A 144,179-nucleotide genomic window follows, 5' to 3' on the forward strand; every position below is an offset into this window, starting at 1 on the left:
GGCTGCTCTCCCCCAGCTTTGTGGAGATGCACCCTCTGATGAAGACCATGGGGGCTGGCCAGGGGCTGTCACTGGGGTGGCCATGGGGCTCGGCTGTCTCTTGCGTGCTGCTTTGTCACCAATGATCACCCCATCTCCTTCTGAGAGGAAGAGGGAAGAAGCTAAGAAGGCAGCAGCTCACATTAAGAGGTGCACCTCTCTTCAAGATCACATCAATGCTGTGTGTGCACTAAATGGCCTGTTAAAACCCCTGAGGCCTTGGACATTTATTGGGATAATCAGGGGTGACATTCTCACCTCAAAATCCAGAGTCTCATCAGGCACAGCCACATAAAAGAGGAGTAATGAAGCAGAGGCTGATGCAGAGCCCCACTGAGTTGTTCCTTCGCTGCTGAGGCTCCACCAAGCCCTGTTTGCACCATGGTGGCTCACAGCAGCCATCTGGTGACCATAGCCACCATCTTCCAAAGAAATGAGTGATGGTGACAGAGCGCTGCCAGGATGTGGCCATAGCATGCTCCTGAGCTCATCTGGGATGGTACCTGGAGCTGCTTGGGCAGAATGCAGCACAACCCTGGACAGGCTCTTGCACAGTAATAATTAATTTAGTCATGTTTCGCTGTATCAAAAGTGTTTAGATCCTCAATGCAGTAACATAACTAATAAAGCCAGAAATACACAGTAGCATTCAAGTCACCATGATCATGCTTATTTTTGTGTCTCATTTCATGCTTTTTGAGTACTCAAAATATTTAGGTTTTGATTTGTGTTTAAAAAGAAGAAGGATCTGGCTTCAGTGTGATTTGTGAGAATGCAGGCTTTGCACTGGAGCTCTGCAAGTCCTTTACTTCCCAGATCTAAGTCAAGCTATTCACCATATCCAGCCTGCAAACAAATGTACTCATTAGGTTTGTTCCCTGCAATTGATTAGAAAATAAGAAAACAACCAAGAAGTGTTTTCAGATGCTAATGCACATCTTTGCAATAAGAAACACCGGGCTCTTACTTTGAAATAAAAAGGGCTAAGAGATAGTCACCAGTTTTAATCAATAACGCAAGGAATATTTTGGCTCTGGGCTCATCCCCGCAAGAAGATGTTGTGTTGAGGTTTTGAACCTCCCTGGGCCTAGAAAGACAGGACAGACGTGCTGAGTCACTGAAGGACATCACCCTGCGCAAGAACAACCTCAGCACAAGATGCTTGCAGGGGTTTAAGCAGCTGAGATGTGTAGGCATAGAAACTGTCGGCAAGGATCCTGCCTTCTCCTGGGACAGCCCCTTCATCAGCTGCATTCACGGTGTGAGGACCCATTTCACCTCTCTGAGAGGGGCTAATTATTTCTTGTCAGTTAGACTCAATCACTGAACTCTCAACAGCTGGTGGTAGAGAACCATTTAGCCTCATTTACCGCCGTGACAGCCTTTTAGCTCTTCTACATTTCACACGGTCTCTGCCATTTCGACCATAAATTCTCCTTTTTTTAAAAAGAAAAAAAAATCATAAAAATTTGAGGGGAAAAAAAAGGCATAAAATGAAAGCAGCTAAGAGAAAAGGTACTAAAATCTTCAAATGAAGATGAGGTGATGTGCCCCCAGCTGTTTGAAGTGCAGTGATTGAGGGTCTCGCTGATGAGGGATGATTACATCCCTCCTGCTCCTCACCCCCATTAAAGGCGACTTGCATCCTCCCCCTGGATACAGCTGATTAACCGCAATGCAGGGAAGACCTGGGAACAACCGCATCTTCCCTGTTTTGATGCGATATGTGAATTTTCCTCACCTTAGTGGACTAAAACAAGCACTTTCCAATAAGCTAGCACCTTTAAACAGGTTTATAGCAATAGGAATGAGGGAGGTATCGCTTTGTAGAGAGGCCAGTCTGTGGCAGTCTTCAAGATGAAGAATATACAAAGAAATTATCTCCTCATTCAGCTAAGTGGGGTTTGGCTTCCAAGATGGATTCGTCATGCAAAAATCCAGGCTAGAAATAGAAAAGGGCATATTTACAATGCAGGGGTTCTCAAACAGCACCTGGGGCTCCATCGACCAAATCCTGGTTACTTCTCTGGGACCCAGATTTTGCATCCAGCTGCTGTTTGCATAAGTCCCAATTTCAATAATAAAGTTAATAATGATAATAATAATAAAAAAGAAAAGCAAATACTAGGAAGTGACAAAGAACAGACAGATATCATAGCCACTGAATATCTGCAGAAAAATTTTGAATCCATCCTGGAGCAAATTCACAGCAGACCCTGTTTTATTAAAGACCTATCTAAGCACAAAGTAGCAAGGATGCAGACGACAAGCGTTCAGAGAATTATTTGTAATTTGATTTTCTAGCAGCTTTTCTTAAGGTGTTAGATTTCAGAAAGATATTCTACATCTTTAACAATTAGATCATGTCAGTGAAACAGATTTAGCCTGTGTGCAAAATACCTGGTGCCAGCTGTTGCTACCAGCATAAATATTACCCAGAGAGCACCATATGATGCCTGATCCAGGACCACAGAATCACAGAATGTCAGGGATTGGAAGGGACCTCAAAAGCTCATCCAGTGCAATCCCCCCGCTGGAGCAGGAACACCCAGCTGAGGTTCCACAGGAAGGTGACCAGGCGGGTTTGAATGTCTGCAGAGAAGGAGACTCCACAACCCCCCTGGGCAGCCTGGGCCAGGCTCTGGCACCCTCACTGAGAAGTTTCTTCTCAAATTTAAGTGGAACCTTTTGTGTTCCAGTTTGAACCCACTACCCCTTGTCCTACCGTTGGTTGTCACCGAGAAGAGCCTGGCTCCATCCTCCTGACACTCACCTTTTACATATCTGTAAACATTAATGAGGTCACCCCTCAGTCTCCTCTTCCCCAAGCTAAAGATCCCCAGCTCCCTCAGCCTTTCCTCATAAGGGAGATGCTCCACTCCCTTCAGCATCTTTGTTGCCCTTTGTTGACCATTTTGCTCTGTGTGGTGCTAAACAGATGATTCGTACTTGAGAAGGTGACCAAGCTCCCCGTGATTTGTCTTTTGCTGGAAAACACAGAGGGACACCCCAGCCTCCTCTGCCACGAGCAGCCAGGCATCCTGACCCACATAAAACCTTTTGACCGCTGTCAAAATGAATGGAAGAGGTGCCTTTGACCTTTTTCCTCAAAGCTTTTAGCTATTCCCACAGTCCTCAGCCCTGCAGAAGGAGATCCACGTTAACTAAGGCAGAGCTCTGTCGTGTACTTGACTCGCTGCAGCTGCATGAAGGAAAAAAGGCTCCAAAAACCCCCTCCCTCTGTTCTTACCAGTTTTGCTGCAAGTGCAGGTTGTGTGGTGCTGTATGGAACACCCAAGTTTCAGAAGACACAGCTGAATTTGTTCGCAACACAAGAGAACAGGGCTGGAAAAGGCTGCTGGGCTATTTAGTCCATCTTCTTGCTGTTGGTTTAAAATCCTTCTTAGGGAAGTAGAATCCTCTCCTCAGTAACTTAATGAAAAGTGGTTGTTAATTTCCTAACAATCAGTGGAAAATGGGGACTAGAACGAGAAGAAATGGCAATGCCGCTCCCAAGTCCTCCCCACAGCATCCCCAGCACCGACCACATCTCACAGAACAGTTTTCATAAGTCAGCCCTTTTAGTTCTTCACCAGTTGAAGGCGGTCCTTCCCAAGGGACCTTCTCAAAACAGCATGGATGGGTGAAAATATTTATTGTATATTCAGCAGTTAACAGAATTGACATTCGAAATCAAGGAGCAGTGGCACCGTGTGACCAGTCAATTCTCATCGAACCCATCTAAGGATGTTTTCTGTAGCTTAAGCCCTGGTCTTTGAAAGGCTGAATGTGCAGAGCAAAAGCAGAGAAAATCTTTGATAGCTGAATCATTGAAAAAAAACTCCTTAAAATAAATATTCACAATGGGGTTTCTGCTTAGGGCAGTAGAGAGATGGTCGATTGGGTTGTTGTTTTGAAGTCCAGCACTAGATCTTCATACTACACGTACACTTTAATAGTTCAATTCTGGAAGTGCCTCACCCATCCATCCTAAAAAGGCGGTCAGGTTCTTTCTCACAGTTGGCATCTGTAGATCAGTTATCTGCGATTAATTCACTCATCTTTCTCTTTTTTTCACTGACTTCTACAGCAAAAATCCTTTTCTATTAACACCAGAGCGCACGGTCTTGCACTTTGCAAGATTAAATTTAATCTCATCTTTATTATCCTAATTCTCTAGCTCATGCAATTCCTCTAAAATCCTCCTCCTCATCCAAGCCCTCCCTCATTTGCTTAGTGAGCACACTCCAACTCTTCTGCACAAATCATTATAAATTAATTAAGCTCAATCAAGAGCAATTTTCAAAGCACTTCTCTAGCATCTTGTTATTTTAAAGGTCGGTTTGTACCTCCCTTGGTCACTCCCTTTCCGTCCCCTTCAATAACCACTTTTTAGCCCCACTGATTTCCTCCATCACTTTGCAGTTGTCAGCCTTCCAACTTTCAACAAATCTCTCTCTCTTAAATGTTTTACCAGTTCATCAGCTGTAGATTTTAACTTCTAAAGACCACATGGACTCATATGCCCGATCTTAACCTGTGCTCTCAAAAAGGGACATTGTTTTGCCCCTGTGCTGTGCAATAGTTAACCTGTTCAGTTTATTGCAAGAGTGACTCTTGTGTTCAGTGATGCATCAGATTCACTAAAACACAATTCATGTCCCAAACTGCAGATTGCCAGAGGCAGGGAAAGAAGGTACAAAGACGCAAGGAGATAGAACTCACCAGTTTTGCGTTGTGAAGGTTTTTGGTGAGGTTTGCTTATGTTTGGAGCTTTCTGTAGAGGAGGAGATGTGGAACAGGCAATGCTGCAGTTGGATGGATATTTATAGTGTGTTCTTAGGGTTAATTCAAAACAAAATCACATGTTGAAAGCTAAGTTGGAACTTTGTAAGCAAAGATGGTTATTCTTACACATTGCTCACTATAAGCATCACTGCATCAGAGGCATTTCTTTTACCTTGCTGAGCTTTCTAAGGTCACTGTGTTGCTGGTCACTAATGTCATAGAATCACAGAATAGTTTGGTTTGGAAGGGATCTCCAAAGCTCATCCAGTGCCACCCCTGCCATGAGCAGGGACATCTTCACCAGCTCAGGTTGCTCAGAGCCCCATCCAGCCTGGCCTGGGATGTCTCCAGGGATGGGGCATCCACCACCTCTCTGGGCAACCTGGGCCAGTGTTTCACCACGTTCCACGTAAAACATTTCTTCCTCATCTCCAGCCTGAATCTCCCCTCTCTTTTACTTCAAAACCATCACCCATTGTCTTGTTGTAATGTGCCCTTCTAAGAAGTCTGTCCCCTATAAGGGTGCAAGCAGAAACAAGCAACTCCGAGTATCGTTGGTCTCATCCAAGGTAACCATGTTCTCTTCAGATCTACCCCCAGGAATGATGTGACACACTAGTGATGCTTTCCTGAAGATGGACCATCCTGGATCACAGGCTGCAACTTTCAGTGGTATCATGGCAATAGTGTTTGTGAATAACTGTAACATACTACTAAAAAGCTCTACAAAGTGCAAGGTGGGCAACACTGACCTCTTTTCTTGATGCACAATATGCCAGTGGAATTAGCTTTAATTATGTTGATATAATTGCATTCAGAATATAATTGATGGTGACCATACTGAGCTTGCCGAGAGCTCCTCTTCATGTCATAAATTAAGTCGGGCAATATTTGAAAGCAGACATCTTTTATCGGACATGTCTGTAGAGCTGAACAGAAGCCAAAAAGCTTCTACACTCACAAGTTTTCCTCCTACACCCATGTTGTGAGCTCCTGGTTTGTCTCCAGAACCCCTGAATATTCACACCCTTCACCACCACTGATGTATCCTCCGTCACTTGTTTTCCCATCTGGCTCTGAAAGAACACCGCACTATGATGCTGACTTGAAAGTAGGGGCCCAGAGATGCTACCCTAATAAAAATTGTAAAAGAACATGATGCGTGAAGCTTTTTCTGACAAGTCTGAAGTTCAAGTTGTACATCAAGTGACAACAGACGAAACATAATAAAGATCAAGATTTATTGACATGTTTTAGGTACAATAAATATATTTACACATTGACATTTTAAACATGGAGCTACATGTAAAAAAATAAACCTTGTACATGAGATCATCTTTGTGTTTCCATTTTTACATTCACTTGAATAGGTATGACAGAAAGATCTCTTGTGCAAGCAGAGGATTTGATATGGTTCAGTATTACATTTAAGAAATCAGTAGTAAACACTTTGTGCAGATGATGCTGTAGAAAGCATGAGGCAGACGAACCCCAGTGGAGTCAGTATGATACAGTCGGCTGTTGAATTTATATCCTGAACTGCTAATAAACAAACTCTGCAATCCAGATTAGAGCAATACATTTGAAGTGATTCTCAAAACACCCAAATATATGCAGTGTTTAAGACTTTACAGGTTAGGAAGGATCACATTCAGTAATAGTAATAGGAGGTAGAATTGTGGTTGACAGTGTTCGTATTTCTACGTGGTAATAAAACAAAAGTGCTATTACTATCACTGAATTCAAGAACAGAACTCCTGAAAAAGTGAAAAGGATAAAAGAGCTGTTAATCCTGTTTCGCCTGGCTTGCCGCAAACACTAGAGCATGTAAATAAAACGTTTTAATTCTCCAACACAGGTAAAACTGCAAAGCAAAATGGTTAAGTGATGCTTCTCCAGGGCTTTGGGATGTGCGGTATCTCCCAAGGTGTGATACCTGTGAAAGCAACCTGAGCTTTATCTACCAAAATCTGCAAAACTGCAGCGCAATGGGCTTTCAGGGTGGGAGATCCAGGTTCCTGGCATCCTCGAGAGAGCTATTGGAACAGAAAACAGGGCACAAGATGGAATGCTGTGCACTCAGATAGGAAAAGGTGCAGGGATGTAAACGGAGCCAAAAGCACAGGAATGTAACAAGGGTATAAACACCCTTGTGGGAGTGGAAAACTGGGGGCAGATGAGATGGGAATGAGCTAAAGCATGGGGTAGAGGCAAAGGGTACCACAGGAGAAAAAGAAAGCTCACTTATTCTAATGGCACTTTGTATCAACAAAAATTGTATGCAATGGCACAAAAGATCAGCAGTGAATAAATGAGTGTTAGCATCTTGTCTTCGCTGTAAGTGAAAATGTGTATTAATTAGAAGTTAAAGGGCTGAAAGACGTTTCACTGCCTGCAAAAGAAATCCTGCAAAGAAATGTTTTTGTTATTACATAAAGAGAAATAAAACTGTAAAGTTCCAAAGTCAGCCTGACAGACACCAGGAAACAAATGCAATGCATGTTAAAAACCATCAGATGCACAAAAAGCAAACCCTGAACCACTGATCGAATGTAACATTAATACAGCATCTTCCAAGTGACTACACACAACATAGCGATACAGCCACGTTTAACTGTACAGAGGTTCTTTTACAAAAACATTCTTAACCTGTAATATCGTTTAAAATTATTTAAATGGTAAAAATCACTTAACCTGAGTGCTGCTACATTAAATAAAAGCAGTGTAACCTGTTGAAAAACAGTGTATATAAAAAAACCCATCTCCAGTTAGTTAGAAAGATCAGTGCATCCAACCAAGAAGTGAGAAAGCAACACAGGCACCTACAAGACCCACTGAAATGAACTTTCCCCTTGAGGTTTTCTTTAGTGCAATAAGGACCATACTTTCCACCAAAATAAGCACAGAAGTAGAAAACGGGTGTGTTTTTAGTAAAAAAAAAATCCCCAACCCTGAAAAAAGCAGCGTTATAAAGAACCAAATGATCCTTCCCAACCGTATTGTACCAGAAGCTGGTAGACGTAAGGATCCAATATGAATCAGTGTTTTTGTACACAAGACCCTGCGCTTATGTGGACAATAAGTCATTTCCATGATTAAAAATCAGGTTACAAAAAAACCTTACATAAAATCCTTAGGATTTGATAATAATTGAAGATAAAGTACTTTGTTTATGAATTAAACGGAGGTTAAGGCATGATTTAAGGTAACACTGAAATAAAAGCCTTATGTTACCCTAAATGACCTTTATTACAGACCTAACTTTCCGCAATCTGTTCAGTATTTAATTTAACTTCTCATCCAACATGCTGCTAAAAAAAAATAAAAAGCAAAAAAAAAATATATATATATATATATTTTAAAAAGGTTCATGTCTCTCTGAACAAAAAAAGCCTGTTTGACAGTGAACAGGTGCAGCCAGATTTCTACCTTTGAGTATCACAACCCACATAAGATACACAGCACCACGCGAAGGACAAGAACGACACAATAATACGCCAGAGGACGAATCCAGGATATCTCCTGAGTTAGACAAAAACCACCCAAACGAAAAAAACACCCCCAAGAAATGAAACTCTGCACCCTCCCACCCACCCTTGCACCCCGGCTATAGGGGCAACGCACCCACACACTCAGACAGACACGCAGTTACCCTGGGGAACTATAGGAAGCATCTACTTTGGGGAAAATTGCACAATTTCTAGGTGAACAGGTAAAATATACCATGTTTTAAAAAAAAATATTAAAAATTCAGTACCAAATAAAAGGGTTTTGTCGTATTCCAAACAGCTTGATAATGTTAAGGAAAAACAATGAAAACCCTCAAGGTTATTCTGATCTATAAAAAAATATCTCATCTATGTCCTTGCGGTTGAAACCTAACATCAAAGACCTTAAAGGCTCAGTCTACTTGGCATTTTAATGGCTAGAAGGACTTTTTAACAGAAATTTGTAAATCTGAAGTGAATCTTCAGAATGAAACTGGGGAATAAACGATGTATCTGAAGATGTTTTAAAGAGGGGGTGCCAGTGTTTACTCTTCTTTTGTGAAGTCGTATTGGCGATGAATGTCGGCCAAGGACAATATCCCTGTCTAAATTTATGTTCTGCCATTACATAAACATTTGCTACAGACCTGTCCTCCTGTCAATGCCACCGAACTTTGCCAACACCACGCATCCCTCCAGCAGACACCACACGTGCCGCCTCCGCTCGCATTGCGACGAACCAACGTGTTACACGACCAACTTGAGTTACGTGTCCAACCAAAATAACCCAAACTTTTGAGAACAATATTACATGACAGACCTAATTTGTACTTGTACAGTGAACCTAGAAACCCCATGTCTTGGTCTGACAGTGCACTGTATTTCCCCTTGAAAGTTAAAGGACAGAGGTGTTTTTTTTAATTAAAAAATAATAAATAAAAAATAATAAAACATTCTACTAAAGTACCACAGATCACACGGCCAATCCAATCTTTTAGTCAAGGCAAAATATTAATTATAAAGTGAATTCTCAAGATGAAAACAAAATAAGTTGAAAAAAAAATAAGTTGGCTCCATATAATCACCTCCTGGAGTTGCCTATTAAAATCATTATAAAATTATGCTAATAAAAACTTTGAACAAATAATACACAGATCAGGATATATGTATTGACTTACTAGTATCTTTATAAAAATTTGAAGATATACACAAAAACACATCAACATTTATGGAGCTATATCCATTAAACTTATATAAGACAACACAAGAAACTAACAAATTGCTAAGATGTGTTTGACTGTAAGCACTTTGAGTAACATTTTAATTTTAAAAGGTCAATATGTACATACTACATTAAATGTCATTTTTGTCTGGGTTTTTTTTGTCATTTTGCATCATATTTTGAACGCATGATAAAGAAAGAACAAGATAATGGTTGCAACAGATCTTCCAAGAAAATTAACTTAAGGTGTTCAGATTTAACTATGTGCTGAAAGAGAACATGGCAAGAACACATCTGTCTGGCTTTACCTCTGCTCCCCTTGGGGGTTTTTTTGGGGGGAGGGGGACAGCAAATGGATCTAAAAGAGCTGTATTATCCAAACTCATCATTGCCAAGGGATCCAGGTTCACGTTAGGATTTGAGAACTAACGAACACAAACATTTTAACAAATGACTCACCTAACTGCTACTTTTGCTACCGAGTTTTTAAAGATATTAGAGAGATGGTGACAACACAGGGTGTGTGTATGTATGTGTATAAGAAAATGCATATAGACATACATACATAGAGTATGTTTGCAGGCAGTAAGATACCCAGGTGCTGCAATAAGCAGCTAAATCGCCCCAGCGATCTGCCCGTGCTCTGCCTGCGCACAAACAACATCTCCTGCAACCACCCTGAAAGGGGATGCATCTGGTCATTCCACAGGCATTGCTTATGCTGCCTCCTACATTCAAATAGATCTAAGGCAATGTCTTTATTCCAAAGCTGCACATTTATCTCTTTAAAAAACCAAAAATTTAAAAATCCAACTGAATAAAAATTGTTAAAACTTAAGTTGGCTGAACGTCAGCCTCTTTGGGATGGATTCAAAACCCAAAGCAGGAGCTTTTCTACAAACTTCTTTGACTTTTGAATCAAATCCATATTTGTCAGGCTCCAAGAAACCCTCTAACCCCAATAACACTTGTTTCTGACAGGACAGCTGATCAACTGCAGATGTTCCTACTGCTGAACTCAGCTGCTGGCTTGTCTGGTGGCTGCATCTCACCCAGATTTCCAGACACGCACTACTCTTGCTCTGCTCCGAGATGTCTCCCCATTCTTCTCATGGCAGAGAAAGCTGGACTCTAATGCTGGGATGAGTAACTGTTTAATGACTCATCTTAAAGATATTAATTTATTTCTTAAAACTAAAGATGACACAACCTGAGGAGGCAGCGTAGGGGTCCTAGTGCTCACGGCGCGAGGAGTTGACCAGCACGGGACACATCACCTCTCAGGAGTCTTCAGGTTCGGCTCCCAAAAGGCAGCTCCTACCAGCCACTGACTCTCTGTCCTGGGCTTGGGTCAACCCTGAAGCGTTAATAGCACTTTCTGTAGAACAACTGTGCTATATCATATCATCATGCATAAATGGGGAGCTATACAGACAGGTGTAAAACTCACTTCCACGTAAAAGTTCTCATGAAGTTGCTGCACCTCATCACTAAGTTGTAAATGGGCTTAGAGTATTCTTTGGTTGTTTTTTTCCAGTGCAAATACTTCCAAAGGACCACATTATTCTGTATTATTTCAATGAATGAAGAATAGTTTTATCTAGAAGTCTTTTGACAGCATTTATTATTCGATCATTACTTTCAGTAACTTCTACTTAATGGAAAAACTGTAATAAAGCCAATTAGGTCTTTATGACTTGGTTACCATTAAATCTTAAGAAAAAAAAGATCTATGCTACTATAAACTCGCTTAGTCCATCCTCCATGCCTATTTTGGACCCATTCACAGCTGTTTCATTACATACCAATAGTGTTCTTCTGCAGTCAGTCAGGTAACAAACCTATAAGGTTTCTATAAGTCCCCCCCTTCAAATAGTAGGTTGAGAGTTTAAAAGTATTCCTAAAATCAAGGACAAAGCAAAAGCTCAGTCTAAAAACTAAAGAAATGTTCATAAAAACTGGAATCCAATATAAAGATGACATTTTAATAAGTTTATTCAGAAATAACTGAAAAAAACTGTTCTTTTGGCAACACCATCTAGATGGTTCTAACCAAAAGGAAATATTATGGATTTTACTTTGAATAAAATGTAAGCTCCTTAATGTTTGCACATAATTTTGGGGAACTGCCACATTCACCAGCAGATTCACAATGTCCTTACAGTCCTGTATGGATCGGGAACACATCAAACCAAGTCCTTTCAGTTACGGGTTTCTTATGGTTCAGCATTAGTCACAAAATAAATCTCAAAGAAAAAAACTAATTAAAATAAAGCATAAGACACTCACGAAACGCTGCCCCAAAAAGAACTATTAGGAATGCGTCACTCTTCTGTGTAACATTTTTGAAATGAGCCACTAAATGTTTATTTTTTCTTGTATCTGGCAATGCCATTTAAAACAACCTAGTTACAACTTGGAGTTCACTACCCCATGGTGCTACTGAAGGGCAAAGATCCTTGTTTTTAAAAACCAGGGGAAAATACAACAATGTTATTCCTACACGGGCTTTTATGGAATAAGTGGAATTAGAAGAAGATGGAAGTCTGCGGTGGAATAGAAAAATGCAATGACAGACTTAACATATTTACAAAGATCGAAACTACAGTTTTCCAGTGTCACCTCCAAAGTTTCTCAGCATACTGCTATTCAGTGAAGTAAATCACATTTAAATCTACGCGAGAATACCTTCTGTGCTCTCAGATATACAACATAACTAACGTGTTTGGTTTAGAAAAGTGAGTTTTCATTCAAATACCTCGTGCTGAAGATAAGAGCAACCATTATCAAATATTCTTTGCTATGAAGAGAGTTTTTAAATCTTTCGATGTAAACGTTCTCTGTCAAGTCACTGTGGTCACACAGTAGGATCTCGAGGAACAGTATCTACGTGCATTGAAAGCATTTTGAAAAAATATCTGTAGTTCCATGTGGTTACAACAGAATGTGAACAACCGAACAGAAATTCCACCTCTGCGGATCCTCTCAAGTTCAGCTCTTCTGCAGGACATCTTGTTGCCTTCTGTAGTTCAACAGAGCAATTAAAGACTAAGCTGAAAGGTTTCACAACCCGATGGTTTTGCCCCTGTGTCTCCTGTAGCTCCACAATACGCTTCCATTAGTGTCAGGGTTTCTCTCAGCAGACATCACTCAACTATCAGTGCCACGTTTATGTGGGACAGATCTATCATGTGCCTGTTAAAAGTTAAAAGAAATTTAAACCTGGTACTCAAACTGATTCTAGGGTTGGAGAACAGACAAGGAGGTTCTATGAAGGTCACTAACAAACAGATGCTTGATTGGCTTATGAGAAACATCGAGTAGAGGAGATTGATTTAATCTTTTGAAGGGAGGGAAGGAACCGAGGCAGCAGCAGCACTTAATTATTTACCTGTGGAATTTCTGTTGAAATGCTAAAGCATGTGCTGGCTCCTTAAATTTTGCTATGGCTTTCCGCTGTTGAGGAAGCATCTGTAAACTCTGCAGAGACAAAAAGCCAGAGTATATTTTTAGCATTCACTTAAAGTTCCACTGAAACTAATTCTGCATCAAACCCACTGAAACGTTGTCGTATTTATTTTCTCAGGAACAGTTAATGGTGTCCATGGAATGGAAACAAACTTCTGAGATTGCAGTTAGGGACCCATCTCAAGGTGTTTGAGCTGGTGCATGAAGCAACTGTAATAACTGGAAAACCCAGACCCATCAATGGTTAATCAAAGGCAACAGCTTTGCAATTACATCCGTACAGATGAAACAAACCCTGCCGCCAAACTCCCACCAGCTGAATGAGAAATATTCCAATAGGCAGAGCTCAACTTTACACAGGAGCACCTGGGAGTCATTCGCCTGATGCACATCAAAGAGCTGGGGCTTTCCACACGTTCAACAGGACAGAAACAGGAAAAAAGTGTCAGGTTTTGACCTCTACACTGTGTCTCCTCACACTATTTTAACAAAAAAATGCAGCTACCTTTTGACAGACACCAACAACCACATAATGCCAATGAGATGGCTTCGGTCACCACTTCCAAGACCTCCCAGTAATGGGAAACCACACAATACACCCCTACCCACACAAGTCCATGGGATATGTGCTTCCCATACCAGGAGAGCAGCATTTCACAATAGTGCAACTATCAGAAAACCCCTGTGTCACATGGAGGTCTCCAAAACTACAGCGTGACTCAGCCAGGGCTTTGGAGAACTCATGTCCCTGCTCCCTGTTGCAGCAGAAGTCCAGGCAATGCCACAGTGATCTTAGAGCGCAGTCCTGTGCCCTTGGCAGTGAGGAGATATCTGACTTTCTCAGGTTACAGTTCATACTTTCTTTAGCACTTCAGTTGGAACAGCATATTATTCAAATAGACACTTGATAAATTCAAGACGATTAACTTTTGCACATGAAGTATGTACATGTCCAACAATCTATGAGAACACACAACAGGTATTCAGCATCACAGAATATTCAGGATGGAAATATTGTGATCCTGTCATCCCACTGCCTGTGAACAAAGGCCACAGATTTCACAGTAGCTCAGTTAAAACAGATCTTCTAAAGGCTTCAACAGTAATTTTAAAGCTCCATGTCACAGTGATTCCAGCATCTCACAGCAGGTTTTGGATGTTCAATGGCCTATGCTCCAGCACGTTCAAGACAGAACTGTTCTCATTCAGCATCCAGTTTCACAGAATCCCAGAATGTCAGGGATTGGAAGGGACCTGGAAAGCTCATCCAGTGCAATCCCCCTGCCGGAGCAGGAACACCCAGCTGAGGTTCCACAGGAAGGTGTCCAGGCGGGTTTGAATGTCTGCAGAGAAGGAGACTCCACAACCTTCCTGGGCAGCCTGGGCCAGGTTCTGGTACCCTCACTGAGAAGTTTCTTCTCAAATTTAAGCGGAACTTCGTGTGTTCCAGTTTGTACCCATTGCCCCTTGTCCTATCATTGGTTGTCACTGAGAAGAGCCTGGCTCCATCCTCATGACACTCACCCTTTACATAATTTGCAAACATTAATGAGGTCACCTCTCAGTCTCCTCTTCTCCAAGCTAAAGAGCCCCAGCTCCCTCAGCCTTTCCTCATAAGGGAGATGCTCCACTCCTCTCAGCATCTTTGTTGTTCCAATTGTCCTGATAGCTTTGGATGCAAAAATAAGGAATTCCTAACATATCTCCTGTGCATAAATTTCTACATAAAGTAAATGCAATTTTGTACTGAGCTTTGCACACAGACACATACACGTACAGAAACCTTAACACGTCTAGATTTCATCATAATCTCCTGGTGGTTACATACAAACACAATTCTTTGCTCCTGCATCTCGCCTGGAACTTGGTAGCATCCCCCCACATTTGGGTGTTTCCAGTACTCTGATGGACAGTCTCTAAGGTTTTAAATTACACCTGCAAAAACTCTCTATCATCATCTAGACTACTAATAAAGGTACCACACATTGTTACACAAACAATTATTCCTTGGGAAATGACATAGAACCCCACTTGTTGATACTTTTTAAGGGTGACATACTTTGAGAACTCTCAGTGAAAGAATTTTTAATTCAACTTAGGTGTTCCCTGTTCATCCAATCTAATGCAGCATTTTAAGCAAGATGTCAAATGCCTAGATGAAATTTGCTATTAAAATGGTCTACTCATATCTTTTTTGAACAGGTAAGACTCTCGTTGAGATGATGCTTATTTAACAAGAGCCGTGGTACCTGGTAATCACATTTCTTCATTTCTAAACCTGACGATTCAGCTCCAGGCTCTCTCTGTAACTTATCAATCAGTGATTTAAGCCATTCATCTTGGCAACAGCTACTTTGCACCTTCTTGTAATTGACAGGAAACTTCCCTCTTGCCAGGAAAATCACAGAAGTTTAATAGTTCCATCACTCCTGTGATTTCCAAGTGAAAGTTGAGGAAAAGTTAAAGGATTCAACAAACCTGATAAGCTTCAGTGGGTTATTTGCACTGTATAGTTTTTGGAAAGGTGCTACGAACGAGAAGTTTAGCTAAGTCATGGCAACGTCTTAGTCTCTGAGCTGGTAGGAATGGGATTTATCTTTTTTTAAAAAATCAAAACACTTGGCAGATGATTATTTATCTATTTTTTTTAATCAGGAAGCTCTTGACAAGGTTAAGCACATTTTACCAAAGAGAATATGGTCATGCCACACAAAGCATCAGGAAGGAGCTTGGACAAAGCTCAGTTCTCCTGGAGGTTAGTTACCTGCTGGAGTGGGTGAAGGAGCTGCTGAAGTTTGTTTTCTCCTCCTTGACCCATGTCTCTTTATTATGATTTATAGAACTAGAATTAACACACATTCTCTTGACTCCACTTTTCTGGCTAGAAAAGGACTAAAGACTAAGTAAGTCCTAGTACTAAGGACTAAGTTTTGAAGACAAAGAATTAACCATAGACATTAAATAATGAAATTTAGAAACAAGACACCTGTAAGAATTTTTTTTTTTAAAATCTCTGAACTACAATTAAAAAAAAATCAAGAGAAGTAAATCTGGCTATTTTATTCCTTTCAAAGAGCTTGAGACTTCTAATACGAGAAAAACCTGTTTGAATCACTGAAAGGATGAATATTTCAGAGACCAGTGGGACAAGAGGAGCTGGGAAAGAATCCAGGGATGCATCCCTGCGGCTGTATCCTCCCTGTCCTGCTGTCACCTGCTGCTGTCCCCTCTCCTGAGCCACCTCCAGCCCCCTGCGGACACCGACCCTCACAACAACCTCAGGTCTCGCTCCACTACCACAGGACATTCTCCCAATGCTTTATACTCCAGACCACTGTTGTGATCAACTCAAGAGGAGGAGCTGCATTTAGCGACTTTTCCCACAATAATTGAGCTTTTGTTGCATTAATATTCTCGAGATGCACAAAAGCAAAATGTGATTTTGGAGTTTATACACCCATAATGATAAATTATTAAGAAACTGCTCAGTAATTAGCATATAAAATTGACTAAAGGAAGGCAGCCTGGTGTAGTGCAGACTTATTAGTGAAATCAGGTAAAGCATGTAAATCTTATTATAGACAACTTATTCATACTTTCCTAAGAATTAATTAATTTTATTAAATGACTAGTTTGGATATTATGTCACAGACAGCTCTTACATTGTTTTACTGCCTTATTTTCCAAAGCAAAAAAAAAAAATCACAAAGCTCTAAATACATTTTAACACTCAATTGTTTTGACCACAAGGCATCATTTCTTGGATAAATCTATTGAAAAGCATCTTTATAAGATTTAATTTCACTTGTCAACACAGACAGCTCTTGAAACCAAAAGCCAACCCATCTGATCCTAAACAGCACCCATTACACAGCCCATGGGTATGGCTGCAACTTCTACTGTCAGGGTCTTCTCAACTACTTCAGTTACACATTCCTGTGCTTTAACAAGAGAGAATTAAGAACTATGAAATGAAATAATAAATCAATGGTACACAAACAACACATCTCCAGTTGGAAACTGTTAGAAAAACATTACTTCAAACTGTTTTAATTCAAGTTCTTACCCACCACAGCACTCAAACTATGGCAGTGAAAAATGATGCAGAATCACTTTGTGTTTGTTTAGGTATATTAGGTATATACACCTTATTTAGGTATAAAAAAAGTCCTGGTTTTGTTTTAACAAGAAACAAATTTAAAGCAATTACTAAGCTAAGTTACTTTGATATGAACACCACAGCCTGAAATCCTGTAGCCTGAAACACCATCAATCTTTGCAGACAAACATTTCAAATATCTCAAGGTGTATCACAATCAACATTGTGCTTTCCAACAAATCCTCATCCATCATAACTTACAAATGTGAACATTATTCATCCTGCTAACAAAAATCTGAAAAATTACGTTCTGATTTCGGGACAACATCTACTTATTTGCATAACTATTTGAACGCCAACTTTTATGTTTAACATTGATTGTCAGGCACCGAACAAGCAGGTCTGATTTTGATGGAGCGTGGAGGTCCTGAGCTGCTGCTGTCCCGCCCTGAGCAGATGGGTTATCGGCTGGGAATACAAACTGGTGTGTTCCACTTCAGTGGAAAACTGAAGTAAAACAACCCCATATTCATCCTACTGGATTATTTCTGTCTTCCTGAATTCAGGATGATACACAGTTTAGAGCTGATCCTGCATTTAGATGATTCAACAGTCTGAAGAAAACACCTTTTTTTTGTGCAACCTGTGGAATTTAATTAGCTCAAAATGTTGTTCAAGGCATTATCTTAAAGACTTCACTAGTTTCTGATTTTTTTTAATTCCAAATACACCTGCTAGGGAAACACATAAAATTAATTCTGCATATATTAATTATACCACTTCATTAGCTTGATACCCTTAATTTTTCCAACTTCTTAGAATAATTTGGCAGTCATTACTTTCAGTGCTAAAATTCAGTATTTCTAGCATCCACAACATCCTGTAATACCTGAAGTAACACCTGAAGTACTGCATTACATATTGTAAACCGGGCACAAAACCAGATGCTAATCTATAATGTTTTCAACACTATTTTAGTTTCCCAAAATATATCTAACTTTATTTCCAACACTATACTGTACATCAGGATGCATATAAACCTTAGTGATTTCATATTGCCTATTTCTGAAGACTTTTTAACAAGTTAAACAAAAGTTCCACTGAACAAAAGTTCTTTTTGCATGATTTAATATATAACTAAATCAAATGATCTGGTATTTGTACATTTTATCTACTGATCTTGTTTACTTTTTAAGTTAAATTACATTAGGCTGAAATTGCTACATGCTCAGAAACAAGGGGTTTGTTTGTTTGGTAGTTTTTAGTTAATGTCTAATTTCAAGAACCGAGATGATATTATTTTAAAGGAAGCATTTAATTTTTGGACTACCAACCTCAATGGCTACTAAAACTTCTATGTGTAGCATGAAATTATGGATGTCTCTCCTACAAATCACCATATGAAGAACCTTGAAGCAATAGCAGAAAGAGGCTGGGAAAACCACTGCCAAAGTAAGGTAAGAAAAACCATAGATCTGAGAGAAAAAAATATATATAAATGCTCAGTGTGTGACCATTAGTAGGATGCACAACAATTTTTAATCCTGAAGAAAATATTTCTGCTTGGCAATGTTTAAGATGGTCAAGATTTACAAAATTCTAGTTTGCTCAGAAAATACTTTATCCATCATTTGAATCAACAAAGATGGATGGACCTACAGCAAGTCTCTCCAAAAATACCAGTCCTTGGTGACAGGTGCTAATCGTCCTCCACCACCCCATCTCCAAAAGTGCCCCAGGGATGGCCAGAGGGGACCCTGTCAGTGACCTGTCCCAGGGTCAAGCCCTTAAGAGCCAGTGCCACAACTCAAATGCCTTCTTATTATTGGTGGTAAGCTGTTTGTTCTTTTTTTTTCCTTATATAATCTATATAATTTCTGGTTTACACTTTAAGGCTCAAGCAATGCCGTACTAAAAGCATAACTGTATGTTAGAGACAGACGCATTTAAATCTATGTTAAATCCTCCTGTCCATAACGTTTGGATATTGTGAGTACCAGAGATTAACGGCATTTCTGAAAAAGTATTTCAGCGTGTTCATTTTAGAACTGAGGTAGTATCCAAAAGAAGCCAAGAGCATCAGACAGGTCTTCATATGCTACCAATGACAGCTGCTTGCTCACTTTCAAAGAATACATCATAGTAAATAGTCCTTAGTCTTATATTTTTATCATCATAATGAAGACTGTGAGTCTATCTTTCCCAAAGTATCACGTCTCATTAGGAATTTGATCTGAATGCAGTATTCCTCTGTTACCTACTGATTTTGCAGGATGTCAAAGGCTGGTCGGGGAGGCAGGACACGGCCAGGCAGGCTGCGCTGCCTCTGGAGACCGGCGGGTTCCACCCAGCATCGCTTGACTTCCCAGTTAATGGGAGGACACTCACGTTTCCTCCACGGGAGATCTCCCTCCTACCACACTGTGCTCCACTGGAACCTCCTCCTATCATGAATTGCTAAACTGATATATCACAATCCTCCCAAACGTCACAGCTCCGAGCAAACAACTTCATTCGCATCTTCTCTTTCAGTTGACCCAGTCAGACGTTCACCAGAGGATGAAAACCCCTTTCCGGATCCACTCAGGTGTAAAGGATTGACAATACACAAAATAACTTCCAAGGGATTTCAAACGACTGGTTACTTCACAGATTCAGGCGTACAGATCTACTGCACAGCACGCCCCGAGATCAACCTGAGATCAGGGGTTTTCTGGGCATGTTTCCATTCGGCTCTGCAGAACAAAGATTATATTCTGACACATTCTCAGCTTCAAAAACAAAAAACTGGTTTAGGCTGAGAAGGCCTATGTTGTATGGAAAGGATTCAGGCAGCACAGAGCTCATACTGATCTTGGTTATCTCCTTTTTCTGCTTCCTCAAGCACCACGCTGGGAAGATGCGGATCTTGTGCTGAATGGAAAATGCAACAATCAACCAATATTTCATGACCATTCATGCTTTTGATTGAGAGTTTGTCTACAACTGCTCTAAAACGTACTACATAATTCAACAACTAAACTAAAATAAAATAAAAATCAGATTTTTTCTGCAGCTGAGCTATTACCAGGGACTAAAGCATGAATATCATAAAAGGACCATTCCCTCTGCAGACTTTTCTTTAGACCTGCAGACCTACACTGCCCTCAAATTTCTCCTTTACACACATTCTGTAATTAAATCTACGCTTTTACAATCTCAATGAAAATAACATTAAAACAGCCTGTATGGCCACAGCAGTGTGATAATCTCTAGTTAAGCTTCACTGCAAAACAAAGAGCCTTGAGACAAGCAGCAGGTCATCCATGAGCAGAAAGCAAGAGATCTCTTGCAGAAAGCAAATGTCTTTGACACCAAAACTCTCAGAGGTTACACAGAGAGGAGGAAGTTACAATGGAGATAACAGAGCACTGGGAGATGGAAATCAAACAGCCAGGAGTGAGACCGGAGCAAGCACCCATTTCAATTATAGGAGACATATGGGAAACAAAAGTTTCCTTCCTTATTTTATTTTTTTCCCTGAAGCCAACGGACATGTACACTCAGTGCATCGGTCAGTTTGGGATTAGGAGAGGCAGTGGCAGTCCAGACAAAGCTGCTAAAAAAGGGTCTATGCAAAAAAAGTGTAAACTTCCCTCACTTCCCAACATCACCTCCCGTGGGTGACCCAACCTGCTCTGCAACAGCAGCACGGCAGGTGCTTTCTAAAAAATATCAAATTCTATTTATTCTTCCCTCCCACCAATAAATGCACACACATTTATTTATCCTCACCGTCTCCTGACACCTGAAACATCTTTCCTGGCAGCAACACTTTCTACCCATTATCAACAGGCACAGAGGCTGGGACAGAATGTATTTAATTTCATCCTCAGCTGTTGCACCTGATCTCTTCCTCATCCTGTCCCTCCCTCCTGCTTTTCTTCCACATTTGACTTTCTATTATCTGCCTTTAGAAGCACTTAACTCTCCATCTCGGTATGCAAGATGAGATGAGAAGGATGTCCTGTCACTGCAATGGCATCTCCAGCTCACACGCTGCTCCACAGCTGGACATCATGGACCATTCTGGAGCTGCTCCTTCTCTTCCTCCAGCCCCAAGGATGGAGCGGGACTCCCCAGGTCTTCTCCCACAGCTTCTGCAGCAGCTGAAAATGTTTGTACAGGTAGGAAGACCACAGAGGTCACCACGCCAGCCCTGTGCACTGTATCACATGGAGAACTGCCCTGCTGATCCTGCAAGAGCACTCGTGTTCCCGGAACTTGTCATACTGACACGACTTTGAACTAAAGATAAATCAGCAATTTTTAACATAGCCAGTGCAGATGGCTGTATTTACCCCAACTGAGCACTAGGTAGCACTGTCACTCTAAGAAAGCAATGAGAAGTGCATCAACAAAGCAACTGGGTTTCCCTTTTACAACCAGAAACTACGTTATTCATATTTGTAAAACTATTCAAAATACACTTACAATCCCAATGTGCTCATCACCTCTGATATACAACCCTGGAGTTTTCTGAGTATTTCTCCAGCCCCATTTGTTTTTAACATCAGAATTTATGCTCTTAAATCCTCACAAAGCAATACTTAGATTTTGCACTCATGTTTTATGTTTGCAACCATGCAAGAAGATATGATGGAAGATGACAGAACATGTCCACAGAACAATCACTCAGTACTCACATTATCTAGAGATACGGTAAATGATCCCCCTCTACCTGCCACCATCCCAAAAAGAAAATAGTAATCGGAAGGTGGCAATAAGTAGCTGAATACAAACCTCTTTAGACAATATAAACATTAAACCTGGATTCAAGAGCACCAAAAAATGTGCCGAGTTTTTCCATGACCTTTGCAACTTATTAGTAATCTACTTCAGCAAGTGGTTCTGGATGGATGTGCACTGAATGTCACTGCTCTGGCACAGTCCCCAAGAGGCTCCATGTTGGTGGTGTGCTCAGAAATCTTCTGTACTTACCAACACTTTGGAATGCATAATTGTATTTATAGTACGTAATTATTTTAGATTGAGCCCTCAGATTTTACTGCAGGTACACTGTGTATATCTGAAAGCTTATCCTCCCCAGAAAGAGTCTTACAGCAAACCGTATGCTGAAAAGAAGAACTTTTCCTGCTAATTTAATCATGTTTGAGTTGTAAAATGCAGCTATGACTAAGGGGCTGCTCCTGAAGCCCCAAAGATTTTCTTCTATCCCGTATCTGGAGAATCTTAATGGTATTTTTTTTCTCCTGGTAATAACAGAGCAGCTTTAATGAAGCGAGGATGAGAATTGAAGTTTTCAGTGACTAGGCATCAGAGGGTATTTCAAAGCTCATATATGAAAAAACATAATTTTCTCCATATCTGGGTAGAGAAGGGGAAAAACAGTGAATTTCCAGCTTCAACCATAGAAGTCTCCTCCATCTTCCTATGCATGCCCAGCTATTCCCAAACCCCGACTTACAGAACCAGCACCTCAATGTGAGCTGATGGCAAAGCTGAGAGCACTGAACGTCCTAAACTGAGGGAAGTTTTCAACTTCCCTTCCCCAGGTTTGTGCAAGGTACTTGTACCTCAATCATAATACTAACACAAAAAAGCTAAAAATAAAAATCCAACCCTTCCGTACACAGAAAAACAAAGTAATCTCTTCCTCCCCATTGATAAATTACAGACTTTTTCCGTAAATACGTTAAAACTTTGTTACGCCAGCAAAAATCCTTGTCCTGAGAAAATGCATTAGCACACTGCAACAGAATCAGGAGACAAATTATGTATTTGAAAACAGGATCAGTTGCTTTATGGATGCACCAGGACGGAAGGTGCAGATGAAGCAGAGGTCCTGCACCAGGTGGGACAGCAGAGGTCCTGCACCAGGTGGGACAGCAGAGGTCCTGCACCAGGTGGGACAGCAGAGGTCCTGCACCAGGTGGGACAGCAGAGGTCCTGCACCAGGTGGGACAGCAGAGGTCATGATCTGCTGTTGTAGTCAAAGAGCAGAGAGCTCACGGGGCAGTCTCTCTTTCCCCCTGCTCACTCCCACATTCACATCTTGGCTGCAGCAAATATTGATACACAGGCAATACTCAGATTTCCGAGTTCTGTTTGCACATCACGTGGACGAAAGATGCTTGTTTACCATGCCCTACAGTCTAGGAAACTAAGTTAATCTAGGGATTTGGGTGTTGGATAATTGGTACGTGTCATTTCAAGACACTATCCAGGCAGGAAGGTAACTCCTTAAGTTCTGATTCAGATTAGAAATTTATTTTACAATTGCAAAAAGTCAGCATAAGTTTGACTGACCCTCTCCCAGGATAAATAAAATTCAAGAAAACAAAGTCTCAGAGTTCAGCTCATTAGGGCAAGTTTTGTTTAATATAGTCAACGGCTAAACACAGGATATATTACATCTTAAAGATGGAGTCAGCTACAACTGACTCACCTTTCTCCCCTCTCATTATTTCTTGAACTCCACCTGAACCAGCTAAAAACCTGGGCACCTTGCTTAATTTCAAAAAAGCAGCTAGAATTCCTCACTGCGCAGTTTTCTCACAACAGCCATCTCCCCGAATCCCTCTTATTTCAGTTCACCAAGCTGCCACACTTCACCTTAGAAGACCAGAGCTCTGCACCACCCGAGATCTCTTTTCCCTGCTCATGGCCATGTCCTATCCTTGCGTCTCCATTATTGTTCCCACACGTGAAAGCCCCAAAGCCCACCCAGCAAGGAGCCCTTCCATTCACTACTCATACTCTCCAGCAGTTCACTTCTATACTCCGCCTTGTAAATCACTTACATGAAACACATTTTAAAGGAACAATGAGGAAATAACCGAGTATCCCTCGAGTATCGGAGCCTCCTGACCATTTCCAGTTGCATTTTGTACAGCACTGAGTACACACACTAGTAAAAATATTAATTTATAGCCGCAAGAAAATTCACTTGGGCGCTTTGGGGTTTTGACCTGTTTCAAAACCTAGCACCATCTGTATAGAAGTGATTACTGCAAACAGGGACAACATGGATTTTCAAACATTTTGTTTCCCGTTCTTGCCTCACCAGGCACTTAAAAGTTGCTGCTATCTCTTCCTCCTTTGCTGTGTTACCACTGCTGGGGCACATCATGGTACCAATAAAAACAAAGTATTGCTTATGATGGTCCCAGTCTCACATTCTTCCTACAAAAGGATCCCTTCTCTCCTGCATATCTCACTAGCTACACTTTTGAAATATCATTCCGTCTCAAAGAAGCCAGGAATTTTCTAGCTTTCTACAAGTCAGACTTGAATTCAGGTGCACAATTAGGACAAAAGCTTTCTGCATCGTTAGCGAAATTCAAGCATCTCTTTCAAGTACAGCTTCTAGATATCTGATAAGGGGAAAACAGATGATTTAGAAACCACAATTTCCAAAGCTATAGTTGATGCTGCTGCAAGAATACAAGTTCTGCAGGATGCGGGGATGTCTCAGATCCCACTGGAAAATGAGTTATCTGTTTGTTTCCTCTAAGCATACCCTTCTATGTTGGTCTGTGACACTGAATTGAGACACCAGAGTTTGGAGTCTAAAATGGGGCAGTAAGTACCAAATAAATCTTTTTAGCGTATTCTCAATAACTTCTCTCAATTGTGAATATTTCCTAGCAGGCTTTCTATTAATCTCCTAATATTCTCATGCAAGATTTAGCACGTATATGATGAATAAATGTGCTTTTGAACTGTATGAATAATTTCCTAAAGTACTATAGAATATGAAGGGACAAAGTATTTTGCAAAAGTATTTTTACTTTCACAAACAAATTAAACCTATCTGAATTGACAAGGTAAATAAATCAGCATTATTCAATTTACTAAACTGGGAAGGAGTGAGGCAGAGTGTACATCTTTAGGAGAGCTGTGTGATCCCTCTCATAATAAAGCCTCACAGAATAGCTCCAGTTCATGCATTGCATTTGTCTGAAAATGCTGATCCTGCCAAAGGGAGCAGCCAACACTGAAAAGAAAATATAAAGGAAAAACTCTCCTCATCTGTATATTTCATTATTTATTGGCTGATACTTTCAAATGTAGTAACAATAAGTCAGACAGGGCTTCCTAAGCCCTTCGGTGCTTTGAAAACCACCTGTTTTCCTCAAGTCAGCTTAACTGATCCATCAGTTCTAGGAGGCAGTTTATGAACAGAAGCTTTACTGAGTGTGTGTCATAACCTTGCTCACAGGCCTCTCCTAAAGAGAACCTACTAAAAAATTAAAAGAATAAGAGAATCCTTCAAAGGAGACTGTGTTTTCAGCTGAAAAAGTAGATGGTGCTACACAGTACAAAATCTCCACTGAGCAGTGGTCATGAAGTGCTCTTACCCCAGAGCTCCAACGACAGAAAAAGGTAAACATCAAAAAAAAGAGGGTAGGTGCAAGTCAACAATAAAAATAAGGACAGCAATTTGCTTTGACATTATTATTTGGCTTTAACAACCTCACAGAATTGGCAGGCTTGTATTGTCTAAGAAAATAACAGAGATGGCACAGGAATTCTGAAATGAAGGAGTCTCTTTTGCAGCAGGAACATGGTGGTTAGCAAAATCCCACCGTACCTCCCGTGCCGCAATATCATCACATGCTTGTCTTTGCTACCAGGTGTAGCTTGTGTGGGTGGGGGTGCCTTCAAACATAAATTACCAATAAACACACATTGTATTTAGTGTCAGGGAATTAATTGAGCTTTCCAGAATGAAAGCCTTTTGGCACAAAAATGATAAACGGAGGTTGACCTACCTGAATGGGTCCCACTGACATCAGCAGGTTTTTCAGTTGGACATCAGTGGTTGATGAAGAAAGCCCTTCAACTGACACAACACAGGGCTGAGGTTTGCACTCCACCACTCGCAGGTTCTGTTTATTTGGCATCAAGCGTCCTCGGCCCATCTGGCCTGCTACTCCTCTGCCTCTGCCGTGCATAATGACCTGCCAACAACAAAAGTAACAGTATTTTGATTTACTTACCTAGGGCTTCTGCCCGCTGCATTTGACAGATGATACAGAAGTTGGCGATTTACTTGAAGGCTTGATTAAAGTACGCGTTGATTTAAAACAGCTTGTTGCTGTTTGCTGACTTGAAAGGCCACATTGACATACTCATCCATTGCTTATATAAACCTTTTTTAGGAGGATAGCAAGTTATATATTGGGTTTTATTTGAGGATAAAAGCCTCAGCTTTAGCATAGATCAACCAAGCAATGGAGAGTTTCAGCCCAAAATATATAACCTTGTTTTCCACACTGCTCACATTAGCAGCATGTGTTCTGCTCCTATATTTTGAGTCTGGCCAAAATCCAACCAGTGATCCCCTCTCCTTTTTCTCTTCTCAACCCACAGGTAAATTTAATGTACCCACAGGACCAGCAAACTGCTTCAAGTGCCTACAGTGCCTACTGCTACCAACTCTTGGGCTATTATCAGGATGGAATACTTGCATACAGTGAATAACTTTAAAACATTTTTTTTTCAGTTTCTTTCCTCCAAATCCTGTAGGATCTGGCACCACAGTATCCTTGGGAGCAGGATCAGAGCAGATTTAATTCTTGTAAATTAAAAACTGAACAGTTGGAGAGAGGAAAATAACAATGAAACAGTGACAAACATTAAACAGAGTTAACACTCAACATCTAGTTAACGCTTAACACGGTTTCTCGGTTCCTACTTGGAAACCCTGTGGAGGGTAACGACTTTTCACTTCCCTCTACATCAGCAAGGGAACTTTATCCTTACAGGAAGCAGGAAGATTATGGTCAACAGTTCAAAATCAAAGTATAACTTAAAAGCCAAAACACCAGCTATTTTCAGGGATCGTGCCATTTCCAAACACAGAGAAGGCACAGAGCAGTGCCACTCAAATCCCCTCCCTTGTTCCTCCCAGTGCATCACCAGTGCAAAAACCCAGTTACAAGATCACCGACTATTTTGAGCAACACCAACTTTGAGGATCAACCAAAGAGAATCCTGAAACAGCTGGTTTGCGCTTCTACCTATGCAGGAAAGAGCCAGAATAACAGCTTAAGCACAACTTCAGAACAACTCTTGTTTTTCAAGCCAGAAAGCACGTCGGACACCACCTCCTACAGCAGCTATCTCAGGACACACACATTTCTCCCCCAAGGAGTAACTGTGCTGGCCAGCAAGTCAGCAGATGAAACAACCTGCAGGCATCTCCAGTCTGTGCTGGGTACAAACAGGCCTCCCTAGATTAAAAGATTTATATGCAATTATGCATCTCCTGGGTCATGCAGCCCTGCGCTAGCAATTGACAAACAGAATGCTAATTATTAATAGAGCAACACAGCCAGACAGTCAAACTTCTAGCAGCAATATGCATCTAAAAAAAATCACCTTTTTAGGCTGATGGAATCCCTGGATGTTTTTGACCCCTTGAGGAGCTGGTGAATGGATCTGTGCCTGCTGCTGCTGCTGTTGGTGCTGCTGCTGTTGCATTCCCTTTGTCAATGTGACCTTCCGCACTGGCTGCTGTTTCGGCTCCGGGGGCTGTTGAGGCCGCTGGGGTTGGCCCTCTGGGTGAAAAAAGCCATCATCCTCTCCCCCCTGCTGAGATCAACAACACAACAGGCAGCTCAGTGTCCAGGCACTGCAAACCCTGCTCCTGAGCAACCTCCTGCCACATCCAGCTCACCCGGCCCACAGAGAACCTGCCTGCTAAAGCACACAGGGATAAGCCTGGCAGCCTACAATAAATCCACAGTTTGCTTCATTTCGACTTTATCAGAATGACAATGCTCAATAATGTCTTTTCAGATACAAAGCAGCAAGGTGTTTTCACTTCTCTTTCCAGATCATTCTTCTTTCCAGGGTTATATGTGAACTATGGTGGAGTTACAAGAGACATATACATTGGAGGAGGAGGAGCAAAGAACTGCAAAGGCTGGAAGAACCAGGCATGAACTTTGCTCATCTTTAAAACTTCAACCTCCCCTTAGTTAAAAACTGATCTTTATTTCAAAGTGCATACTTATTCTGCCAGCTTCTATACCAGCAGCCTTTGAAGCAGTTTTCTTCCTCAAACACTGTCTGTACTTGCAATAGTTCTTCTCCAAGGTTTGTTTGTTTGTTTCATTGCTCTTATTTATAATCACAAGCACAGCAAAACACCACCTCAGTCCCTCTCTCATCCAACATAGCTCTTTCCACTACACGTCTCAGTGCAATGAAGTACAGTAAAAGCATAAACTGAAAGCACTGAATTCCCTTACGCTGCCTCTACCCAAACAGTTCAGCCTTTTCTACAAAGACAAGCGATCCTTGAATTTCTGTCCCGCTATCCAGATGAGATGAATCACTGAAATACAACAGAAAGGAGAACCTGACAAAGATCGGGTACTTTTGCATCTATAAAGCACATCATATTACTGCATGGTTTCAACAGCAGTATGTATAACTTAACTGGACTCCAACTTTAGAACTCAGATAATAGTGAACATTATATCTGCACATGGGAGGTTTCGTCAAAACCCCTAACCCACCTCAGGTAACCCTGCAAAACCTCTCAAATACAAGGCACACCTGAAGGGGGGGGCAATAAAATGAAAGCACCTTTATTTACACAGGGTTTTTTTTTCCTTTCCTTATATATCCAGAAGCCAAAACTCCTTTTGCACCTGGAACGTGTCACCAGCCAGAGGGCTTCACACCAATTGGCGTGTTTTTTGTGGACAAGAAGACAAAATACAGGGCTGCAGAAGGAACAGGTTTATGGTCTAAGAGTGAGTATATTTTGCTAGAGAGTATAAATCACTATGTCTCTACCATGATTACACAAAAACGAAAGAAACACCTACTGAGGACTGGTTACCAAGTCTCTTCACCATCATTTGAAGATATACAGCCTGGTACAGATGATATCTAGGATAGTCTCATGTTTGCAAATTCACTAGTGCAGAATTCACGTCTCTAGATCACGTTCTCTGTGTTATCAAATACATACAGACAACGGTTTCTCAATACCTCAGCTACTTCAATCCCAGGCAACTGAAATCCCAAACAAACCAGCTTCATCACCCCCCATGTACCATCTTCAAAAGCCCAATCTGTCACTGGGAAAATAATCTTGAAGCTCTTCCCACTTAAGGGCTTTCGTCCACAGTGTGTAAAGCAAGAAAGCAACAGAAAACTGCATCTGTTTTTTCCACTTCTAATCAAATACACATTTTTCTCTGCTAAACGGAACAGTTCCATGGCTTCACAGACAATGTTATATATAAACCTTTGAGAGTAGTAACAACTGAGAAATTATAGAGCTTTCCGTTCTGAGTCTCTCTCTTCAATTGCTGCTCAAAGACATAAAAGCAGCAGCTCTCCTCCTCTCCTGAAAAGCTCAAACAAAACTTTACCAGGAAACCAGCATTTAAATCCTCCTCATTTTAGTCTTATTTCTAATACCAGCATCACGATAGGCCCTACACTCTGATCAGATACTTTTTCTTATTCAACGCTACAGCAGCTGGAAAATGATGAAGCTAGGAACAAAAAAATCCTAGCAGGAATTTTAACGCAATAATTGGGAGTTCAAATCTAATCTCTGCTAACTGCCTGCTGTGAAAAACAACCGCAAATACTTGCAACCATTTATTTCCGAATCACAATGCAATCCCAGCACATAGGAAGAGCATCTGAGAGTGAAGCCCTCAGGTACAAAACACATTGAACATACTCATTACTGAAACTTCAAAAGCAAATTTGTCATGAAAGGCTAGGATGGCCAACAACCACCCAGTATTTAACTACCAAGTCTAATTAGCACCAAATAAAACTGTATACACTAAACATCCAACTATAACAGAGTCGAAGGGATAAGGACACAACATGGGCTCACATTCCTGAACAATGGAGAGTTGTTCCCTGCTGAGGTCTCAAATGGCACCTTTGGGTTTCAATGCCAGCGTGATGCTTCCACAGAACTCTGAAAGGTAGAAACATCTCCAGACTTTTTAATGAATTAATACATTTCAAAACCTATACAAAACAATAAAGAACATCTATAGGGTAAGGGAAGGGGATGGAGCAAGGTCTGCTTGTTCCTGCACCAAGAAGGAATAACAGGCAACTGGATCAAACCCCTTCTCTGTTCTACTGCTCTGAACATCTGCTACTTTTTGAGAGGACTTGAGAGGGGAAGCAGAGATGGACCTGCAGTATCACTTCTCAAGAGAGGTCTGTGAGTGAGGAACTCAGTGCCCAAGGACTAACACCAAGTCAGCAATACATTGCTTCACCTTGCAGACAGCCCTGGCTTCTACTAAGAACAAAATCTAGTGGTTTCCTTAAGAAAATGAAAATCAAAAGTGACTCCTAGGTCACTTACAACACTAACAAGCAAAACAGCAAAGCCTCAGAGAACAAATTTTAGCAGCAATTCCTTTTTCACTGGTCAAAAAACAGGGCTGTGCAAGGACAAGCACTGTCCAAGCCAAAATGAACCACCAACGTAGCAGTATTTAGTGGCAAATTAGACCTGCCATCAACATCATCCTTTAAACTTCTATGCAAGACAATTAGTAGCTTCATCAGGCATCTTGATGAACAATGAAGTCAAGCAAAACACCCACAAAAAGCTTTTAAAGTGTGGACTTAAAGCTATAAAATCTCAGAACATTCCTTAGAGGTCTCATGCTTATATGAGAACATTAACATCTTGGATGAAAAGATTGTACAGATGACTATACATACGTTGACTCCTGATTTTCACTCCTGAGGTATACAGTAAGCTGGCACCCAGAAGGTAAATCAAAACCACAAAGCCACAGGCAAGCAGGTCAGTGAACCCAAAATGACGTCTAAATCCTGTAAGCTAAATTACTAGCATCTCTTCTACTTAAAATGTCTCGGTTCTAGCTCATTTGAAATTAACTTTTGCTTTTTCTAAAGACAATTTCCATATTGCTATTTTTTGTCAGCTTACACCACCGCCCTTCGCAAATGTATGTGGCAACAGACGGAGATATTAAAACTTTACTACTTCTCTTGTCAAAACGCATTTTTACCTGACCTTTTCTATAGCATTTTGGGATGTACAAAGCAACACTACATTTTTCAGACATGGATCTATTCATCATCATGGCCTGCCTCCTACAATTTAATGCACAAAGTACTGAAACCAGGCAGAAAACTTCTCAGTCCACCACTGAGGCCTGAGACTGGTTGATACAAGCTCTGATTTTATACTGCAAATGTCCTCTACAGAAAAGTGAATTTCCACTCTTTGTCTGCAAACAAATAATCACAGAATCACAGAATGTCAGGGATTGGAAGGGACCTCAAGAGATTATCCAGTCCAATTTCCCTGCCAGAGCAGGAACACCCAGATGAGGTTACACAGGAAGGTGTCCAGGCGGGTTTGAATGTCTGCAGAGAACAAGACTCCCCAACCTCCCTGGGCAGCCTGGTTCAGGCTCTGTCACCTTCACTGAGAAGAAGTTTCTTCTCAAATTTAAGTGGAACCTCGTGTTCCAGTTTGAACCCATTACCCCTTGTCCTACCATTGGTTGTCACCAAGAAGAGCCTGGCTCCGTCCTCGTGACACTCACCCTTTATGTATTTGTAAACATTAATAAGGTTACCCCTCAGTCTCCTCTTCTCCAAGCTCAAGAGCCCCAGCTCCCTCAGCCTTTCCTCACACGGGAGATGCTCCACTCCCTTCAGCATCTTTGTTGCCCTGCGCTGGACTCTCTCCAGCAGTTCCCTGTCCTTCTGGAACTGAGTGGCCCTGAACTGGACACAATATTCCAGGTTTGGTCTCAACCAGGGCAGAGTAGAGGGGAAGGAGAACCTCTCTCAACCTACTGACCACCTCCCTTCTAATCCACCCTAGGTACCATTGGCCTTCCTGGCCACAAGAGCCCAGTGCTGGCTCATGGTCACCCTGCTGTCCACCAAGACCCCCAGGTCCCTTTCCCCTACACTGCTCTCTAATAGGTCGTTCCCCAACTTATACTGGAACCTGGGGTTGTTCCTGCCCAGATTCAAGACTCTACACTTGCCCTTGTTATATTTCATTAAGTTTTTCCCTGCCCAACTCTCCAGCCTGTCCAGGTCTCTGGATGGCAGCACAGCCTCTGGCGTGTCAGCCACTCCTCCCAGCTTGGTGTCATAAAGGAAGGAATAAAGGAAGAATGTTTTTCTGTTATTGTCTACTACTTAATTTCTATATTAAACATAATTCTGATTTCACGGTCTGAATTTCCAAGTTTTACAAAAGGTCTACCTTCCTCATACATAGCCAGGAAAGAGTTCTCTTGAATGAAACTTTACCATTGCTTGGTTAATTCTGGAGTAACGAAAATGCCTTTTTTTTTTTAACAGGGCAGAAGTTCTGTTCAGTGCAAAGTATAAGAACTATCTTTCAAATTTCAAGTACTTCAAGATTGTTAGCGGTGCCAAAATGACAAGTTAATTTCAAATACTGTATGTAATTAAACAAACCTCAAATGATCGAGGCAAAAGGATTTTATCTACATGGTGAATGGTTTTCAAACTTCTACTGAGAAAGAGTTTACAGTTCGATCTGAAATCTGGACTGACAAAAAAATAACTTATGCCATTCAGTGCTCATGAATTTTAGAACCTATTCCCTGATAGTTATCGAGGCTGGTTTTCAATAATGAGACTCACTACATACCTATATATATATATATATATGGAGTCAGTGTTGTGTTCTGAGAAACATAAAGACCATTCTGTCAAATATTAGATCACAAGTCCTAAAAGCAGAATTTTATGAGGGACTGCTTGAATTGAGCAAGCTGAAGCTCTCTACTCTATCATAATCACTATGACAGTTTTACAATGAAGATGAAGTTTATTTGCCACCAACATTAGCAGGACAAATTTATTTATAACAAATGCTCTAAAATGTACTGATAAAAATGCCTATTGATACTGTCAGAGCTGCTTGCAATTTGACAGATCAAATCTTATTTTCATTCTTAAACCCCATGAAGGAATGGTATCACCAACTTGCATTCTGTAGTGAGCAAATTGATTAATCCCCCTCTATAGAAATCTCAACTCTTGATTACACCTATCAGACGTTAAGCAGCATTATTCTAGAGTGACAACACTTGACAAATTCCCAAACCATTTTTCTCAGCCTTTGTGGCCCTGCTAGCTTGTATTAACCCTGATGAAAAATTAATTTTCCTTATCTTCTGCTAAACCCCAAAATCCAAATCCGCCAAACTGGCAACTCTTTCTGTAAAGGTATTATGAAAACCTCTAAAAGATTAATTGCATGTCTTCAGGTGACATTAAATTAATTTCTGTACTCGTGACAGACATTTGATACTCCGTACTGAGAGGACAGATAACATTGTCAGGGTACACAGAAGGACAGTGGTGCGGTGTCCCAGGGCAGCCTCTTATGAATTCTCCTTTCGATAAGGCCATACTTCACTGTCACCGGCGCTGTTAGGGATCTTGCAGCCCATAGACCTCACTGCACAGGTTTCTATTAACTACGACAATGCTGTGTCTATCCGCACGATCTTTATAAAGCTAATTTGAAAAAAAATATATATCAGTCAACAGTAAAGGGATGCGCATGCCAGATAAAGCTCTTAAAGGAAATAAACTCGGGTTGATTTGTGTAAAAATAACATAGAAAAGCAAGATGTTTTCAACTTTTCTGAGATGCGCTATAACTCAAATCCTCTGTAGCGTGGAGAAGGTTTAAATCTTGCAGGGAAATCTCAATCCAGAAATGTCTGGTAATTTATTTCCTTTAAGAAAGGAGATACCCCTCATTTGTTACCAGTTTAAGTCAATATTTCTAGAAATGAGTACCTCTACAGTATCACAGTAGTTAAGAGGGAAAAAACAACACCTTTGGGTTATTATATTCATCTTCAAGGACAAGTGAAATTACTATTCATCAGCTATACAGGTTTTCAGATGCAAACTTATATTTTACTGATACTGTGATGACTAAAGTAAAAAAAGACAGATATCTACACAAACTGTGATCCCCACATAACAAAGAGAGAAAAACAGTAAAAGAAAAACCATGTAGAGCAAGACAGACTATAATCTAATATTATCCAAGTATTTTCTCACTGCAGTTATCAGAATTGTATATTAAAGGCAAAAATCCTAATAATTATCTTTTTCTCTTTGACTGGTGCTCCAAATCCTTTACCATTTGGATACGGCCAGTTGACAGACAAGAAACCTCAACACTTGCCAAATATCCCACAACAGATGACACAACCAAGCCCTGTTCCCAAACTGCTGGAGATGCATTTTCGATCTGTTGAATGCCAAAGAGAAACACCTGGAGACCTTTTTTCAAAGGCCTTCTAAGACCTTTATAAGTCTTTTTTTAAATTGAGACTAGAATACACTACCCAATTAACACACAATTCATCATCAACAACCGGTTTAAGGCATACAAGTGGTATGGTTTTGACTCAGAGTATACAGAAATAAGCTACACCAGACTTCAGAAGTGGTAGAGTAACCAAAGCATTCCCTGTTCACACCAGAAAAAAGACACTTCTAGTGCTGGCCAGTAAATTATGGGTTATTTTCCCCAGCCTAAAACATCTGGATGGGGCAAACTTACCTCAAATAAGAGCACCCAGACTAAGCAATGAATAACTAAAACGGAGAAACAGTTCCCTTCCCTCGATAAAAAGACATTTCTAAACGGCTGCAGCAAGCCAGGATGTGACGACTATCTTCTCGTCTGTGCCTAATGGTGTATGAAGAGTCAGAACAGCAGAAGAAAACATCTTGTAAAAAAAAGCAGCTAATTCCATTTAATCCCATGTACTAACAGAATTCTTACCTTAAATATCTCCTTGCCTGCCTGACAGATACTAAGGCAGGAGGAGGACTGGCCAAAGAGATGTTAAGAGAATCCCGGCCATCCCTGTGCTACAGTGAAGTTTCACCGGGAGTGCCAGAAACACAGCTGATCAAAGAGAAGCGACAAGCAATACCAGTGCTGAATCACAACTACGCCTTTTTCTAATACAATAATCAATCAGTTCATTACGAACAAAATATAAATTGTGTCAAAGCTGCAGCAAAATCAAGGTTCTGGACTGGGCACGTACTTTCAGAAATACTTTGATTTTTATGTTTCTGTCTGCAAAACACATAACGTAGATGTCAACAGATATGTTTTTGAGCAAAGTTTCCTGGTTCCCTTTTTGGTTGCCTGTCTCAGGGATAATTTTTTTACACAGAGAATTTTAGTGAAGACTGGAGAGAAATCACCAAGAGAAAAGGTTCCTGTTGGAAAATTTCAGTGATTCCAAATCTCTGATGGCCCAAAGCTCCTTAAGGAGCATTTCCCAGTCAGACACCAGCTATGGCACAGAATGCCAGTACTGGATATCGGAAATCAGCACAACTGGAGCCTCCTTCGTCACATCACGTCTAGTTTTTCTAGTTTATCTTCCTTGAAGCTTAAAACTAATGGCAAGTCGGACTCCTCTGGCATTTTGCCTTAAGTTCCTTGCAGTCTTGACATGGAGAACCCACGTTACCTCCTTCCCCAACCACTCAGTGTCAGGATTCTCCCAACTCAGAGTCACTGCTGCACTAAAGGCATATTCCAAATGGTCAAACCTAAAATACCATTTAACAAAGGCATATATGACTTTGCCAAATATTACATTTAAATTGGACAAATCTTCGTGTTTCCATTCCAAGTTCAGAGACGGCACGCAATTAATTTTCACTTCCAAAATGGCTTCTCTTCATAATGTACTTCAACAGTGTTCCAGTTGCCTTTGGTCATTTCTCATCAGGAAATTGAGCTATTAGACATCAACACTGTATTCGTTGAATTTTGTACTACAACGCTTAGGATGGCAGAAAAAAATCTCCTTTGAGACTTAACAAGAGCAACAAGCAATAGCAAATGCCATACTTCTGGGGCATCCAGGAGGAAGTAAGCAATCTTCTTCAACGTACCATTTAAAAGTCTCCTAAGAAAAGGAGAGACCTGTTCTACAGTCTCCAATAGGGAATACTTTATTGCACTTCAGTTATCCACAGCAAAGTTAAATTCAATTTAGGTAGATATCTCTTCCCCCTTTTGAGGATTTTATTACAAACTCATAAAAAGTACCATCTATGTCTGGTTTGGTTGCGACCTTAAGTCCCCCTAGTTGCTAAATGTGTCCACACAGGCCCTTGCACTTCAATTTCCCAGTAACCAAACATGCCCCAAACAGCCTGCATCACCAACTCTCAGCTATTAAATACTCCATCTCGATAGGAACCATCCTCACTGCAGGTCTAGAGAAAACGACAGTGTTTATTTGCTCATTTCCAAATGTTTCATGTAAATACTATGCCTTTTGCATAACCAGAATACCACAGAACTTCCTTTTTTTTTTGTCTTTTTTTTTTTTTTTTAGGTGAAATTAAGAAATTAATGTCCATTTGTGAAATATTCCCAGAGTGAAATCTTGCAGGTTTTGGCCCGCAGAGTCCTTTTTCAACCGCATTTCCACCAGTACTGCTTCTAAGGTCTTGCCCATTTTGACATTCTCTAAGTGACAAACACTATATTTGGGCATTCGGAGATCATGGTTTCTGCAGCCCCTTCAGCCCACTGCTGACAGAAAATGCATGTTATCCATACCTCCTTCAAACAGTGAGATACGAATGACATTCTGCTTCTTAAAAAGTAGTAGTATGGTATTCAGCGAGAGCTCCTGTGTTGTTTCTCGCAGCTGGCAGCACTGCAGAGCTGGGTGAAGGGCTCTCTCAAGAACTTGTCATGCAAATGCCAAAAAATTTAGTGTTTGCAAATCCTAACATATTTAGATGAAAGGCGCTATAGAGCTTTCAAGTCAAATATTTTAATTACACTTGAACATACACACACAAGCAGAAACAAGTACAAACATTCAGCAAATTTGGATGATAAAGTTACATTATCAAACAAGAATCATCTCAATCAGTATCTTTTTCCACATTTAGAAGACCACATTTATCTCTTACATTTCTCAGTTACTCTAGATATGAATAAAGTTGTCTATCTTCCATTCCAATTCTCGCGTTCTTTTACAATCCGAGGACATTATTTTTGTGATAGGCTTTTGAAACAAAAGAACTTGCCAACCATTTCTTCAAGCTTTTCAGATGAAGTATCTCAGGTTTTCAGGAATTACGATCGCTAATAAGATATAGCTTCTAATCCAATAGGGAACACTGAGATTTTTACTTCTTTTTATATATATACGTATTTATGAAAAAAGCTCATTGTGCAGCTTTCCACAGAGACAGATTGGTGTGTTCTTGGTGCAGCATAAGAACCAGCATTTTCAGGCCTTTGGGACAGACACACATCTCTCTGAGCATGGCAGGCCATTTTCTGGCTAGAGAGAAATCACCCAACAACAATATAAGATGACCAAATGATACAGAGATTTAAAGATATTACCATTTCCCACAGAACTGCCAACTAAATGAAAAACACATTCATATTTCATACGATTTTAAGATATTTAAGGCTGTAGCTGGTACAAACCTGTTCTTCCAGGATTAAAGACACTTCCAGTACATTGGGCTTAAGGAATTCAATTGCACTTGGTATTGGAACTATTTACCGACAGACTGATCACAGAGAGACCAAAGGAAACCACCACAAACAGCCAAGGTGTCAGAAAACGTGCGCCATCAAGAGAGAGTGAAGGATGTTAGTGCTCAGAAACAGTCAAGAGATTTATAAAGAGGAAGGCAGCCACAAAGAGCAATATAAAAAACTTTCCCATGCCTCAAAGTATAATAAAATTAGCCATAGATTCAAAATTGCAGCAAGAAAATGTGTTTTGGTCACTAAGAAAACTCTCCTAAACATACAAGACACTGGAAGAGGTGGCCAAAGAAATCTCTCCTAAAAAGGTTGGTCAAATCTGTCAGGAATGCTACAGAGATCATTCCCCCTTCACGAAAGAATAAATTATTTCTATGGTCCTTTCATCCCTGTTTTCTATAATTTTACGAGCACATTCTTAAGTGATTTACTAGGGTGTTTCTTCCCGACAAACAACATTCTACAATCTCATTGAGTTTATTCTTATGCATATCTGTAGGATAGACTCCAGGTTCCTCATCAAGTCAGGAAAATCTCAGATGTTTTTCTTAGCAGAATATGTATACCAGTATGAATACTCAGCAAATACGCTGAACTCCTTTCTCTGGAAAGGCTGGCTCTGAAAACATGCCACACAAACTGTAAAGCGGACCAGATCCCTCCAAAGATGTTCGGGCCTTCATAAAAAACAACCAACCAAATGAAACCGAAACCAACCATAACAAACAATATACCCAAACCCACAATTCTAAATGTACCTATCTGCTGAACACTAAGCACTGACTCATTTCCCAGGAACATAGCATTTAAAGGAGTAATTAAAATTTAAAACTATTCACTGTAGTGCCATTCCTGCCTAAATTACAGAAGCGTTAGAAATGGATGGGCATATCAGTACTGGGGGGAAGGGATTTGTTCTAAAAGCCAGACAAAAATCGTTAATGATGGTATATAATGTCACTTTGACATGCAGACGTATTCTGACACACAAGAAAGGCTGAATCATTTTATACTTCCGTTTTCTTTAAGTATAAGAAGCCATAAACTAAGGCATCTTATTCGTCAGACAAAATGAACAAATCAAAGTATTTTTTGGAGTTTAATTAGTAATTCTTACAATTCCAGAAAAATATTTAAAAAGCAAAATCCTCTCAAGAGAGAATACTATGGAAACAGACGAAAGGCCATTTTACCTTCTTAAGTAACAAGGGACACTTCTATCTGGAGGTCACAGATCCTCAGCAGCTCTGCAATGCCCAGCAATATGAATAAACATCATTAGAATCTCAGACTGGGAAAGATACTGCCTTCAAGAGAACAAACCACTCTCTTCCTACAGTATTTGTACACTATAAATCTCACCAATATGCCAAGTATATCTCCTTAACAGTGAAACAAAAAACACCACCAGCAACACACCACCATTTTTTTAATCCTGTTCTATGGATAGTCCTACTAAACCTAGAATAGCCCTTACTACCAGCTCCTGGTTTAGGTTAATTTGGTCTGGATGAAGTCACTAAAGGTCTGGCCTCAATCAGCTTCTTCAGTTGCCAGTTCTGCCGCCGTGCTGTACCACGGCTGGTAAGTTGGGACTTTCCAAGCCTTTACCAATATGAATCAAAGAGCTTTGAAAAAGAACCTCCATTTATTTAATCACGAGTCATCGCACTTGTCCATGGGATTTCAAAACATGGCTGCACTAAAGAGCTCTAGAAAGGAAAACAAGAGCAAAAGCAGAGCTGTTAAACTGCAGGATCAAGTCTGCGCATGGATAAGAGATACCAGGCATCCCTTTGGCCAAATGCAGTGAACGAGAGGAAGCACAATTAATATGCTGAGGAGAATGGCAAGAAAAATGAGATTTGGCTTTTGCTTTAAATTTAGAGTTTAGGCAAAAGTTGTGAAAATAAAGAAATAAAGCACGTGGCAGGACTAAACAGCAGAGACGGAAACTAAAGTTGACCTATGATCTTCATAGTATTAAGAGTCCAAGCAGCTTTTAATTCTTCTTTAAAACACTGTCAAAACAGACAAGACCGATCCCCACACCCCACTGCTCAATTTTTTTTCTTTTTTCCTGTGTGGTCAAAGAAACAAAGTCATAGATTCGGCTGGTCACTAACTGATTAAAAATTAATCAACTATCTTGATCAGTGTTAAACAGCTAATTGCAAAGCTTGCTTTTATACTTCTACAGTTGGAAGGAAAACTTAAAATGTCCACGGCAATATGAAAAAAGTAACAAAGACTATGAGTGAAGAACCTGTTTTACCTTGCTAAAACCTCGGTATCTGAGTATTAAGAAGGACAGAGCAAATCTGCTTCTGCATAAATGAAAGAGGGCTTCCACATGCATTTAATGAAGCTAATTGCTCTTGCTTACCATGAGACTTATCTGAAACATATAATTTATGGTTTTCTGAAATAGAGCATTATGACAAAAACGATTTCATTGTTAATGCTACTGTGGGCACTGATAACCATTTGTTATGAAGAGTTGTACACAGTGGTGACTGGCATCATTTTGTTTCATCAGATAATAAAAGAAGTTGTGCATGATTACTTTATTCAATTATTCATGAATAACAAACCTGCCAAACCTCTTGTAGGCCACTGGGATTCCTGCAGACGTATTTATATAAAAATATTTTTAGCCCAACAAAATCAATTTCTTTCAACTTTTTGTACTTCTTCTATACTTAAGTTACCATGTCTGAGGAATCAGACATCCCCATAGTCGGGTTACTGTCAGCTCTGTGGAGTCAATAAGGCCCTTTACGTTCATATTTTGAAAGCCCACATGGTCGTTATGCAGTTCACAATTTTAAGTGTATTTAAATTTTATGAGCTGTAGAAAAACATTTATAAAAAGTAGTTACGACTTTGGCATTTCAACTTCCTCCCCATTTCTATAGAGTGAATCCTAGCCTCCGAGGTCTTGTTCAGTCCCTGTTAACGCACTGTTCATTACAGATTTACGCAGCAGTCCTGCAAGTCTCCCTAATTAATGCTCTGAAAAATTTAAGAAGCATTTTTTTTTAAAAAAGAAAACCACCTCCAGTGCAGAACAGCATTAAACTATATTGAATACTTCCTTCCTCCTCGGCATAAACCTGAGGACAGATTTCACTCTGACAACACGATCTGGCTATGTCCCCTCATCTCAGTTTCTTCAGAGCCCTAACAAATTAACTTGTCTTTTCAGTAAGACAGGAGAAATTTGGTCAAAGATATTTTCTAACCAAATCTCCAGATCTTAAATATGCACACTACCATCAAGACCAGCATTGTGAGTCCTCCACAACACCCGTGCTCAAGGGACACTCTGCAGATAATAGACCCCTCATCAAAAGATAAGGAAATCTCATTTAGATGCAGAAGTGAATTGGTAACGTTTTAAACCCAGCTTCTAACAGAAAACATCCCCCTGCAATATACTCCTTAAATGAGTTTCACAACATGCTTCCCAAGAAAATAAAAACAATCTTCCCTTGAGTACAGAAACCACACTAACACCAGCACCTGCACACAGTTAAATCAGGTGGCTTCAACTATCAAATAAGGAGAGCCTGGCATTTTAACTGAGCCTTAAGAACAGTCATCCAAATCATTTACTCTGACCAACTATCAGAACTACCAACCGTAAGCAAGAGCTCAGTTGAGGAGTCTTTCAGACCCAAGTTACAACAAACTTAAAGGAAAAGAGGATTGTTTCTATGTGATTTCAGTGATAGCTGCGTGGCAGTAAAGCATTACAGCAAACATTAATTTCTGAATAACTGCTAATAACTTACAGTTCTGAAAATACAAAATAAGGATTCTTAGCTCTGTTAAACCTGCTACTTCCCTCATCTGCTTTGGCCCATTTTTTATTTTGGGGTTACACAGAATGAAACACACAAAACCAAACCATGACAACACACACAAATGAGATGAGCCTTGAAAACTTACCCCTCCTGACAACTTAATCACCCTGACTTTGCTGCCGACATGGGGCCCATCGCCACTACCACTGTGTGTCCGCTGCATGACAGTCCTTTTCACGCCGGGTTTCGGCTCCTGGGGCCTTGCTTGTACGGAAGCCACTCGAGCAGTCTGTGTGCCGGGCAGCGACGCTGCAGCTGGTTTTGTCTGTAAGACTTTCTGCGGCGTCTGAGGCTGACTGGGAGCTACTGGTCTCGTCTGCCTCAGCTGCTTCACTGGCTTCACCTGCTGTCCTTGATACTGCATGTTCGTCCCGACTGGTGGGAAATCTGTGGGTTTTGGTTGGAGATTTGGGACTACCATATCTTGCTTTTTAACAAGGAGTCTGTTTTTCACATTTTGCCTGGTCTGAAAGCCAGAGTGGGGTATGTAAGGGCTGCCGTTGGTGGGATACTCGGAGGAGTCGTCCTCCTGCTGCATGTAGGACTGTTGCGTGGAAGGTTGTTGTTGTTGTTGCTGCTGCTGCTGCGCAAGTCTCTCGAGTAATTCTCGTTTTCTAGCACCAGCCTGCTGCTGTCGCCTCAGCTCCTTTTGTTTCAGAATTTCTTCTCTCAGACGCTTCTGCTCTTCTATCTTCAAACGATACAATCGAGTTTCTTCATCCTCGTCTGGATACTACAAAGGAAAATACAAATGAATTTATCAAATTCTCAACAAATGTCCAGCTCGGTCAAACCAACGTTAAATTGTGGTTTCAGATGTCGTAAGGCTGTATCTCTGAAGAGGTTTTTAAATTATCCCTGACACCAAACTAAGACCATTAGTGAAGCATATCTCCTAGTAAGGTTTATTTGCTATTCATTACAGGCAAACAGCTCAAATCTGGTTTAGGACTTAGATATACTACTTCCTAGACAGAAGGAAAAAAAAAAGTGCTTTAATATCAGACCGCTATAAAAAAAATAAAACAAAGTTTTACAAATTGAAACTCATTTAGAAGTTTCTAAAACTAATTAAACTATTAATATAATTCAAGATATCAAAATATGTTTCAAATGGAAAGTAACAATACAGAGGCAACCCGCTGTCACACAGGTTTTATCTTGCTCTCTTCTGACAAAGTAACAAAAGGTAGGGTGGTAAATGACCTGAAAGGCCCTGATTAGAACTATTGATTTTTCTCACAGAATTTTCAGCCTGATCTCAAACTCATTTGTCACACAATAATTGGTTATAATGAACAGCACAAGTCAATCTCTCTGACCTTGAACTCGTGCACTCTCTTCAGAATCAAAATGTTGCCAAATGCAGTGTTGGAATATTAATGGTATATCGAGAATGCCTTTAATATTCTAGCCCTGGGCCCTTCAGAAAATATTACACACCATCAAATAACCTTTCTTCAACTTTGGCACAACGGGTTCTTATGAAAAGCTGTATGAAATGGGCAAAAGTCAAGGAAACATAGATTCTCATCATTCCAGAAACGAAATCAAATTGTTCTTGTGATACAATCACATGCATTTTTCAAGAACACAAAGCATATTTTTTCATCATACTGTTTATTTTCAATGTTTGAAATATTAAGTTAGAGACGTGTAGATATTGCTTATAGATGGTAATGAGCATAACATTGTACTCGAGATATTAATCACCCCTAACAAGAACAGGCTCTCAGAGTAATGATATTTTGCATTTTGGTAAATTACAGCATAAGGAATGTTAAAATGTTTCTCAAAAACAGTGAATCCGTGATGAACAGTTATTTACCTTGTAGTAAGCAAGCTCTCCGAAACACAAATGCCATTTTTTGCACATACAGGACCCCAATGTGCAACAATTTTTTTTTAAATTCAAGTGCTTTTGTCCCTGCTATATCCCAGAATGCTACACAGCCGAAGGAAAAAGAAACAGCAGAACAGATCCAACCGTGAAGTTGGTCACAGATGTAAAAGCTCAATAGACCAACACCTGTAATCATAGAATCCAGATGCACAAATCCTGAACATTCACTTCCTTCAGATGTAAATGCTTCTTCCCTGAGCACCTACTGATAAGGATTATTCCCACAGAGTCTAACAAATAGCTGTATGTCTCACACTACAATTCCACTCTAAACAATGGCTAAAATAAGACTTTGACAAGACTGTTTTGTCTTGTTGGTGCCCTTTGTTTGTTTTTAAATACGGGTTATAGTTGCAAGATAAAGTCTAACACTGTCCTTTTCAGGAGAATACTTTATATACCAAAGGGTTCTGATCTTTCTCTATACTTTCCAGACTATGATGGTGGCGATGAATGGCTAATCATTTTAACAACTAGGTTACAGGTCCTCACTGATGGATGGTAACAGGAACGTATTTCTAACAAGCTAAAATTGATAGTAGTAGGAAATTCAATATTTCATCTGAAATGAAAACTGGAGATGCTGCACTGTAGTTTAAAAAATAATTAAAAAATAATAAGGCCTTTAGAAAAGATAGTGAAATAATAAGACCCTTCAAAATAGTTTGCACAGGAGAACAAAATACAGGTAAGCTCCAAACAGGAGAGGATATGCTGTTATGCAGATGCTGATGCTATGAATAAAATTTTCGGTCACTTTCAGAGACAGTAAATATCTCAACTGTTGAAATCGTCTAAACACAAAACCTCTTCCACTGAACTTTGTAAATTAGTTTACTCACCTGCTTTGCTTTAGATCAGAATATTTTACATTTTACAAAATTTACCTTTGGAAGTAGACTGTATTTTTTTAATTTATGTTCAATTAAGAGTGTCAATACCAGCAAGAACCTGCATGAGATCAGTTCTTCTATTGACTTTATTATCAGAGACCTGTCTGATCATATTATCATGTAACCAGTTCTGAAGGCCTTGGATCATGATCTGGTAAGCACAAAACACTAACTCAGAGGCTACATGTAGCAGTACAGAGATGTGACTTTGTGGCACACTTAAATGAATCTTGCCAGCAGACAAGGAAAGAACATTCTGTGGGACTCTGACCAACATGTCTGTTCAGCACGGACAGATAAACTGGTTTCAACTACACTTGCATTAAATGCAGAAGAAAACTGACCAAACTATATTACTGACACATATGAAGTTAGAGGAATGCTTAGCAGAATCTTCAGGCAACTTGATCTCAATATAATCTTGAAATTTTCCTTTCAGGAACTAAACTCCATACTCGTATGACAACTGCAGATCAGCCCATTGACAGGCTACAAGTAGAGCTAAATCCTTCAGCTTTATAAACAATTTGCTACTATTATTCTCAGTAAAACACTCTTGCAGCTAGAGGAAGACAAAACATTATAATAACTCTGTGATCACTAACAAAATATTTGAATTGGGAGTCAGGTTTTATTGGAATTAGTTGAGCAATGACCCAACAGTACAGATTCAGAATGGGTAAACTTCCCACTAGGCTGAAAACAAGGGCACTTAAACCCTCTCCACAAAACCACGGGAACTGCCTTCTGTCTCTGGCTAAGCAGCAGAGGATTTTTTTTGTTGGGTTTCATAGTGGGTTGTTTTTGTTTGGTTTGTTGTTGTTAAAGGGCTTGTGTGTACTTAGGGGTTGGTTGGTTTTTTGTTTGTTTTTTAAAACAGAGATACTCAGATGTGTTTGAACAGTTCTTGAACACAAGATATCTCCCTGTAGTCTGAAGGGAAGACCTGACAGTTTTCTTTTGCCTTAAGGTCCAAAGAAGCTTTGATGGAAAGTGCTAAAAGAAAATGTTCCAGGCTGGTTTTCTGAGTGTAACTGAAGAGCAGCTGTCCCACATCATTCTCCAGGAGAACTACTGATTAAGAAAAAGACAGCAAAGACATGCTCTAAAACAAGGGACTAAGATTTCTACTGCAACTTAAGTCCTTGCTTGATTTAAAAACCAAACAAATAAACCACACATTTTTAGAGGTCTGCAGGTTTTATTAGTAGTTAATAGAATTAAATGCAGAGTCCTAAGAACCGGATACTACAAGTCTTCCAGCTTGCTATCAGGGAACAAAAAAAAGGAATCAAGCAACCAGGCTCACCTGTGTCTCTCAGTAGAATGGGTGTAAGGACAGAGCAAAATGGTTTGAGCTGTGCCATACACAAAAGCTGTTTAGCAGGTTTATTTTTTATTCCCCCCCACCCAGTGGTAACATTAGAAACAAGAGGCTAAAAAAATTTGTCCAAAAATTCATGACGAGTCTTCATTAAAGGTAGAGCCAGATCCAAATGACATCATTTGGCTGCTTATCGTCAAAACCACAAAGTGTCTTAAATAAAGACACCTACATACATGTAATACGTTTCACATTACTGATTGTATCAGCTCGTGAGCCCTAAGAAGGTGTGAGTCACCCTACGGAACACGGGTGATGTGCACGTTAGACAAACAGAGGAGAATTAAGAAGGAGGTTAGAAGTTGCTCGGAGAAGCACACTGCCCTCTCGAGATCTCTCAACTGGAAAAAGACTGTGACAAGAAGAATCTTCAAGACAAGGAGGCACCATTATCAAAATTTGGAAATCAAACCTGTTTAGACTACAGAAAACTCATTTCCAAAAATATGAAAAGGATTTAGATACATTTGCTCCAGTAGCACTGTAGCAACTATTTTCCATTTTGCAAGTCATTTTTAAAAAGAGACAGTAACATAAAACCCAACAACCCAACTTAAAATTTCCTGGATTTGGGAGACTGGAACATGAAAGTTTGAAATATGAGTGGTAATATCATACCTATCACACCTATGATCATACAGCGCTTTACTAAATTCTCTCCTGTTCTGAGCTCAAATATATCCATTTATTCTAAGATTCACGTCACCTTTCTACATTCTCCCTCTTCTCTAAACTCAGAAATGCTTAATATCACCTTATTCCCACTTACCCTAAACTGACTTCAGCCTGACCAGAATGAGGCCCAGACATCACCCATACTTGTCAGCTTCATTCACATACGATTTTTCAGACTGAGAATATGCAAGTCCAAATCTTGGAGATTAACAGCTATTCTAAAAAGATGAAAGTATTTAAAGACAGTATTTTGCAGCCTCACAGGAACACGAGCACATCATTAGGAAAGCAGAAATACAGTTTTCAATCTTGTAGTCACTCAGGTTGCAAACCTTTCAAATATCTATCTTGAAAGCAAAAAAAACCTTTGATAGCCAATACCGCTATTTGTTTGGTGCTTCCTGAATGATAGGGTATGCATAAATACAGCCACTGACTCTGCAGGAAGAAGGATGAAAAGTCTTAATAATTTTCCAGTTGAAGACACTTGCAAAATAACCTGCCCAATTCAGTTATGAGCAATATAGCTAGAAAAGATGACAGAACTTAACTCTTTCTCATCTCCACAGAAAGCAAAAGAACAGGACAAAGTTAGTTAATTACAAGCAAAACACAGACACACATAAAAAAGACTGGAAAACATTACAATCTGCCTAAGGAGAGGAACGTAATAACCTACATTACAACAACAGTGAAGTATATGATTAAATGCTTGGAAAGGAATGTCACTAGCACAGCAATGCTGGCTGTAGATGAGCAGCAGAACCGCAGCGGCACAGCTCAGAGACAACCGCTACCTACCACCTCACGGTTCCCAGAATGGGCTGTGCTTCACAGCCGCTCACAAAGGAGAAGGGTTCTTGTGCGCACTTGTCCACACACTCTCCTAGTACTTGCTCAGAGTATCTATGAAGGCCATAAATGGTTAAAATAGGAAATACTGAAGGATGATTTTTTCCAAAGCAACTTATTTTTTCATCCTGTTTTGCAAAAGTTTACATGAAACGGGTATGAAATTGTTTTCAAGGATAGCTTTGACACAGAAATAAAAAGAAAGCTTTTTTTGTAAACCCAAGAATTCACATGAGTAAGATTAGTTAGTCTTATAACTACAGGCTTGTTAGAATATGGAAAGAAGATGATGACCGCTTCTTTTGCCCTTTTTGTAAAAATCCATTTGATTAAGAGGAGTGAAAAAATATTCACTCATTTTTCTAAACATTGCTAGAGATTGTTCACAACCAGTGCCTCAATTTTCATGTGTCTAAACTACAATGGAACTTAAAGATGTTTTAGATAGGTAGGTCTATCAGTGATGTGTTTCTAAACTTACCTTACTAACGTCCTGAAATGAGAGGCTTCTCTGAGAGGCACTGCATTTTCTGTCACTTAAGAGTATTCCAAGAGACTGAGTTGAGTAGAAGGGGATTACATAAATCATTAAAAAATAAAATCTAAATTTAAAACTGAAAAGCTCAAATAAAGGTTTTCTTTTATATTCCCATTGAAAAGCAAGTGCACAAGAGGTCAAACACTGCTAGCTATGGGTCTCTTTTGTGACTCATTTGTGAAAATTAGTTATGACCATCCCTAATTCAAGAAGAAGATGAAAAGCTAATCATGAGCAGCTTAAAGGGAAGACAGTATTATCACAATTAAAGCTTTCAACAGTTGTTGAAGAAAACCTGGCGTTTGAGACAAGATTGATGGTTCAACTAAACTATAAAGACTTACAGAATAACCTGACACTGAGAAATTATAAAAGGTGCATTTAGCCATCATGTTCCTCTGGTACCTCCTGATGTTCAGGGTAACAGCACCATCACTGCAACCCCACCCTCTCTCAAACTAACAGTGCTCACAGAGTCTCCTCTAGCTTCCAGGAGGACCCGTGCAGGGAAATGGCCATCTGTTCGCACTGCATGATCCAGTGGAGCCCAAAACACTGGCATCTCACTTTTTGATTGTGCACAGAACTAGCAAACAGCATCATTTTCTCCAAAATGAAAAACATGAGAGCATCTCCTACTTCCCCTAATGGCAATGGGTTTCATAAAAGAGATTTTCTTCTTTAAGAGCAAGACGCTTCACGGACAATAGAGCTGCAACCTCCTGCGTGAGGGCTCAAGACCCTGAGGAGACTGGGCAGACTAAAGGAAAATAGCATGAGGAAGACAGTTCTCTTCAACAGCCCTTTTTTTTTGAGCCATAAAGCATCATAGGATATGGAAGAGAAGAGGTTTGCTGGCTTAAAAAGAAGTGATTACCTGAAAAAAACCCTATCACAATCCTGGAAGACAAAAATGTGCATGATGGGTTATTTCAGAGGCTATTATCACTGACGACCTTTAGACAATCTCTGTCTTTTCATAGTAGAAATGATGAGTCCTCCTGCAAAACAGATTCACCACAGCCCCGCCAACCTTCCAGACATTTTTTTTCCTCCTAAATCAATGGAGACTGGTTTTGCTGCCACATTAAACAGGAAAAGTGCAACTCAGAAAGAAGTCCTCTAACAGCACTAAAAACATCGGGTAAATAATACATTAAGAATGTTCAGAGTGCACAAGTCAGACTAGAAAAGTTTTAAAAAGGTGGGAGTTTTAATGTCTGTTGTTGGGGTTTGGGGGTTTTTGTCTAGTTGGGTTTTTTTGTGTAGTCTTGGTTTTGATTTTTTAAATAAAAAGTCTTACCTCTGTTTCAGATTTTACTTCTGGTTTTGCTTGGCCCACTGGTGTGATTGCTTTAGCTTTCATCTCAGGCCTTCCCTGTGAGTTTCCAACACCAGTTACAGACTTGTTGGCAGACATGGTGCTGGTAATCGGTTTAACCTGAGCAGCGGGGGTAGAGGTTCGCCTGTTGTTGCTCATTTCCATAGCGTGTGATGGTGCTATTGGCAACTCACGCAAGTTACTATTTCTTGGAGCAGTTGACTGTAGTTGCTGATTTGGACGCTTGACAATATTTTGTGATGGTGTATTCTGAAAAGGAGAAAATTAAAAAACTGCAGACTTTCACTACAAACCACCCTAAAGTGTTTCCTGCTTCACATTTTCATGATTTAGTTAAGTTTAGGAAAAAATCTTTTTGATGAGGTACAATGAAAAAATAAAATTATAGAAATGAGAACATTTTAAACAATAGTTTTTTCTTCTTTAATTAAAGGCAAAAGTGAATCTCACTTGTTTAACATACTTCTCAGAAATTGGCTTCAGTGCGTGATTTATTTGCCTAGACAAAGCAATTATTCTGAACTAGTCATGTTGTCTTGAGTGCTGTTTCACACTGTTGTGCTACTCCAACCTATTGAGTAACAGAATATCCTGCACTGGGGCAAACTCACAAGACCTGAGTGGCACCATCTGAACCAGAAAGCTTATTCGCAGTAGTACAGAGATTTCAAAATGATAGACGGTGTCAGACAACTGGGCTCCCACACAGTCACAGGCTACCACAGTTTTAAAATCCTCCTAAACAAACATATCGTCCACAAGCCCTTTAGAGCCACTTCTTGAACAACTGTATCATCTCTTATTGGACCCAGATGATTAAAAACATTGAAGACTGGGGGAGGAAAGAAGAAGGGAAAGATACACATGCTATTTTTCAATGGAGATTATAAAATGATCAATGCAAAAAAGGAGCAAGAAATGGTGGAAGACAGTGACAGAGCACGATGGAATAAAGGGGACTGCAAAACCATGCTGGTGAGTTTTGACACCTGTGCTTACATGCATGTTACCCATGCAGAACTATGCAATGCAACACTGATGTATGGGGTACTTACATGCCTTGGCTTCATTGGACCCTGTCGCGGCTGACACTGCATCCTGTTGTTATTTGGCTGCTGCTGCGTGGGCTGCACGTGAGGCCTGAACTGCGGCTGGTTCATGGGCATCAAGGGCTGTGGCGGCGCTTGGAGATGATGGTGGTGTTGCTGCTGCTGGTGATGGTGTTGCTGCTGCTGCTGGTGATGATGCTGCTGAGGTTGAGGTTGTGGCTGAGGCTGTAATGGAGGATGCAAGGGACCCTTCATATGAAGAGAAAGATTATTTGGTTTTAATTTCAAGGTAATAAACTCCTGAAAAGTAGCTTCAGTCTCCCAAGTCCTCAGAACATCTGTAAGCAGCTATAGAACAGGCTAAACCGAAAGTATACTGGCAAAAAACCAGACTAACAGAAGCTGTGCACTTAAACCCGTGTAAGTCAACAGCTGCAGTGGAAAAAGACAAATGCAAGGGTTCCTGTCCTCTGTGTCCTTTTCTAATGACTCTAAACTGGTTTGTTTTTTCCTTCCTTTTGCTCTTTCCTTAAAGATCACCGGACTTCAGGATTTCCCCACGTTCAAAACACAGACACCATGAAAAGGTCCCGCACAAAGCTCACTGAACATACAGGGCACCCCCACATCGGCCTACACATCCACCCATGTCAAGCTGCAATTCAGCTTCCTCCCGCTCTCGGGAGGCAGGGGGCGCTCCCGCCCCGCCACTGCCCGCCCGGGCCGGGTCGCGCTCCCCCCCGTGCGGGGCTGAAGCAACGGGAGCCAACACCTCAGTGCTGGAAACCGGGAGTCATAGAACCATTTCAGTTGGAAGAGACCCTCAAGATCATCGAGTCCAACCATAACCCGACTCTAGCACTAACCCATGGCCTTAAGAACCTCATCCATATGGCTTATAAACACCTCCAGCGATGCCCTCCTGGGCAGACTGTTCCAGTACTTCACAACCCTTTTTGAAGAGAATTTTTTCCTAATATCCAATCTGAACCTTCCCTGGAACAATCTGAGGTCATTTCCTCTCATCCTATCACTTGTTCCTTGGGAGAAGAGACCAACCCCCTCCATGCTCCAAGCTCCTTTCAGGCAGTTCAGAGATCAGAAGGTCTCCCCTCAGCTCCTGTTCTCCAGGCTGAACCCCCCAGGTCCCTCAGCCGCTCCCCATCAGATTTGTTCTCCAGACCCTTCACCAGCTCCATTCCCTTCTCTGAACTCACTCCAGCACCTCAAGGGCTTTCTTGCCGTGAGGAGCCCAAAACTGACCCCAGGATTTGAGGTGGGGCCAAGTACAATGACTTTCTGAGGCATAGCAATAAAAAGTGTTACAGATCAACCTGCCTCACACGTGTGATCTTGGGTAATTCCACTTCGGTTACATTAGTCCTGTAAGCCTACAAGGCAGCATCGGGCCACTTCAGACACCCCCTCCATGTCCCGTACCTGCATGCTGGGCTGTGTGTGTGGGGCGAGGAAGGGCTGTCCTGGTGCCTGCAGGAACTGCTGCCGGGGAGGCATGAAGGGCCGCGGGGCGGCCGAACCCGGCTGGTTGAAGTGGAGAATCCCCACAGGACCTTGAGGCTGCATGTTGGGTCGTACTGGCCGCTCTCTGGGAAACACGGGTGGCTGTCCCTGCTGGTTAAAGGCTGGCCCGGGCTGGGTGAACGGCATCGGGTTCTGGGTAGGGACGGGATGTGCGCTGTTAAGAAGAGGGGGAGGTGGCGGTGGTGGGGGGCTCCGCTGCTCAAACAAGTGATGGCTTGGAAACCTCGGATCTGTGGGAATCAGAGAAGTGATTAAATAACAGCCTCCCTGGGACACAAACACGCTTTTGAAACATAAAGCTCTTACTTTGATTTGGAAAAGTAACCTGAAATTTGTAGAAAGCAAAACTGTATGGGATGCTTTAATTTTAAGAGCCTCAAGGTTATGTTTTCTTGCTTCTGCCACTTGTGTATAAATGGAATTGATACTTGAAAGACCAGCGCAAGAGATACTTTGCTGGAATTACCAATACTTTTAGAAATTCTGCTTTAATGAAATCAATGAAGGATTCCAGTGATTATACTTTAAACTGCACAAGAACTCATAAAAGGTTGATACCGTTTGCTGACAAGACATTTAGCAAAGTTTTACGTACTTCGTGTGTTTAACATATCTATAACATATACATTGTATATTTACATATTACGTATATATGGTATATACATATATCTATATATATACACACATACACTTACTAGCTATTTTGTTTGCTATGCTGTATCATCTTAGCTAACCTTAACAGATTTTTTTACAGTACACACACAGTCGTGGTTTAAAGAGTTTCTAGTGAAAACCGAAAGTATGGAGAGCACTAAGTATCTAAAATGTAACAAATTATGACAACTTTATTGCAACGATCACTTGGATATTAATTTTATCTGTATAACATTCAGACAGGGAGACATACAATTACACCAAAAAAAGTAAAAAGATACCAGAACACCAGTATTTTTGGCGTGTAGTAGTCTGGCAACATCAAACAGGAACTTCCAGCTGCCAGGTTCTTCCGAACACTTCAGGTTATATGACACACGCTTATACCGCACAGCCACTTACATGAAATGTATTTTATATGTTAGTGGCAATGAAAATGTTTACCTGCGAGGAAGAAAGGATCTCTGTCCTGAGGAGGAGGAGGGGGAAGCGGTGGTGGAGGTGGCGGGGGCCCTCTCCACTGGTCCTGGATTGGCAGCCTTGGGGCTTGGGAGAAGTTGGTAGGAACTGGTCCAGGCGCATGCTGCTGGAAGTCTGGAGGGCCCTATTATTAAGACAGAACCAAGATTAAGACTACTACGCAGGAATTTATCTACTGCCTGCTATAACTTTTTTCTCTTAAAAATACAATTGCTTTATGAGTTATCTCCTAGCATCTGTGCAAAATGACAGCCCTTACTGAGTCATTCTTTCACAATGGAAGAGCCATTAAACCCCAGTACAGTATCTTGAAATGAATTCACAATGTTTTATTAATCACTAGCACCACAGGAATGCCACTTCTTCTCAAGCTTATTGAAATCCATGCAATTATTGACCTTCTTTCCCATTAATCCACAAAAATCTGAATGTCTACTTTAGAAGACATTCCTGACATTTATCCTCTTACACTGTGCTATTCTTCACCAGCAATTTAGTACAATGTAAGCTAGAGAACTGAGGCAGCTTTACTTAAAAAGGGAGGGGGAAGGACAATTTGTAGCATCCAGAAAATTAAAGAAATCGTCTTTCAAAAAGAAGTAACAGGAGAGAAACACTTCTGTCTATTCGCAGTTCAGCATCTGATGCATGAATGTAAAATTCTCTTTCCTCCAGTAAGTCTTTTTTTCAAATGCAAGGTGAGCCTTTACATATTGCAGAAAGCAGGATGTTAATCCAGAAGCCAACCTATGCAGAAGATACACTTACGTAATTCACACTATCATTCTTTATTTTTATATCAAAAGCTGACAAAATACGTTGGCAACCTCTGATAAACAGAAGCAGCTTTGCTTCACATAAATCATTATATTCACAAGCATATCCTTATGTGTAAATCAAATAAGTAATGAAAACAATCTATAAACATCCTTGTTTTCCTCTTTATATGGATTCTGAAATCAGCAATGGCATCTCCTCTGTCTACATTCGATGCTCACCTTAAAGCTTAAAACTTGCCATTGCTGAAGACAAGCTTTTCAGAACAGATTTCAGACCAAACACTTCCTACTAGACTGAAATACGGTCATCAGCAAAGGACTGAACGGCAAAGTTGCAGTCGCTTGTCATCGATCCACCGAGCTGCCCCCACCAACAGCACGCACAGTCTCACTCTGTCCTTATTTGTACTGCAAAAATATCAGCATTTCAGGAAAATAATTACTCACACAGCAAAAATGGGTATTTGCCCTGGAAACTGAAGTCTGCTCCTTACTTGAAGACAAATCTGCTTCACGCCCTTCTACCAGCACAACACAACTGGCTCCGGAAAGGCCCAAAAAAGTAAATAAGAAGCACTGAGACTTGAAGCCATTAGGAAATCTGTGGCTTTTTTCAAAACGCCGAAACAGGAATATGTGAGATACTAAGACCTCTTGTGTGGAAGTGAGACCGTGACTACTTATTTTCTATCATTATACAGTCATCAGCTCTAAATACTTTCTCATCCCTAGAAATTAAAGGGTCTATATTCCATTGCCTGTGCTCCTAGTCAGTCAGTCTCCTGCGGCTATTTCATTTAGTGGAAAGACATTATAATAAACTCAAGCATGACAGTCCTCATAACGTACATACTGTTTGTAGGAGGACCTGCTACGTTTCTGCAAGTGAACAGTTACCAACACAAAATATTCTGCCACCTCAGAATAGACTAACACCTTTGAATTTTACAGCCTGTCTGCAAATAAGAGCAGGCAGAGAAGGAGGGAGCTATTTGGGATAGAGAAAAGTGATGTTTATTTGTCTGTTCAGGTTTAGCTGAATGAGGCTGTTCAAATGCGCTGGTGTTGAGGGTAATGGTGGCTGCCTGCCAAAAGAACTGAACACAAACCTTGAGGGTCCTGACCCTTCGCTCCCCAAACACAGTTCCACCATCACCCCACATAGGAGCTGCCAGAGGTACTTTCAAACTGAGGTTAAACACAATCCCTCATCATGGAAGCCTTGGTGATAAAAGCCTATTTCTCAAAGCATTGCTTACAGCCATCCCAGGGAACACACAGCAAGCTGCACAGCCTCAAGGGAGGCACCCAGCAAAGCAACTGATATTTAGCTATTTTGTTATTAGTTTATCCCTGGATAATGCATAAAGTCATTGCAACAGAGCCAGGGGAGAAACCATCTTTTGTCAAACTGCCCTGATGTTTCTGATTTGTATCTTCCATCTTATTTACAGCACATAGCCACATACGCACAGCACACCTAGAGAGACAAAGCGGCCTCGACAGACAACCAGCTCTTTCCTGGTTTTGGAGAGCTTGACTCAGAAGCTCTGAGATTCTCCCAGAATTTTTCTCCAGACACAGTATATGCCTATGTATATCTTAGTTATTTCTAAAATAGCCAGTGAAAAAGAAAGTACGTGAAAACTTACTGAAACCTTGGCTAATAAAGCATAAGCATCACATATTTGCTGCTTGAGCTGAAGAACTGGCAGCAGTAACTATCTGGCTGGGTTTGTTTCCAAGCATCAAATGGCACTGCAGTGGCTACAGTCCCCTCTACCTACTTTTTCCAAACTCAATGTATTCTGCCCTGGTTGAGGTAACAGATCCTTATCAGTCTCCCTCCTCATTCCCAAACTTCAGTTGTAGTCCTAGGCTACAAAATAAGCAGGTTTCTCTGCCCCTGTTCCCCAAATCTGTAACCCAGTCTTAAGCGTAATCTTTCTCCAGTTAGCCTCACTCTTTTCCTGGTCTTGCTTGTCTTGCTTGCTCTTCAGATCCATCCTCTCATCTCCACCACATCTTTCACTCTGCCTGCTGGTTCCTACTCCCAGCGCGGATCCAGCTCCCTGACTCCAAGCTCATGGTCCTGTTCTGTGGCTGCCGCCCAGCAGCTCCATTTACCCCACCCAGCCCCTGCTTTTTTGTCTTTGCTCAGTCCAGGCAATTGCCCTTCTTTTTCCTGCCAGGGGAGAAGAGGTAAATGAGATCAGCATTTGAAAGAGATCCTCTACTTGTATTTTAAATAAACACCTCTTCATATCAGCTCTCCCTCTCCTGCCAACCCACACCCTTGTTTCTATGCCCAGCTCTACCTCATCCCAAAGGAGCCCTGAATTGCAAATGCATGGGAAGTCCTGTTGAATTTCACACAGTTCTTACACACTGAGACATCCTCAGTGCAGCCAAACTCCATTTTCTTCTTTGAAAAATGGAGCAGCAATAAAATATTCCTAAATAGCTCACTTGGGCATAATAATGTTTTTCCACCATTTCAAGCTCAGAATGAAAGTATTTGGAGAATTTCAACCGAAGTGATTCAAACTGAGGCAGGCAACTGGCACAACATCTTGGTTCGAACCATAGAGGGCTGGAAGTTCTACACAGCCTGAGAGCAGCTTTATATTTCCCATCATAAGGGAAGGAAATAAGCTTTAGTTCAGTTTTAGAACTCAGTATTACAAAGTTATTTTAGACCTAAGAAAGGCCATACTTTAAAAACAACGAGACTGTAGTTTGTTTACAAAAAAATTACAGAAACCAATAACTAGCAAGATATTTTACTGTTAAAAATATAAGCAACACTGATTTCAAGCTCCCTTCAGTATCAAAGGTGCCCATCTGACTTAAAAAGCAAATATTTACTGTATTCTAAATACCTTCAATGATTTTAAATTTGTTATCCAAAACCTGTTATTGAAAAATCCCCACCAAGATACACTGAGAGAAGGGGTTTTTTGCTCTGGTTTTATTAGCGGTATATTTCATATGATTTATACCCCCCAATACAAATTTGTATTGAAATATTTCCGAAACAGACCAAAACAATGACCCTTCCTGCCAAAGCACTTACTCCACGTACAATGCAACAGAGGGTTGGGTTTTCTGAAACCTAAAAGTTTCAAAAATTGCAAAACTACTGAATGACGGCCGATCTAAACCACAGCACAATAAAGCTGCAAGCTATACAGACAACTGAATATCGTTTAGAACCACCGACCTATTTGGATCGCTGAACAGCTTTAACTTCGTGTATGTGACATTTTGAAGAGCTACTAAAATATGACTGATCACATTTCTTGGATGATAACCAAAGGCCAATCATGAAAAATTAATTGCAAAGACATTTGTTATTTGCCAAAACCAGAATTACCAATATTAGTATAATCAAATTAGTTTGATTCTTTTCTTTCTAACATATGTGAAAAAGACTGACCTCCACTATTTTTTCCTAAACCAGCTTTGCTTTTACCATCCCTAAGGAGTGCAATAAAATTCTGCCCTAAATACCAATAAGAGGGGAAGAAGGGGGGGGTTGTATTTTCCTATTTTACATTGCTGAGATTTTTCTTCTGAAAAAAACTCCAGGACAATTCCAATGAGAATTTGATTGTGTGATGGATTAGTGTCATATACTACACGTGAAACTAAAACTCTAAAGTTGAGCCAGAGCTGCTGCTTCCAGATACAAACAAACTTCTTTTTTTAATAAGGGAACAGATGAACTATCGTGAGTATTTTTCCAAGCTATGAGGTGCTTAGCTATTATTCTGAAATGTCATTACATTTTTATTAATTTTTTAAATGTTACAGGAATACACTAAAAGTACAACTACAGCTTTTACTTATGCCAAATTCTAATTGTCCTAAAAACAGTACAAATTAATATAATAGTTCTCTATTAGTTAAAGTTTTTATGGGTTTTGTTTTCAGGTTTTTTTCTTTGCTTAGCAGTAGTTACACTGTAACTCTAGGAGTGGATTATTTTACCATTAGTGTTAAACTCTACATTCAGCAAGCATTTGCTGCTAATAACCCCCAAGTGCCCTCTGCTATTCTGTAGAAAAGACTACGCAGAGCTATCTAACTTCAAAAATTAATGGTGCAAAAGCCAGTTTTCATAATGGTCTATTTTGATAAAATAAACATACTGTAACACAGATGCATAATAAATCTTTATATGCACAGTAGTTACTCCCATTTTTCATGGTTTTGCTATCCAGACAGTTTCAAATTACAACCAACTATTCAGTACACACATCGACTAGGATTCCCTACCAAAAAATAATTTTAACTATTACTTTGCTGTTATTATACCTTTTAGGAAACCTCCCTACTTAACAACCCTCACATTCTACATATCACCTATTTTCAAGATAACAGGTTTCAACCTAACAAAGGAGAGAATTGCAAATTCATATCATCAGCTGCAAAGTTCTGCCTTTCAGCCCAATACTGGGGTCAGCTCTGACACTGGGGAATGTACAAAATATTTATGTGCCTTTCCAGCGAGATCCCACAAGGCTGGATCACATTTCATGTAGACAATGGTTCCAAAGATTGAGTTACCAAATGTCTGCATGAGAAAGATCCAGCAGAGCGCATACGTTAAGTTTTGAAGAAGGTGTCTTATAACTGTTATTATACAGTATCATTACTGTTGAGTATCATTAATATTGATAATTTAGTCTTATTACAAGATAGAAGTGCACTAAATTGCAAGGATGACTCCTAAGATGGAATTTTTAGCTAGATTTAAAGTCAGCTGTACAAAGAGCACAAGACCTGAAGCAGATGTACCCATTGGGCCACAGCCTGGCCTTGGGTCCTCAACCAACGCGTCCCCTTCACAAAACCACAGTCACTTCAGCACCATTGTCCCCTCAAATCCACTCCCCACAGCCCGAGCATTAATGAGTAATTCGAAGACCTGAGAAACTGTCATTTTGGGGAGCTGAAGGCTTTCTCAGCCAGGCTCTGGGGGCTGCAAGGGGACACAGTTCTGGCCGTTCTTCCTCTTCTTGTTGTGGACACCAACACACGGCCATGTCTGAACATGGAAAGCAAGGCACTGAACATCAAGATCTTTCTTAAACTACCAAAGAAAGTGATTTTTGGTCTGTACCTTTTCCTGATTTTAAGGAGTGTCTTGGACTCTATAATTTCAGTTATCCTTGTGCTATTTTACTTTGAAAATTCTTCCATATCATCCTTTTATGAATACAGGAACTGAAGTCTAGAAGGAAATTGCACTGGAAACAGGGCTCTGTGTCGGTTTCCAGAGACCACAAATCACAGGCATTTTAGAGATACTTCAAAGAATTATCTCTAAAATCTTCACTGAAGTGCTACTGACAGGTATTTTATTGTTTTGAATCTTTAATTTTGTGAAGTTTACTCTGACAAAAAGAAAAAAAATCTACCCACTCTTCCTCCCCCCACACTATAATTTACAGCGCCTCAGATTGACATTTCTATACAATTCCGCATGTCTGCAGGTTGTACAATTTCCCCTTTTACTAACTTCCATTATTCAATATGGCTAAGGAATAACTTACACCTTATCAATCACTTCTGGAAAAAAAAATGCAATGCCAACTTGTGTCTACAATTCATTAGTGTTGTGAATAGCTCATTGAACATGACTTTCACACACTCAGGCAATCCCACCTTCTGAAAGAACACGAGATAAGGTTACTTTAATCCTTTCAAAGAACTGCACTATTTGGCTTCCTTTTATCCCTTTAAATATCCTTCCTAGTTAAGAAATTAACATTCTCTCTCATACAATTCTTACACAAATTGTACTTTTACTTTTCTGCATCTCTTGTTAATTACATGATGTTATCTCCAATAATCTATTCATGAAGCACAGATAACTTTGGTTACCAATAAAAGGGAAAACTTAGCATAAATTGCTTAGCACAAAGTTAATCTTATAAAGCAAGGAATAAAGAGGATCTAACAGCTATTATATGACTTATCAGCTTCTCTAAAGGGTCACTCTACTTTTTTTTCATGAGACTAATTAAATACCTTAACAATGTCATTGAAACTTCATGAATCTTTCAGTAAAATACACCCTGCCTCTACAACATGTTTTCATTTATTAATCTCACTTAAAATGCAAAGAGCTAGGAGAACCCCATTGACAGTTAAGTAGGGCCACTCAGTTAATTCTTCTTATATGGTTTAAATGCAAAGAATAATGACCACTATAACCTATGACAATTAAAACTATAGCCATCTGTCACAAGATGTTAATCCTCTTATTTCAGCAGCTACTAGACTTTTTGAAAAGCTTTCCCAAAATGCCTGCATTCCAGTGCAAGGCACTGACTTTCCATCCTCTTGTGTAAGAAGCCCTGATTCATATATCTTGGATGCGGTTCAAAAATTGTCAAGTAGAAATATGTACATCCTACAAAACGTGGCTCTTCACATTCAAGTTTCACAGTATTCTCATTTACTGCCTACAGAAATGGAATGGTTTATTGAAATTGTATAATAAAACATTTTGGTATTTCCTTAAATATGGCTGAATGACTCATTAGTGTACCTGTGATGTCTATGATAACCACATAATTCCATCAAGGTGAACTAAAATCTAGCAAGCACCATGATTTTCCCAACTGATTTATTAACAGTATTACAAAACACTCTATATAAAAAAATCATGACTTAAAATATATAAGAATCAGGAACAAAAAAAAAATAAAGTTAGGAGCAATAAGAAAACTCAATACAATGAATGTCAAGCTACACCAGTCCTTTCAAAGCTTCTGGAATCTATTTTCTGAGCAGAAAACATGAGGAGATTGCAACTGCTCGTTCAAGTATGTGGCCTGCACAGATCCTTCTACTACAGGCAGATTGAGTCTGAGAGAGAATGAGTTGATGTTTTCCTCAACTAAGCCAAAAGTAATTTTTGATATTAAAATGTTCCACATAAGGTGGACAAGCTTCTCTTTGTCCAAGACATAAGAAAGTATGTTGGGACATTCGGGTACAAGTCCAGGTGATTTGTAAGAGAAATCACCAATGCTTGATTTCACTGTTTAAGGGCCTCAAAAGGAATTCAGCCACCATGGAAAACCAGTAAATGCAAAGAGAGAAAGGCATGGAATCCCTTGTTGTTTAAGACAACTTGTGATCAAACAGCTAAAATAAGGACGCAAGTGATACAGCAAAAGAAGGCTACTCCCAGCACACTAAGACAATCCCAAACAGTTCAGGAGACTAAAGCTAAAAATCAGATCCACTGTATACTAAAAGTATCCCTTTCCAGCAAGTTTCAGGACATCCCTCCTAATACATCAAGCAGGGACATATTCATTTCGCAAACGGAGATAAAAATCACAACTTTAGTGTGTTTCTGTAAGAGAAGCAGCAAAGCAAACCGGCCTACAAGCAACCAGTTTTACACAGACAGATTGATTCACAGATGCTTGGACCTCCATCTGCTTAACCATCGAGCTACATACATGAGAAAAGGAAAATGTGCAGGACAAGTGGTCCCATTCAAGAACCGTTCTCAAAAAACACTCCTAAATGAAATACAGGCATAGGAAAGTTATTAACTAAATCCCAATTCTGGTTTTCAATTGGTATCGGTGCCAATATGAAGAAAAAAACCACGTTCCCATCTGATTTGTATGGCTGAAGGAACAGCATTTCCAGCAAGGAAAGACAAGCCATAATGAGAAATAGTGTGAGAGACAAGTTGTGCAGACTGAAAAGTAAACCTAAACCTCTCCGATTGGAGCACAAATCCAAGTAATTTCTTAAACAGGTGTTCTAAATTAATTAACTTGAAAGATTCAGTTTCACTTTAGTTTGTGAAATCCTCTTCAGGGTGTGGTGTAGAAGAGCATGAGCTCATTTTTGTTTAGTGCCCTCTAACTTTTTAAGATCAAGTACAATACAGAAAGAGCAAGTAGAAATTGGAGAAAAGGCGTGTGTAAAAAACAGGGGCCCAAAAGTTGTGGACCTCCTCTGCTTTCAGAGCTATTGAGATAAAAGATACAACAAAATTCATACTTGATCCTTGGGCTTACCAGAGACTATTCTGTGCAAATATTATTACAGTGTTTATTGACCTAGTGTATCCTGGTGATCTGCAAGTCACTGTTCATTAGAAAAAACCCTGAGGTCAGAACTCAAGTGGATCATAAATATCAAATTCAGGATTTCTACACTGCACTCCAAGCTTGAAGGTACAGTTATAGTTAATTTAAAAATGAAATAACAACCTCAAAGACAGATGCATGTGACCTGGGGATGACGCTTCTCCCTTCAGCAAAAGAAATGCTCAGATTGGTATGAAAAACCCAAGCAGCAGTCAGCTTTATAGACGACAAATATTAGAATTGCTGCTAATTTGGACTTTGATCTAGATTATAAGATGACATTCCAGACCTGACTATCTAGTAGTCAAATTCCTTGATTTTTAATTCTGTAAGGAAATCTAATTTCAGAGATGTTTTACACATCTCTGACCTTGCAAACATCTTGATACAAGAAGTTTATATACCCAGAGCTCCCACTCGTGTGACTGCAGGTACTACTCACATGTTGCATATAAAGGCCTAAACACCCTTCCTTTTTGGGTATCCTTTGGGTACCCACAGTATTCCTCTAAATTAACTCATTTTACTGTAAACAGTCCTACAACTTACTGTTTCATAATTTATGAAGCATTTTTTTCTTCCACATTCTGAATAAATGGCAAGAAATTAAGGTGTGGAAAGAGATCTATAAACTGGTATTTATTCAATTTTTTCAGATTTTTTTATTTTTATTGGAATAACACAAATGTATTGAATTACCTTTTAAAAGGACATCTTCTCAGCTCAGCGAAAATATCTTGAGAGAACTACACTATCATCTAGGACTCTATAATGTTATAACCAAATCTATTTTAGTTCTCCATTCAGTGTTTAAACATTAGCCTTACTGCACTGAAATAAGAAGGCAACTGCATGTTTTACTTGTATTTGGGTCTTGACTTCTACAAAATCTCTCTTTAACAATGTCTAATTAATGACTATGTAACTATATGTATAATAGTTTTTCCTCTTCACCTCGGTAAAAATTTATGCTTTGCTCACGAGGCTTAAAAAAGTTCAAACTTCACTCATAGAAACACCTCAAAATCACAGCATATATGTGTGTATATCTATATAAAACAATAAATATCTATACCAAAACTTTACTGTGAGGGTGACTGAGCACTGGCCCAGGTTGCCCAGTGAGGCTGGGAAGTCTCCATCCTTGGACATATTCAAAACCAGACTGGACACAGCCCTGGGCAACCTGCTCTAGGTGGCCCTGCTTGAGCAGGTGGTGGGACCAGATGACCTCTAAAGGTCCCTGCCAACCTCAACCGTTCTGTCATTTTGTACATTTAGGTACTAAATAAAGCTGAGACTGAAGAAAATCATTATTAACACCAGAAAAAAAAAATCTACAACTCTGTTTCTTCGGCAGTGTTAAATAGCAATTACTTAACAAAAACATAAATGACAATAACTATGGAATATAAATGCACAAGTTTTCTGTTTGATTTTAATATCTACAGAGCATGTGCATAGTGGAGCTCACACGACAAGTTAAAGGGTTACTGCATTTAGAAAGCATGTATTTCTTTCTTATTTAATAGCTGTTACCATCATGTTCAGCTGCTGCTGCTCCTCCTGCAGATGGGAATTCATTGATATGATTAAATTTGATGGTATGATAATGTATGGTAATCGTGATTAATCAGAAGCCCACTAGCAAATGGAGGATGTTGGGTATTATGTCACCTGCATTTTAAACTGCATTCCCTCTATGCCAGCCTGAAAATATTTGACAGCTGGAGGGATCTCACGCTGCATCTGCTTGCTACTACTTATAGATCTGATAAGAGAAAGTGCCCATCATTCCTTCACTATCTTAAGTGCTGTAATTATAGGGCTTTACAGTCAAGTTGTGAAAACAGAAGTGTTAAAAAAGAAAGCCTTTTGCTAGCTGCTGAACAAGCTCTGTCTCACATCTGCACAGGCTATAATCTGCAAGAAATGTAATTTAATGCAGCAGTCTCATTCAAACATGATTTGCATGAAATGCTGTGTAAAGCACTATCCAAGAAATGTCAATCAACACCACCTGATACCACGTATCCTGTTAAATGAAAACAAAATGCTTTCTACACTACCTGTGATCTGCCACTGTTACACAGTAATAGAGTGAAAATTTCATTTACTGTTGCTCATTATAGTAAAGCCATAGCTAAAGCAAAATAATTGTGAGGAAGTAGGAGAACCGTTTTCACAAGCGACTTTTTATTTCCATTAACAGTTTGTCTGCTACATACTGTTGCAAACATGTACTAGTTAACTAGTTACTAAATATCATTACTAAATATCAGTTTTAGATGACTGACTGTACTCAGCTGCAGGACTGTCCAAACTGTCTTAACTGTGAATACTGGAGAACGAACCATGATAAAACCCTTATTCACATGTAGCAACTCATGATCAAATTTGAAATGATGGAAAAAAAATTGTACTCCCTATTTGCATTTCCCACAACAAACACCATTGCAAAGTTTTGCTTTCAAAAGTCCTGCAAATTTATGCTTCTAAATACTGGAAGACATGTTTACATAAAGGCAATAACATCTATTAAATTGACCCAAGTTTGCTAAAATGGTGTTGCAGGTTGATCCAAGTCAGCCCAAAGATCATTTTGGGAAAAAAGAAGTAAATTGTATTCTAATGTACCTTTTATAATAAGTTTGAATAGCCCTTATAATATATTGCTTGTCTAAAACAATGTTTCAAGCAAGTGGCAATGAAGGACAGTAGTCTCTGTTTTGAACAATGACTGGTCACCTGTTTAAAAATCTCTCACAGATTAAAGTATAAAGAAATGTTTAAAAACATGGTTTTGATTACAACAACACTTGAAAGCTCAGAATTCAAATTAGAGTTTTGAGAAATGGTGAGAAAGCTGAATCAAAACTAATGAACTGCCTTTCACACCATCCACTTAAGACAACACCTGATGTCCTGGAGATCAAGTGGAAACATGCTGAATGAGAATATGAAGAAAGTTTACTAAAGTTTATGCAGTTTAAGGAAAAAAAAATCAAATAATATTCTTTGGGGTAAAAACAATATGAAAAGAAATTTGTAAAGTAAGTTCCAAAACCAAATCACGTCAAAACCCCTGGGAACTGAAATGACATGTGATGCAGAATATTCACAAGGGACTGACGAGAAGTCACTCTACTGAAGCCTTATTTTTATACTGAATAAAACTTAATTTATGTTATACAATTGAAATTTTTCAGACTTGAATTCACCAGTCATCTGAAAGGCACTCAGTGCACTAAGGTGTCCTCTCAAAAGAGAAAATCTTTGTGCGTTAAAAAATATCAAAGCTTTCCTGGCATTAATTAGGCAGACACTAGTGCTGCTTCATCTTCGTGTCACTTCAGACTATTCCTTACACTTCAGCTCTGAAACTCGAGTCGACCAAAGTTAATAAAATGCGTCTGCGGGATGGACACCTGCCCAGCTCGCACCACACCCAGGGTGTCAGGTTAAGGACAGCAGCTAAATTGGAATTTACCTCAATTTCCTAAAAATTCTCCTGGCAAAAGGCCTCTGGCTGTGGGAACCGGCTCTACCCTCTCTGCAGCAGATTCACGGGATCCAGGGTGGGGATGGAGGGAATGGTCGGAATGTCCTCTGATGTAAGGAACTCCTCTCTTCCACCTTAAGCAGGTTCTCCCCACCTTCCTCTTCACTCCACATGCCCCAGTCCAACCCCAAATTTGGATGCTACGGATAGCTCACCATTTCTGGCTGAAGAGCGTTGACCGTGAGGACACCTTCCCTCTGTCATGCTATCCCAAAGTGAGCATGACACTCACTCCACTTTTATATGTCCTTAAAAACTGCACACAAATGTGCCACATAGGAGTATCACTTCAGTGTTAAGTTGAAGAAATTATGTTTGAAGAAAAAAGTCTTCACAATTTTTTCTTCAGGCAAACAGCGAAGTATTTCAAACAAAGAGCTGGTGGACTCACACAAGTGATGGAAAGATCTGGACCACCAATTCAGCTCCTTGTTTCATATTAAGTAATGATGTGGACTCTATAATAGTCAGTTAGCAGCAGCATTTAGAAACACCTCTTCTATTTTCTATTTAATTTCTTCTTCCCATGTTTTAGTCCATCGTTCTTCACAGAATGCAGGGGTTGAAAGACAAATTAGCCCACATAATAAACACCGGAGGACAGGAAACACAATGGTCCCTTTTGCACAACAAGAAAAACCGCAGGCTCTGTATCTGCACTGAGACAACCACAAGAATGAATATTTTGATCAGAAAACACATTAAAAGTTCAGAAGACCCATACAACTAGTCTATGAATAGTCTTCTGTCACCTTCCCTCAGTCCCCAAAGTAGAGTGTTTTGTGTGAAATACCAGCTGTGACACTGAGACAGGAACTCAGAAAAAGGCATCCTAAGCACTTTAAAGAAAAGGCAGATGAAAAACAAGATCTTCAGAAGGACTCTGCCAAAGAGGTTAGCTCAGCCTGGTCTTTGAAGAGCTTAAAGAAAACAGGCAGCTGGCACTTGCGCAGTCCTGGGTTAGTTCAAATACCTGGAAAAAATATTCTCACTGACTACACTTGAAGACTGGATTACCATCACTACAGCCACCTGCGCAATTTAGACAAGCGCAGAAGCCTCCGCAGAACTCATGTCTTCAACTCCCAGTTACCACAAGTTCACCACGTTTCTCAGCTGTATCATGCCTCAGATCCACCATTTATTCAGCCCTAATCAGCTGGTTATAGCTCTCAATCATCACACACTAAGTCACCTTGAATGCTTACAGAGTGAGACAACTTCCTTGTGTGATACAAGATTACTGTAAATGTTAAAATAACTCCAAGTACAGAACACAGATTCATTCCACTATGTCCTTCCTAGCACTTCCTCTCTAAACATTTCCACAGTTAAGCTTTAAGTAAGAAATCATTGAACAATGAGACCTGGCCTGAAATATTGAAATGTAGATTCAAGGTTAAGTGAATTTAATCAGTCCCAACACCAAGCAGGTTCAATCCTGATCAACATTAGTCTGGTTTACTACTACATTATTTCTTGTAATTTAGAATTCACACCAATATGCCAAGATGCTCATTATAACTTTGTTCAACTCTTCAATTACATCCTTCTGCAGAAGGTTGTAAGAATTAACTATTATATGCTTGCAAGTAACTGCATTAGCCTTAAATTACAAACAACTGGTTTCCAATGGATTTATGACTTGCGACTGATTAGCTCTGATTGAAGCTCTTCCCGTGTTCAGAGCACACACAGGCTCTATGTGCTGAGAGCTTTCCCTCCTAGGTAAGACAGGAACTCAGAGATAATCTTTCCTTCAGTTTGGGCACCGGACAATTTCAGGTCTCTTCCTTGCAAGAATGTAATTACCTTTAATGTTTCCACCTCTGTCACGTTCAATCAAAATAAACCATCCAGTTCAAAGTTAAACAGGAAAGCAAGCTATGAATATTTACTTCTAACCCGCAGTGTTTTAGAAACAAAGCAATCAGAAAAAATCAGTTGACTAATATCCTTTGATTAGGTAATACGATAAACAAGAGCAAATTCAAGTTATTACATATCCAGAGATTCTTTCTACAATGAGGAAAAGGATGAATGAACTATACTCTGAAATACTACTTTGATCTTTTTCAAATGGCTTGTCAAAGTTGTCTAACCATTGCTATAAGTCAACATTTATACATAAACAAGTGAATTATAATGGCACAAAGGCATTTGACAGGTAAGAGAGGAAAAAAAGGTAGTTCTGCAAGATAAAATGTTCAAGTCAGAAAGTAAATTTGACTTCAGCTCACAGCTAACATACTACATTTAATAAAACAAACACGAGGTATGTACACAGTGACACTTAATTCCTAATCCTAATATGACTGATAACCTATGCAAAATTTATGAAGTACTTCATAAGAGAAGTCCACATTATACCCATTTTATAACTCGATGAGTCACAGAAAGATGAAGTAACTTTCTCAGGGTCACACAGCAGGTTACCAGCCAAAGTAGAAGAAGAAAAAAATAAAAAGAAGAAGAAAAAAGAAGACAAAAAACCCCACACTCAGGGCTACCAACTCCAAGTATTGGATCTGGTTAGTTAAGACATCCCTCTTCCTCTTTATGAAAAATAATTACACTGTGAGGGCATTGCTTACATAAAAAGGCAGCAAGCAGTCAAGTGTTTTCCTTCAGGCAAAAGGAGCAAGAGTCTTACCAAAAAAATGTTCCTTCTATTTTATTCCATTTTAAAAACTGTTGCATACAAGATTAGCTGGGTTTATAGTACTTCTCAACTTGCAAAACCAAAAATGAACAGAATTAAAATCTAATTTCACAGTCAATTTAAAAAAATTAATTTCCAATTTTTCTACACTGATGTAAACACACTTCAAAGATGTCAATTACAATGCCTTTACAGATATTCCTTGTCCTCCAATTTCTTTTCCATCCCAAATTGTGTTTATTGGCAAAGCAACATCGTGTTGAAGGAAAACAAATGCAAGATACTTGTTTTCATCAAAAAAAACCCAATTACTTTTGAAATGTCAGAGAGGTCGCCACATGATACTGAAGGCTGTTGAAGAAAACTATTCCTCTCTGCAAACTGCTGTACTTTTTAACAGAAAAACATCCCCAGTTAAAGTGTTGGTGAAGTTATGTAACAGGAATTTACTTCACAAAACTCCAATTTTATTTCTTAAACCTTTCTATACTTCACAAACACGGCAATTTAAAAGCTCGAGTTACTGTAAAAAATACAGACATCACACAACCAGCTATGCACATGGCAGCCTAAAGTCACCGCATGTTTCTGAAATCTGCTTCTTTCCAATACATTGGATCTCTATGCAAGTAATTTACTGCATTGTACTACACGGATGTTCACAAACATGTACTTTCCTCCTTCAATACTACACACATTAACAGAAGGTAATTTCTGTTTGTTTCATGTATTTGGGAAATACAACATATGGGTCTTTGTCTGAAAATATTTAAGGCCACATTGAATGAACTATTTTTTCTTTTGCTTATTATTATTTTCAAACCACCTGAACTATAAATATAGGGTAACAACCTGTGAAATTATGAGAAGAGGTCCACCAGTATGCACTCTTAGCCATTCACAGAACTAAAGAAATTATCAACTGAAATTAGTCTAGTGAAGCAGTTAAATGCCCTGTTTGTTTTAGAAGTTAGAATCATAAGAGAAAGCAAGGTCATGCAATGCCATTCTCATTTTTATATAAAAACCACGAGGGCATTTAAATGCCTAAAGTAATGATAAAAATGACCGTTGATTTCTACAATAAATATATATTACTGCTTTTTAAGCTTAGGGGTTATTTCAAATAGCCTTTTATTATATCAAATAAAATAAGGATTCTATTTATACAGAAAGAGTCAAGTAATAAAATGAAGCCCATATTCTTCAAGACAAGAGGCATTCATGCCTCTCCCACTGGAGAGACTGGTTCAACAATTTTACAGTTAAACAGAATTAATTCCACTCTCGAAAATCCATTGACCTTAAGCTTTTAACAAACATTTTCAACTGCAGAGTGTATTGTCAATATTTACCAATCCTTAAAATTATATTTCACTAGAACAGCTTGTATTTGCTATATTAATATTTCCTTGCAAATGTATGCTTATCCATATCAGAGAAGAAGAAACAGCTGCTACTCACGGGAAATCTCTGGGGTCCTACAGCAGGTCTTGGCTGGGCTGGAACTGGCAGCAAGGGCACTGAAACAAGAAGCACCTTTTAACACCATTTGTTTTACCTCACAGTTGTTGCTGTTATTTCCAAAAGCAGTTGCAATAAGAAGCCATGATTAAAATCTGCTACACTTACCCTCACATGTCACAGTTCCTACAATTAATTTTCAGCAACCATTCCCCTCCCCCGTAACATGCAACAGGGCAATTAGGATTCTCCTAGTTAATTTACATAATTTAATTCTGCATTTTCCAGAATTAGATTGCTCCTTGTTCCAGGAAAGAAAACCAGAATACTTATTCAGCCAAAGACATCTCTTAGACAAAGCTGACACAGACTCTAACTACAATTTCATGTTTCAAATAGAAGGATACACGATTAATTCACCTTCTCAGCTTCACGCCCCTCAAGATTTCCTGGGTATTTCCTAATCTCACGGCCAACCTCCTACAACAAGCACTGGCATGAGAGGCTCTATCTGGTATAAATCACTGTTCAGAGGAGGTTTTAATGAGGCAGGCAGTGACAATTAACAGCAAGTAAAAGTACTTAATTTGGCCATGGCACTATAATGGTGTATTGCAAATGTGATCATAGTTTGTGTAATCACAGAACTGATCTCAGATGAAAGACTATTTCATAAAGAGATGCCAAGAAGAATTCGGAGACTCTCTTTCTGAACTTGTCCAAAATTAGTATTTCGGGAGGATAAATATGGATGATTTATCCATACAACTGTACTTCAAGAGACTAGTCAAGAAAAATATTTCCCAAAACATCTACTTAATATTATGGCATAATGCACAAAGCATCTACTACCGGTTCACCTTCGGGACTGAATCTATAGTTGAATACACAGCACAAAGAGTAATGAAAGACTCCTCACTTTCCAGGGCAGTTTTTTTTCTGGAGTTTTCTAAGATGTACAAATGTATCAATGTTAAACAAAAGGCCCACAGTGTCAAATAAAGCATTTCAATCAAATGGCGCTGAACCTGCTTGTTCATTTGCTAAAAACTTTTAGTAAGTTTATGTTTCTTCCATTTGTTTATAGCATTTTTGAAAGTGACAGGAAAACATTTCCCCACACAGGGTTAAACATCAACTTCATAGACAACTACTGTATTACATTTTGGAGCAAGAAAGACATTAAGAAATGCACCAAACTTCTTCCTTAAACAAGCTGCATTTCCCAACAGTTTGCTAAGATGCCTCAAAACATCCCTTTTTCTACTGGTAACTGAGGCATGAGAACTAATGCATTAGTGGTTATTTTTAGTTCATTTCCAAGCCCAGCTTCTATCCAGTTTTGTTAAGTACTTCTGGTTTACTAGTTCAGGGATTGACAGGGTAAACAACTGCACTGGTCTTTCAGCACTCAAGGACTGCATGCAAATTTTGTATCAGGTTACAGCAGAAAAATCAGTTGAATTGTCTCATCTCAGGTTCTGATGAACATCTGCCAATATCAAACAGTCACAGCCACCTGGAAAAAACTGACAAGGGGCTCTTAACAAACCCGGGATTAAAATAACACAGGCATCACAGGCCAGAGAGGCACTGAGAAAAATCACATAAGGTGGGAAATGTAAAGAAATGTCAGCTGAACAGGGCACTCACGTCTATTTCAGTAACCTGCTTCTGGTAGTAGCATATAGATATATTTATACATTTTAAAGCAAATGAACTTAATACTCATGAAAGATGGCAGGTCAAACTCTGTGCCCTTTCAATCCTTGGACACTTGCTGAAGCAGCAAAGAAGTCTCAAGCAAGTACTCATTTTCCTGATGTCAAATCTCCTATTGGTTTGAAAAGTATGCTTCAAAAATAATACACAGCATGTTGTGAGACACTATTTTAAGAAGATTAAGTTGCTTTTGGCTGTAAATTCCAATGCTATACCTGAAAAGACGAAGAAGCAATTCCCATATTGATTATTTAGGAGAAATATAATGTAATTTTTCCCAAGACACCAAACCATTTTTAAAGGGTAAATGGCATACTAATCTACCAAGCTGCCATAAATAGCTCATTAGTTCATGTCAATTTTGGCAGCACCACAGTGCCCTTGAAACAGTCATTTGTGGTATAAACTTAAAAGGGAAAACAATCAATATCTCTATGACAGGTTGAATTAGTATTTCATAGTATATCTATATGTAGTCCCCCGGTATCTGTAAATTGATCATATTCAAATCAGAATGTGCATTCAGCCAAAAATTACCACTTGCAACTCAAAACTAATTTACAGAATAGGACACAAAGAAAAGGGAAAACTATGACAAGCAAGCAACCAAAAGACACGTGCTTTAAATGCCACAAAAAGCAGAGCTGAACACCACCTGATCATATCTGCGGCAGGAATGCGCAGAGACTCACGTAATCGTTTTAGCGGTTTTGATAGACTGAATCCTTCTTAATAATTTACGAAGCTTCAAAGACTAAAACTAGTAGAAATTTGTTTGAAACAAAACTGCCTTGAAAGTAACTATTTTTTTGAACCAAGATTCAAGGCTGGGCTGGGAGCTGGTGGTCACTCTAAGAGACTTGCTTTTGAGACATCAAAGGAATAAGCTGATGATAGGATTCTTCAAGAGTGCTTCAACTCACTTTCAGGCTGAAGCAGCTGCCTACTAGAGCTCTTATACATGAAGATTTCATAACAATTTACAGGAGGCTTAAGTCAATTTTAGAAAAGACTGATATACTCGATGCATTTCAAGACTAACTCAAACGAAAAAGATGTTGAGAAAGTATATTTCTATGATTTGCAGTTAGAGAAAGTGTCCCTGGTGCTGACAATTAGAAGTGTGTAAGCCTAATCCTGCCATAAAATTAGAGGAAAAAATGCCAGTCTACACTAAAACATGACAGCACACCATTAAAATTACCAGAACCTAAGTGTGCATATCATGCACTTCCAGACGTGGCATTTTTAGCTTCCAGGCATCACTTTTTCAACAACAGAATCCCAATAAAACTTTGAACCTGACTGTATTCTCCAGTGTTTAAAAACCCTCAAGGATCTGGAAATACATTCAGCCAAGAAGGGACAGGACACCATCAGGAACAATGAAGTCAACCTGATCTTTCATACTCCCTGTCACCCTGAAATAAATGATGCTGCATGTGAAACACATCCTCATGTTGCCATCTACCAGTCTCTGCCTACTGGGGCCTCAAGCAGATGGATTAAACTGAGAAGGAGATGGAAGTTTAGAACGGCTCTCTTTACACTCAAATTTCTGTCTACCATCTGCCTGTAGTGACTGCTTAAAATTCATCTTAATATGCAAATGCCATTGAAGATTTTAGAATTATGTTCCTCTTCCCTGAAGAAGACTACTGAATTCCTACACATTTTCCTGAGATGTTCAAATGTATACTTTCATGTAACATAATTGTACTGCTGCTGACAAAAAGACTGCCATGGCCACCACTGTCAGTCACTGCTGAAGGCTCAGCTCCCCATACATGCTCTCTAATCAATAAGATTAAAATTCTACAGTGATTCAAAAGATTGTGTTTATTGGCATGCTGCACACCTATTAGCAGAAATATTCAGTAGTCTTGCCAAGGATTCCTTCAGTAAAATGGATGGCACTAAGGTATTTTACACGAAACAGCTGCCATCAATACACAAAGATCTCCCCCTCTGAAATACAGGTCTAGGACCATTCGAAAATGGAACCCTCATTCCCCAGGGCTGCTCATTTTAAGAGGATGACTAGACTTTTACCAGTCTAGAAATGAAGCAAGATCTAAAATAAAGACTACAAACACAATATCAAAGATGATCTAACATGCAGGAAGGTACACAACTTTGTTAAAACGAGGATCTGCAAGTGAAGATACAAAAATAGAATCTGCTCAAGGTAAAGCCAGGGACCTGGAATACCCAGGGTGAGACAAGCCTGAAGCTGCCTGATAACGTGAAAAAACTTCAGATGAAAGAAAATACACTGGCACCCACTTGAATTTAGGCAAGAGTAAAAATCCTCAGTAGCCATTGCTCGCTTTAGGAGGACATTTGTTCACCCAGACGCAGAATATCTGTGGGCTCTTTCATGGGGAGAGAGAACAGGCAGCAAAACAATAACTGTTGCTTTGGAAATGTTAGGAAAACACATAGGCATAAATCCAAGACCAAAGCACTGTTTGGACTGCTTCCAGATAATCTGTCCTGATGCATAACTGGGCGGGAAGCACTGATTTTATTAGACAGGAAAAAACAAAATAGTCTCTACAACACAGCTACTACGAAGCCATCTGTGAGAGGCCTAATAGATCAACTAGCAATAGTGTACCCTGCCAAATTCCTGCTTTTCAAACAAATGAAACAAAGATAGCACTGGCTTAGAGTTCTGCTGATTTGAAGGGGGTAAAAATACAGAAACCCTAATGGTAAATATGTATAAAAACATACATATTTCTTTACTTCGCCTAGTCCCAACAGAATCCAGTTATGTAGGTGTCTCTTTTATCCTCTCAGGGATCAAATACTTCCTAACTAAGGAGTAATGCTAATAGCTCTGCTGAGAGCTGCCTTAAAAAGTGTGGCCTAAAGATTGCTTGTGTTAACTGACAGAAGAAAACATACTAGCAGGTTGCGAATCAAACAATCACAAATGTGGCACTGAAAGGAGAATTGAGGGCATGTATCTTGACAAGTAAGGACAGCAGCTGGTCCCCCTCCTAGAGATGACAGCGCAAGGAGTGCCTTGGCGTATTCTCACTTGAAACAGGTGGGTGGTCATTCTGTGAATGCTTGGCTGAAGCTGGAATGATGTGGGAAAGCACAAACTGCAGTACTTACCTAGTCTTGACAACTGACATTCGCTACTTTTAAAAAGCACATTCTCTTTTCAGTTTTCACTTTTACTGCTCTTTGCAGACTTTACAGTAGAGTAACAAAAATGACAAAGAAGTTGGAATGGCTTTACTATTTCAGCTGGCCACAGTCAAACAATGTTACATCTTACTTCAGGCAAAACATTTGTTTCAAGCTTAAGGAAAAAAGTATCAGGCAGAAGCACAATTCCACAAAGTGATAAACAAATTGTTGCACCTCTAGCAAAGAATAAGATCAGTCACGTTCACATGACTGGGAAGGTTATTCAGAAAGCTGACCTTGTACAGGTGTCACTACTGTCCCCTTGAAATGTGGATTTATATGTATGTTCTTCGGTTGCTGAGGTGTCACTGGAGGTGGAGTCATCATTATTCTAGGCGTTTCTATCTGAGGGGGCATATGTAGCCCTGGAGGAGGAGAAGAATGATGCTGATGCTGTAAAGGAAGCAGAGATTGTAACTGTTGCTGCTGCTGCTGTTGTTGCTGCTGCTGTTGCTGCTGCTGCTGCTGTTGGTGTTGGTGCTGCTCTTGGTGATGCTGGAACAGACTCCTAACAGGTTGCTGGTGTGTTGGAATTAACCTCTGTGAATGAGTCTAAAGTCAGACAAAAGAATAAAATCAATAGGCTTTAAAGTTAAAATACCCTGACATAAACCAGCACAAAATCAAGACACCTTTGGAGAACAAATAAGGCCAAATATGAACACAAAAACTTCTTATATAATCAACCCAATTTTTAAGAACCATCAGCACAGGAAAGCAAAGGAATACTTGAAGACATTCATGTGAAGAAGAGGACAGCGAAGAGTAAGGAAGCACGCAGGGAATGCAGACATTCATTCACTTAATTTCAACAGTGAAACTATCAAGTCTCCTATGTTCGGGTTCTGCATATGTCACTGGAAATTGTCATCAAATGCAATCATGCATATGTGATAATCACCAGAAATCTGAGTCCTAATATCAAAACAAATCCATTCACTTTGCCTCCTGTATAGAAGAGTCCCTCTGAGAAAACTTAACAGTAGTAACCAATGTCAAAATACAAGTTAAGTTGGATTCTTAAGATATCAGCGTAGCCCACATCTCCACACTGCTTGAAAAAATATATATACTTTAAAGATACCTTTCAAAGGTACCTTTTGTAACAGAGAAGACAGTTTCTTGCTGCTCAACATTCTCAAACACAAATGGACAAAATCAGTTATAACAATAATAAAAAAAAGAATGTTTCCTTTCAGAGACATTCTCCTGCTTCTTGCTCACTGATACGAGGTATCAGTCCTAGTCCACTAACTCCCAAGTGGTACTGCAAGAAGAATCCCAAATGGGCAACCTTTTAGTAACAAAGATGTGACAACATTTTTTCAGCAACCATATACATAAAGCAAAGTAGCTACGAAGTATGAACAAGATATTGTGATGAACACCAAAATGTTCACAACATTTAACAGCAAAATAGGAAAGAGTGCAGCAATACAGGAAAATAAATATTCCACCTTCACTGTTTTAAAAGCACAAAATATTCTAGTGCAGGACTCTTAACTGCTGAGATATCCACAGGCTCCTGCTAGTGCTCAGCACCTAGTTACTGCAGTTGGAAAAAATACCCTTTGTTTCATACAGATGACCTTGTCCTGCAGAGACATACACAGGCTTTGTTCTCCAATCTCAGCTTCCAGTACATTTTATGACAGTTAACAAAAATAAGCGTGGGCTACATCTTGATCACACACTTGCTGGGTTGTTTGTTGTGGTTTGGTTTTGGGGTTTTTTGTTGGGTTTTTTTGGGGTGATGGAAAAAGTAACATCTTCTAGCATGTGATACAAAACATGGGGGGTAGTAAAAAAGAGTGAGGAAGACAAATTTAATCTGAAATCCCAAGATACTAATTTATCTAGTGGTGCTCACCTTCCTATGGTTTTATCTGCCTCCATAGTTGGTATACTTTTTTTTTATTTTAGAAGTATCAGCAAAAATACTAGTTTGACAAAACCCAATAAATATTTTACAGAATCATATTTTCTTTAAACTAGATTACTATTAATAATGTAGGACTGAACATGTTTCCATGTTGCCTGTAGAAGACTTCTCAGAGGAATTAACTTTTTCCTCCATCCTTATGCAAACCAGTAGCTAAGCCTGATTATGCTGTACAAGTGAAAATCCATTTTTCATATGGAGGCCTCAAATTGAGGCCGGTAGCAGGACTAAGCACATACTTTCACAACCACCATGTTACACAAAGTCCATCTTACCCAGCAGTGCCCTGAAAGAGCAAAAACTACACGTTGGAGTATGTATTTCACCTTCGTAAAGATTCATGATTTAGAAAACATTTCTCCATAATTTCCTGAAAGCATGTTCAAAGAATACTAAGGATTAAAAGGTACCATTGTCGATGGCTGGTTTGGCAGCAGTCCAGGCCTATGATCCTTCATTCTTCCCCTATCATTATTGTCTCTCCTTTGTTCTCCCATTCCGTGGCACATAACTGAGCCTCCTCTTCGCCCTCCTCTCCTTGAGCCATACCGGCCCTGTTTAAGCTGCCTTTCCCTCTCTTCAAATTCCATTAATGCTGCTTTGGCTTCTGCAGAAAGTTCTGTTAAAAGAGAGAGATAGGGTAAAAATATTTTAGCTTTGTGCTGAAAAGATGGAAAACATCATGAAGAAAGCATCACTAGTACTATAGACACATCCCTGCAACTAACATAAAATTTGCAGGCTCTTTGATCCCCTTTAGGTGGCATGTTAACATTTCATTAAAGGCATCTTTAAAAGGAATAAGCACACAGACAGTTGTGTCTGTTGCACAGGTAAATGAAACAAACAGGGACAAAAAGGTTTGTTTGGTTTTGTTTTGGTTGATTGTGGGTTTTGGGTTTGTTTTTTGTTGTTTGTTTTTAAATCTATTGAAGTTTACCCTACACTATAAGAGGAGGCTGTGGCTCCTCCCACATTTGTGTTATCTTAAACATCTCACTTACCTGCAGGGATATCAAACACCACAACGAAACCCACAGTAAGCTTTACTGTAAAGGATATGCTGAGCTTTTCATATAAACAGATTTTAGCCACCAGATTCTTTTACATAGGCCTGTTCCAAAGGCTGCTGAAGAGTTTTTCCAATATATAACTACTTAATATTTATTCTGTTATATGTGGTTTAAGAAGCAGCTGTACTTTACAGGTGATAATTCCACTGAAGAGAAAGCACACTTCAAAATCTGTGCTCAGCTCAAGTCAAATACAAGGCCACTGATAACACCCACCCAACGCACATCACAGGTAAACACCACAGAACACATGGTACTCAGATTGGCAAATTTCCTTGAAACCTGGGACAATGCTGATGGCATTAAGAGAAAACCAAGCAGTAACAGGCCCAAGTAATCCAATTACTTGGAAATACAGAGATAGTCTAAACCAAACTTCAGTGAAACTCCAGAAAGCAGGGGCTTTTTGACTTTTAAAAGAAAAGTTTAGGATCTGCTGGTTGCCCAAGAACACAGCAAACACGACTGACTCCAAGAAGCCCAGGATCTATTTTTATTTCACTTCTGCATGATGGGGATGAGACGAGTTTCTCTACCTCCTTTTCTCTCGCCCCTCTAACACTCCAATTAAGTGGCATAAAGCCTTAATTTACAATCACACCAGATACTCTTATGAAATGCTACCTTTGCCCTAGCACCTGCCTCCAGAGACCAGCAGAGCCCAAGACAATCAGGCTCTATCAGGAGTACTTCATAGCACGCTCAGAAAGGGGCAAGAAATCACATTCCCTCAAGTCTTGCTATGGTATTAAACATGCACACTGGATTTCTGAGGAAAATTAAGACAAATGTACTCTTGTTCAAAGCAATCAAAAGCATTAGATGCAACTAAAATAATCACTTTATCCATCCTTAACTGCCAGGGATGAAAAAAATTTGGTTTAATAGGAAAATTTGGTTTCAAGCCTCCTTCCTGTCCACACCTGCAGAAAGTTCAGTGTCTTCACAGGTTTGCAAGAGTGAAAGGATTAACATGGACTTTTAGTTGGTTTGCAGGAAAAAGAAGACCACAAGCTCATACGTACATAGAAACAGTGCCACTAAGTCACAAAGCAACAGCTCTACCTGCTTTAACCAGAGAGGAGCAGTATCCTGGGCATGGGGCATGCTGCTAGCTTGAAAGGTTTATTTTCCAAGAATAGGAAAGGCAGGGCATTTTTCCTGCCATCTTCCACACTACAATGCTGATCTTGGCAAGGTAGTTTGGAAAGCAAAGTTCAGTCATTGCAACGAATACCTACCACTGATATTCACTGAAGACAGTAAGGTGCTATTTCATGTGCAAATTCTTAATGAACCTGGGAACAGAGCTAGGCTTCCTACAAGGCAAGATCATGTCTGAATCTCTCAGCCTCTTGAGCACACATCGAAGGACACTGAATAGAAACAACTTTAGAAGAAAGAATGGGCTGCTGCAAACAAAACAACTTAAGAGGGCTGTGCCGATTATGATTGGGGATGGGATGACACAACACCCAGGGCAAAATCAGTCCTGATGACCTTCGGTGTGCAGGTGCTTTTAACTTTAAAATGAAAACTAATAAATTGTTTACCTATTCCATCTACACAAAAGTTCTAACATCTAGAAGGCTGTGCCTTTAAAGACACAGTCCATGTATTCAGCTCATTAGCCAGAAGTAAAACTGTGTATAACACAGACCTTGGAAAAAATACTCCAGCCAAAACAAAAACCCCCATGAATTCACTGCAGCCAACATCATTACATTCATACTACATCTATGACCACAGAAGTACAATATAACCACCTGATTTAAGAAAAAATTATGACATTTCCTACTTTTGCCCAAGATCTCAGCCACTCATTATCAGAGTGAACGGAAGTCAACTAAGTAGGACGTAACAAGAAGTACTAGCACATCCAGTCATTTTTGTTACCACTTCGCAAACAGATCTGCGGAAGTGTAGGGTTTTTGTTTTGTTTTAAATTAAGTATAGAGAGAATACTTCAGTTTGGTGATGACAAACAAAGCCATTTTTCTTCACATTCCTTAACAGGTAACTAAATCCAGAGCATAATAGCAAATCCAAGTTTGGGAAGACATCAAATACATGCACTCAAGTTATACATTTATCATCAAAGATGATAAACTCAGTATCTCTAGAAATCAATTGGACAGTTGTCCTACAATACCCCCTCTTCAGACTTCTGAAAACCACTAGGAAAGATCTCAGCTACATTAATGAGAAGACTATATATTTACATATTTTTATCTAACATGCACTTCTCATCTTGACTGTACAGTTCTCACACAGTTAATGCAGTGAATCAGCAATTATTTTTCTAGTGTCTCTAAGTGTCAAGATTAATTTCACTATCGCTGGTAATAAAATGGTTTCAAATGACATCTTTAATCAGCAAGTAAGAATGCACTCCTCCAATAGAGACAAGCTGTCACAAAAGGTCACGAAAATGTGACAGGATGGAAATTACGTTTGTAACTTGAACTGAAATGTTAATTCCTCTTTAAGTGTTTTCTCAACTATGTTCAGATTTTAAAGTAAGGAGATGCAGCTCTGGAATGAAGTTTCTTTTTTAAATCAGTAGCATCTGTAAAATTTTGCTCTATAATATCAAAACCAAGCAGGTACTTATATGCCAAAACCAACTATTTTTTGCTGCTTATCTTTCCATCACATGGTCCATCATTTGGTCTATCAACAAATTAACATGAAAAACTGGTACAAACAGAAACTATTCCATAACAGCAACACTGTATTTTTGCCAAAGATTAGTTTCAAAAGAAAGCTCTTTAGTTTATAGATTCATCCACATTAGCATCACCTTCTCTTTGTGTATCAGAGCTACATCCCAAATCACTTAAAATTACATTTAAAAATAAGTCCAATTGGAATTACTGTTCCTTCAGCAGGCAAGCTTCATTATAAGTTTTCTGCTCATTGGCTGGTCTTGTCTATTTTAAACTAGAGTAAATCCACAGAAATACGAAAATGGCACGCAACTGCCATTTACCTTGCGATTACGTGTAGAGATTTAGCTATTCCAGTGCATTCCTATTTTTAAAATAATCTGTTTTGTAAGGCCACCAGAACCTCTTGCATAAATAAGATATGGTCTATATGTGGGATGTAGAAATACAGTTTTATAGTTGAAAACACATCTGGAACGTATCTCAGTTAAAACACCCCTTGCCCATATGGACTAGTCTGTGCCTCTAGAGGGTTCCCTTCAGTCTTATTCTAATCAGAATCAATTTCTGAGTATTAAAACAACGCTGAACAAAGGCCTTTAATAGCCTAAAAGTGCAAGTAAGAACTACTTGCAAAAATCGAACAACAGATGAGAAAGATCTTGATTCAAAATCAGGCACCAACATCCCACTCACAGAATGACATGGCCTATGTGAACACCACTGCTGAAGTCTCATTCAGCCTTTGCAGCTGACTCTGCTGCTCACAAACAAGTCCTCTTAGCCACAACATCTCTGTTACAGAATTAACACATCTCAATTTTTGCAGGCATAGTAAAAGCCCATATTTCTTGCAATTGAATTAAAGAATTGGGAGGCTATGCAACTCAAGAGAAAAATCCTTAGAACTAACAACATTTTCAAAGCATAGCTTCCAAGTAAGAAGAAAAATTTATTTAATCAGGAGTTCCAACAACCCAGGTATGTGCTCTGGGAACATAATTCCAAAATGCCCTGTTGTCCCAAAAATACTGACTCATTTGGAAGGAAAGACGCAGCATCCAGATATCAAGCTCACACTGCATGACATTCATCTTAAAGAAATCCTCTGTGAAGAATTAATCTCTACAATCTGGCAAAACTTGAAGTATCATCAAAAAATACCTCTTCTCTCAGTGGTATCTGACAATTAGCCAACAGTATCTGACAATTCACCTCCATCATCAGTTCACCTCCCTTGCATATCTTGATTCTCTTCAAAAGACCAGGGCTTTTTCTCCATAGTTGGAATTGATATTTGGTTCAGTAGCAAAATTTTGAGAACAGTACATCCTTCTGAAAGCAAAAGTTAACTTCTGCCCATCTCCATAATATCACCTTTTTAATTTATTATTATTTATTAATACCACCATTGTAGGGCCAACATGCCCCTCACATGGCATGTATAAACCAGAGAACTTTAAAAACACCAGTATCAGCTTCTTGAGTACTCAGGGTACATGAGAGGTGTCTTGAAGTTAACTCTCGAAACCATAAACCAGTGTGATTTTATTTATAGACTAAACCAGAGTGGCTGCAATGAAGTTGCAAACATACTGCTGCTTCTGAATTAGCAGTAGCAAATTCATTAGCTACATGGAATAGTCTTCCTAGAAACACACACTTGGGTTATGCTACCCAAATACAAAGGAAATATACCCTTTTAGACACTGCCTAAAGAATCAGGGTGGTGTAAGAGATCCAGATTGTTTCATGTGAGAAAAGCTGAACTCAGAAAATATATGTGTTTTCATATTTTTCTCACACACTCCCAAGCAAGTTACAATTTCTCTAGGCCAATCCAGCAGCAGGAACGCAATGGGTTCAGAGCACACTTACGTTCCCGGGGCAAAACATCAAACACGCAAGTATTTCACAGCAGAAAACAAGTAACAAGATTTGTGTTATCAACTGAAAAAATCTTCCAAGGATGGAAGTCCAAAGGAATTCCTTAAAAATGTATTCCACTACAATATGTAGTGAAGCACAGAGCAGATAGTTGCTGCTTGAAAACAAAAGCTTTTAAAGACATCACAAAAATCTCAATGAAAAAATGTTGCACTGTTTTTCAAAACATGATACATTTAGACATTATTCCCAAGGAGAGAGACCCTAAACATACTACAACAGACTAACTCATGACTTTGGTCAACGTGGATATAGGCCAGTCTAACAAGCTGACTGTTCATCTTCTGTCGCTAAACTCTTTTCTAAAAGTTTTAGAAGGTCTGTGTTTTACTTTCATTGATTACAGCTCTTCAAAATAGTTCAGTGTCACAAAACCTCACCCAAAGTTTCTGGAATGTTTCTCCTTTCTCTTGTCACATCTGAGAGCCTAATTATCGTTCCTTCTTTCCGTTCAGTTTTGAAACGTAATCGTCCAGACTCTTCGTCGTCATCCTCCTCTTCATCAGATTCTTCTTTTGTTTCTTCTTGAAGTTCCAGAGATTCGATAGCTGCCTGAATCACAAAACACAGAGGATATGCAAACTGAAAAATCTACTTTGTTGTGATAAGTGAGTGCCAGAAGACAAAGTCTTCTTTAAAAGACCCTTTGTACAAATTTTGCTGACATTATACATTATTCTCATACATAAGTTTATGAACATTAAAGAGTTTGGTAAACTTCTAAAAAATATTAATATATGAAGTATGTAATAAATTATATATTTAAATCTATTGAGAAAAATCCATTTTGCTGCAATCTTTAAGGAAACATGGAAACTTCATTTAGAACCATCATCTTATCAGTAGCTACTTTTGCTCACAGAGTGACAATTTATCACTGAATTGACTAAGATTTAAACTTAGGATACTACTGGATTCAAGCAATATAAAACCACTAACATTTATTTTGTTAACAATCTTCAGTAGCATATTGTTAAAAAAGATATAGCCTTACATCTCATTTTCATTCCTCTAGGTACATATAACTGTACTTGTCTTTTTCTACTCCTTGAGTATTTCTCAGTTTTAAATCAGCAATTGGAGAATGTAGAACAGGATTGGATAAAATTTTAATATACTAAATTTGTATATTGGAATGTTACTCCCTTTTCCTCATTTACTTTCCAGTTCCCTAACAGAGAACATTAATTTAGATGAAACTATGTCTGAAGTGAAAATGGATTCCTCACCTTCAAATTAAAAAAAGAAGGAAAACAAAAAAAATCCATTTATATGCAGGCATAATCAAATTAATGTTCAGAATGTTACTCAAGTTATATTTGATTTCTAGAGTTAAAAATTAGAGGTATTCTAATATAGTGTGATTTTCCATAAAGTCTTTGGTTATCCCTTGTACAAGCCTACTTGCTCATCTTCTAGAGCCTGCATAGGAATTTTGTTTCTTTGTAAAAGCACCAAATGCTTCATAACTCTTATGTTGCCTGAGAACAGTTAAAAATGAAATATATAAAAGAAATACATAAAAAAAGAGTTTAATCTTCTAATTACAGAGATTGGTGCAGTAATTTGTATGCAAAAGGCACAGTAAGTCAGGTGGACAGACACTAAGTCACAAGTCAAGAAAAATAATTAATGGCAGAAGGCTGCACAAGATTGTAAATGTCCTTATTTAGGACTCAAACTTCACCCAAAATCAAGAAGAAACATGGAAAGGAAGATCAGAGACAGGATTTGGCAGGGCAATTTCTACTTTAAAAGACAGCACACCATATAAACTCAAGCTCAAAACCTCTCCATCTTTGGTGTGGTAAATAAATGACGTGTAGACTTAGTGAGACTTAATGGGCTACCGGTCCCAAGTTATTTCCATTTTATAATCTCTTTATCTCAGAATGTTTTATCCATTCCAGGTAAACATTCAAGCACTGCATTTCCTGACCTCACAAAAATGCTTCCAGATATATCTAAGAGAATAGCCAAAGTTTACAAAAAGCTTCAAGGCTTACGTTTTTAAAATCTGTCTGCTTTTATGTAATGACTTTACCATATCAAATATGCAGTTAAAAACAACAGACAGGTTAGCAGGCAAAAAAAATGTACTTCAAGACTGAAAGAAAACCAAATCTCAAACGAAAACCCAAATTGAGAACACCTGGTCTGATTTACATATCTATGTATAATCAAAGCACCTCTGAGGACAGGCAATTGAAACTCATGGAACAGAGGAGGGATGTTAGCAAGGAAAGAAATGTTAAAGTGGTTTAATCAAAACAAACAAAAACAAAGGAGAAAGATAAGGTTAGCATTTTACTTTCAAAAGAGGGGCTCCCAAAAGAGAAAGCAGTAGCAGTATCTCTATCAAATCTAGGTTTTTAAATAGAGCAAAACGCATAACTGTATAGTCTCAATGCTTGGGACATGCCCTCTTACTACACTGAGCCTCCTGCTTTACTTTAGAGCATAAACACAAGACACATCCACTCTCTATGAACATGTCCCTTAAAAGCTACATTGGAAATCCAGTTTTTATTCAAAGACTGGTTTCAGTCATGTAATCTCATCTGTCAGGGCAAAAGTTACTCGTGCAAGGTTCTATGTGTGGCTCAGACTGCAGAATCAGGACTAGAAAGGTAAATGCAGTCTGCCTTGTCCTGAAAAAAATTTGCAATTCTTTAATGAAATACTACAGAATATACCTGTGGAAACTCTGTTGCCTTTTGATAATTATTCATGCTGGAAAAAATACATCCATTCTAAAAAAAAACCCCAAACAACAAATAAACAACCAACACACCACACAAGTTGTAACAGACTATACCACAACTAGTTTCCTATGCAACAACAACAAACATTGCTCAAACTTTTTTAGACCAGCACTATTCTATTCTGAGCCACTTGCGCTGATTCTGTAGTTTTCTGGGTCTACCTCACTTTATTCATCGGTATAATGCTCAGGCATCTATTAACAAACAACAGCTGTACAAGCATTAAATATTAAAGAAAAAAAAAGAAAAATCAAAAGAGCTAACGAAAAACAGGCACCAAGCAAAGGCATCGCTTGAGAATGCTAACCGACCCATGTCCAATTCTGGTTACATGTATTATTGGGGAATTCATTTTAGCTGCAATGGAGACACAAGCATGTCTCACAACGTTCTCCACATACTGCTCCAGGAAAGGTTATTTGAGCTGTGTATTTGAGTATCGACCCCTCCTCCACAATTTGTTCAATAGTTGTAGCACGTAAGATTTCTTTATACCACCTTTTCCAACTTCCAGCCTAACAGGATGAGTTGTTTTGCCAAGATTACAGTATATGAATGGCTTCTATGTTTCAAAAGAAATGTACACACAGGAGAAGACACAAGTGCAGACACAGAATTAATACATACTAATACTTACAGGATTCCACTTAATACTTGCGAACAATTAGTACCTCTGAATATACATAAACAGTCCTTGAACAGCCATTTGAGGTCACTTGACTGGACTAGCCAGCCAAGGTTTCTTAGCAGCTCTCCTCAAAGGGAGCTGAACATTTCCCATTATGACTCCTTGCACAGAGCTACCAGAGAGCTTTGCTGACTCTTCCTTATGATGAAAAATAATGACTTTTCTTCTATCGCAAGGTCAGAGTTTTCTGCAATCCTGATTAAATAATTATGCCATAAATCCCAGTCACTGACCGGAACTCCCCATGCTGGGTTATGATCTCCTACGGAGCCAGAGCACGTACTCCTGCCCCAAACAGCTTCCCAGACAGCTGCAGGGCTGATAACAGACACAGCCCAAGGAAAGCAGGAGAAAACACTTGTCAGCGTGATAAACGCTGATCTGAGCACAGGATCCTCCTAAACATCAGACTGACAAATGTTCTGTAGAGCTTTGTGCCAGAGAGCACTATGATGTACAACTAAACCAGACCCCTTCCAGGTGAAACACGATGAAGGTGAAACAAAGAACTTAACTAGCTAGAAAATAAGCAGTGGTGGCTTCTACCAGGGGCTAACACTGAAGCAACTGCAATTGCTAAGTCCCAAGGGATCAAGAAATAACAGAGAGCAGATAAGAGGATGCTACACTTATTTCAAGGGCACCTCCACTTCACAGATGAAATATGGGAATAAAAAACAAACCTAAGAGCTTCTAAGACACATTTTAAATTTGGCTGTTTTGATTTTCGCTCTTTTCATCATTTTCCTCCAGGCTGACAGGTAGTGTCTAAAACCTTCAAAAAAAGGACTAAGATGCATAAGTTCTGACTAAACACGGACAGAACAATCTCTCAGACACACGGGTCTTTTCTTTTTTTCCAAGTTGTATACGATTAAAAGAAAACCAGTACGCGGCACTTGTTCATGACATGCTTTCTTGATTAAAGTCCTCATCACTTCTTAACAGCATAACCTAAGAAATGGTTTAAATTTATGCAATGAGAAACTCCCTATCATAGAGTTAACAGAAGATTAGTTCCAATATATATATAAAAAAAAAAAAGTTACGAATTCTAACTTCAGTAGGTTACATTTTTATGAACATTTCATAGAAATAATTAGTGACACTATTCCTCTAAAAATATTTTGGATGCGATAACTCATGTAACTGGCAGTTTTACCACACCTATTTGCTGCTGCAACTTCTGGGTATTGAGCTTTGCATTGTACCTTAGGAAGGCAAAAATGTGTTCTGAAGCATTGCCATATTTTTCAAAGAAGCTCCTCTAATTGTTATTTACTCATAATCCAAGCTCTAGGCACTATTTCAAATTAAATATCAAGTGGAAAAGCATGCATTGGACCTGATCTGGCCAATTTTTCCTGCCTCTTCCTCACACCTCCCACCTGAGTGCCACTCTTTAACAGGTCTCTCACTTCCTTTATTCACTGGTTTCTCCCCATCATGTTCCAATTCCCCAGCCAGTCAGCTTTTCTCTTGGTTTACACCACCTCTTCATGCAATATAAGAAGCTCTGTTTGGTTTTAATGTGTAAACTGCTTAAAATACAACACTAGCAAACACCTGTCTCTATCGGCTCACTCTTAGTTACTCAGATGCTAAATTTCAATCAAGAAATAATGCTATTTATTTGTACTGCATCTATTACAGCTCCATTCTTGTGGTGCATTTTCTACAGGAGAAAGCCAACAACTACCCTTGTTTACAAGCAGTGAATGTTCTGAGATTTAAGGAGGAGTGCTGTTATATAATACTCAAAAAAAGAACAGAACTATTCAGAGTTGGAGGCATGCATCTAACCACACAATGAACTCTACAAAGGTTATCCCTCCTGGCAGTATTCTCATTCAGAGAGTGCAACTGTGAGCCTATCAACACATGTAAATAAGCTACACATGAAACAATAAAAGAAGAAGATGATGGTGCTATTTTAGAAACAAGAAACCTGTGGTAACCTGCAAGCCATCAGAATAAAGCCACAATTTACATTAATTAAATGACGACGTGGGCAAAATGGTCACATTACATGATGGACAAATTCTCTCAAAGCGCTATTAACAAAATCAATTAAAAATTTCCTTTAATGTTATCTTTTGAATGAAAGGAATTTAATTCTGAATCAGACAAAATTAGACAACATGATTATTACAGAATTCTCACTAGTTCATACTCTAAAAATAAAGCCATGCTTTTCAAAGCAGCAAGTTTGACAGTGAAACTCAGCTATCTACTTAATTTTACAGTATGTGCGTTGTTTTCATTGTCTTATGCAGACTGTGGCTGCCAATAACACAAACGCATCAGTCTGCTTTCAAAACACCAGACCGAAGTGTATATAGTCTAGTGAATTAATTAAAAGTGTTTAAGTGTTTCACAGTTCTTTGAAAGAGTAGATTTAATCCTTAGGAAACAGAAAATTAACTACGTTAAAGTGTATTTGGTGTGAGATCTCATGTCTGCAACAGCAAAGACTGAACAACGTAGGCGGCCCCTTTCAATGCATCTCTCTTCACCTGCCAAAGAATGTTGTTTTATAATAGTAAGTTTGATACAACTAGAGTATCAGAGCACACCCATTTGTTAGAACTTCATAGAAGAATGCTGCTGTGTCTTTGAGGAATTAACTTCCTGATGAGTTAAAGCTCCAAAGAGGGAACACGCTATGACTACACTTCTCAGCAGGTAATCCATTCAATCCTATTTAATTAAGAACTGGAATAAAAGTAATATTAAAGCAGATTCCTGGTGGAGAAATGAAAAAATCCCACATCAAAAACTTGCTGCAAATTAATAACAGGTATGATACCACTGTTCCAGGCTACAACTAGTGAATGTATACTTGACAGCTTTTTCCATAAGCTTTCCTCTTGCAAATAAAGGAACTTACGCTTTTTTCTAATTGAAGAATTAAGATAAACTTCACATAAGTTTCAGTCCCAACACAATTGACTTCAAAACAACAAACAATCTGACCTTTGTCTTTCTAACATACAGAACCCGCCGTGCTCACGCTCCTGCTCAAAGTAGGATACCCAAGAACCGTATCTACACTCCCAACAGCAGTAAATTACCCATCTGGAAAGTGAGGCACCATAGCTATTAGAGATTTAACAGACGGTAAGCAGTATTATTATCGTTCTCCTACTGAAAAGGGCCCCTGAAGTTTTGCATGTTGAAGCTAAGATTGAGAATGGACATTTTGAGCTCTCCCTTATGATTTTCATCCCAAGGGGGAGAAGGGATCAGATGTATCTGACAATATAGATGCTGTCATAATTTATCTTATACAAAGAGTAATGTCACCAGTAATTAAACACTGATGCAAAGTTGAATCAGTTCTTACCCAGCAATACGGGCCATTATACAAATTCAAATTCTGAAACAACTAGTTATTTTAAGTTTCCACTAAATTTATAACATACCTCTTCTGATTCATTTGGTATTGCCTGGGATTCTTCCAGCTCCTCGTCAGCTGTATATTCTCCTTGTTCTTCCATTCCTTGCTCATTATATGATTGCATGTAATCTTCATCCTAAGGCAATAACACAGGAAGATGAAAAAATACAGACCAACTCTACAGCAATGGGGTCTGTATGCATCATTACTGATGCCAAAATTAGAAGTTTTGTACCTATTGGAACTATCAATTATAAGCAATATATCATGTCAGGTATAATCAGCAGGGCTTTTAACTAGACAATAGTTTCAGTATTATCAAACGCATAACCGAAACACTTTACATTCAGATCCCAGCAATGTCATCATAAAGATCCCATCTACTACTGTTTGCCCCATCTACTTCTATATGTCTACAACCTTTGATTACAAATTTACGAAGCAAATACCACAGTACCTTCTTACTAAAGAGAACATGCATCTATAGTATGTACACATTAACATCAGATTTTACCCCAACAAAAACACAAATATTCTTGAAGCATTCTGTAAGTGCTCACACATGAATTCTGAACAATTATGAACATAAAATGAGGGCAAAACCTTCAATTTTGCTTGTATTTTAAAACACCTCACTGATCACATACAGTTTTAATTAAGATTAAATAATCTCGCTAACAATTAAAGCCAGTGCATGTTCTCTAATACACTGCTTAAATTATATTGAATTATGCAGGCGACATTTTCTGAACTAACCTCCAATCTCTTTATTCAGGTTTAGACAGTTCTCAGTTACAAAAGGGATGAACGAGCAGGACATCAATCACTTTGGGATATTAGCACCTTAAAGATGTCTTTAGCAGGTCAATAATCTTTTCACCTTCGAAGGACTTTATCAGATCTTGTCTAAAGCCTGGATAAAAGCTTTTGCATTAAGTACTTTTAACAATTGGCAGTGTATCTCCACCACACAAAGCTGTTTTCTTCCTTAAGGATACAATCCTCAAGGTCACGATTCTCAACTGCCTTGCAGCATGACAAAAGAGCATTACCTACCGCCAAACAAGCTGTCAACACAAACTTTGTCACAGCCTAGATAAAGAAACTGGCAGACAGTGATAATAGGTCTAATTTCCCCTCCTCCCTAGGGAAGTAAACAGATTTCAAATCAGTCTAAAACCCTATGCACGTGAAGCAATGTTATCTTTGAAGATACAATAGAAAGAAACTCACTGGAAATTCATCTAGGGGTTCATTGATTTCAAGGTCTAGCACTTCATCTTCTTCTCCAGGCTCTTCCCCATATTCTATTTGGTCTTCTGTCAGTTCAGGATCATTGCCTTCATAATGTCCTTCCTCTGCATACTCTGAAGTGTATAGCTCGGGTTCTCCAGATTTGTCATAAACAATTTCATCTTCCCCTTGGTCATACTCAGACTCATGTTCTATTGATCGATCACTGATGCCCTCAGTGAGGTCGTATGATGTAAGTATGCCAGACGTAGCATTGAGGCTGACTGTGACACCGTGAGAACTAGCACACACAAGGGGGAAAAATGCAGAGGTTGAAGCATAACAGTCAACTATTCACAAAGATTTACAAAATCAAAGCCAACAAATAAAAATTCTCTAAGTTGGTGCACAAAATTATACCTCACACACTATTTGACTCCATGCCATATTCTCGTAATGCATATTGTATTGCAGCTTATCACCAGCTGCAGGCTATTTGACCAGGGGAATCAAACCACCCAGATGGTTTAGCAGGTCAAACTGGCAAAAGTCCTGCTTGGAAACCAAAGCAGATCGGGTTCGATTTTAATTCCAAGACTAACAAAAAATACATAAAACTACTATAATTGCATCTGTTTTCTCAATATTTCAGAATAAGCTAGTGAATTATCTTTTATTAAATGTATTAATATTGTTCCTTCTTGATTATCTTTAATTCAAACTTACATTTTTATGCCAGATTTCATGCTCTACTTGAAATAATGCAAGATATATAGTCTAGAACTGTCATTTAAATGCCTAAGACTTATTCTAATTTAGTAAAAGCACACTGGCAAAGAACAATCAATACAAAAACTGGCAACTTTACAATCTGGAGGAAAAGTAAAACTCAGAATTTACTCTTTACAGCAGCCAGTGCCGTCAACACATAAAAGAGCAACTAACCAACTGCAGACTAGTTAGAAAAGCAAGGGGGAAAAGCTCTTCTTGATTTGAGGGCTCTGAGTGTAAGGAAAACGAAGATTTTAAAAAAAAAATTTTTTTTTAATGTAATTACATTCTTATTATTTACTATTTTTCTAAGTTTGGGGGAATGAGATCCAGAGAGCTTTGAGCTATTTGCATCTCTAAGACGGAGAAGATTTAACACGAAAATGAAGACATTATGCAGGATTATCATTATCCTTCCAACTGCAAAGGCATAAATGAGCTTGAATGGAAACAGAGGGAGGAGAAAAGGAATGGAGCAAGGCTCCAACTCTCTGGCAATAAAACTGCTAAAAATGCAAGACCTGTCTACAGAAACCTGCTTCCACTGAGCACTGTTATCACACTTCAGATACTTTATCATCGTTCATACAGTCACATAACCATCCCTGCTGCCCAGGGCACACAAGGAGGAAATACAGAGAAGAAACAGCAAGGACTGTAACCCAGATTCCCCATTTTGAAGGGAACAGTGCAGCCCTCACTCCTGCAGGGAGAACAGCGGCCAGTGGAGGGACTGATGGTTGACGGATTTCACCACATCCTCATCAATCCAACACAGGGACAGGACTCTTCCTAATTCCAGCCAAGGACAGAAAGGGAGATCTCAGAGCAACACAGACATATATATGCTACACATACATATCTTTTCTTCATATTGCTTTGGATGACATGCCCGCATAGCATGCAACAAGTAAAAGCTGGCAAGACACACAGGCAATTAAAAGCAGCAGAGTCACTGCATCACAAGCATCTTCCTTCCCCCTTCAATCCAGCTTGAAAAGTAAAAATGTCGAGACACTCATTTTGATTTGTAATGTCCATAATTCAGTTGTGGAGGTGTATCCCCACAGAGGATTCACAGGGCAGGATCCTTAGTAATCTCCCACGGAAGTATTTGCTCAAGCCTATAAACCCTGTACAAAATTTTCTGCTGTGTAATTGTATGTAAATATTTAGGTCACAAATCAAGCCTTACAAACTATGAAGCTCCCCTCCTTAGGGTCTCAGGAGTTAAGATAAATTTTTAAAAGAAAGACGGCAGAAAAGGTCTTTACAGGAGAAGGAAGCCTACAGTGATACAAGGCGGCACAGCACAGGAGCTTTGTGAGTATTTACAAATAATACTAAGTGCAGAGATTACACTGTTTCTTCTTTACAAGTTTTTTTAATATATTTGAGTTAAATTTATTGAATTTGAATAAACAAAAAATTTTTTACTGAAATGCTAACAATGCTACTGAACACATTTTATATATATATATATATATATGTGTATATATATATATTCACACATATAAAAGTAAGTAGTTGGCTAAGTAAAAAGCAAAATTATCTTAAGCATATACCAGTAACTTTAGTTTAGCCATTATTATCAGTAGTAGTAGTCATGACTAGCTTTGAGTTATCCAAAACACGAGATTTAGAAAAGAAATACCCAAAATCTTGTTCCTCTTCATTGTCACTTTGCAGAAGATCATCATTCAGCTCTTCATCTGACAAGTCTGACTGATTCTAGGTTTCAGAAAAAGTCAATCATGAACATCAAAAAGGATATAAACTTTTAACTAAGTACTGAAACTACTGAAACTTCTGAACACTAAGTATTTTTTAATGAAGAACGCATCTGAGACTAAGACCATACACTCCATGAAATTAACTCATTTGATGGAAAAAAATGTACTACACAAGACAACAGTCTAAAAATAATGTTTGACAGTCTTACAGAAATTTACAAAACTCCAATTTGCTTCACTATCAACAGTTTTCACTGATGCATTCTCAAATATAGCTGAAGATGACAACTCAGTTAAGAAATACCAGAAAGAAAGGTAAGTTAGTGCGCTGCCTTGTGACCTTGAGGCATTAGGCAAGTCGAGAAAATGCACTAAGTTACTGCAGTTTCTAGAGAGCAGAGATACTTAGGAGACTAGAGGGGAGAATATAATGATATGAAAAAAATGAAAAACTATAATTATTTTGCAAGTGAAGAAAAGAAAAAAAGTAGAAGAAAGTATCATGCCTTTTCTGAACTCCCCCTCATTTGTCTATCATACTTACAGTTGTTGCATTGTTTTTTTTCTTAAATAATTACCCCTTAGGAAGAGATAACTGCAGTTTTGCTCAGCAACATTATTTTTATCTCCTAAAGTAATAGGGGCAAAAGGTTATAACAAGGGTAGATTTATCTAAAAGTACTGGGATAAGATTAAGTAGAAGTAAGTTCAGCCTAAATAGCTCAGGGAAAACTTCCTGAGAAATGTATTGCTCTGCCATATGAGTCCATAACCACAGATTCTGCTCAGAGCCCTGTAATATGGCAGACTGAAAACAAGAATAGAAAAAGCTCAAGAACCCGTAATACATTGGAGAAATATAGCATTGGTTAGTATTCACAGAGATTTTAAGATAAGCAGTTTTATCAAGTCACATTTCAATTACCAAGATGTATGCAATGTTCACTGCTTGTATTTTTGATAATTGTATAACACACATCTGCACTCCTTATCCTCCTGGAATTTTATTTTCTTTTTTAAATGAGTAGATGAGACAAAGGAATTTCCTATCTTTAATAGGGATTACTTACAGAATAATTTCAAGAAGTTAACTGCCAACATTTAGAGTGTGATTATAAAAAAACCTACATCAACTAAAACTCAACTTTTACCAGATCTGGGTTTCTTAATGAACCTATTCACCTCCAACTAAAACTTTAAAAACTATTTTCTAAATGAATTTGTTTAGCAGATCAAGTGGAGAAAGAGGTACCAGCCAGTTTTGATTTCCCAAATGGAAGCCCTGCCTTCTCCTGCAGGTATCTGGCAAATCCAAACATATGTTTGGTTCTTTTCATAGAGTTCCATTTTGGAAATAGATACCAGAACGAGGAGCCTAGAGCAGACACTGTTTATGTTCATCAGTGCTAGCTGCTCCCATATTCCTCCCTCACTGTAGGAGGAGAAGTCCTCTGCCTACTTCTCAGACAAAGCAGTGGTGGATTATGTGCAGTGACTAAGTCTTTAATAGACACTACTGATTGCTTTTTTATTTACTCGCTGGTAAATACTTCTGGTATTTTGATGAGTAACTTTTAATAGCCAGGAAGCTGGCAGCTGAAGTGAATTCTCCAGAATGCTAATCAGCACCCAGCAGGTATAATTGGTTTTTTGTCTTGGTTTTTAATTGTTAAGTCAATATGAGCTACAGAGAAACTGATTTTGAGAACCATCTCATTTTTGAGCAGTATTATGAGAAGAAACACTATCTCAGAAAAAATAAATTTTTCTAAAAGCTTTATTTTAAGAAGCCACACTTGGAGGTACTTCACAAAAGGAAACAGAGCTCTGGGTGCCAAGCACTCTGCCAACAGGGCAGAGCTAACATACCTGTGGCTATTAGGTTTTAGGAAGGTAACCGTAAAATATGTAAAAGGACATAGCAAACAACTAAAGTGGGTAAGTTGGACAACATTCACTTCTTAATATCTGTAACAATTCACTTTAATGCATGTATCTTACCTTTTTGCCAGTTATCAAGTCCTCTCCAAGCAAGTCATCATCAAGTTCACTGGAAAACATTAACAAATGTAAGAAGCTGAACCTTAGAAAACAGAAACAAACACCATATAGGGTATGAACCTTAAAAAACTAACTTAAGAAGAATTGTTGCTGAGTGTCCACAAAGCTTTCCTTCTAGCAAAGCATTCAGCAAGCTGAAAAACGAGATATTTTCAATGAAACAACAGACCATACTTATTAAGTCAGACTGCTGTTGTGCAGTCATTTCATTCCATATGCTTTCCTTTCCACATCCCTCCGACTATAACATAGCACACAGACCTAGACAAAGCGCAGGCATTTAAACCACGGCTAGCTGGGTCCTCGCTCTAGATCATTCAAGGCCCTTTGGGCGTATTGTCAAAATTGCCATTTCTCACCTCACCAGGGAAGAAGCACACAAGACAGTAATGTCCTGTGGGCAAGATTCGGTCTACAGACCACCACATGGCCCCAGCTGCACTCCAGCAAAGAGGCCAGTTGGCACGGGAGCCACTTAGGCCTAGATCTCTAGTAAATACTTTACTCCCTCCTCCTCAAGTTGAGGGCAAGGTCAAGCAGGCATTTGTAGGATGACAAAACCAAATGCATGTTTCACCGTCTTTGTAGGTGTGACTAAGAATTCAGGAAGCATAGAAATACCTGGCTCACAAAACTTCTGCCGTCACATAGCATCTGTCCCATAAACAGGATGCAACACAGAGAATTGCAGTCCAGATTAGTTAAGATGTAGGACAACTGCTTTAATCTCATTCTTCCTTCAGTGAAAGAATTATCTAGCGATAGCAATAAATAGATTCCCTCTGCTATAATAAACACTTATGACTAACAAATGCCTGTATTAGAACATGGACATCCTAATACTGCGATGCCAGTGATTTGAAATGTGAGCTGTAATCCAGGAATGTGAACATATTTCTACCAGTATACCCTCATTAAAAAACAACCACCAAACATGCCTTAGATACTACACAAAAATTAAATACCCCAAAGTGAGAATGGGCTATATGAACAGAATAGGTATAAAAATTCCTTAGGACTACATAAGAAATACTTGCAAAAGGGGAAGCCAATCCCAAGACACAAATCAGTGCTAAAAGTTGTTTTTACAGATGGATACATCTCTTTCAATGTTGGTTACTGTACAGATAATGCAGGGGGGGAATTAAAATCTTGTGGGCTAGAAAATAACAGATGATACTCCAAATCAGCACTAAATAGGACGTTATCATCAGTACACAGCATTTGTCCATAGTTACCAATCTCAAAACAGTTCCAGGAATGGTTGAACATTAACAAATAGCCATTTTTTTGTGTTCACTGCAATATTAAACAAAAATTGGGACATGAAACACATAAATCTCAAAAAGCAAACTGAAGGCAATTTAAGCCTTTTATTTCAGAAACAGAAAACTCTACATAAGAGAAATGGTTTCAGGAGAATTTAGAGCCAAAACTGAAGTAGGAAAAAGTCACTAATCTCTTCAGCTGTCAGTAATCTGACAAATGCACCAAAAGGTCTGAAAATATTTCCCAGCACTATGGTCCACCACTAACAGCTTTTGATAAAACTGCACTAGAGAATTCCAAAAGACAGCAAGACAGCATGTTACAGCAGCATTCAACGCCGAAGAACAAGTTGAGGTAGTAAGAAATTCACATAAAAAACAAATACAGAAGAAAGCAAAAGTTTAAATTAATTATCTAAACATAGTGAGGGCTATTCAACACATTACTAAAAAGATCCTTGATGTGATTTTTTTAAAGATGATTAAACATTGGGTCAATAGAAGTAACTGTATATGTACTCTAGTTTTTTAAATGTTTTGGCTTACCACTTGACAGTCAAAAATATTTGTGCTAGCACATAAATGAAGCTCCTAAAAGTATTTCACAGAATGCCTCTCAAGACTTCTTAAAATATTCAATGTAATTCAATATTTTCATTGACAAATTAAAGGCAGAAAAATCACCATGGGTAATTTTTTTAATAAACAGAGTAACAGTGAAAAGCATGCACAGTAAAGCCATCCTATCCCAAGCTTCTTTAAAAATAGCCAAATCTGAAGTTATCTGTCAGAAAGAAGAAAGACCAGAATTACCAGATCTGACTATTAAAAACAATTAAAAAACAATTAAAAAAAAAAAAAAAATGACCAGATACTAAGAGATCTCAGGTTAGCTGAGAAACAGACAAAAACAAATGGTTGCAATCTAATACCCCATAAAGTCACAGATAATAAACTGGAATAAAAGTACACTATATCAATAGTTTCAAAGGCAACTCACTCTCACTATCATCAAGACACAAAAGCCTTTCTAAAAGCACAATTCTAAGTTTAAGTAATCCAAGAGTTCACTGCTTTCAGAAGAGACAGACACATTTCTTCCCTTCCTCAACTCCCAATACTCAACATTCCCCTCACTGAATAGATTCAGCTCACCAAACGAGGAAGAGAAAATAATAATAAAAAAGAGAGCAACAAAAAGTGAGAAGCTTTCTGCCAGTGTAGAGAAATTAACAATCTCAGAGAAGGGTTAGAGTAAGCAAATTTCAGCAAAAGTCAACTACTAAAGCAGCCCTGTCATCTCACAGGATAGCAGCACAGAACTCTATTTTCCCACATTCAAGCTTTGTGCTACTTATAGGGATAAATGTATAAATTAATAGCCTGTGATAAAGACATCAGACTAGCCATTTCTGGCCTCCAATTTCATGAGCACACCTCATTAAACACGAACAGTAGCAAGGACACAAGTGTTTGGGGAAAAGAATTCATAAAAAAATGTAATGGGAAAAATCTTCCAAGAACAACGTTACATTTGCACTCCCAAATAACAGGGGTCTCCCAACCCTCAGTTCTCACCCTCCTGTGTTTGAGAAAGCAAAGAGATCTGGAAATTCAAAATTACTTAAATGACTGGGGGATGGGACTCAGTTAAGCAGCAGCACAGAAGAGTTGATGGTTGATCAAAATGTACAAGTAACAGCATAACCACTTCACCCTCCCCGAAAAAAGAGTGATTTAGGCTCCAAAACAAAGCATGAAGAGTTAAAAAAACCCAACCATGTCTGCTGTGTTAATTCAGATTTATTTTTTTTTTTCAGTTTTCAATAAATTGTGTCCTAAACTGAATTAGGCCAACAGTTAAAAAAAATTCAAGCAATTACATTAGGCAACAAATCCATGTACAGCATTTGAAAACATCCAGACAAACACAGAACGCTTCTAAAGACAGCTTGGCAATCTAAGAAGAAACCACTTCCCTTACAATTTCACTAAATAAACAATATGATTTTTTTATCGTCTATCACAAATTATATGCAGCTAATAATAAACACAAATGAAAACTTTTTTTCTAAAACTGAATCCTTGTGTGCTTCAAAGTCTCAGCTTAGTGAAAACACTCTATAATCTTTCTCAAGTCCTAGAAAAATAAGAAAAGCACAGAAGAGGAAACTAATCCCCCTGGAATGACAATAAATGTAGAGTAGCCAGTTCACTCCAAGGGCTCAGCTCAGCGGAAAACTACTTAAACTAAAATTTGTTTACCACAATCACTTGAATTATTATTAAAAAAGACAAAAAAATTATCTATTTGGAATGGTTTTTTCTCCTTTTTACAGTGAAAACCACTGCCTTAATCTGAATAAGACAATTATCAAAAAGGAATTATAAAAACAACACAAAAACGTGGAAAGTTTTCTCCCAGAAAGAACAAACAAGTTCAGGCAGCAGCTTGATTCAAGTCTTTCCCAGCTGGGATGCTGGCACGTAAAAGAACGTGCTCTTATTCTTCCTGAAAATACCAAGTCCACACATATTTCTCAATCTTTAAAACAGTCATATTTTTCAACAGAAGCCCATACCTAAGCTCCATTACTCTTCCCAATGTAAAACTGAAGTAGAAGATTAAGGATAGGAATTTAAACATCTAGGTAAGAGAAAAAAGTTAAGTTGGGCAAAATCAAGTACTAGCAAAAATCTAAATATTTAAACCACTGAGATCCACTAAATATTTAAAAGGAAAACCAGGACATTAACTGAAATGTTTCTTACACACCACAGACACTTTGTATTTATCCAATTTTAAATGGTATCTCTTCATATTGCTCTCTATATTCCTGAAGGCAAGTGTATATTTGGCACAATCTAGCACCGGCTGACACATGCATAACAACCAACATCTTCATTAGTATCCAAATGTATGCTGCTCTAAAAGTTAGAATACAAAATGCTAGAATAGGAAACCAGATCAATGTAATTCAGCATACAGAAACTGAACATGAAATGTCCTACCTACCTGTCCCAGTCGTCATCTCCAGCTCTTCTTCTCCAAGACCTTTCTGCACCAGGCTTATCAAACTGATCAAAGTCATCATCTGTAAAGAAGGTGACTACAATAAATAATTCTTACTGAAATGAACGGTTTCTGAAGGAACCACTTAGGTGAGATTTTTTTTGGAGGGGGGTGTTGTTTTCTAGAAGATGTAAAAATACTTTTTACTTTCCATTTTAACATAAGGAAAACAGTTAATACCAATATGCAATAATAATAACAGATGTACTATATAGCTTTCCCTCTTCTCACCACTGAAGTAAGGATGACCCAAGGAAAACAGAGAATGAGATACATGACTAGAAAATGTTGCCAACAAAGATCATCCCAGAGACAGAAGCTCCCCAGAAATGTATGAAACCGAGGTGGAACGAAGGTGAAGGGAATAACACCTGCCACATCTCTGTTTGCCTTGGGGGCCACAAGCTCATCTACCCACACTGGGCCCGCAAAGGCACTTTGAAAACAGGAGTTAACCTCAGGTCAGCACAAGGCAGGATGGTACCAGCAATCCAAAACAGAAGAGGGAAGTCAGGTGTGATATACCATCAATTACCTCAACTGGGGCATTAAAAATAACAGAAGTCATTGAAGTAGGTTACACTGTGTACATAGGCATGCATGTGCCTTCTGAGATAAAACTGGTGCTCCATATATTTTAACAAGTAACCTTGCTCTAGCCAACCAAAGCACGAATTACTCTTGCATAGCTTAGTTTGCAAATGACAGTTTTGCTACTTAAAAATATTAAAGCTTCCATTTATCTACAAAAAAAAAAGCAAAGCTCATTTGCTCTCTTCAGACATCCAGATGTCATCTGTAAAACAGAAGCACGTAGCTTCAGAAACACTCAAACCTTACACTCTCATCCTGTGGCTACAGCCCAATAGAAAACGCACACCTGGAATAAGCATATTTTCACACATTTTAATAACTTCTATAAGAACCAAACAAGTGCACAAACAGAAGTTACAGTCAACACATGGGGAAACTGGCTGTAGTTTAGTGGTCTGCAAAATACAATCCTGTCCTTCCATTACAATCTGAATTGGTGAACACTAAACTGCCACATATCCAGTCATCCTCCTGACTCTACTAGGACTGAATTCTGACCAAGTACACCACCAAGGATCAACTGGTGGTGTTTTTTTAGGGTTGTTTTTTGTTCGTTGGTTTGGTTGTTTGGTGGTATTTTTTTTTCTTTTTTGGGTGGGGGGGATGAGGTTGTTTTTTGTTGTTGGTGGTGGTGGTGTTTGTTTTGATTGGGTTTTTTTGTTTTTTAATCAACAATTTTAATCAAATCTATCTGCAGCTTTTTAAACTCAACCCAGTATCCTTCAGTGAATATTCCACACATGCAATGACAAACCTATTCACTTGTTACTTCATATAATCAAAATACAGGTGTGTTAGTGACCAGAGGTAGGAGGAGGCAAAAACACTAAAAAGAGAAAATTCAGTTCTTGCAATGTCACTACATTAAGAGCTTTCAAACCAGAAATTTCAACTATAAATAGGTATGAAAATAAGACTGCTCAGTATGAATTACGATGCAACACAATTCAAGTGTGGCAACTTTTGTTTTGAAACAGAAGGCAAAAACAATTCCCCTTGATCAGGTTCCCCTGTTCATTGCCTACAGATACTTTTGTAACTAATCATCTGTATTTAAAGTAATTTAGACAGGCTAACACCATTGAAACAAACAGTTGTTCTACATTTCTCTACTCAAATATCTACATGTTGCAACCTCCTTCAATTACAATTCCTATTCCACCCACAGGGGAAAGCCAGACAGATAAACAAGCACTTCCTATCTTTCCCTTGAACACTAAATTACCCAATTTTGTGGTTGCTGAAAAAAAGTCACCTTGCTCTCCTTACCTTCATTTAAACCATGCTGCAGTGATTATCTTAGCGCACTGCCATTTTAAGGGCACAAATATCCTGCACTGTCATTGTCCCTACAGCTGGACTGCAGTAAGCTGCTGACGTGATGCAACCACCTCCAAAGATTATTTTTTTAAGGTAACGTGACTGGTTTTGCAGCAAAGCAAACTATGAGTGTCTACATCCTGACTAACACAGCTCAAGACAACGACCACCATCAGGCAGACAGTAACTTCTTTTTAAGCTATGCCTGCTTGCTTGAAAGGTATCATACCTTTTTCATGCCAGGCACCACTTTCAGAACTACAGAGAGCTGTATTATAAACCAACACCACTTGAAGACAAATTCTTCAAGCTCTTCAGCACACAATTTTTACACAGATGGACCTTCACATCAGCCAGGTTTAAATCTAGACAACATAAAGTGCCAAATCATTTTTCTCTGTTGAGATCTCTCTACAATAAAAAAGAAATACCCTTCATCATAATTTATAGTACTTTTACAAGCCAGATAGTTAAGTTTAATGGCTATAAAAGTGCTCCAACTTAGTTCTACTGCTACCGAAGAAACAATACCAAGAGGGTCCAATTTTCTGTCAAGTTTCTAGTGTTGAACAGGACCCCCACCCAGCTGACATTGCAAATATCCGCTCTCCAGCTCTTCCAACCCTCCAAATTTCTCACATCCTATTCCTTATTTATGAGCGACTCCTACCAAAATCCAAAGCTGAATTACATCCATGCAAAGCCCTCTTCACAAGTCCCCTCTAGCAGGATGCATACAAAAGCCTCAAAAATGACTCGTCAATCTGTGTGTGGTGACTGCAACTTATAAGAATTGGGTCCACATATGTCCCCATCACCTCGCTGTTCTCATCTCATACGCTTATGATATAAAGATCTTTGGGACAGAGGGAGCCAGTTATTCCTTTTTATGCTCATACGTTCTGTGACAGTTGACACTGACAATAAGCATTACAAATTATGTCAATTTTGACACTGTGTTGTCAGAGCCCTAAACAGGTTGTAGCTCTCCTTTAGAAAAGGGGGTCACAACAGTCACGCATCTACAAATAGCATTCATTGCCAGGTTCGCTGTTTGTGAGATAGCAAGCATGGAACTGGACACCTGCAGTGCAATGGGATAACTAGAAAACTTCAGTGAGGCACCATTTTTTTTTCCCATTTCTGAAACTACACATATTTTCATTTTTCTTCTACCTGTCTACGCAATTACGTTTAGAAAAAAAAACAGTAAACAACAAGAAGCATAACATATGCGGATGTTTCTCCTTGAGAAACTCTTACAAGTCAATGTTTGCGTCAAGTGTGGTTAAGTGCCTGTAAAACATTAACTTGCACATAAGGAGGAACACTCAGCATCAGCACAGCACAAAACCACTGAGAGCAACAGCCAAATTTTTTTTTTTTTTTAATATAATTCTCAGTACCACTGTGTGGGAGATGAGAAGAAAAAAAAAAACAGGGGGGAGGGAGATCCACCATGTTAAGCTTTTTAAGCAGGAAAATGTCTGTCGTAGGAGTTGGAAGAGGTTTTGTATTTCTTCCAGCAGTGTCACTGCATTCGTACACAGTACCTGTTGCCAAGACATGCAACACAATAGCTGCGGCTCCTCATTTTTACTCAAGGCTCTCGCAGCAAAGCTCACTGAGATGTGTGTGCATTAGCTGGGTATCATCTGGAAGATCCTGACAGGTGATCACTAAATGCACTAAGCCCCCTCTCTAATTTTCAGGCAGCACTAGAAGCAAAATAAAACTAAGACCTATGAAATGCCAAAAAAGCACTAACTGGATAAGGAAGCAGGACAGACCAGTTATACAGGAAAACAAAATAAATAATCCACCACTTGGCTCTTCCTACTGCAGCTCTCAGAAATAGCCATTATCAAAGCGACAGAGAAGTTGCAGGTTGCTGCAGAGCCTAACGCTGGCTGTTTTGTTACACCAGGCAGCCTCGCAAGGCTCTGAATCAGAATAAGCACAAAGCCAAACACACTCAGTTTCCCACACTAAAAGGGTCTTATTTGTTTTATACTTACCCTAGTGTAGCACTAGCAGTGCTAGAGGCTGTTCTGTACAGCTTATTTTGGGGTTTTACGATATATGCCCAGAACTGTCATCCTTTTTCTGCTTAATAAAAACAGGTCAGCCACACTAAAAATCGACAAAATACAAGTCCCATTTCCTCTTTGGCTATGCTGGTGGTAGCTTCTAACTCTGTGGACAACCTTCCAATAAAACCTTCACTCATCGTTTTCCTATGTAAAGTGGGAGTCCTAAGCTACAGAGTCAAGTCTCCCACGCGTAGGATGTGAATCAGCAGGAACACTGCAGAGCTCAAAACGTTTAAAATGGTAACAATATAGCCGAAAAAGGTAGTCCTACATAGCAACTGTTGCTAAGATGGACTGTTTTACTGCAATGAGATGGCCATGACTTCTTGACTAGGAAAAACATTTGATTACAGCATTATTCATCTTCTCAGAAATACACCTGCATGCTTCCTTGAACACTGACCACATGCTGTCTCATAAAGCTTAACAGTTCCAAATTTTGTATTTTGGTTTGCTTCAATATAACTCTATTGTGAATACCAAACATACTATCAGTTTTAGGCATGGAAAAAACATGAAAGATTTCTCCTTATCCAAAACAAGATGGAGTTGCCACAATGATTCAATAGTCCAAGAAATAAAGTATTATGCACTGTTTACCCAACACGTCTTTTAATAAAGTAACTAAGATGCACTGCTTTTGGGCAGAACAGGTAAGGGAGCTATTTAAACAAACAGACAAACCAACCTAGAGAATAAAAGTAACTTACCACATGAAAAAAATGCAACTTCTCTATGCTTCCATTTAATGCTGAACAAGTCCATCTTCATCTATCCCATTCCCTGGTATCATATTTAAAACACTCAACATGACACCTTGACAGAATTTCAAGCACAAGCCTCCAGATCAAAAACAGCTTACCAGGTTATCTTTATGTAATAGTTTATTTCTACAGAATATTCTTCTTCATATTTCATTGCAAAAGATTACACAAGACGTAGGTATTGTAAAACCTTGATTTTCAGGAATTGAGTATACCACTTAAAAACAGACATGTTTCTGCCCAACAGTGAAGTGAATTTTAGTACTACTTTCTATGTGATACAGAAAAATAATAGGTTTCACCAGGAACAGTCATGTCTAAAACACAGGCTGGCAATGTAACTGTGCTATTAACCAGCTGAATGAAAACTGGTAACAAATTGCAGCAGCATCTACCAATAAAAGCACAAGGTCAAGAGAACTCCTGAACCGGAACCTGTGATGCAAACCTAAAACATCACAAAGCACATTACAGTCTGGTCCCATTTATTAAGATAATCAAGCTCTCTACCCCACCATAAAAATCACATCCACTCCTAGTACCACATTATGCACAAGAACACATGTACACAAACAGACCACACACAAACAGAGTTTATTTTTTCAGGGACAGACATCATGGGAATCTTACATTTGTAAACAATTACTCATAGAAGCCTTAAGCATTCAGTGACTAAGTATTTATTACAATGTAACAATTGCATAACATGTCCCTCTACTAGTGTATTTCATGTTTTCTTTCCAAATTAATCCTACAGGATGTTTAGTTTCCTCAAAGAAATAAAGCAGAAAACATTAATTTCTAAGGGAAAGGGGTTCTTTCAACCTTCTCAAAAATAACTTTTTTTAGAGAGTTTCTCATGATGCAAAGCAAGTCACTAGCAATAAGCAAGAACAGAATTATGATATGCTGCCAGGAACTGAAGTTCTCTTTCTAATCACTGCTTGAAAAAATAATACCTTTATTTATTGGTGTCTTTTGTACTAAAAAAAAAAAAAATAAAAAAAATCCAAAGTCGGCTTGGATTTGAAAATATATTTGCTTTGGAAAAACATCTTAAAAGTGTCATAGTCCTTGCCTCACAAACATGCTGAACAGTGAATGAAGGCCAACAGTTCAAATGAAATCCAAATTAACTCAGTTCTCAAATGGCTTTGGACACTGCTGAGAAACTGTAACTCTCACAGAACTCACCAGCACCTTTCACAGTCACTAGGAGTTACACTTAAAACTAAGGCTGCATTACAGGAGAATTTACATGACCAATCACATTACTTACTTGGAGGTTTTTTGGTCAAGTCTGTGACAACCATCATCCTAAATTATTCTAGAAAACAAGTTCTATCTGACCTAAAATCCGAGGTTTCATGTTTGATGTAATAAAGCATGGTTTGCCTTTCGTATTAAAAAAAAAAAAAAATTACACTAAGGTTATGTTTAATTTAGATGACCTGAAATGAGAGAACATTCAGAAAAACATGACTTTTAGTGAACGCTTGTCAAAGAAGCACAAAGAGATTAAAAACTGCCATGCTTTAAAGCAAATCTGCCTGCCACAAGCTCATTCAAGTAGTAATGTTTTTTGGCACTAGTCCTTAGCTGGTACAACAGCCTATGATCATATATTTGTATTTAATGGACTGTAAACCCTATAGGCCTCTGACACTTAGAGAAGTTTAGTGTGTGCATATTCCAATAAAATTTTAAGTTAGAGTGACCATTTGCATCAGTCCGCCTAATAAAGTAACATGCAGTATCCAGAGACCAAAACACAGCCAGCACTCCAGTCACTTTCACCTAGACAGAAATGCAGAAATCTATTTCCAGACCCTGTATACTGCTGAATAGTGTGAAGCACAATAAATTCAAATTAATTTGTCAGACTGGAGAATTTTTACTACATCCTTGAATGGAAGAGTGACCCACAACACAAAGGAAGGCTTGCTGTGCTACCAGTATAAGCTTTTTTCCAATCTTTACCAACAGCTTCACAAGAGGTTTTTAAAGCTACTACACTGCTGAGAGTGTAACAGCAGTCCTCAGATTAAAATGAAATTAAACCGATGACAGTTTAAATTCAAGCTGGAGGAATAACATAACACTCTCCAAGGTAGAGAAACACTCATTCAGTTACTCTTGATATGGGACTTCAGCAAGAATATGGGGTAGATGTATATTCAGCTCCTCTTCCATTCCATTCACTGTCACGATTTGCACTCCAAGGATATGTACACTGAAGTTCATCAGAAGTTAATTAATCTGACAGAAGAAAACCTACAATAATTTTTCCTTGCTTCTGTATGGCAGACAACTGAGATAAGAAGTGCTCTTTCCTTTGTTTTACTGATGGTTTCTTGTTTACTCTGTAATCATCTTTCCCTAAATGAGCTTAAAATCTAGCTGTAAACTGATTGCAGTAAATATAAAGAAAACATTTCCGCATCTATACTACACAGTTGTTATGTTACACTATAAGCAGATAATCACTAAATTCTAGAGCAGCTCAGGTAGAAGGGACCTCAAAAGACCATCTGGTCAAACCTTTCATGGGAAGGGGATCCTAGATGAGACTAATTATCTAGCACCATGTCCAACCGGATCTTGAAAACCTCAAATGATGGAGCAAGTGATAGGACAAGAGGAAATGGCCTCAAGTTGCACCAGAGGAGGTTTAGATTGGATATTAGGAAAAAAACATTCACGGAAAGGGTTGTCAGGTGTTGAAACAGGCTGCCCAGGACAGTGGTGGAGTCATCATCCCTGGAAGTGTTTAAAAGGTGTTTAGACTAGGTTCTTAGGGACATGGTTTAGTGCTAGAGTTAGGTTATGGTTGGTCTTGATGATACTGAGAGTCTCTTCCAATCAAAATGATTCTATGTCCCTGGGAAAGTTGTTCCAGTGATTGACTGTTCTCACTGTAAAAAAAGTCTTTCCTGTATGAGTGAAGCCTCTCCTGGTACGACTTGTAGCTGTTTCCCCTTGTCTTCTCCACATGGCTCCTTGTGAAGAGAGAGTCTCTGTCCCCTTGGTAGCCATCCTTTAAGTAAGATCATGTTATTCAACATTTAACGTGTTTCCTCTCATTCTGTTTTTATATGAAAGCTAGAATCAAAAGTTTGGGAACCATTGTCTTAACCATAACAACAGACTAATGAGCAACTACAAGTCCTCAAAGTCCCTCATCACCACTAGCGCACCCACCCTGAACTTCCACATTTCAATAAAGCCATTCTAGAATTTGAAGCAAGTTGAATCAGGCTGCATAGCAGAGGAACTTGTGAAACACTATGAAGCTGTGAATCACTCCAAGACCTCAGAGATCACCACTTGAAAACTTCCGAGCTTATGTTTGTGAGAACTGTCACCAGAAAAGCCTTTCTCTTCATCCTTAGAAAGCTCAGCTGCACCAAGACAAGTATCTGGTCACAAAAGGGCATATGAATACTTTATTCTTATTAATCAAGTGAATATTTCCCAAGAGCTTAAAAAATTGTAAGTGATCAGAATCTACACATGCTCTCTAACAGAAAAATAATCTTCCAACCCATCAAATATACTTAAATGTTCAGCAAACACAGCCATTTCACGTGTCCTGCATCATGTCCTTACAGAAGATTTTAATTTTAATCCGCATCTTCAAGCCACAACTATCTTAATTTGCCAGCTGTTACCCTGAAATGTCAAATTAACCCATTTTGTACTACTAAAACAATCACTAGACAGTCTTTTTTTTCTTTAAGAAAACACTGAGGTGCTGTTATCTCTCCCTCAAAAATTACAAAATTAAATCCAAAGCGTTAGTTTCTACAGTTTAACAGACCAAAAACATCTAAGCCAAATAACCACTTAGTCCTGGGCTTTTCATCCTGTACACCTTTCCCATTCATTACCACTTTAGATAGCAGCTCCTTTCCAAAGAGAGTTGCATATACCCCCGCTGGAAGTGGGTTTTAAAAGTGTATTTAACACTTAAATAGAGTATTCAAGCAGGAATTTTCCTTGACTGGTCACACAGACAGAGAAACCTCTGGGCTTCTTCATTCAGGTAAGTGCTGCACAGTGATCATCTAGACTAAACTCTGCTTATATGGAGCAAGCATCACATTTAATTGGCCACCATTTATTGATGAGCAGTGTTAACACTGAACAAACAACTGCATGTGCCCACCTAGTACAAAGCAATCCTAATTCACAGTTAGATGCAAATGGTACTCCAAAACAAAAAAAAACTAGTCTTAAAACTTCAGTTGAAGGTTGTCTGTTGTATACAACTTTGTACGTGAAAACATGTTCATCCTATTTGCAGCAGAGCTTTAAACACAAAAACTAAAATGCTCCAAAACTGACACTTTCCTCTGTCTTCATAATACTAGAAAAAAACCCAAAGCTTTCAGAGACAGAACATGCAGGCAAAGTGCACTTCCACATCACAAATAACTAATGTGAACCACAGAAACTAGCACAAAGTTTTCCGCAAAATAACTTAAACATTGCAATATATTTTGCACTACTAAAACAACGATCCAAATATATAAATATTTGCTGTTTTACCAAGCAGTGCTGCCCTTCCTAGACTTCTTCCCAAACTCCTCAACTCCTAAATTTGTGAATTTATTTGTAACATTTACCTTTAGTAGGACACTTAGTTGTGTTCGTGTACTTTGGTACCAATTAAGCTAACAATGGTGAACACTTTGACCACTCAAGTGAGTGATCACAAGGACAAGCCACACTCTTCTCCCCGACACCTACTTACGGAAAAGAGTGACTAAAATCACTAAAAACTTTTGTACAGATGAGGACAAGCACATCAACTGACAACTCTGACTAGTCTTCATCAAAACCGTCATTCCTAGTGAAAGCAAGGCTGGCCTATAGCATCAAAACCAGACATTTCTTTCAATTGTGTCTCTTTTGAACACCCCAGTGTGTCCCCTGCAAGTCTCTCTTTATCATTCATGTGTTCTCATTTTAAAAGTTGCTTAATAATCAGACTGCTGGAGGGTTTTGAGTTGTCATTTAAAATGCTGTGAGAAGTGTCCTTAGCGAAGAAGAGCAGATGCACGCCTGAGAGGTCTGAGGTCAAGCACTGGCTTCGTTTTACACTTTCCAAGTGATACCTTCTGCTTCTGGGCAGTCTGTAAAATGAATTATAGCTATTCCCCAGATAAGAGGTAAGTTGTTCAAACACGTCACCAACTGTAGCTGTAAAAACTATGGGAATGAAATATGTAAAGGGTGTCACGAGGATGGAGCCAGGCTCTTCTCAGTGACAACCAATAATAACACAAAGCACATAAACTGGAACACAGGAGGTTCCATTTAAATTTGAGAAGAAACTTCTTCACAGTGATGGTGACAGAGCCTGGCCCAGGCTGCCCAGGGAGGTTGTGGAGTCTCCTTCTCTGCAGACATTCAAACCCGCCTGGACGCCTTCCTGTGTAACCTCATCTGGGTGTTCCTGCTCCGGCAGGGGGACTGGACTGGATGATCTTTCGAGATCCCTTCCAATCCCTGACATTCTGGGATTCTGTGAATGTATCTAAACAAACACATCCATGTCACCCAGAGGCCCCGCACCCGCGCTAAGTGACAAAGCTGCTGTCCCTTCCCGGTCCTGCCCCGGACATGGAGAGTCAACAGTTCCCATCGCCGCACGACATCGATTCCCATTAACAAGAGAAGAGCCTCTGAGGCCTTGTGGTGCCCGAAGGGCTTCTACTCCCCGCCAGGAGCGCGGGGCCCAGCCACTCCGCACTCGCGAAAACGCCAAACCCGCCGCCCCCGCCCAGGCGGGAGACAGAGGCGGCGGCGCCACCGCCCCGGGAAGGCCCCGCAGTCCTCGGCTCCCCTCAGCCCCGCCGGCCGGTCCACCCCGGACAGGCCCCGCTTCCCCAGGCGAGGCCTCGGGGCCCAGGGACCCCGCACGTCCCCAAGTAAAGTCCTCTGGGGCCGCAACACCCACCTGCGCCTCCTCCCAGGGCGGCAGCCATGGCTCTTCGCCTTGCCCAGGCGGCGGCTCCTGGCAGCGATCCCGTGCCGCCCCCAGGAGCGGCGGGGAGCGGGGGAACGGGGAAGGGCTCGGATTCAGCGCCCGGCGGCTCCCCCTCCCGCCGCCCCTCCGCACGCACGCACCGCAGGAGAACAACAAACTACCACAACATGGCGGCCGCCGCCACCGTCACAGTCGCCGCCGCCCCCGCGCTGCATCATGGGACGGCGGCGGACCGATCCCTCCCTCGCGGGTTGGGCGGGCAGCGGCCGCCGCTGGTTGGTTGGCCGCAGCCCGGGTGCCTCGCACGCCAGCGCGCGTCATCGCTCTTCGCGCATGCGCCCAGCGGCCTCCTCTCCGCGTCGCCGGCCGGCCGGCCTACGCGGGAGTGCGCGTGCGCCGCGGCGGGGCACGTGCCACCGCGCGGCATCGGGAACGCGCAGGCGCGCGGGGGTGGCCAGTGCCGTGACGGGGGGATGGTGGCCGGGTCGGGAAGGGGCTCTCTCGGCCTTGGGCCTGCGGCTGCGCTGGGGAAGGCCTGTGGAGCTGTTCCCGAGCGGTTCCGCGACCTGCCCCGGCGTCCTTGCGGGGAGTCCGGGCCGCCAGGGCCTTGCCTCCCCCTCACACGGGAGCAGGCCCGCCGGCTCTGAGGAGGCGGCTGCGGTGCCGTTACCTGACCGGTGCACAGCGGGGAGCGGGAACGGGAGAATGAGGCGCAGCTTGCCAGCGCTCCCACGCTTCCCTGGCAGGATCTGAGTCTGTGATTGTGTGTCTCTTGCCATAATTGGAGGCTGCTTGCAAATGCTCAGTTCACATTGGGCTGCATGGAGGCTTCAGCAGGTCACAGGTCCAGCTTGAACCCTCAGGTTCAGCTCTCGTGTGGAAAAAGCCCCATGAGTTAATGGGATTAAAATACATCATGAAAGGGATGTTTAGGCTATGTTAGGTGTATCAGTGCTTTTCCTATCTTTCTGACTGCAGGGGAATTAACACTTGCATAAACAACTAAAATAGTTCAGGCCGTGTAGTGCTTACTTCTCGACTCAAGCCTCACTTGGGTACATACTTTACAGGCTCGGTGTCCTGACATGCTAAATCCAGTTTCACTGCAAACTGAAAGTCCTTTTCTGCTAGCCCTTTCTCAAAGCGCTTCCTTCCTGGCTGCTTCACTGTGAGTCCCCTCTCTCCTTCTCAAAGTAATACCCCAAAAATGGTTTTGAGTTTCCTTCCTGTTACTGATTTTCCTCTTAACAGGGCAATCAGGATTTGTGGCATTCTGCACAGAGCGGGTTAAACACAGTATAAAATTGTGCCTTGATGTGAAACAAACTTTTAGGTTACATCACTTGTGAAGAAGCCCAATTTGTTCTAAAACAGAGCCTGCTATAGCAAGACTAGTTCAAGTAAATGGCAAAACTTTCCCAGGTGGACAAGTCTTCATGGAAATAATTAACAATGTTAGTATTTAAATTATCGGCGTTATCTGATTAAACCCTTGCTATGAGAATAAGGAAGTTCTCATGTCACTTTGTTCTGAGCTCCCTGCAGACTTACCTCAGCATTGCATTTGGTCTCATTTTTCAGGTTTTCTTCACAACTGTACAGCTCGAGATTTATTCTTTACATATCCCTACAAACTCGCAGCCAAATTTTAACTTTAATTTATGAAAGAGACCATCGGTAGGCAATTCTTGCTGATATTTAATACGCTGTCCATCAGTCCAGTTCTGATTGCCTGACATGCAAGTGGTAAGTGAATAGTACTACTATAAATGATTTAAAAAAAAGATTATTTCAGTGGGACCAGGATTTCAGCCATCACTCCTTGGTATCCATCTTTCTTTTGGGTAGCTGGTTTGCAGCGCCAAAGGATTTCCTGACAAGGGAAGGCATTTTCTGGACCCTTTAAAGGCTGGACAGAGAAGTGTGTGGGGTGAGACTCAACCAGTCTCAGCAGCAGCCTGGTACAGTTCGCAGATCTCTTGTCATAATTCTCTGTATCCTTCTGTTTGAGACCGGGAAATGAAGAGTTAAACACAGGCAATACTCACAATGAGCATCTTTGTGGCATTCAAATGTGTAGAAGAGTGTGTTTTGTAAGTATTTTATGCTCTGTATTTTTGCTCATTTTAATAGCTGATTTGATTTCCGTGACTGACAATCCAAACACAGATCAAGTGACCATTTGCTTAGTGCACCAATCCAATATTAAAGAGGAATAACAAGATAGCTCACAGTTATTCTGTTTGTTAATATACAGACTCTTCAGCCATTTTGTACTGCTCTGGTACAAAAAAGTGGCTGTTCCCAGATGTCAGAACTTCAGCAGATGTGGAACAGGGACCTAAATTGTGATGGCAGAGACAGATATGGTGACTCTAGTCACCTTCATTCGGGACTTTTCATGAGTTTTCAAATTCCATGAACTACAGAAGCTCTGGATTCTCTATAAAAATCTCCAGCTTTTTCTCGATACTACCTAACCTGTGCTGTAAAATGCAAACATGCGTGTGTCTTTGCTGTAAATGGGGGTTAACGTACTTGTTGCCCATGGAATCCATGAATTAAAATGACTTTATGTGAACTAATCATCCTCAGTTTATTAAATAAACTTTTGGAATTTCTGCATAAATTATGTATTTGCCTATGTGTCTTCCAAAGCGAATCCAGCTGCAATTGGGAATGCAACAGCTTGTCTTGCAAGGGGATAAAGTGAATAACTGGGCCAGAACTCAAGAAACTTGTAATCCTGGTTCTGTATTCGCTCGTTGCATTACCAGGGCAGGTTGTCCTGCATCTGCTGCCTCAGATATCCTTTTCTAAGCAGGGGAGAATACTGCTAAGCTTTTTTTCTGATTATTTGAAACCTTTTAATAAAAATTGTTGTACCCTAACTTCTCTACTTTGAACTGTTTCCACTGCAATAGTCACTATCAGTTTTATTTACACTAGTTTTAGGTTTTAACATTTTATTTCCAAAATACTTAGTAGCTAATTTTTTTTACAAAAGCATTAATTTTTCTGTTTCTTGTTATTATTAACATTATTGTTTATATTATTATTTATTTTTGTATGCACACTCAAATGGTTAAAAATCGCCAGTCAGAAATCCAAATTCAATTCCATTTAACACTTAAAATTAAGAAAAGGACAGTAAGAACAGTGTTATCAACAGCAAATAGCTCCTGATTCGCTAGAGAAAATGTGCTTCTGCCTTCTTTTCCAACCACAGTTACCTCGTTGTGAGCTTTTATTCTAGTCCCTCTCAGTCTGGCAAAACCAGACTGAGTTTTCATAGCAAGGCAGGGACAGGTGGAGCAGCTGGTCCATGGGTGGTCCAGTTGCAGCTTTGGCTCATAACTTTCCTGTGATGAACCTCACAAGGCGATGTCGAACTCCGAGTCACCATATTCCATTCAAAGTTAAGCCCTTGTCTTTGGATGAGTTTGTGCAAATTGGACCTTAAACAGGTCTTGGGGTTTTTTCCCACTCTGGATGCTGGAAGCCTTACTGACTAAGCTTGCTTTGTTTCAGGGTGAAGCTGACAAACATAAGGCAGTCCTTCCTTTCAAAAATGACTTGGTATATAGTGGAAAATGTCTAAGATGCCCCATTCTTAGCCAAGGGGAGTGGTACCCCATGAAAAACATATCAGAATAAGGAAAGGTCAGGAGTGTTTCCTGAGGTTTTCTGGCAAGGAGCCAATGTATGGTATTGTTGACCTTGCCTAAATGCTGAGTTTTGGGAAGGGCTGACCCCTTCCACTCTGTGAAGACCGAAAGGACACATGATGGCTCCAGGCAAACCTCTGCTGGCTCAGAGCAGGACAAGCAACTTCTGTGGCCCCGATTCTGGTGGCCCGTACCTGTGAGTAAAGCCCCATGCTCTGTGGAGCCTCACTGAATGTTGAGACGTGCACAGGTACCAAATGTCAGCTGTCATACATGAACTTCCAGATCAGAGCTTACATTCCTAAGAACTCCTTGTACCAGAAGGCTGTAATTCTGTTAAAAGCCTCCGGGAACTACTGCAATGCAAATAATAGTAGCAATAATTAGCTCTGCTTTAATTGATACTGTCTATTCCTCAAATGTCAGTGAAAATTTACTTTGCTAAGCCAACAACTTTTCCCCACGTACTCTGCTGGCTTTACCAGAATTACACAAGGGGTGACTTTGGATCATTGTAGGTTCCTGGCATAAATTATCAGCTGTTGATTCCTTGCCTTTTAAAACTTGGCAAGCGTACAGGAAGAGTTTGCCAGACATGCAAAAACTAGGTCTGTGCATTTATGGGGAAGTCCTTCAGGATCATGCACAGAAAGGAGTAAAATTTGCTAGAAGCACCCAGCTGTGAAACCTAAGAACTCCTGCACACAGCTCTAGCAACTTAGAGTGTATTTAGCCTGGCCTCGCTATCGCCGGTTCCTGGAAGCAGTTTTTGTGCCCTCAGCTTTATGAAAGCATGAATATGATTGTAACAAACCATGCAAATGTGTGGAGATGCTAAGTGTACAGAATAGTCCTAACAGGGCTGATTTTGGTTGGTGTAATCTTGAGTAATTTTATGGTTACTCCTGTTTATGCCAGTGGCCAGGAGTTGTCATTGGCATAAATAAGATGACACATTTCAAAGCAATTATTGTCTTCAGTACGAACAAGAAATGCTGAGCATCCAAGGATTTAGATGCCCCATCCTTCACAAACAGACATCTGTGCTGTAGCACTGTTACAGCTGCATGCTCTGACACTCCTCAGGAATTCTTTCAAAGAGAAGGATAAATGTTCTCTAACTCTAGTTGGCTAAAAGTTAGATGCCCAATGTAAGCTCGTTGTGTGAACCTCCTGCATTCAGATACATTAGAGGAGCTGAATGGCAGCTCCTAGCTGTGGAAAACCTGCCTTGATAAAAGTGAAGAGAAAGAAATCGCAACCACAGAGTCTCTATTTTGATAGCACTGAGCAAAATTGGAGCCAGTAGCAGATCTCAAGTCTGAAATTTTCCATATTTACCAGGAAAAGACTCCTGGCTTGCAGAGCATCAGAGCATGTTGCAGGATCAAACCATTTCTGTTTGCTGGGTCTAATGGGTTTAGGCTATAATGGGAGTCCTTCAGAGACTCAGAGATACAATGCACTTGATTTTATAGATTATCCATATATACAAAAGTGTTCTTGCCAAACAAACTCAGGAACTGAGCACTCTACCACATTACCAATAAGCCAGTTAGTGAAATGAAGCATTGCAAGTATTGCACTTCTTTACGCAAATACATTTGTGTGGAAAAGAGAATAATTTGAACTGAGTTTAATATTCAGGAAGACCTTACCAGTATGATATCTGGTGATAACTGCCGTAGCTATTATTGAGCAATTTCTTTTATCACCCTGATACATGTGGATGTAAATGCAATGAGTGCTATGAACCTTGATGAGTAAAAGGATGGTCAGGATTTAGACCTTACCGTCTGCTTTATCAGCAGCTGTGTTTGTTCCACTGGTTTTGCAACATCTAAAATCAACTTCAGTTATTCTGTTTTTTCCATTACAGTCGTCAGCAGCAGCAGTATTTTATTGAGGCCAAAATCCACAGTCGTCCAAATTTGACTCGTTTCCTTACAAGAAAGACTGACAGAATTAGGCCCTACATATCAAATCAGATTCATCTAGGGACCTTAGTTTATCTAGTCAATCCCACAGATTTATTTATCACAGCCTGTCCACATGAAGCTGGGCACCTTTTCTATAATGAGTTCCTTGCATCCCAGGAGCACGTTGTGGAACATGACCCGTCACAACGTGCTGTGCTACATGGAACCGATAGAGATGCATTATCCAACGCAGCCACGGTTTGAAGCGCTATCTTGTATAACAAATTATTGACTTCATTGTACATAGTACCAGGATTTAATTAAGCGATAAGGCCCATCATAGTGGTCCTTTATCTAGCAGATAAGGATTTACCAAGCTTACCCAAGAGGTGTTTATCTGAAAGATAAGAAAAAGGTACATAAGGTGCCTTCCTCCATTTTTAAATCAGTAATTGAAAAGACCTTATTTTTTAAGTTCTAGGTTGTTGTCTTTTCTTCATGGCTTAGTATTAAAGATTCAGATGGACTTTTATAAGGGAGGTTGTAACAGGGAAGAATGTTAGTAGGGGCCTTCATTGGGTGAAATTAATAGGGTTTATATAGTTTTTATCCACAATGCACCAGCTCTCAGCTCAAGTGGAAATTTAGCCTCTGATCTGCAGGAGATTTTCCAGTGACTCCATGATGCCATGGCCATAAAAGAGATTCATTCATTGCCGATTTCAGAGGGCTACAATTGTGATTATGTTGTAAAATTTAGAAAAAAAATTGTGATTACACAAGAGAAGAAAATTAGGAATACAGATAATTTCAAGACAGTTCTTTTAAAGACACTGTTATCAGCTAAACTAAATGATGCCAAAATCTCTAGTCCTTTACCTGTGTGATGTAAAGACATATAAGCAGAAAACATACAAAGGAATTAAGGCTAATGCAAAAAACTTGCACTTGAAATAAAATGAACACACTGAAAACCAAAGTAATACTACTGCTAGTGCTCAGTGGAGAAAAACACAGAGGACAGTCCAGAGAAAGGACTCGTGTTTTTTATGAAAAAGGCACATAAGGGCTACTGTGTGGTTGAAAACAAGTCAGGATCTTTGAATTTAGCAGATTTGATCCTTAATATTACAGACAGTTTTAAAATATCATTTGTTCATAAAGGTTCAAGGTTTTTTTAGGAATAGCTAGCGTGTTTCCTCCCACTCCTTCAGAGAAAGGCTGTTGTGCAACATCTTTATGCTGATAGTTACCTGAGATCTTCCAGTTCACAGTGTGACTGTATCCCTGGCCCGTCCGCACTTGTTTGTTCTCGTGTGCTGATATTGTCTTTTAGCGTAAGTGGCATTTCTTCCTTCACAGTGGTTTTCCTTCCCAACCCCACGTAAGTTGAGGCAGCAGTCAGCCTTTACTACCCTACATTAACTGAGCTCCCCTTGGACGGTTCTGCCCATGTAGGTCCAGCAGTGACAACCACAAATTGACTCTGTACCATTTGGGGGACTTGGGACGTAACAGACTCGCTGTTTGTTCCACCTCAAGTTGCTTTGTGTGGGCCCTGTGAAATTCTCCTGAATTTCCAGGCATCCAAGAACCTAAGCTGCCAGATACTGGAAATCCGGTAGGTTACTGCTCAAAGCAGTTGTCTACCACATAAATTGATAGTGTTGGCAGCTCTGCTTGTGAAAGGCTCCCTGTTCCCCAGATTGTGTTAATCATCCTGCTCTGCACCTGTTCCAGCTTGAATTCTTCATGGTTGAACAGGGGCAGTAAAGCAGGGTCAGAAGGGATCAGATTGTATTAGAAGTGCTTGGAGCATTTCAAGCCGGGACTGAGTAGCGATTACAAGGAGAGACACCCTCCAGGTTACACAAGAGACAAATTGCCTCGGCGATGAGTGGACGTTTGTAGTGCTGCTCTGAGCCTGTTTGTTCAGTAACCAGGAGATTTCATTTCCATTGTTGACAATCTGACACCTTTTACAGGCAATTGATTCACTTTTTTAAAAAGTATCTGGCGCGGAAGCAATAAGTGAGTGGAAAGGTGTGAATTAAAATGTGTACGCAGCTAACGTCCATTACTCAGATATTTGCTTAGACCTGAAATCCCAACTGTGAACCTGGGGTTATTCTCTCTTGCTCCAATTACCCTTTGGTAATTGCCTCATGAGCAATTTTTCTGCTGTGTCTTTTTACTTATTTATTGGCAACTTTGAAAATGGTTTGAGCTTTCTGCCTCAGAGAAAGCTGTAAGCACAGTCCTTCACCTTAACATGCTGCATACAGAGTTCCCTCACCTTGGTGCAGCTTCTCGTGCCTGCAAGCCTTTGAAATGGGCCTCTGATGGTTCATACTCCAGAGAAACCAACAGAGCTGCATCCACCGGCTTGGGCAGAATAACTTTCCCACCACATATTTCATGCTTATTTCACTCAGAAAGAGATTCTACCCGAGTGCTGCAAGCAAGCACTCTGCTGTCCTCTTCTTCCCTGACAGCTAGGGAACAAAATCAACCCTCTTCGCTTATAGGTATTTCAACATGAAATCATTTTGTTTCGTACATCTGAATGGTATCTTATAAAAAGGGACTTTTTCTTCCTTCAAATCACAGTCCAGTGGGAGCTGCCCCAACCAGCAGTGTTTGCTCTCTCGCTCTCTCTGTGTAGTTGTTCCATTAAAGTAGTGTGAAAGCTACAACTGTGTGTCCACTGTCATTCTGTATTAGAAGTCAGGGGTAAGGTAATGATATGCAAGCTTGATCCTTCTGTAATACTTTCCTTGGAAGCACAGTTCTGCCGTTTCTGCTGTCAGCCTGCATTTAGAGTGCGGAAAGTGCTGCATGACTTGAAAGCAGCAGTAGGCAATTCCCAGTCTAAGCCTCAGACATTTACATATTTATGCTCACTTCAGCGGAGTAAATATGCTATGAATAAATCCTATTATGCTTGAAACTGTACTTACAGTATAATAAAAACACACGGTATGGTGATGCAATCTCAGGTTTTCTTTCAGTGTCAATATGGGCATATATTTACTAAATTATGTATTGTTAACATGGTATTCGGCTTCCAGCAGCTGTTAAAATACCTTGTATAATATAAGAAAATAATGAGGGAAAAGTCCTTTAGTCTTTAAACAAGAACTAAAGAAAAAACACTGGCTGCAGGTAGAACAGTTCTGCAGGAAATGGCCAGTCTGTAAGGCTTGACTCTACAACTGTTACTTTTGTTGTTATTGCATTTGAAGTTATACGCATCTCAGTGTGCAATCTAATGGAAGTTATTCTTTCAAAGGCCATTGCCAGGTATTGCTGAAAAATGCTGCCATGTTACATGTATCACAACCATATGTTGGTGCTGTGTGCTGGGGAACAGATTTGATACCTGCCAAAATTTCTGGGAGTTTCCTTATTGGAAAAGGTGGCTGGCTGATGATTTGGTTTACACTGTCCCCTCAGCAGTTACTTCAGCACTATGCTGAGACAAGAGTTCCCTAGGAGAAGAATTTTCTTCTTGTAAGACCCCCAGCCAGAACACCTGGTTTCTGTTCTAAGTCCTGCTACCAACCTTTTCCATGACCTTTCCCAAGGCAAGATGCCTTTCTCTCTTCCATGTCCTTCCCATCCTTCTCCATATGTATGTTGTGAACTCTTCATGGTGTCATTATCCAAAGGAATTTTAAATGTTTCCATTATTCCAAAGCAATGATTTTTTTGTGTGTGCAAATCTTTAACACCAAACATACAACATGTTACCCAGAGGAGTCCCAAAGAAACCAGTGCCCTGTCCACTGTAGGAGGCTCTGTATTAGGCTTTGCATTGCTGTGGATATCTCTGCTTTTAGAGTTTGACCCTAAATCCACTGAAGTAGAAGAGTTTTACACTACTTCAGCACAGATAAGCCCCAGATGTTTGCAAATGGCCTTTCAGTAAAGCTAAAGATCAAGTCTTGCTCCATCTGCTAGATGGTGTATGAAGACTGCCCTTCTTAACTGGAATATTTCTAGGATTTTCCATGGAGTATTTTACAGCATCCATCTAGGTTCAAGCTTTCACTTCTTTGGAGGTGACCTGTACTGCAGGGGCAACTTCCAAGCTGAGAAACAGACTCAGAGGAGCTGGAAGAGTAACAGTCCTGTGTATGTCCTCCCACTACGGGATATGAGAGTCTCTTATGGAGAACCTAAAACAAGGAAAAGTTGCTTACAAGACTTGTGGAGTAAGGAGAGTTGAAAAATAAAAAGGTAAAGACCTATAAAAACTGTAAAAAGAAGAAGACAGAGCTCCAACTAAGCACAATAGAACTCAAACCATAGATAGTCATGTTGGTTTGTTGATGATAATTCAGGCTTGGCTGGACACAGGAATTTGGACTGAATTCTGTAATGTCTACTGAACAGAGAATAGATAAGAATATCAATTAAATGCTTTGATATTTGCCATTGAGACACAAATGTTCTTCTGAACTTTGGGGGAAGAATGAAAATGAAAACCTCCAAAAGGCGTTTGATGCTCATTTTTCAGACGAAATATTATCTGTGAAATTTCCAGATGGAATAGTTTTCTAAGACAGATTCTAATAGGCAGTTGCAGGAATAAGTTTGTGCTAATGCAGTCTGCAGCATTTAACACACTGAGGACTGTGTGTTGAGTGTGTGATGGTAGAAGAAGAGTTGCTGTGACCTGCGCTTATCTCTGAAGAACACCCTGATGCAAGGCTGAAGTGGCTGTGCTTACTTTAGGACATAAAACATGCAACTTTATGTGGTGTTGACATGCTGTGACGGTGGCCATTTCACTTCTCATAATTGCCTCTCTGTTCCTTTATGATCTTCAGGACTGGTTTTTAAATATATTGGTTGTCTTGCTTTGTATGTTTTTTTTTGTGAGGTCTTCAAGTTAGGGAGAGTCACAAAAGCTAGGAAAAGGCAGATCTTATTCTTGATAAGATCTCTGGGTGTAATAAAACACAAAGATCTCATGAGAGCATCACTTTGGTCAAAACCTGAATCAGAATCAGTGTGCAATTCTACCCTGAGCAGCTACTAGAAAAAGTAGCTCAAGAAAGATAAGAAATACATTGGCTACTGCTTTTCACTGACATCTAGATCAAATTTGTTTATATTTCTTTGCAGTTTTGGTTTAAGCAAAATAGATATTTTCTTCTGTTAGGCATCGGTACTGTTAGGAAGTGTTGAGATTGTGATACATTCACAGGCCATTTATTCAGTCAGCACAATCTCACTTCACACCATTTACCATAGAAATATTATTTAAAAACCAAATGAGTCCTCAAATGAAGAGAGTGGCTACACCTATGTCAGTAAAGAGAAGACATCAGAGATTACCCGCTGGCCCTGGGGATGAGTGGCCCAGCTCACTGAGCTCTGTTACCACCCAAACAGGGTGACCAGACTCACCTAACCGGTCAGCACTATCATCCCCATTTTACAGTGAAGAATGAAATGATACGGGAAGACTAATGGTCTATAGAGGTATTTGAGCTACCTCAGCGATTTCTAGAAGTCTAGTGTCACAGATCTTAATGTAGGCTAATTTTCCAGTCTGCTCAGGTCTACAACTACAGATCTACCCTCAGGGTTACAATGCAGATCAGTGTAAAGACACCAATGTGAACTCATTTAGACCTGTCTTTGGACCCAGAAACAGCCCAGCCACAAGAGCACGAGTCTCCAGATCACCAGTTCATCCCAGTCAGACTGCGTCCCAGCCAGGACAATGTAGACTTTCACAAGGGTGTTGTCCAAGATCACACAAGAAGTTCAACATTAGGCAAAATTGAACTCCTCTCCCCTAATCTCAGCCTTATACAGGACTGTTAACTCGTTGTTCTACTCTTTTGGAGATTTATTTCGTTTCTGTGACAAATCAAACACGAGTCTCCTGAAGACCATTGTTCCACAGACTGCTGTCCGTTATTCCCAGACTTGAAAGCCCATAAAATAAATGAAGTGGTTATCTATTGGGGGAACAGCAAGATACTCTTAAATCTGTAGCAGATATACTTCTAGATTGAGTATGTTAAGATTGCAGTCAGTATGAATTTTGCCATTGTTTTAGTGAGAAATTTGTAAGTGCAAAGACCTCAAGTGAGTTTTCATTTTAGAAAACGTAAGAAATTATATGTGAAGAAAACTTGTGTACAAACCACAATAGCTTGACAGATCTTCTGCTGAGGATAAAGCTCACCAGAGCAAACCAATATGTCTTAATTAATAATCCTGTCTACTCAGTACAACTGCGGTAATACTAATGATTTTCTGAGAAGAGTCTTGGCTGAATACAAAGGCTTTTTAGACTTCTGTTTGATTTGCTCTTTCAGAACTGTAGTGTTTTGAAGATAAATAAAAACTACTAATGAATATGTATGTGTCTCCTGATGTAGAGTATCTCAGTGAATATTCTAGGACGATTTTGTAGTCTGCAACGAACATGCTCCTTTGAAGTTTTTACTGATTTAAAAATGCAGTCATTATGTTCAGGTCACACATCAGTTTACCGATTTAGTTAGACAAAGAAAGTAAGCTTAGACAAAATATTTCAAGACAAGAACACTTTTCATCCTCTAATGGCAAAATACCTTGAAAATTCTTTTCAATTGCTGCAGGACAGTAAAAAGAAAATCATTTAGCAGTATGGAACAAGCTTGGATTTAGCTGTTAGCAAAACGCCCACCATTTTCTCATCTGCTTAAACAAGAAAAGTGAATGCGTGGAGAGACACTGGAGCGCTAGAGGTGTCCATATGAAGGTCATATAGAGACCATCCTGTGCATCCTGACTTCATGCCCTGCTGTCCAGGGAGGGTGGTGGCAGTGGGGGTCCAGGGGGGCAATGCCTATGGTTCACACCCCTGGACAATTCCAGGGACAAGAGCAGAGCTGGCTACTTGACCATTTGCTTGGTGGTTGTTCCTGTGGTCTGATTTCAGAATCGCAGCTGCAGGAACATCCTTTGACTTGGCTTTGATGGGAAGCCAAGGTGGGTGAAACAAAGTCTTCAGTTTTACTTCAAAAGTGGGGGAAAAATGAAGCATTCAATACTTAACATTAGATTTTCATTTTCTCTTTGTCTTTTCAACATTCCAGTGTCAATCAAAAGATTTAGTGAGAGCATTGTCCTGTTCCATCAGGTAGTTCACAAAGCTCAGGATAAGGTAGTTCTTGCCACAACAAAATGATAAGTCTAAAAGAATAAAAAACAGAAGATGGTAAAAGGAATAAGGGCAATAAGAGGCAAAGTTATTTACATCAGATTATGATAAGTGAAGAATGTAATGTCCCCTCCAGTCTAATTCACAGACTGGCAATAGATTTATGGGCAGCAGATTCACAGAATCACAAAATGGTTGAGGTTGGCAGAGACCTCATTTGGTCCAAGTGCCCTGCTCAAGCAGGGCCACCCAGAGCCAGTGACCTGGACCATGTTCAGACAGCTTTTGAATATCTCCAAGGATGGAAACTCCACAGGCTCCCTGAGCATTCTACTCCGGTGCTCAGTTACCCTCACAGTAAAAAAAAAAGTGTTTCCTGATGATCACAGAACGTCCTGTAGTTTAAGTTGGTGCCCATTGCCTCTGGTCCTGTCACTGAGCCTCACTGAAGGAGCCTGATTCTGTCCTCTTGACACCCTCCCTGCGGGGTATATATGTTGATAAGATCCCCCTGAGCCTTCTCTCCTCCAGGCTAAGCAGTCCCAGCTCTCTCAACCTTTCCTTGTAGGAGACATGCTCCTGTCCCTTCATCATCTTCATAGCCCTTCACTGAACTCTGTCCGGTATCTGTGTGTCTCTCTTGTAATGAGGAGCCAGAACTGCACACCGTAGTCCAAGCATGGTCTCACCAGTGCTGAGTAGTCTCCTAGATATCAAAGGTGAAACACTCGGGGAGCAATCAATTAGGGCTACATAATGCTAGCATCTGTGACAAAATGCAAGCCAGATTTATCCAGTGATCTGATTGCACTTCGCTTTGTGAAACATCTGGGGATGGTTCATTCTAAGGCAGTAGGGCTTTTCCATTTTGTACCAAACTGACACCTGAAATTGGATGCCAAGGAAGGCACCTTACAGCATTCCCTGGGTGTCAAAAGGAGAAGAATGGCTTACAAATGACTGCTTGAGATTTGAACTGGGTCCTGTTGAAATATGCTCTTGGAGTCCTCAGGAGTGGCTTGCTAGCGGAGGTTGTAGCACTGACAGATGTGGTAACTGGCTTCCTTAGCAAAGACTGTCCTCCAAACAGTGTGTGGAGCTGTTGGGAGACTCTTGCTCTGTCCCTCGCCCTGATGAGCTGCAGCTCTGCAACGTTCTGCTGGGCAAGGTGGCCACAGAGGGACATAAGTACATGGATGAAGCAACAGGTCTGGAGAGTGATGTGGATGAGCTGAGGGAGCAGCAAGTGGTAAAAGTGCCTTAGAGTGGATGCTGTGAGGGTTTTGGGGAAAAACTGAAGGTGCCCCAGGCAAAGTAAGGTCGTGTTTGGAGATACCATGAAGGTGCTGTAAGGGTTTGCTGTGTGGATCTAAATGAACAGTCCTTGTGAATAAGTTAATAGTCATGTAAGCATGGGCAGTGTAAACCCTGAAGGCAACAGAGATATCAACCTAGTTGCATGAACTCAAGATCTTCCAGAAGATAAAATGCGTAATAGTTTTCCCAACAGAATCCACATTGCTATATTAAACTTTATTTTATCAAGTAAATGCTATAGTTAGTGAAATCAATGCAATTTAGTAAGTGACATTAACTGTATCTGCAAAAGCTGTTTTAAGTTATCACCACAGCTCCTAGAATGGAGGGCATTGCAGCCCAGCTTAGATGCCACATCCAGCCTCTCCCCAGTACAACCAAATGGTTGCAAGTTTTATAATCACCATGTCAGAGTTGCAGAGATGTTCGTTTGAACTTTTGATAGTCGGTGACAAACCTGTGCTCTTTAAATCTTTCTGGTGACACTTTCGTCATCATTTTAGCTTCCTTAATTGGTTGCTTGGTCTTCTCTCCAAACCTGGGAATGTCTGTAAAAACAGAGCATAGCTCATATTCTGTGTGTGAGCACTGCTGTAACCTTCCCACAGATGCTTGTGATTTACTTTTCAAGTAAAAAGAGCTTTGACATCTTTGCATATCTCATGGATCTTGTTCTTGGAACTGGGAACAAGATTACTCTGCATGAGCCCAGGCAGAGCTCAGGTTGGGCTGCCTGCTCCCAGCTGGAGCCAGCGGGTTTGGGAAAGGTTTCAATTCCAGCTACTGAAGCTGACAGGTGTCAGGCTGCAGTCGTGGAGCAAAGGCTGCTCTGTGATGGGAGCTGCTGACCTTCTCACTGATCTGGAGGAGAGCTGTGGCTGAGTGCTTTCTCCAGTTAGAGATTTGCAGGGAAAACTGCAACATCTTTCACCTGCTAGATGTTTTGTCTACGTCAGGTTTGACAATCACTTAGGGAAAAGGTTAATTTTTTTAATTATTATTATTTTTTCTTGACAAGCATTTTATATTCAGTTATTCAGAAGCCGTGAATTAACAGTCACGTTCCTCTCTTTCCAGCAGGAGCTATGCCGAAATGCACATTTGTTTGTGGTCAGGAATCAATGCTGCCTGCTCTGATACCAACAGCACTGACTCTGCATTGTACTTTCCAGAACCTGCTCAATTTATATTGTCAATGCAAATCAACTCAAGAGCAAATGCCCCTGGGCAGTGATTGCACAAGGGCCAGCTCATGTTCAGTCCTTAAATTTACACAGCAGCTGTGGAGATGTGTTGAACAGATTATTTCAGAAGGCGCTTTTGGACCATGCCAGGTATCCCATAAACAGAATAGGTCAGCAGTGCTGGTTATGCCTGAGTTCAGCAAAAGGGATCTCCTGCAGCAAGCTAAGGGAGCACTGTTACGAAACTTTTCTGGCTTGAAAGCCAAATTTTGTTGGACCAAACATCCTGCCCACCAGTTTGATCTTGTTCCAGCAGTTATTCCGAAGAGCTGACGCATATCTAGCTTGTTATCATTTTGACTGTAAGAAAAGAGCAGTCTCTGAAACACATTGGGCCAATTCTGCAAATGCATATAGGAGGGGTGTCTCCAGGAGTTTTGAGCGAGGAAGCTCTGGCTGATCGAGATCAACAAGAACATCAATGCCAGGTTTTGTCTTGTGCCTCCCAGGAGGCTCAACACAAGACAAGGGATGAAAACGGCTTTGTGATGTCTTTGCATTTCTGGGCCTGGGGCCTGATCCAAGGCCTGGTACAGCTGCCAGCTGCCACCCCAAGCGTTGCTGCCACTTAGAGATGCTGCCCACAGTTGCCCACCAGCTGCTATGCAATCCAAAATAGCCTCAGCACAAAGCGCTCCGGGAAGCCCCCTCTTCTTTTCCCTCCGTGTCCCCCTCATCCGGCGCTCTGCTGTGGAGGGGTTGGGTTGAAATGAAGAGGTCACCTCATGAATGAACTGAATTCATTTAATTCATTTATAATGAAGCAAAAATAAAAAAAATAGCAGATTTTTCTCTTGCAGATTTGAAATGAAACAGCATTTTCTTTTTCTAATTGTTCTTAGCATTTGTTTTCCCTTCTCAAGAGAAGTGTAGTACTCACTTCATCTCTTTTTGCCTTGTAGGAAATTACAAGAGATATTAGGATTTTTTTCTTTTCCCTTTTCCATCTGCTTTTCCTCTTGACACTGTAGCTATTTAATACCTGTCTGGTTATTACAAATGGTTCAGAGAAGAATGGTAAAAAAAAAGATTACTAAATTGATGGCATTTGTTTTTATTTTCTGTTTTTCCCTTTGAAACACTTCCAAACCTGGGAAACTTAGAAAAGCCAGGTCTTGATCCTACAACCATGTAAAAAGTTGGATACCAAGTCAGAACAAAAGTCCATCTAGCACCGTATTTATCTCCAGGGATGACCGGTAAGAGGTATGTAGAACCAAGACTGAAAAATGGAGTGAGAATTGTTACATGTACTCAAAATATTTTCCAGACATTTGTGGCTGGGAAACTAGAAATGATACATTGGCATGTTAACATTCTTTCACTTGTCTTTGCCGTCTTCATTTTCACGTGGTATGGGACCAAGGTTCAAAGACACACTTAGATCCTCTGGTCTTGTTGCAAAATTGAAGTAATGAATGACCACAAGTGATCATTGAATTTCAGGGGGTTCCCTGAAATTTCAGGTCATACACAGTGAAATATTTATAGACATTCTTGGTTTCTAGATGCATTGTGGCCATTCAGCAGACTGGCTATGAAATGCCTGAGTGCATCCATGATGTGGGATGAAAGTATTTGTTAAAGAGGCAACAATTGTGAAGGAGTTTGCTGGAATGCTTGGATGAGAAATGAGTGTTGTCAGAACCAGAACCACAATGGAGATGACATATAATGAGAATATTTGGAAATTAACTGAAAAATATGTTTAGAAATTTTCACTTCAGCCTCTTAAAAATGGTAGAGAAAAGCAAGAGCTGTTTGTTCACTTGTTCTTTTTGTATCTCTCTTACCCCTTGGTGTTGTAATTCTTCCTGAATAAGCTAATTTATTTCTAAAAGGTTTTACACAATGCTGCTTCGTTATGAGAAACCATAACTGTTCAAGTGATCAATGCTAAAAGTCTTACTGGGGTGCTGATGGGTGTGTTGAGAGGACAACAAGGTCTCATGGCCTCTGAGCCTTGGTTGCATTATATTACGATCACAGAGATGCTGTGCCCATGGAGAGGGGTTTCCACTCTCATTTGCCTGTTCAGCTTTTGATGGTTTTTCTCTCTCATTGAACACAACATCATGCATTGTACAAAAGAGGTGATTTTAGCAATGTCTTTGAGATATGCAAGTAGGAATTGCTGCTTTGAGTTAGTATTTGGTTCGCTGCCATGAAGACATGTGCAGGATGGCTCCTGCGGGTTACCCTGCCATGCCTGCAGCTAACAAGCATTTGCCCCAGCTTTAAACTTACCTCCAAGATAGGAGATGAGCTGTCGGAGACCCTGGGGTTTTTATCATTCTCATCCCTCAATTGCCTTACTCTGGTTTTGTCATCCTCACCAGGATGTTTGTAGCTTCACCACAAACTAAGGGTTTTGACATTGACCCTGTGAAGCTGTGTGAGGTTTTTGCCTCTTGCTCTGGAGCTGGGAAATGCAACATCATGGTCGTAACCTCCTAGTGAAAGAGGCTGACAGGGAGAAGATGAGGAGGAAGAAGAATGAACCACGGGAGCTTTCCAAGGGTATCTGGTCAACTTTAAGGGAGAACAAAACTGCCTTAACACTTGAGTTAGTTGCTGACTTTTAGGCTTGGAAAATTGCCCATTTGGCTGCTGAGGCAGCAGCCTGAATTGTTGTGCAACTTGGCTGTGAAGGGAATGCAAAGGGATTGCTTCCCCTCCAGGTTCACGCATCGCTAACCATGCCAGGCGTGTTGTTCCGTACTGTACACCCTGAATGAATAAACTGCTTCTAATAGAGAACCAACGTTGCTAATATCTTCATGTAATTTAAACCAAGGCTTTTTGAATTTAGCTCATTTGGGGAAGAAAAAAAACCCACTGATGTTGCAAACGCTTATGCATCTGATTAACTTTGCCGCTTAGCTTAATTTGCAGGATCAGGGCCTTAGCTATCAAGAGGCTACATGGCATTACAGCCCTTCTATACATCTTCATTAGAGTATCTTTCTTACGAATTTGCTTTCATGCGTGTTTTTACAGCCTCAGTCATAAAGTGGATTGATTGTGTGTGCCAGCAGCAGTTTAACTATGTCAGCTCCTTGGTGCCTGAGCTAATCCCATGTCCTTCATGACAGGAGTCAGTGGAAGTGCTGCTTCCTAAGGATCGATGTACAAAAGTTGCCATGTTGCTGATCATTTGCCTGAAAAATTGAGGAGATCCTGAGTTTTTATTAAAGCTGTTTGGGTTTTTTTTGCAAATTTTTCTCAGAGCAGAATTGTTATTTTTCTCCAAACTTAATAATTTTCAGAACTGAAAGTGTTTATTTTTTCCTGTTTTCCGTTACTTCTATTCCTCTGCTTTCCACCATGCCCCTCTTGCAGTTTTTACTCTTCCGTTTCTATTTTTTTCTATTTCGATTTCAACTTCTCTTCCATTTCCAATTTTATTTTTAACGACATCATGGAAAAATAGTTCCTCACAGCTTCCCCCAGCTGCTGTGGCTGCTGCATCTTGTGTTTTCAGATTTTAAATCTGGCAACCCTGGTGGATGTCCATCTGGGGATTTATGGAGGTGCAGAAGGGAACAAGTGTTTCTCCTCTCAAAGGTCTGCGGAGCTGCTGCCCTTCCTGGTGCTGAAGAACACGCTGCCTCAACTGGCAGCTCCCTCGAGATGCCCTGACTCTTGGTTGCCTCCCACCCAAAACACTGTGTGAAAATCTTGATAGAGGCTGAGATACAAATGCGGCTATTAAAACACAAAGACTTCATTTTTTTAAGGGTTGTGCCTAATCCTTTCTCTCCTGGGGCCTTGTTTTTTGTAGTCCAAATATCTTTTACAGGACTCGTAACTTCTAGAGGCAGATGTAGCACTGGCAGCCTCCCAGTTGTAAGAAACAAGGAGAAAAATTTCAGCTATATGGGGCTCTACGTAAGTGTGGATGAACTTGGTCTGTGGCTGAAGCATCCCCAAGCTGGGGGATCCTGCCAGCTGTCTCCTTGCCATGCCATCAGAGATGCAGGTGCAATATATGGACACTCAAAATAAATGCATGCGGGCAGTCCCCACTGAGAGCTCATGGCAGACAGAGCTCTGCTGGGGTTACTTTAAGTACAGGCCTTTACATGCCTCAAAGATGTATATGCGTAATGTAAGATATCTGTTATGGAAACTTAAACTATGACAGAAGTAAGTTATGGCAGAAGTAGAGAAGATATCTGCAAATTCAAATGTCCTTTCCATTAGTCACAGTATTCTATTAAAGTGCTTTCACTTTTTGATTGGTTACATCACTTGCTAAATGAAGCTCCAGTCTTGCAGTGTGAGGAAGGAGCCTGAAGTTCACAGAACACCAGTGAAATGAACTGGGCATCAGTCAAAAGTTGCATTTGGTTAAAAACCCAGGATAGGCATGTATTGATCATTTGGTGCCTCGGGTAGCACCTCCAGGTCCCCTCCCATCCCTGATGGTTTCTGAAATGCTGACTGGTTCCTGGTGTGATCTATCCACCTCACCTGTCTCTGCTGGTGCATGGAGCCTGACTGGGGTGGGCATGGAGCCCATGCAGCTTTGCGGACCTGAGGGGCTCAGTTTAGGGCTGTATTTGCTGAGACCAGCTGGGTTTTTATAAGAAGCGATAGATGCAAACATATACAGGTACCCCAAAATTCTCCTTCCCAAGGCAGCATCCCAGATCTGAGCTTTGAAAGTGGGTTTGCAGAAGGACTGAACACCACCCGTGGCTGGGAACTGGCTGGGGACAGAGGGGAAAGAGCTTTCTAACACTAGTGGAAAAAATGGGGGTTTTTTTGTCCATTTTTCTGATAGACTTTCTGGTACACCCACCAGCCTCAGAAGTGCTGCTTCATCCCCAGGGACCTGTTTTGCTGCTCCTGCTGATGATTTTGGTCTTCCTGGAGGCAGCAACTCTGTTTGCATTGGGGAACGCTGCCGGCTGCTGCTGCCCGTGTGATGGCAGGGTGACCATTTGCTTTCCAGTGAAAATAAATACAATACCAGTTTCTGTTCTTCTTGAGAGAAATACCTGTCCCAAAGGGATTGGCAAGTGGATGGTGATCAGAATGAACTAGATTTGCAGTCTCCTTTCTGCAAATCTTTCCTTCCTATTGAAATCCCCTTTCTGTAAAACTTTTCTTCCCAACCAACATTGCCTTTCTGTAAAACTTCCACATTTTTAATAAAACTTCCAGTTACAGTCCTCTTTCTGTAAAACCTTCCTTTAAACTTCCAACCCCCAGGCTCAGAAATGGACCCAATTTTGCTGGAAAAGTGTCAGCTCAATATTAAAAGGTGTGATAATCACCCCTGAAATAAAGGAGTGTTATTGATGCTTAAGTCAATAGCTGCTTACAGCTGTTGGGGGACTTGCTGCTCGCTCCGTGTTTGCGTTTTCCCTGGCAGGACTCGGTCAGTCAGTCAGCAGAGCATGGTTTCCTTTGCAGTCTGGAGTACTGGAGCCGTGGTGTTTAGTTAAGTGCACGCCAAGCCTTCATTGAAAGCTGCAGCATCTCCACAGATGCAGCAGCTGAGGCTTTGGATTTTTTTTCTGCGTCTGAGGTTCATGGTGCTGTTGCCAGATGGTTGTTTGGGGCAAATACCGTCAACAACCAGCCAACAAGAGGGTCAGATCTGCAATCAGGGCTGCACGCCGTGTTGCACAAAGCTACATGACGTCGTCCTCAAGCTCCACTGCATCAGCCAGAGGGATTTTGGGGATATGACCTTACTGGTATAGGCTGGCTTTGTTCATTAAGTTTTCTGCACGCCATGAGCCAAGGTGCTCAGGAAGACCCATGCAGCACCCTTCTTCCCAGGCGCGCTCGTCGTGGTGGTGATTCCACCTGGCTCCAGCTAAGAAGGCTTTGGCATGTAGTGACAGTACTGCACACAGGGGGAAAAACTCCCCATCTGTAGTCGTGTAGCAGCGAGACGAATGGCTGCATTTCTTAACAGATGGCATAACAAACTACACGAAACGCGTGTCCCCCTGAGACATATAACCTGACATCAGATAGTTTCAACAACATATTGAAATAAGTCCTCCCTGATGAGCACTGTGGCTTCAGGCACAGCCGTACCCCTCTCCCCGAATCCCTTGACAAAGCTGTGGGTGATGGAGGCACAGCAGTTTTGCGGGGTCCCACCCTGCTACCTCTTCTGGCACAGCAGGATTTGGGGTGGCAGGATGAGCAGTGACTGAAACGGCCCCCAGACACTGGGGACTGGAGAAACAGGGAGCTGAGGCATGAGTACTTCTCGGTACACAGTAACTCTTTTCACGCTGAATAAGCTCTTTGTTCTGTGATGTGTGTACTTTAAACATCTGCAGTAGGAGTCTTAGTGTTTTACTTTAGGGATAGTAGACTTAGGCTTGTCTAAATGGAAAGGGAGCAGAACCACCTTGAGAAACAAGCACATTCAGAAGGTGTTTTTGCTGTTGGGAAGCTCTATGTAGTGGAGCACTGCCATAAAGCTGGGCAGCAGACAGGTCATCCCAGACTTCACGGTACTCGACCTGTGAAACGATGCTCAGATATGACCAAGTTTGAGAATTTGGGAGCTGGAAATCATAGTGCTCAGCAGCCCAGATGGACCCATCAGCACCAAAGGTGGCTGGTGTGGCTGCAGAGGCCAGAGCAGGGATCCTGTTCCAGGTTTACCCAGGGATGGGGATGCTCTGTACCATTACAGCAGCAATCCATGTCTCAGCTGTGTCTTCAGTGATTGCAGAAAGAGAGGAAGAGATGGAAACAGCCTGCCTGACATGCAAATAGCATCAGCATCAGATGGAGTGGGAGCTGACGGGGAAACAAACATTAAATTAATTTAGTTCACAACTCTCCTGTAGGGTATGGGATCTCCCTGTTTTCCCAGGAAGAAATCTAGAGAGATTAATGTCAAAAAGATCCACTAATTTTGATGACCCAATTTGCATGCCTAATGACCTGATTTTCTGAACGCTTCACGTTTTCTACCACTTTATGCGCTGGAAGGACAGTGCTCTTGTTTTCTTTCTCAGCAACGAGTGCTCAGCAGTTTTGTGAATCAGAACTTGGGGCACTAATTTATGCATTTAAAAAACAAAACACCACACAATTACTGAGACAAAGCTTTCGATGTATGGTTTGGGTGACTTGGCAGTATCTCAGAGAAACTCTCCAGCAGGGACAGAGATAGTAGCCGGTTCCCCAGGACACCATTCAGCTGCCTTCACCATATCTCCTTCCTCCTCCTCAGACTTCCTGCCTCATTCACTGGCCAGCTTCCAGTTTCAAAACAAATGAGAGGGGAATTCAATAGACATGGGATCTTTCTCAGCCAGGCATTTTCTGACTTCTGAGATCCTGATTTGCAACCATAATATACTTGCGTAATTACTTCTCTATAGCATAGCATCTTTTTTTAGCTCTTTTATGGTTTAGTATATCAGATCCCACCTCAGAAGAATTAAAACTCTGGTTTAGCATATGAAGCATCTCTACAAGTCCCTTCTTGGGCTCTGCAGTTAAGCATGTGGTTTTGAACCCAAGGAGGTCCCCAAAGGCCACCACTGTGGTCCCACAAGGAGTGTTGCCATCAAAAGGGAAGCTCTGCCCTTCCTACCTCCACCACAGTGCCACCATCGCAGGTACGTGCTGCGGTCATGCGGGGAGATGGACCAGAGGACTGAACCAGACTACAACCAAGGCTGAGACTTCATCCATGGAACTGAAATATAAAATACATTGCAGTATGGACAAGCTGATGAAAAGGAGCAGTATTAGTTTGCTTCAACCTCCCACTCTTGGCTGCACCTGTGGGGTGCTGCTTTGGCCCCACCATGGACCAGTGCAGAGAGACAAGCTGGCCAAAATCTCTTCCCTGGTATTTGCAGGGTATTTGCTGTGTTGCTTATCCCAGCATAACTTGTTCCTTGATGTGAGGAAAGGCTGTCTCATGTTAGCAGGTTTACATTCCCTGTGTGTACATACGTGCTGAATGCATACTGTGCTACCTGTACAACGCTGTGCTGCACTGTATAGACATCCAGGTCTTCAGGGGACATGTTGAAGTGGCTGATCTGTACCCCAGCTGATCTGTATGACCCACAGAGAAGCTAAAATGCAGCAGCCTTCAGGAGGAGTGGGATAGCTGTTTGGCTGTGACATGTTACACATGGATTCAAGACAGAATATGAAGGAGAAACACTGGAGGTTCTCTTGAAATCAAATGTCAAATAAAATCAACATGATTTAATTAAAAGGAAAAAAAATCTTTCCAAAAATCTTTGAGTTATATTAAAGACTATCTCTTAAGAACATACTGGAAGCTTAATTTTTGATGTTACAGTTAAATAAAGACATACTTATCTGATTAGCTGTAATCCTCTCGTGTTTATTCCTTGAGTCAGAGGCCTTATGAAAATGTATCTGAGATTTAAAAGTGGGACCCAAGGACAGCCTGCACCTGATCTCTGTGTCTGATTGTGGGGAGATATCTCTGTGGTGTTACCAACAGAAAATTACTCAGCTGTTTTGATAATCTCCATTGTGCTCAGCACCAAGATGTAAACCAAACATATTTGCCCATCTCCTTCCACAATTACCTGTTTTCACCTGAGATTTTTTTACTTTCTCCACCTTGTAACTGAACTGAAGCATAGAGTCAACCAAAATCTGAAGACCCCACATGAAGTGGGTTGAAGCTTTCTTCAATCAACAACAACTTCCATCCCACAGTACTCATCCCCCAAGTCATACTCCCTAAAGGGAGGTCCTATGTAACATCCGTATTTCAACTGACAGTATCTTCCTTGTCTGAGCACAAGGGCTTTGTTTTCTGGGTGGCATCTCCTCACAGTCATACCAGGGTGATCTCCACCACACATCTGAACCGGTTGCCCCAGCTCCCCATACAGGTAAAAAGTTGGCAATGAAACTGAGATCATGATTCATCCCATGCCTGAAATAGGTCGGACTGTTACTGGGAATCACACCCTGGATCTCACTCCCTTGGTTGTAATGAGGATGTAACTCTAGAAGCCTACATTGCAGGTGCCTGAATGTGAGGTAAAACCCATCCAAGGAGACTCATACTTATTTTCAGTTAAACTCTTATTCTGCCTTTGAAAATGATTCAGGACAATCTGGTTCGTAACTATACTTTTAGACATTTAAAAACTAGACGCCAAAAATGGGGTGAAGAACATTTTTGCAGAGTTTTGGCTGCACTCTCTGCTCTGCTGGGATGACCGAGCTTTCCCTTGCTGCCGTTAGTGGGAGCCAGAGCACAGGGCAGGGCAGGACCCTGCTCCACCTGGGCGATCGCTCCACCTCTGCACTGGTCGGGATTTTCTGCTGCAATAATTACAGAAGCCAAAGTCTCAGAAAATACCTCAGGTGGCTTTTTTTCCCCTATCAATTGGTTTATTTTGGGGGGAAATACATGTGGTTTTTTTCCCAGGACTAAAATTTCCGAAACTTGTTTGATGAAGAGTTTCACTGATCCTCTGCCCACTTCCCAGTGAATTTTTTATTACTTTCAAATTAAATTATTTGAGTTCTCATTTTAAAATGTCCTTTTCAGCCAGAAAACTGTCAATGTCTGCCATTGACCATTATTCCCCTTTACACTCGTGTGCTCATAGCTCCTTTACCTGTGAGCAAATGCTGTGTACTACTACTGAAAAATTATAAGGTTTATAAATAATAAAAAATGGCATGCTAAATAGCTCTCCTCTGCACTTCAGTCTTTCCATCAGCTAGCCATTTTCATATTTCTCTTATGGTAAAAATCCCACACATATTACATATATCACACGTCACACCCTGGCAGGATTGCACTGATAGTGATGCTGTTTCTGAAGCACTCATGGTAAGGCTGGATACTACATCTATAGGTCACTGGAAAAAATACGTAAAGAACACGGAGCCAGAGATCTTTCAATAGTCTTTCTCATTTGCAATATAACAGTGTATACAATGAAGCTGCTCTTCTCCATGGGGAAATGGGTTTGGTTGTGTTTCTTGTCCCTGCAAGCTGCTCGGCTGTGATGCAGGAATGCTCGTCCTCCTTGGGAAGACCTTTGCTTTCCCAGGGACTTGAGGAATGGTCCAACTTCCACTGAACTTGGTGACAGTGCCATTGGTTTCAGAGGGGTAGGATCAGGTCCTCTGTGCTTAGCAGAACTTAATTAGGAAATCTCTGCCTGTGCTTTGTAAGCCATATAGATAAACAACCAAAAAAAACCAAAAAGCTTTTCTAACTGATTTGAGAGCACAGCTGTGATAAAGGTGTGATAAAAGGACCAGCTCCAAAACCTGTGTGATCATGGTGGTCCTAGTGTGAGTTAGAGCAACATTTCAGATATCTGTTTATTTTAGTTAAAGAAGAAAAGTTTCAATTACTGTAGACTTAACAGATTCTTATCTCGTATGAAATATGCTTAGCAGAGGACACACTTCAGTATGGTTTCATTGTTAGCAGACCTTCGGCAGTTCGTGTCAAATATCAGTATAATGGACTTACACACGCTATTGATTTAATGACAACTATCACTGCGAGGAATTGATCTAATGTTTTCATTAGACTTAAAAAATGTTTTAACAACAAGTTCATTCAGAACTGGATAATTGGAGAGCCCTATGTGGCCAAAGATCACATTCCCTATAGAAGTGTAGTTTAGATGATCTTTCTAGAAGATAAGTAGATTAATAAATAGAGGCACAGTTGAGGGAAATTAAAGCTAGTCTTCATGCCTTAAAAAGGTAAATAAATTGAACTATTACCCATTATGTTACTGGAGGGAATTTCCTAAACTTTTTATACAATTCTTAATGAAAATGCAATAGTATTTTGCTTTCTCTGGTAGGCACAACATAGCTGGTTTTGTTAGCCTTTGTCAGTCTTTTTGTCTGTCCTTTTTGCTCCTCTCCCAGTGAACATGAGGAGACATATGTCTGTCCTGCTTGAATTGGTTATAAAATTTTGTTTGTTTTTAGCAGTGATAACATCTTTTTCTCTCCTATATGAACTGTCCAGGGAGGGGCATTTTGTGGGAGATTTCAGGGGATGCTCTCCTCATGGATACATCAGTGGTGTTGGACCATCCTCTGAGGAGAGATCCACATTGCTGGCTGTGATGAATCTACAGTGGACTGATGAGTGGCTCTGTACAAGGTCATTGCCTAGACACAGGTGGAGAAAGAGGCTTCTTGTCCTGACGTGGAAGCTGCAGACATGTTTCCCCTTTGACTCCAAGTGACAGTGTTTTTCTTGCCAAACCATCTTCAGCTTCTTCTTTGCCTTCATACAAAGCCTCCACCCTTCCAGGTACCGTGCTCAATATTTCACAGAATCACAGAATGTCAGGGATTGGAAGGGACCTTGAAAGATCATCCAGTCCAATCCCCCTACCAGAGCAGGAACACCCAGATGAGGTTACACAGGAAGGTGTCCAGGCAGGTTTTGAATGTCTGCAGAGAAGGAGACTCCACAACCTCCCTGGACAACCTGTTCCAGTGGCTGTTACCCTCACCGAGAAGAAGTTTCTTCTCAAATTTAAGTGGAACCTCTTGTGTTCCAGTTTGTACCTATTACCCCTTGTCCTACCATTGGTTGTCACCGAGAAGAGCCTGGCTCCATCCTTGTGACACTCACCCTTTATGTATTTGTAAACATTAATAAGGTTGCCCCTCAGTCTCCTCTTCTCCAAGCTAAAGAGCCCCAGCTCCCTCAGCCTTTCAATTTCAATTTTTTGTTGACAGCAGACCCAAAGGCCACGCTGTGTGTGCTCACCGCGATGGGTCATGCCTTGCATGGATCTTCCCTGGATCTTCCTTGGCATTGCAGGTTGCTTGCTGCTCTTTGTAAGGGACTGCAACTTTCAAGATGCTTCTTGAGAGCCCATCCAGAGCCCGATTGAATGGACATTTTTAATGCCTTGGTGCTCTTTGTTCTCTGCCTGCAGAGCCTGTGGTGCTCAGATTTCGAAGCCAGATCTCAGATATCTTACAGTGGATGTTTGAAAATAAGAGTAGACAGGAATAGGGTGACTTCAAACATGATGGTCTCAGCCTTGACTGGAATATATCCTGAGTCTTCTCTCTTTCCTCACACTTATGGAAAGACTTACTTGTCTCTAAATTACGGATGTCTTTTCCTACCAGCTTTACTTTAGACCACATTTGGAGTGGGATATAATAATCCAGGAACTCTAGAATAAAGTGTATGCCAGGTTACCTTGACTGGTGATCACATCAAAAAACTCTAAACCAACATGCCTATATACCACCTCAGAAAAGTCTAAAGCTCCTCTTTCAAGGAAAATCGTGGCTTTTGATATATGTCATGTAGCTTTACTGAACTCAGGGCTCTGGCTGACTGGATAAATTTCCAGTAAAAACATTAATGTCTGATTGGGGCAAATGCTGGAGTCCTGCCATAGGACAAATCTGAGAATTAATGTACAGGACAAAACAGAGAAGTAATGTACACCCCAACAAAAAAAATCCCAACCCAAACTACCAAAATATGAGATATATGGTTAGGTGTACTCTTGCAGGATTATGTTTTGTAAGAAATACGATAGTGGATCTTTCTGCTGGCCAGAAAATGCTCCAAGTGAATAAGACCAATGGAACCAATCCACCAGACTTCTTGTAGGAAAAGTACAGCCTACAGCTGCTACTCTATTTCTGCCATCAAAAAGCTGGTCTAACGAGCTCAGTGGTTAAACTGCTGAGGAACTCTGTCATCCCAGCATAGCCACACGACTAAAACCTTTTGGCTGCAGAGCTGCGGTCTGTGCTGCTGTGGCAGAGGGAGAAGAGAAGCCCCTTCCCAAAAGCACAGTGATCTGCAGTACAGCAGGTGAACCTCACATGCTGTGTGGAGCGGTGACACCAGAGGGACATCGTGGATGTCCACATGAGCCCAAGAACGAGGCTTGAGCTTCGAAACAACACGACATTTGCTTTAAATAACTTCCACAGAAATTCAGCTGCTTTTGGAACTAAATGTCTCCACGTCCTTTGGGGCCAAGATTTTGTGTGCTTTAAGGTAAAGAAGATTAAAGGCAATATTCTTAAATGAACAGGGAGATGCTTATGCCAAAATATACATGAGTAATCTGGAGCATGATACAAAAATGCAAATGCAAGAATAGAAGGAAATCAGGACACTGTAATGCATATTGCTTTAATTTGAGGAGCAAAGGGATTTGAGTGGATTTCTAGGGTATAATGCAATACAGAATAATACAGTGTTTATGTCAGATATAGCTGATGAAAGCTCCCAACAGATCAATGCAAGAAAAGGGTATAAATCAGTGGTATTGGAAGATGTCACTTGAGAGCAAATCTATTCTCAAGCTAAGGTAATATTTTCTGATACTCCCTGTAGTTGAATACAGTTAGTGTGAAGCAATGTGGGAGAGAGAAAAAATAAATCCAAATGGCACCTGAAGGGAAAATGGAAATTTAAAATATCATCTCCGGGATCCATCTTCTGTGCAGAAACCTTTGGGTGAGAGAGAGCACCCATCTGGATAGCAATTACCAAGATAAGGCTGCAATGGCCAAATTTGCTGCTGGGAGGGAGAAATTCTGTTCTCTCCTTCAGAGGAGAAGCACCCTTGGCTGAAGCTCTGCCTCAAGGTGTTGCCCAGCTCTTGGCGCTGCAGACAAACCTCTCCTCTAATGGAAGGCCAAAGAGCCCAGCTGAAATGTTGGGGTTCCCTGCAGGTGTGTGGGCATGCATTGCTCGTGAAAGAGCAAAAGCTGTCACCACACATTTCCTTCACACTACATTATCTCATTGATTTTGACTGTGTTAAATCGCTTTAACTTAAAGTGCTGTATACTAGCGTATGGGGGTCTAAAACACCACGTGAAAAGGTTTCTGAAAAAATCAGCTGTCCATTGGGCATGGACTTTACTGAGCAAAAAGAAAATGAATAAACATAACTAAGAAAACTACTATTCCTGTCTCCAGTAATTGCTTCTCCTTCATCATCTGTTGAGTTTTAACATCTAAATGAATGGAGAGAGGCTTCTGGCTTTGCAATGTCTGTGAGCAAAAGTTCTTGATGACAAATACCATTTGGGAGATAGAAAGGAAACTCACTGTATGGTGAGCCCCAGCTAGGACACGTTTGTACTGGTTTTAAGTTGCTGAACTTATTTCTGGTCATTGCTGGCATGAAATCAGAACAAGGGAGCACAAACAGAGCACCTGGTCTCCTGCGTGGGCTGGGTTCCTCCTGTCTATGCTGCATACCTTCCTACCCCACTTTTCCCTGGGTCGTTGCAGTATTCTTCCTGCAGTAAAAGAAAAAAGAAAGATGAGTAGGTCACCACAGGTAGAACAAGATCTGGCTGCAGTGCAGACGTGTGCCATTCCTGTCCCCTGGGGCATGTTTGACTGTCTCAACAGAGGGCATCCCTTCACTCCTGAGGTCATGCCTGTGAGGGCAGGAGACAGGTAATTGCCACTTTTAACTCCAAAACTTACTTTAGCAGTGCTTGTAGGGACATCCTCTTCTTTTCTGCTTGCAGAAATCATTTTACATATGTCCGCTTGCTTTAGCTTCTGTTTGATTTCTTTATCTACCTAGAGCTCGGAGTTGAATAGATAGGTAGATAGGTTTGAAGTGATCCTCTTGTGCATGGATGCCTGTGGTTTTTTTTTTCAGATAAAATTCTCTGACATCTCATACTTCTATCTTGAACGTATATTAGACAAGTTGCTTAGTGTATATATATTTGTAATGCTCACAGAGTGATAGCTCCATTGAAGTTTCTGTTAGAAAATGCTTTTTTCCTGCACAGGCTGGAGGCAAGAGGAGGAGACAGGTTTATAAATCAACCACACCAGCTCGTTCTGACCTGGATTTCAGTTCATTCCAGGGTGAATTCTCAAACAGAGAGATAGAGAAGACAGTCTTGTCCTTAGGCCGCCAACCTGGATATGGGGTGCATGGTTTCCACTGCTTCATCATGTGCCTGAGCCCTTCTGTGCCTCGAGTGTCAGGAAAAGAAAGAAGAAACTGTCCCTCCACCCCACCCATGCCATGATTTCTTGTCTCTTTGTGGAGCTTCTCTGAGTCTCTCGTGCTCCATCACCTGACAGTAGTCCTGGGCTGCTGTTCTAGAGATGGGTTCGCAGCAGGTACTGTGACAGAGATCTGCAGTGGGAGGTGACATGACCTCCTTCCTGCAGTCTGCCACTGGCAGATTTCCCCAGGTTTTGCATCAGCTCTTTTGTACACTTGCTTTCCACTGGTTCCAGTGCAGCCTGTGTGGAAGCTTGTGTGGCATTCTTTGCTGAGGAATTACTTTGTGTCTGATCCCACCAGTTGCCCATGTGCATCCCACTGGATAATGCAGATCGTCTCACATCCATGATTTTTCCTTTGCTATTAATCACACATCCAATGTCTGTGACTTCTGATGAAGATCTTATTTTTTTTCTCAAATGGTGCATAATAAGAAAGATTGAGGACTTAGAACTGAGAATCTTAGAATTATGTTCATCTAATGTTAATTTTCTTTTATAGTTACCTTTAAAGTGTTGTTTAAACATTTTCCTTTCATCTATGATGTACCAGGTTAATTTTGGTTTGAGTTCAGTGAATTAAGCTGTCACAGAGTACAGACTAAATTATTGTATAGAAGTCTGTAACGCAATAGAGTCTGATATCAAGTTAACAAAGAGTTACCTTGATGAACTCACGCTACATTGCATTTAGCATATTATTTTTCATATCTATTATGAATTGAACTCTAAACCAGCATGCCATCCTCCCCAGGAGCTGAGGCAGCCAAAGGTTTGGCCAGGTCATTTTATTTTTGAAAACCAGTATGATGTTGACAGTCCTCCAGCCCTTTGCAGCTTCCAAGATGTGTTGAAAATTCATATTAACATTCTAGTGCTAAGGCCTCTGGGTAAGTTTTCTTACATTTATATAAATAAAGGCTTAACACAGCTGAAACTGAGGTAGGAAAGAAGCAAAGCATGAGCAGGGCAGATAGGATTTCTCAGTGCTTGGTAGGAATCACTAACCAAGAGCCTTGGAGTGGTTTTGAGAAAACATTAAGCACTCAGGTTTGGGGTAAAAAAGCTACTAAAATGTGAAGGAAGACTGACATGGGAACTCTGCTTCTCTGTCTCTTCAGCAGTGCAAACTGGGAAGAGATGTGCTGAAGGAAAACCTGAAGGAAACCCCAGGAAAGGAAATGGGGATCAGATGTGAAGTTGAGGACCATGTCATGGTCAGGCTGGGGAGCTCAGAAAGCCGTACACCAACTCCCCAGCCCCCAGAGAGGGGCTGCAACACCATGTTCCTCTGTCAGCAGGGTTGGATCATATGTGCACAAGCCCCTGGGGAATTTCAGCATTAAATGTCGCTCTCAGGAATGCAGTGACTTCACTTCTTTTAAATACATTTTCAACCCTTTGCTGGTGATTAAAGTTCAAGGTCGAGAAGTATCATTCCTTGTGGACATTTGCTTTGATTCCTGATGTGCTCTACTGAAAAATCTCAAACGTACAGCAAAGGAGGTGACAGCATGTCAGAGAACTACATATTTAGTTCTAGCAGCGAGTCAATCAGACATCTAGGCAATTACCCTCTGCTCAGGATGACAACTGAGAGATGTGTTTATTCTGTCTCCAGGAATCTCTGTTATTTTAGGATCCTTTCCAGAGTGCAACCAGTGCTAACTCGTCAGTATGTGGAGACTCTTGTTTATGCTTTGGTTTCCTATCTGGGTGGGATTATTCAGTTATTGACTTGCTGGCCCCTACTCAACCTTTTAAATTCATTTCTACCTTCCACACAATTTCTTGGCAGGAGCTACGGGCTGAGTCCAAGTCCTCATATCTTCATCTGTGCTGATGAATCTTTTTATCTGCTTTTCAAAGGGTATTATTAGCTCTTCCACAAGCTGTTAGGTGGCACCTCACTATCACTGCTAAGACCCCCGCGTTCAGCTGTGATTTGGCGTCTCCACAGCCTGAGACAGCGGTTTGCTGGTCCTTCCCAGAGCTTCTCACCATGAAGGTGCTTTCAGAGACTCGCTCTGCTTGTGCAGTGGGATCTCCATGTACAGCCCTGCTCTCCTTTACATCCCTGCAAAGTCATTGACCTCAGAGGCATCGCTGCAGGTCAGTACCAGGGTACCTGCAAGCCAGCTGTCACCCGTCCTCTCTAGATATACCATCGACACGCTGCAGACAGCGGCACTTACAACTCCTGCCTGGATCCGATTAGCAAGCTGAATATTTTCTACTCCATGGGAGCACCCAGTGCCATAGGAGCTGGAGGCTTCCCTCAGGCAACGAACAGATGAGTTTAGCTGGAACAGACTTTGTTATCTTTTGACACTTTATTGGCGAATCAGTTACTTCTGTGAGAGAAAAAGTTGTTTCTGATGGCATTTGCCTTTCTGAGCAATGCGAAGCCTCTGACAAGCTGCAGAAGTGAGCCCCACTACTCTGCTCAAGGGCGAGCCACTGTCACCCCCCAAAACGTCCCCCGCTGAGGCAGGAGTTATAAGCAGCCTACATGTAGTGAACTCAAGCTCCCACTTTTCATTTGAAGGGGATTCAATATAGTAACCAGTACAGCCCCAAGCTCCCACCAAGACCCCGCAGCATGCCCAAAGCTGGGTGCTGCAGCACCCCAGCACCCACCTCCCTGGAATCCTTCACCTTGCAGCCCCAGGGGGTCTTCAGGATGGCACCTGCACCACACAGAGACAACCTTATCTTACCCTGCTGCATACCGAGCCCTGCTAAAACTCTCCCCCCACACACCCTCTTCTACCCCTGCAAGGATGGAGGACAAAGAGGGTTTTTGAAGGTTCAGGAGGCCTTTCTTCATTTCTCCTTCTGGAAACCTGGTGATTACAGCAGTAGCCTCTAGCTACATCTGTGAAGAGGAGCACCTCCACCAGGCATCTCCTGTCATAATGACTTCTAATTTTTTTTTGAACTTGCAAGGCACTGTTGTATGACATTAAGAAGGTGAATCCAAAGAGGACCATAGATGTAGGGTCATTCCAAGTAAACCCTGACGGGACACAAGAGAGGAGTAAGGTAACAGAAAAATGATATGACAGTACATAATTGCTGATATGTGCAATTACCAACCACTTATCCAAACAGCAGTTGGTCTTAATCTTACAACCTTTTTTCTTGCTAAGGGTATCAGCCACTAAATTGCTTCTGCTTCCTCTGGGACCCAAAGTAATCTTTAGGCTTGAAATTGAGGTATTTTCCTTCATTTTCAGTACCTACATTTCTTTGCCTTTTTAATATTTGAAGCAGTATTGTTCCATTGTTAATCTTGATAAAAAATAAATCAGAGCTACACACATTATTAAGACAGAGAAAGAAAAAGGGAGAATGAGAGGGAGACAATATATGTTCTACCTAGAGACAGACCTTTCTCTTATTATGGAGGTTCAAATAGTGTTTGTTGCCATCCGTGTACTTCTTGTTGGTTCTGGATACCTTCAACTTCCATTGCTGGTATTGGGAACTGAGGGTGATCAGCATTTTGCTGGACAAAGACAACTTCCAGGAGCAGAGCTTGTTTTCCTCTATGTGTTTTGCAGCGTTGAAAATAGAGGTCATACTAAATACATGTGAATAGAACAGTCTCTCTCCAATGTTTTTGCTAGGTCGCTCGGCCAATATTTCAGAGGGTTGTTGTTGACTCAGATAATGGACTTCTGTCATCTCTGCCTGTAAATTAAAAGGCTTAAGAGAGTATTTAAAGCATAACACAGATTAAAGCTTTTCCTTTGTAAATGGCAGTGGCCTTTCCAAGACAGTGGTTCTCAGGCCTGGCTTTACGTGTCTATTCCCAAGCTGTCACTGAGGACTGAGGACCAAGCTGTCCAAGGATACACCTGGAAAGAGACCCCAGCTTTCCAAGGCAGCAGGAGGTGAGATGAATAGGAAGCTGTCCAAGATGACTGAGTCTTCTGAAGTCCAACTGCAAGAAGTTTATCTGTCAGTGACAGCTTCAGGCTTGGGGTACTATTGTGGCCAATGGTGTGGTTAACAGC

The 144,179-nt window shown here is 40.2% G+C and overlaps 1 protein-coding gene across 6 annotated transcripts; it reads right to left on the reverse strand.

Annotated features, from left to right (window-relative positions):
• Positions 1-6,051: 6,051 nt before the first annotated feature.
• On the reverse strand, positions 6,052-110,047 carry RBM33 (RNA binding motif protein 33). 6 transcript variants are annotated; one of them, XM_065830618.2, is made up of 19 exons: positions 109,793-110,047; positions 99,000-99,078; positions 94,656-94,704; positions 92,576-92,652; positions 90,151-90,451; positions 88,943-89,053; positions 82,445-82,616; positions 76,786-76,994; positions 74,670-74,826; positions 69,505-69,563; positions 52,870-53,029; positions 51,670-52,001; positions 50,236-50,478; positions 49,142-49,429; positions 41,679-42,326; positions 27,494-27,706; positions 25,882-26,070; positions 12,929-13,017; positions 6,052-12,732 (listed from the first exon to the last, which is right to left on the reverse strand). In XM_065830618.2, exons 1-19 carry the CDS (start codon positions 109,818-109,820, stop codon positions 12,684-12,686), a joined length of 3,453 nt encoding a protein of 1,150 aa, XP_065686690.1. In that variant the 5' UTR covers positions 109,821-110,047; the 3' UTR covers positions 6,052-12,683. The 6 variants fall into 6 exon arrangements, with proteins under 6 accessions (XP_065686690.1, XP_071661424.1, XP_065686688.1 ...); XM_071805323.1 differs by having other exon boundaries at positions 27,494-27,703; positions 74,670-74,985; XM_065830616.2 differs by having other exon boundaries at positions 74,670-74,985; positions 109,793-110,046.
• Positions 110,048-144,179: the final 34,132 nt, after the last annotated feature.

This window comes from Patagioenas fasciata, chromosome 2 (genome assembly GCF_037038585.1).
Source record: "Patagioenas fasciata isolate bPatFas1 chromosome 2, bPatFas1.hap1, whole genome shotgun sequence".
NCBI classification, from domain to species: domain Eukaryota; kingdom Metazoa; phylum Chordata; class Aves; order Columbiformes; family Columbidae; genus Patagioenas; species Patagioenas fasciata.

Bases quoted from the DNA above. Each gene is read 5' to 3' on its own strand.
- RBM33 (XM_065830616.2), bottom strand. From the start codon at position 109,820: ATGGCTGCCGCCCTGGGAGGAGGCGCAG. The intron at 89,054-90,150 runs GTGAGTTTCTTT...TTATTGCCTTAG, and splicing joins AACCCCTAGATGAATTTCCA to GATGAAGATTACATGCAATC. The intron at 42,327-49,141 runs GTAAGACTTTTT...TTTCCTTTGTAG, and splicing joins AAGTAAAATCTGAAACAGAG to TATCCAGACGAGGATGAAGA.